This window comes from Enhydra lutris, unplaced genomic scaffold (assembly GCF_002288905.1).
Source record: "Enhydra lutris kenyoni isolate GAN:26980312 unplaced genomic scaffold, ASM228890v2 scaffoldscaffold21, whole genome shotgun sequence".
NCBI classification, from domain to species: domain Eukaryota; kingdom Metazoa; phylum Chordata; class Mammalia; order Carnivora; family Mustelidae; genus Enhydra; species Enhydra lutris.
The window spans coordinates 72,395,007-72,539,185 of NW_019154105.1; the positions used below are offsets into that span (position 1 = coordinate 72,395,007).

The window sequence follows — 144,179 nt, forward strand, 5'->3', positions numbered from 1 at the left end:
CCATTCTGGTGGATATAAATTGCTTATCTCATAAATCCAATGTTTCTTAAGCAGACCCAGCTATCGATATTTTCTGGAAGATGTAAGAGTTTTCTCTAAGAATTTACTTTTTTGAAAATATTGTCAAGTTGATGGTAACTGAAAAAAAAAATAATAGAGCTGTACTGTGGGTCATCTGGATCACTCGCCCACCATATAACTAAGGCCTGCCACATTCTTTCAGTGTCCACATTTACTTTGCATTTGAAAGGCCATTGGCACCAAAAAATAAGACTTGAATTTTAACATGTTAATGGGAAGAGAGCAAGACATAAATCATATATTTCTGCCAAGAGTCAGGCAAATTCTCTTTGGTTTCTAATGCTACAATAAGGAATGGACACTTAGCAGTATTTAAATGGAGACATGGTGAGATTATTGAGTCATCCAAGTATTATGATAAATGTAAAAGAATGTTAATCCAATTTAGTCAACCTGATTGCAGTTCTGATTGTTCTTTTAGCTGTGATTTGATTCATGAAAAGACTGTCACATTAAATTGTGATAAAATTATTTTTCTTTAGGTTTTTTTTTGGTGTTTATATGTAGATGTACTTTGGTTTCATCATTGTGAAACTTGGGTTGTATATTTATATATACTTAAGCAATATTGTAATTAAAAAAACATTTGAGAATCATGATCCTTATTTCTTTCTTTTAAAGGGGTCCACGCTTTTTTTTTTTTAGAGATTTTATTTATTTGAGAGAGAGAGTGTGTGTGCAGAGGAGGGCCAGGAAGGAGGGAGAGAGAGAGAGGGGGGCAAGTGGATTCCTTGCTGAGCAGAGCACTGGGTGGGGCTGGATCTCAGGACCCTGAGATCATGACCTGAGCCAAAACCAATAGGCAGCCGCTTGACCTTGACCGACTGAGCCATCCAGGTGTTGCTTGGCCCTTTGTTAATAGAGATAGGTGGGTAGCTCTAGAATCTGTGTCCTGTGGGATTTGACGTTTGTGTTTTTATTTGTTCAAAGTGTAATATACATAATTTTGCCAATGATTGGTTTTAAAAGCCATCTTAGAATAAAGGTGGTATTAAAGAGAAATTATTTCTTTGTAAGTGTACTTATTTTTCACAACTTTTATTTTCACTGATAACTTTTAACTTCACAGGTAATCGGTATGCATTTCCAAAGCTTTTGGCCATGTTTGGCACTTCTGTTCATCTCAGTTAATGCAGAATTTATGGATGATGGTGTTGAGATGGAAGATTTTGATGAAAATTCAGAAGAGATTGATGTTAATGAAGGTGAACTCTCCTCAGAGGTAAGGTTATTGTGAAATGAGTTGTAAGTTATCCCTTTACAGGATACAGAGGAGCGCGAACCCTTAAGATTCATTTCAGTTCTGACAGTATTCATTTTGTAAATGAATAGAAAACACTGTTTTTTTTCCCCAAAATTTCTTGCTGTGTTTTAAAGTGCCCATGTATTACAGAAATTTATGCATTGTTCCTAGCACAGTTTTTTTTTTTTAAAGATTTTATTTATTTATTTGACAGAAAGAGATCACAAGTAGACGGAGAGGCAGGCAGAGAGAGAGAGAGAGAGAGGGAAGCAGGCTCCCTGCTGAGCAGAGAGCCCGATGCGGGACTCAATCCCAGGACCCTGAGATCATGACCTGAGCCGAAGGCAGCGGCTTAACCCACTGAGCCACCCAGGCGCCCCACCTAGCACAGTTTTATTCAATGTAAATATGGGGAAGGTTTTTACTGTCAGAATAGGAATTTGTCACTACTGAAGAGGACTGATGGATTTCCATCTGAAAGGTTTCCAATCTCACTTCTGACACAGCCAGCCCTCTTCAGAAAGGACATAAGGTAGTATAATTTGCAGTTCTCCTAGAAGCAAAGCAAGTAGTTTTACTTATTTCTCTGAGGAAAGGAAATGCTAACTAAGAGAATGAATCAGAAAGGGGAGTGATCATGAGGTAGGCACCTGTGTCTTGGCTCATCCGGGTTAAGATGTGGTTTGAGGTGATGACTAACATGAGTCTGAAGAACCCTGCAGAGATTCTTGTACACCCTGACAGTCCAGAAGAACTTGTACAGTGAAGATCATTCATAGATAATATTGGGACCATTGGAAAAATTTTCAGAAATCTTTTTGATGGTAAGAATGGATCGATTCTGTTGTGCTAGCAGCTGCTTAAATGGCCAAGGACCATAGCATTTAGCTGTTACAGACTTCTTTGCCTCACCTACTTGGAGAGTTTGTTAGATTGTAAACTCCACAAGGACGTTTCTTTTACAACCTAGTTTATGCAATCTGCAGAAAGTAAGTAATCAGAGAGCTGCTGATTGACTTAGGTACAGCTCCTACAAGGGTCATTGGAAGGTTAATACTTCAAAGAAATTGGGAGATAACATAACACTTTCACTGCCTTTGGTGACATTTGTAAAAATGAGAGGAAGTGGAATCTTTTCTTTTTTTAATTTTTATTTATTTTTTAAATTTCTTTTCAGTGTTTCAGAATTCATTGTTTATGCACCACACCCAGTGCTCCATGCAATATGTGCCTTCCTTAATACCCACCACCAGGCTCACCCAACCTCCCACTCCCCTCCCCTCCAAAACCCTCAGTTTGTTTTTCAGAGACCACAGTTTCTCATGGTTTGTCTCCGCCTCCGATTTCCCCCAACTCCCTTCTCCTTTCCATCTCCCCATGTCCTCTGTGCTATTCCATCTCCAGCACTTATGCTCCACAAATAAGTGAAACCATATGATAATTGACTCTCTCTGCTTGACTTATTTCACTCAGCATAATCTCCTCCAGTCCTGTCCATGTTGATACAAAAGTTGGGTATTTAGAATCTTGACCCTTCAGTAATTACATGGAATTGTGTTTGATTATTGATTTCTACCCTGTTAAATAGACGGGAAATGTACTCTCAGGTTGGGGTAGAGACAGTGAATAGAAAAAGTCCTTCTGCATCCTTTTCCCTGAAGGTTGAGAAAACAAATCTCATACAGATAGAATCACAGAGATTGATTCAGAAAGGACCCAAATTGATCTATTACTTTAGGCAAACTTATTCATTCTTCATCAGTTCAAATTATCTCTTTATAATTTGTCAGTGACTTAATCTTTTAAATTGTTTTGTTGGTTTGTTCTGTATAGCACAGCAGTTAAGTGTATGAGCTTGGAGGCAGGCAGCCTGAGCTCCTGTGATGTCCTCTAACTATCTAAATGTGCGGCAGTGGATGTAACTTGGGTGCAATAATAGTACTTTGCTCAGAGACGTCTTATGAGGATTAAAGGAACCACCGTATCCCCACCACCAATATCATTACCATCATTGCAGCCGCTTACTCTTACAGGGCCCTTGAAACCGGGCTTTGCAGATAATTGCTTTGCAGTGCTTTCTCTATTGAGTCTTTATCTGCTCTGGGTTCCTAATCTCTCCAAAAGGTATCCTCATCCTCTATCATGTAACAGTGGAATTTACGAGTTAATTTTAAACTAGTCTATATGCTCGCTAAGTTTTTCATCTTATACATGTTGGATCATGGTATTTCCTCTGTTTCTAATGATTTGTGTTCCCAAATATTGTCACCTGTTAAGTTCCTTTCAAGGCCATGTCAGCTCTATCATGAGGCCTTCTCTAATAGAATTTTTTCCCATCCCTCCTGTGTTAGAAGGAATCAGTGTGTTCTCTGTCTGCACTTATACAGTATTTTTTTTTTCTGGCATTGTATCTCTGATACTGTCTTGTATCTTACTGCACTAAGATATAAAGTTTTGAGGCCATGTCACCTTTTATTTATTTTACTTATATGTGCATTACATACCAGGTTCTTAACTAGTGAGATTATTTAATTAAAATATTTGCAAAGATGAATAACCTTAGATTTTAAAAAATCTATTTTCTAGATTAAATATAAGACACCTCAACCTATAGGAGAAGTATATTTTACAGAAACTTTTGATAGTGGAAGGTTGGCTGGGTGAGTATTCATTCAAGAGAATGTTTTCTTTGATTTAATTAACATTTTTGAAGTTACTGGTTATTGGTCTGTGAAAATTACCTCTACTACAAAACTGTAAAAAAATGTTAAAGTACTTTATTTGGCAGTGTAACCGGTACCATAATGCATTTTTGTTATCGATAGAAATGTTTAACTTGAAGGGTTACTCATTTATACAAAGAAAATAATACAAATAAATTACGAATAGAAAGTAAAAATTTATAATATTTCCTCATCCCTAAAGATAAATATTATTAATCTAATTTCAGATAACAGATTCAAATTAGTGTTCCATCCTAAATATTGGTAAAAAAAAAAAAGTTACTATTTACTGATTATTGTATACCAGACACTGTCCTAAGTAGGTAGGTAAGTACTATCTTTATCTCCATTTTACAGGTGAGGACACTGAGGCTTAGTATATCTTACTTACGATCATACAACTAGTAAATTGTGGATTCCAAGTATGAGTTAACTCCAACCTTGCAGGATTTTATATGGGCATCTTTATTTAGCCTCTAAGCATTTATTTTTTAATGAGAAGTGATTGTTGGATGATCTTTTGTTGTATTTCTAATATACATTATGTCTATAAATTGCTGGTTTTTAGTTTTAATGATACGTATTTGCTTTTATCTTTGTTTACAGGTGGGTCTTGTCAAAAGCAAAGAAAGATGATACAGATGCGGAGATTTCTATATATGATGGTAAATATTTATTTAAATATTCAATAAAACCAGAATGACCCGAGTTCTCTAGCTTTACAAATTATAGTTCTATTAAATGTAGATAAGGTATATGGGGTCTGGGGCCCCATCATGCTTCACAAAAGAATGTTCAGTTTTTTTGTCTCCTTTTAATATTTCTGGAAGTCCCTGGGTGATCCGTGCTTAAGCTGCCATCTGGTTTCCTAACTCTGGAAGAGTTGAATTTTTACTCCCCTGCGTATAGTCACTGCATGTCCAGCAGCAGTATTTCCCAGGTTCCTGCCGTTCTCTGTTGTCTCTCCTCAAGCATGGACACACCTACATCGAGTTGTAGCTGAGGGCAAGGTTCTCCTTGCCACTGCAGAACAGGGGGAAATTTACGAGAAATACAAGATCTGTGGCTCCTTCTGGAGCTACATCTTCCAGCCCTACATCCACTGTCGTTGGGTCTCTGCTAGCATTATCTTCAGGCTTAGCCATAGAAAGAAATGTCCTGTATGCAGGGGTCATCTTTTCTTCCCTAACAGGACTTTTTTGGAGTATGATGAAAGAATTTCTTTCTCCTTCTAGTCTAAAATCAGCCTTCTCCTTGGTTGTACCCTAAAGCAAGATCAGCCTCTTCTCAAGGTGACTTCGTGGGGGTTATCTCTCTGAGAGGACCTCATACCATAAGGATGTGACCTTACATGCAGACTCTAACAGGCTGTTACATGAGAACAATGACAAGAACAGTACATGAGATAATAGCATGTGTGGGATGTCAGCTGTCTACTTCCTTCTTCTAGTTTATTTTAGTGTGAGATGAAAATTGTGCCTGCATGTCTTCCTTTGCAGCATTCTCCATCCCAGCAACTCCTCTGGGTTTGTATGTGCTTACACTCTCCATAAAGAACTCTACCATATGCACAGATCAAACAATATTGCATTCGTTCTCTAAATCCATTTAGGGAAAAGAATAATTTCACCCACAGAAGCAGGAAGCCTGCTGGGATGTAACACGACCTAAAATATACCCACAGAAATACACATTATTAAACAGAATGCTTTACTTAAAACATCTATGTTTAGGGCATCTGGCTGGCTCAGTCAGAAGAGCAAGTGACTCTTGACCTCAGGCGTGTGCATTCGGGCCCCATGTTGGGTGTAGAGATTACTTAAAAATAAAAATAAAAATAAATTTTAAAACTATGTTTACATTAGTTTTTTTCAAGAACTTCAGGTAGATATTTGTTTCACATTTGTAATTTTAGAAGAATCCATTGATGGAGTTGCCTAAAATTGAGATATTGTCTATCTTACAAGTGAGTTTCAATCTCTATTTCTTGTTGGGCAGAAGTGGCTTTTAATGTTTAAATGAATTAAACATTAAAACATAAACAAGTTAAAAATCAACAAGCAAGCAAAAAACCAAACTTCTTAGCAGTCAAGTTTGGTCTATAATCTCATTAAACATACATATCCATGAAAATAATTTTCTCATATATTAGATTTAGTGTAGTTTCTCAATGGCTTTTAGCAACAACTCGAGAGCAACTTTGAAAAACACAGAATCTGTTCAAGTTCTAGATCCTGAAAATGGTATTTTGGATATTGATAGTAGTAGTGTTGCTTACAAAGTGGTTGAGATTAGTAGTTAAGATTAATATTCGATTCTTTTGCAGGAATATTTATTATTCACAGTAGTTAATGGCAGCTTCTATCAAGTACCACTTGAATAAAGCTCATTCTGAGCTTGTCAGGAGTAGACAAACCTAAGAAATATGTCCTGGGATATAGAGTTCCCATTCGGAATAGACTTACTTAAAGTTTTCAAATTAGGTATATATATTGAATAAATACTAATTATTTAAAAGACCAGCTTTCAGGATATAAAACCATGTGAAATCCTTTCAAAATGTTATTTACACCAGAATTGGGGCACCTGGGTGGCTCAGTTGGTTAAGCATCTGACTCTTGGTTTCCACTCAGGTGGAGATCTCAGTGTCGTGAGATGGCTCTGCTGTCAGCATGGATGGGGGCTTGGGAGTCTCTGCCCCTCCTCTGCCACTGCCCCCCACCCCCAGAGTGTGCTCTCTCTCTGTCTCTCTCTAAAATAAATAAACAAAATCTTAAAAAACTTTTATTTACCCCAGAATTTATATTCACTGATATTGTCTAGAATTTGGCTAAATGAAAGTTGTTTATTTGGTATTCGGAAAAAACTTCTTGTCATTGAGCAATAATTTCCCTGTCACAAGTTTTCTAAAATTAAAGTGCTAGATGGTACCTTTTTCATAGCTGATTAATACATGTGCATAATTGCAAGGGAAAAAGGGACAAGTTTAAAAAATTCTTTACAATAAATATCCGGAAAATCCTAAAGATAAAGTTATTTCTTAAAAGAAGCCTTTTATTTTGGTGAAACCATGGATAGTAGTGATAATACAATTTATCATCAGCGTGAGAGAATAAATATCAAATGAATTCATGGTTTTTAGAGAAGTATGGTATAACCAAATTAGGGAAAGAACAAGGAATAGAAACCTGTGAGCCTTTAAAAATGAATTTTATAAAGTGCAATAAATTCTGCACAATGATGGACCAAAAAATACTTCTCTGTGGTTCATGACTGTTCAGGTTCTTGCACTATTGGTTTTGTTTTTCTTTTTTTTTTTAGAAGGAAAAAAAGTAATATGAAGAGCATTAGTGATTCATAAGTGCTTGTTAATAAGTATTTCAAGTTGGTATGATACTAGAAAACAGTTTTTGCTAATGTGAGTTCACTGGAACAGGCGTTACCTATAATTCTCAAAACTAGAATATTTTATGCAAATTAATATGAGTTGCTTATTCTCTATTCTAAAAAGAAGAAAGAAGAATCCAACACACAACTTTCGGGCTACAGGTAGCCCATCTAACTTTATAACATTTGTAGTCCATAATCTAATTTCAGGAGTTTTCTGATCTTAAACATGGAAAACCCCAGCCCAGAGAGGAGCTAACTCAACTTTGCCATATTAGAGCTTAGTGCTTATCCAGTGCTGGGTGCATTTTTGGTGGAAAGTTCTGAGGGCTAATTGGCCTAGCCTGAGAAGGGTGACCTTAATTTATGTTCATTAGGCATATAGTTTTCAAAATAAAATTTAAATCCCCATGATAACTTTTTAAAATTTATTTTTTATTATTTTATTTAAGTAATTTCTACACCCAATGTAGGCCTCAAACTTATGACCCCAAGATCAAAAGTCACATGCTCTCCCAACTCAGCCAGCCAGGTGCCCCTAAATCCCCACATTTTCCATTTCCATTTTGCAAAGTAAGGAAAGTAGCTGATGAGTACCATATATTTAAAAGCAAATTGACTGGGGGCGCCTGGGTGGCTCAGTGGTTAAAAGCCTCTGCCTCGGGGAGCCTGCTTCCCTTCCTCCTCTCTGCCTGCCTCTCTGCCTACCTGTGATCTCTGTCAAATAAATAAATAAAGTCTTTAAAAAAAATAAAAAATAAAAGTAAATTGACTGATGCAAACTGTTTATTTTGTGTTAAGGATGCTCTTTATCTCATGTAATTTTAAAATATCTCATTTTTAAAATACAGTGTTGATACATCCATGCAACAAACCACATTTTGTAATCTCATTGATTAAAAAGTCAGAGAAGTATAATTTTAGCTGAGAAAATGAAACCATTCTTGGATAGGAGAAAAAAAGATCAGGCATGCATACAGTTGCAGATATTATTCCTTATTTTAAAATTTTGTTTTATTTTCCCAAATCAATGTTTTTTAAATTTAAATTCAGTTAATTAACGTATAATATTATTTGTTTCAGGGGTATTGGTCTATGATTCATCAGTCTTATATAATACCCAGTGCTTATTACAACACATACCCTCCCCAATGTCCTTCAGCCAGTTATCCTATCCTTCTACCCCCAACCCCTCCAGCAACCCTCAGTTTGTTTCCGATGATTAGGAGTCTCTTATAGTTTGTCTCCCTCTCCGGTTTTGTCTTGTTTCATTTTTTCCTCTCTTCCCCTATGATCCTCTGCCTTGTTTCTTCAATTCTACATATGAGTGAAATCATATAGTTGTCTTTCTCTGATTGACTTCTTTTGCTTAGCATAATACCCTCTAGTTCCATCCATGTCATTGCAAATGGCAAGTTTTTTTGTTTTGTTTGTTTTTTTTTTTTTTGGTGGCTGAGTAGAAGTCCATTGTGTGTGTGCATACATACATCTTCTTTATCCATTCATCTGTTGATGGACATCTGGGCTCTTTCCATAGTTTGGCTATTGTGGACATTGCTGCTATAAACATTGGAGTGCACATGCCCCTTCAGATCACTACATTTGTATCTTTAGGGTAAATACCCAGTAGTGCAATTGCTGGCTCACAGGGTAGCTCTATTTTCAACTTTTTGAGGAACCTCCATACTGTTTTCCAAAGTGGCTGCACCAGCTTGCTTTCCCACCAACAGTGTAAAAGGTTCCCCTTTCTCCCCATTCTCACCAACATCTGTCACTTCCTGACTTGTTAATTTTAGCTATCCTGACTGGTGTGAAGTGATATCTCATTGTGATTTGGATTTGTATTTCCCAAATGCCGAATGATATGGGGCATTTTTTCTTGTCTGTTGGCCATTTGGATGTCTTCTTTGGTGAAATGTCTATTCTGCCCATTTCTTGATTGGATGATTTGTTCTTTGGGTGTTGAGTTTGACAAATTCTTTATAGATTTTGGATACTAGCCCTTTATGTGATATGTCATTTGGAAATATCTCCTCCCATTCTGTCAGTTGTCTTTTGGTTTTGTCGACTGTTTCCTTTTCTGTGCCAGAGATTTTATCTTGATGAAGTCCCCCAATAGTTCATTTTTGCCTTTGTCTTCCCTTTGGAGACGTGTCTAGCAAGAAGTTGCTGTGGATGAGGTCACAGAACTTGTGTTCTCCTCTAGGATTTTAATGGATTCCTGCCTCACATTTAGGTCTCATCCATTTTGAGTCTATTTTTGTGTGTGGTGTAAGGAAATGGCCCAATTTCATTCTTCTGCATGTGGCTGTCCAAGTTTCCCAACACCATTTGTTGAAGAGACTGTCTTGTATTCTATTGGATATTCTTTCTTGTTTTGTCCAATATTCATTGACTGTAGAGTTGAGGGTCCATTTCTGGGTTCTCTATTCCGTTCTACTGATCTATGTGTCTGTGTTTGTGCCAGTACCATACTATCTTGATTACAGCTTTGTAATAGAACTTGAAGTCCGGAATTGTAATGCTTCCAACTCTGGTTTTCTTTTCTAACATTCCTTTGGCTATTCTGGGTCTTTTGTGGTTCCATACAAATTTTAGGATTCTTTGTCCCAGCTCTGTGAAAAAGTTGGTGGTATTTTGACAGGAATTGCATTGAATGTATAGATTGCTCTAGGTAGCATAGACATTTTCACAGTATTTGTTCTTCCAGCCCAAGAGCATGGAATGTTTTTCCATTTCTTTGTGTCTTCATCAGTTTCTTTCATGGGTGTTCTAGTTTTCCGAGTACAGATCTGTTGTATCTTTGGTTAGGTTTATTCCTTAGTAATCTTATGGTTTTGATTGGAGTTGTAAATGGGATCGACTCTTTAATTTCTCTCCCTTCTGTCTCATTGTTGGTGTATAGAAATGCAACTGATTTCTGTGCATTGATTTAAAATTTTGTTTTATTTTTCCCAAATCAGCCTTTTTGAAAAAATCTTATGGGTCACTGTTGGTAAATCTGTAAGTCACTGTTTGGGGTTTTAGTTTAATTGCTTTGCTTTATATTTTAGGAAGATGGGAAATAGAAGAATTGAAAGAGAACCGAGTGCCCGGTGACAGAGGTCTGGTATTGAAATCTAGAGCAAAGCATCATGCAATAGCTGCTGTATTAGCAAAACCCTTCATTTTTGCTGATAAACCCTTGATTGTTCAGTAAGTTTTACTACTTTTTTCAGTACTTTTTCTGAAATTTGTGTTAGTTTTGTATGATTTGGCTTCTGAATATAGCTATAATGGGTATAAAATGGGCATAAAAATCCAGATTTCCTTTTTGGTTTCACTTACTTAAATACATAATGCATTTATACACACAGATACTCTGAGGTTTTGAGGGAAAGCCAGGTTGATTTAAAAACTATATATATATAGTAATATAAAAAGATTCTGCCACCATAGAGTGTAGAATACATACTGAAATCACCATTTTTATTTTAACTCTTTTCTTAAAATTCCTTGCTCTGAGGATATTAACATCCGTGTATTCAGAATGGAACCATAAATGTCGCTGTTAAACCCGTTATAAGATTTAAAGGAAACAAACATATTTTAAAAAGGGTATGCATATATAGATCAGTGTCTTTCCACCTTTTATTTTTTAATTTCTTAAAATTTAAATTCAATTTAATTAACATATAGTGTATTATTAGTTTCAGAGGCACATGTTTACACAGACAGTCCTTCCCTTCCCTCCCACACAACGTGCCATAAACTAGTTTTAGTATGATATTGCTTACAGGTATACCATCATAAAATCAAGTAGAAATTTTTCAAGATTCACCTACATAAAATGGATATAAAGCAAAATAGATGTGTACAAGTACACTTAAAAGCCTGATAAAATTCAAATTAAATCAAAGAAAAGGAAATGTATAAATATCATTTTCTCCCTTCTGTTAGAAGATTTGGCTGTCCAAAGTTAATGACAACATAAAGAAATATTAACTGTAAAGTATATCACTCTAGAACCACTTCAGTTTTTTTTGTTACCATGTTAAATATGTTCCTACATAGGATAACTACAGTATCATTTTGTGTTTTAGAAACTTTTAAAAATATGGCATTTGGTGTATTTGTCTTCATTTTTCACTTGTGTTGCTTTAGCTGAGTTGCACTGTCATGTCAATAAATTTAAAATTTTAAATAATGTCAAGGAATATATAACTATTAACAAATTAAAAATATTTTTACAAGTACTTATTGGCACTAATATTTGAGCTTGATAGTATTTGTTGTGATTCAGGATTTGGCTTTTCTTTTTTCTTGAAAGTTTGAAAGTAATCCTATTTTTCTGTTGAAACTTAGTTGAATATAATATCACTTTTTATTTTGACCCTTTGTGGCTTAAATGATAGGGCAAAGAAAAATAATAGAAAGTGTATTTTCAGAGTAAAATGAATAAAATTTAGTGGTTTAGAAGGTATAAATCAATACTAGGCAAGTAAGCAAAAGATAGAAGCAAAGATTGGATAATAAGTCTTGAAGAATTATTAAGTAATTAGAAATTACGTCCTGAAAAAAAGAAAAGGAAAGCCAAGAAGAATTGAATAGCAGTCTTTGATATGCTTTGATATGCTTAAAACAACTCAAAGGAGAGTAAATGTCTTCTCTTAATATTGCAACAATGAAATGGGATAAATAAATTTTATATTAAGTACTATAAATACAATGGATTCACAATATAAATTTACTCTCAAGTTGCTTTTCCCAAATGGTGTACGTGTTAATATGCATTTTGTGGTCATACAAGTTTTAGAAATGAAGCGTGTACTTACTGTAGACATAAGGAAGCATATTTGCTTGCCCATTTAGACTTGGAGAAAGAAGTTCTACATGCAAAAACCCGTTTCTGACTTCAGTATTGTGTCTTCCAGACATATTTCACCACAGAATTTCCCCCCACCCAACAATAATTACTGCTTCATAGGAGAGTGTGGGAAATGATCCTCTCAGGAAATAAGGTTGCCAAGTGTCTTCCATGTCCTCCTCTTACCTGTGACTAAGGAAGAGCAGCAGTTGGGTTATGAGACACACATTCAGTGATCTCTAATCCACTATGAGTTGTTTACGTTAGGCACAACTTAATGATTTGAAAACTCTGCACGTTTGCAATGGGAGAAATAGACATAATGATTAGGTCTAGGCATATTATAACCACAAAGCTATGTTCATATTTATAGGGACAATTTACATCATTTTTTTTCAGATCTTACTTTTCACAGAACCCTTTGTCCATTGATCACCTAAAATAAAACTATCTTTTTATTTTATTTTACCTAAAATAATTAATATTTATCTTTAATTCATACTGTGTACCATTTCTTTTACATTGCAGTCTATAAAAACATGTTCCATAAGAAAACATTTCTTTGTTGGCTAGTGCTTAAAATAAAAATAGTGACAAGGCTTTGAGGAATACAAACTGTCCTTTATTTAAAAAATGAAAAAAAAAAAAACCAAACCCTTTCTTTTGATCATAACAGAAGCTAACATTTTGGACATCTGTCCCTTGCTGTGCATGGTATTATTTAAGCATCATGACCCTTTGAGGTCCTGGAGCTTGAATAATTTGACTTTACCCTTGGTGTCACTAGAGTAGTGGCAGAATCAAGAATAAATCTCAGATCTCTCTGGCTCCAAAGCACATGCTGGTAAACCTCGTTGTATGCTTCTTGAGAAACCAAGCAGAGTAGAAATTAGGAGGAAAGATCATCATAGTCTGGCAACTCAGACAATCACTACAGAAAAATCACATTTTACTGTATTTCCTTTGTTCTCTTCAGTGTAAAATATATACACTAATTGGGTTCAAACTGTCAGAGTTTTGTATGCTATTTTTTTGTTGTTTTTACCTTTGTTATCACTGAAGTTTTTTTTTTTTTTTAAGAAAAATTTTAAACTGCAGTCCTTTCTTAAAATGATCACTGGTTCCTGTTACTTCTCTAGTTTTCATTTCTTTTAATTCATGAAACTGAATCACAACCATTTTGATTTTTACTGTTTTTCACTCTAAGGGCTATTTCATTGATTATTTCATATGTAATCAATAATTTACCAAGAATTTCTCCTAAATACTGCTCGATATGTCTATATCTATTGCCTAAACAAGACAATTTCCTTTATAAAAACAAAACAACAAGAAAATCTTCTGCTGAAAATTACACAGTGTTGCAAATCCATGAAAAAGCTCTCATATCAGTTCATGCCTTCAGTTGTTTTTCTGTATTTCCTGGCTGTTAAGGTCTGAGATACTTCACGTTATTGACTGAGATTATAAAATCTCTTTGCTGGAGGTATTTAATTAAATGTACCAGTTATTTAATATGGTTTAGATATAGTTGAATTAAAGTACAAATTAATGAACTTGATATATCTAAGGTCTATCAGCAATTTCTTAGAAATCTGTTGCTGTAGCTATGGTCCTCATAATCTTCATTTTTTAGTTCATAAAGAAATATGTATAGTGTATGCTTTATCTGAATTTGAAGTTTCCTATTATAGTTTTAAAGTATCTTATCCCTAATTCAGCAAGTTTTGATGGGAAAACTTATTTCAACAAGTTGGTTGGCTTTTCTATAGTTGATTATAATCATTCTACTTTGCATGTTTTAAGGATGTGCCTAGACAAAGCATTTCTGCTTATTCCCTATTTTTCGTGGATATGCTTTATAAGAGCTTTTGGTGATGTAAAACATTTGTGTTTAAATGAACGAGAGTAATAATACATTCAATTTTAAAGAGCAATTAGTAATTTTTTTTTATTTATCAGCAGTATGATTCTTTTTCCCTTCATTTAGATATGAAGTAAATTTTCAAGATGGTATTGATTGTGGAGGTGCATACATTAAACTCCTAGCAGACACTGATGATTTGAATCTGGTATGATATTTTAATGTTTAAGAAAACCTTATTAAAGTTAATATTTTAAAGGAGTAAATGAGAAAACTGAAATTTTTATTTTCAACTGAAATCAAAAAGAACCTTAACAATCTTTAACCAGCCTAAGTGTGTATAGCTTTCAGAGTGTGCCTTCAATTTCATACACAGCTGTGTTACTTGATGGTATCAGTTTTATAATCTTTAGCAACATAATAAAGTTTGCCATGTCTATACGTAAAAAATAACATGGTGCTTATAAATGTCATTGAAAGATCAGCTCAGAGTTACTTTCTTTACAAATTAACAATCATAAGTTTGTTCGGAGAAGTAAAATAACAGAGCAAAGCAAAACAAACAAACAAGAAAAGTAAAACAAAATCGCCAAAGAACTAAATAAAAAAGGTGGGCCAGTTCAGGAATTGGGAGTCCGTCAGAAATAACGTGGTTAAAAATGTTTTGAGAAAGAAGTAAGTGTATCAGGTTGGAAACACTTGTAGCATTCTCCTGCCTGGGCTGTGTCAGGGCTTCTGCATATAACAGAAGATAAATGAGACCTCAGTGACATATTTGTCAGACTGCATGGCTGTGCAAAGGCTGTGAGATGTGGATTAAAGGATTTGTGTTGTTATTCTTAGAATTAGTTAAAGGGGAGCCCATTGGTAGTGTATGTTAGAGCTCTTGTTTTGGGTATTGTAAGGTGACCATCACTCAAAGGTATAATGACATAATAAACTTAAATGCTAGGTATTTTGCTAAGCATGTAATCTGATTAATTTAGCTAATCCTCAGAGAAACCTTGTAAAGTAGGTACTATTATTATTTCCATATTTGAAAGGTAGCAAAACAGGACTACACCAAGGCTAAGAAATTTACTCAGGGCCACATATAGCTGTTTAAGGGCAGTGGTAGGATTTGAACCCCGGGATCTGACAACAGATCCCATGCTTTTAGCTAATAGGCAATGCCAAATAAAGACAAATTACTAGTAGAAAAACAGGGAGCATGTCTCTATGTCTGTGTTTGTGTCTGAACCTCTCTTTGCTCTGTGCTCAGGAAGGTCATTTTCTGGTGTCCTCTTGAATAATAGTAATGAGTAATCATTGTAGTCTTAAAGTCATGAGTATGCTTTTCTCTGTGCTTAAGTTTCTTAACAAAATATTAATAGTACAGATTTATATAAAGTAATCAAAGTTTATTATGATGTTGGTAAGGTGGTTTCAGCTTCTCTCCTACATCTTCAGGAAGAGAGTAGCATATGCATTTTTTAAAAATCTTTTTGAGAGAAAAATTGTCTTTTTTCTGCATCCTTTATTGTCAAGTGTGTCAAATAATTCTTTGGTGATTTAGCATTTAATACATTTTTATAACCTCTACCCAACTGGATAGAATAGAAAAATTCATTAAATACTCTGATTCTGGACTAATCCCAACACATCTCTCTTTGAAGGAAAACTTTTATGATAAAACATCCTATACCATTATGTTTGGACCAGATAAATGTGGAGAAGATTATAAACTTCATTTTATCTTCAGACATAAACATCCTAAAACTGGAGTTTTTGAAGAGAAACATGCCAAACCTCCAGATGTAGACCTTAAAAAGTTCTTTACAGACAGGAAGACTCATCTTTATACCCTTGGTATATCCTTTTAATTGATTCATTAATTCAGAAATATTTACTGACTTCTGATATTTTCATGGCAGGTGCTTTGGGAGAAACAAACATGGATCCTACCTCCCCGTAAGGAGCTTATCTTTTCAGGCTAATTTTCATGCATGTAGTGCAGGTAGAAAGTAAGTGCTATATGCAAGGTGCAGATGAGGTAAGAGTTCAAAGGCAACATTCCTCCCAGTTTGGAGACTCAGAGAAAACTCAGTAAAGGAGATTGTATATTAACTAGTCTCGAAGTGTAGATAGAACATGGAAAATAGGAGAAGAGGAGGGTATTTTAGGTGCTCTGACATTAGTGGTGCTGTAGAACAGGAGACTGGGAAATAAGATTAAAGAGGAAGGAGTCCTTGATGGCAAGCTCAGAAGCTTGGACTTTACAGGCAGTTGTGATTATTGTTAGACTCGACCTCATGGTGGCTGTGGCACACACTTATGCTTTGAAAGATGAGGTCTTGAGCAACCATTGTATTAACATATTTAGCTTTACTTTAGAACATGAGTGTTTCTGTAGACATTGAGTGGGAGGAACATTACAAGGGATTGTTTCTCCCCTTCCCAAGTATGTACGGTTATGGCACTTTGATGTGTCTGTGATTATTTAAAATCACAATGTGTCAGAACCCGACAGGACAATTCTCTCAAGTACTAAGGTATTTCAGTTTCCTTTCCAAAGACTGTGGCTGCAGAAACATTCATGTTGTCTGCTAGGGCAGTGACCAGTTTTATTTTTAATGTGAGCATTGATGATAATAAAGAGCTTTTTTTGAAATTGGAAAATAGATCTGGATGTTTTGGGGAACATAATCTGTAGAGATAATGAGAAATTACAACTAGAACAAGGCAAATGAATTTCATTAGACTTTGTACAAACTTGGTGAAAAGCCCCTTGGTGTAATATTACCAAAGATCATAAGTTTATGTGTTTTGAAACCACAATGCCATTTTCAAGGATTATCCAAATAAAATAATCCAGAAGAAAAAGAGCTATGTGTAAAAATACACTGTAAATTTAAAGCAACCTGAATGTTACAGTAGGAATGTTGTATACAACACAAAAATGGTAACTCTGGAAGTGTTTAGCCATAGGGGGAAATGTTTATAATATTAAAATGTCAAAAAAAGGGTGCCTGGGTGGCTCAGTTGGTTGAGCGACCACCTTCAACTCAGGTGGTGATCCCAGAGTACCAGGATCGAGTTCCGCATTGGGCTCCCAGCTCCGCAGGGAGTGTGCTTCTCCCTCTGACCTTCTCCTTGCTCATGCTCTCCCTCACTGTCTCTCTCTCAAATAAACAAAATAAAATCTTTTTTAAAAATATCAAAAGAAAATGAGATTCAGATTGGAGGTGCATCATCATGGGGGCCATTAGACAAATTATGCAAATAGAAAGACTAGAAAAAAAGAACTAATTTTCATTAGTCACCAGGGACCTACTGTACTCTGTGCTTGATAGTTTGTTTAGAACCATCATGTGAGGTGAGCAGTTTCTCTTTATTTTACCTTAACTTAGGTTAAGCAACTTGCTCTAGGAAATAAAAGTAACTAGAATTGAATTTCAAGTCTGACTCATAAACATTTGTGTTCTTACTACTACACACAAAAACTTTGTCATACTAGGATTATTGAGTGACTTTTTAAAAACTTTTCTGCACTACTGTTGTATTTTTACAGCATCATTTTGTAGTTGTTCTAAGAACCATATAGTGTACCTTAAAATGCTTTATAATCCAAGGCCTGTTACTGTAAATTCATTTTAAATATTTAGTATAGTTTTAGACAAAGATATTTTTCCACATATGAGTATTTGTCACATGCTTTTTTATTTTAACTGTAATTTCTAAAAATTTCAGTTGCAAAATTTATTCAGCACATTGTTTTCAAGATTTTTATTGAGAAATACCTTTTTTGAATCAGGAAGAATCTAGTACTTTTTTACATTTAAGATCTTACTCTTAGCTCTGCCTAAATCTTGACTTTTTCCTTTGCGTGATAATACAGTTTTATAATCTCAGCTGTAATAGAGGAAGAAATATTGGAGGAAAAGAGGAGAGATGGGGCACCTGGGTGGCTCAGTGGGTTAAGCCTCTGCCGACTCAGGTCGTGATCCCAGGGTCCTGGGATCGAGCCCCACATCGGGCTCTCTGCTCCACAGGGAGCCTACTTCCTCCTCCTCTCTCTTCCTGCCTCCCTGCCTACTTGTGATCTCTGTCTGTCAAATTAAAAAAGAGAGAGAGAGAGAGAGAGAAGGGAGAAAATGGTGTTTGCATTATTTGAATTTGCGTATAGATTGTAGTTTTTGATTTTGCTGTAAGTAACTTGGTACTGTTGTGACTGGAACCTCTGGAGATTGTTTTTGCTTCAGAACAATTTCTTCAGAAAGTGGTAGCCCACTTACTAAGTCAGGATGATCCCAACATTTGTTGACAGTTCCTACTTCCCTAGCTTATTGAAAGCAAATGTTAGGCATCTATTTTCATCTACCATTCTTTCCAAAGACATACAGTTTACCCAGTGACCCCCCAAGTTTACAGAAGGAGGCGAGAACTTTTATTTTGTCATTACAATGGAAGAGGGGGTTCATTACGAAACTTTTGGCTTGGGAACTTTTAGAGAGCTGCAATTCACCTCCAAACAGACCTAAGTTTAAGCTTGTATATTTTCAATCAACCTTAAGATATTTTACACTACAATGTATGAATCATTGAATTTAAGTGCCGGTGAACTTTAAAATTTTCTAGGAAGCGGTAGTCATGTATCAGTGTGAATTTCCTGATTTTGGTGACTAGATTGGGGTTTATATAGGAGAATGTCCTCGTGTGTAGGAAACAGACATTAAAACACACAGGGATGATGTGCGTGAGGTCAGTAACTTACTCTCAAGTGGTTCATGAGAAGTTCTTAGTAGTACATTTACAAATTTTGAAGTTTGAGATAGTTTCAAAAAAGTTATTTGAAATACTGAAGAAGATTGGAATGCATTCTGTAATTATAAAACAGTGAAGCTGACTGGTTGTGAGGGTCCCAAACTGAGCAAGCTATTGGATATTCTTTATTTGAGAAGTAATGGAGCATTTCATTAACTTATTTTACTTAAGACAAAATTTTATCTTTGGTTTTAGAAAACATTCTACCTAGTGATCTTAGCATATTTTGATTTTTAATGCATTGTAACTCCTCAATTTCTGCTTGAGAAAAAAATTTACGCATGAAATATAGGGTGGTTTTCTTATTTAGAAGATTATCTTTAGAATGTCAGTCATTATGATAAGTGTAATATATTTAAATTGGTCTTTAGTGATGAATCCAGATGACACATTTGAAGTATTAATTGATCAAATAGTTGTAAACCAAGGAAGCCTACTAGAAGATGTGGTTCCTCCTATCAATCCTCCCAAAGAAATTGAAGATCCCAGTGATAAAAAGCCTGATGAATGGGATGAAAGAGCTAAAATCCCTGATCCTTCTGCTGTCAAACCAGAAGACTGGTAAGTAAAGAATTCAGTAGCAAAGATTAGTTGGTGTAATTCAGTAATGAGATATTCCATATAAGTGAAGTTTACAACCAGTAAAGCATTCTCTTTTAAACATTAAAATTACTTATTTTGACTATTTTGGGTGAAATACTTTCCTAAAATAGATTTTGTAGGAGTACTTGGGTAGCTCAGTCAGTTAAGCATCTGAATCTAGATTTTGGCTCAGGTCATGATCTCAGGGTTGTGAGATTGAGCTCCCCATCCAGCTCTGCCCTGGGCATGGGTCCTGCATTAGATTCTGTCTCTCCCTCTCTCTTTGCCCTTCCCCTCCAAAGAAAACCAAAATGGATTTCGTAAATCCTTGCTTTTTAAGTATCTTAATTTTCATTTTAATTAATTTTTAATTTTCTTACCTTTTTCAGTATTTTGTTTGTTTGTTTGTTTCCAATGCTGTGTGTTGTGTGTGTGTAGGGGGGTGGAATTCCATGACTCTAAAGCACCAATACTTTAATTTTAATTCTGGTTTAACCTTTATCATATATGTTTGTGTATATTTTATATAGTTAGTCTTTTCAGTTAATGATTACTCAGCTTAAAATAGCCATATGTTTAGTGTTTGTGCACATAGAACTATATGTCTAAAATAAATGGACTAGTCCATATGAAAATTATACTTTGATAAATCTTATAGAAAACATACAATTAGAATCCAGCAAATATAAAAAGGACAATATTTGCTAACCAGGTGGAGTGCAAGGTTAGTCTAATATTGAAAATCAATCAATATAATACACCATACTAAGAAATGTTTTGAACTTCATCCATATTTGTGTTTATATCAGTAGTTAGTTTTGTTTTAGGGATTTATTATAATTTGTTTATCCAGTCACACATTGATGAAAGTTTTGGTTGTTTCCTGTTTGGGGCAATTTTGAATAAAGCCATTATAAACACTTGTGGACAGGGCTTTGTGTAACATAATTTTCCCTTTTTCTTGGGTAAATACCTAGGAGAGGGATTGTTGGATTATACAGTAAGTATATGTTTAAATTTCTAAGAAACTGTCAAAATTTTCCAAAAGGATATACCATTTTGCATTCGCACCAATATTAAGTAAGAATTATAGATCTTATACATATACAGCATTTGGTATTACCTGTTTTTTACTGAGATGTAATTGACATATAACATTGTATCAGTTTAGGTGTACAACATAATGGCTTGATATATGTGTAAATTCCAAAATGATGAGCACATTAAGTAATTAACATCCATTACCACACAGGTACAAATTTGTGTGTGTGTGTGTGTGTCTGCACACGTGTGTGTGATGGGAAATTTTAAGGTCTACTCTCTTAGCAACTTTCAAATACACAATACAGGATTATTAACTGTAGTCATATGGTGTACTTTCATCCCCAGGACTTAACTCATTTTATAGCTAGAAGTTTGTACCTTTTGATCTTTTGATCTGTTTATTATTGTTTTTCTTTGGCTATTTTAAAAGGTTTGTAGTGATATCTAATGTAGTTTTAGTTTGCATTTTCCTGATAACTAATCATGTTGAGCCACTTTTCACTCACTTGCCATTCATATCATTTCTTTGATCCAGTATCTTTTCAATTTTTTTGTCTTAATTGGGTCATTTTTTATATTGAGTTATGGAAGTTCTTTATATTCTGGATACAGGTATTGTACTAGTTACATTTTGCTCTGTAACAAATTATCCCAAAACCTAGCAGCTTGAGGCATTATCTCACAGTTTCTGTGATTCGGGAATCTGAGAACAGCTTAGCTGGGTCTTCTGGCTCTGGGTTTCTCACAGGCTACAGTTAAGATGTCAGCTGAAACTGTGGTCATCTAAAAGGCTTAACTGGGAGTGGATCCAGTTTCAACCCCACCAAGTGTGTTTTGGCAGCGTTCTGTTTGTTGAGGGGCTGACTTGTCATCGTTGGATTGAGAGCCTCAATTCCTTGCTGGATGTTAACCAGAGTCGTTCTCCCTTGGTTCCTTGCAATCTAGACCTCTCCACAGAGAGAAACTCAGTTCCTTGCTGGATGTTGGCCAAAGTGTCCTCCCTTGGTTTCTTGTAGTCGAGGCCTCTCCATAGTGTAGCTCACAATATAGTAGCTCCCTTCAAGGAAGCAAAAGTGAGGGAAGAGAGAGGGTGGAGAAGATGGAAGTCACAGTTCATACTGGGTTAACAGTGTCCTCCAGAAACCCATATCTACTCAGAACCTATGATTATGAGTTTGTTTGGAATTAGGATCTTTGCTGATATAATTAAGATGAGATCATACTGAATTAGGATGGGACCTACATCCAATGTGACTGGTGTTCTTAGAAGAAGAGGGACAATTGGACAGATATGCACAAGGAGAACACCCTGTGACAACTAAGGCAGAAATTGAAGTGATGCATCTCCGAGCCAGCGGACGGCAAGTATTGCCAGCATCACTAGAAGCTAAGGAGAAGCAAAGAAGGATCCTCCCCCAGAGCCTTGAGCCCTCTCAGAACTTTGACTTCTGGTCTTCGGAGTTCTGTCATTTTAAGGCTGTAGCTTGTGGTACTTTGTAGTTTGTAGTTACGGACCTCAGGAAACTATTAGGTGGCCTTTTATAACTCAGTCTTGGAAGTAACATCACATCAGTAATTTCTGTTCATTAGTAGCATGTTCTTAGGTCCAACCTACACTCAAGGAGAGGGGAGCACATGTGGGCATGAGTACCGGGAGGCAGGGCTTATCGGAACCTATTTCAGAAGCTGCCTGCCTCAGTCCGAGATGACTGCAGTCCTGGAACATTCCTTGATTCCAGCCTGCCAGAGACCCTAAGCAGAGGACGCAGGAAGGGGTGCCCAGATTCAGAAACCACAGTAATAAACATTATTTTAAGCCCCCAAATTTTGTGTTTATACAGCAATAGTCAATTAATATAGATACGCATGATGCAGATATTTCCTCTCACTCTGAGGATGGTCCTAATTTTCTTAATAGAGAACAGAGTTTTAAATTTTCATGAAGTTCAGTTTGTCAATATTTGTCTTTGATGATTCATGACTTTAGTGTCTTACCTAAGGAATCTTTGCCCAAATGAATGCCACAAAGATTTGCACTTTTTTCTAGACAAGTCACTAAAACTCTGTTCTAAGTTAACTGTATGTAGTGTGAGATCTAAAACAAGATTACTTTTTAAAAATATGGATGTCTAATTGTTTTAACACCTCTTGTCATCATGTCTGTAATGATCTGTACTGATGAACCCTCTTTCATTTCTAACATGGTAATTTGCTTTTTTTCTTAATATATCTAACTAGAGGTTTATCAATTAAAAAAATTTTTTTAAGATTTTATTTATTTCTTTGAGAGAGTGGGAGAGCAAGTGAGAGAGCACCAGGAGGACCAGCAGAGGGTGAATGAGAAGCAGACACCCCGCTGAGCAGGGACCCTGGATGCGGGGCTCTATCCTAGGACCCGGGGATCATGATCTGAGCTGAAGGCAGCTCCTTAACCCACTGAGCAACCCAGACACCCTGAAGTTTATTAATTTTATTGATCTTTCAGAAGAACTGGCTTTTGTTTTAGTTTTTCCCCTCTATTGACCTTTTTAAGATTTTGTTACTTCTTCTTACCTTGAACCAAATTATTGCTTTTTTTTTTTTTTTTGGCCTTATTAAGTTAGAAAATCTCTCCTGGTAGAAGTAGCTGTACATTTTCTCTAAACACTGCTTTGACTATGTTTCACAAATATATGTTACTTACAAGAACATTCAGTTCATGTTGTGTTCTAATTTCATTAGTGATTTTTTTCTTTGATCCATGTGTTTTTAAATGTGTTGCTTTGGTGGCAATTATTTGGGATTTCCCAGATATAATTTTCATTTTGACTCCCAACTTTTAATGCTATTGTCAGAAAATTTACAAATGTCAATTACATCAGTGTGGTTGAATGCGTCTATATATTTATTGGTTTTCAGTCTGTTCTCTCACTGAGAGAAGAATATTAAAATCTCTAACTACGATGATGGAATTGTCCGTATCTCCTTTGAGTTCTGTTAATTTTTGCTTCATGTATTTTGAAGATCTGTTACTACATCTATTTGCAGTATTTCATGACCTCTTGAGGAACTAACTGCTTTATTATTATAGAATAATGTCCTTCTTTTTTGTTGTTTTTTGTTTGTTTTGTTTTGTTTTTAATTTGGTGAAAGAACATTTACTGCTGCTGGTTACATGATCAATATGTTTCTTGAAGGAAATTTGGGGAATGAATAATATCCTTCTTTATAAACTCTTGTAATACTCTGTCTTAACATCTGCTTTAGTCTCATACTGAGTCAACAGTCCTGCTTTCTTTTAAATCATGTTTCCATTGAATATTATTTTCCATTATTTACCTGTCACCTATATATGCCTTTATTTTTAAAATTGATTTTCTTATAGGCAACCTGTATGTGGTCGTCTTTAAGTGGAGTGTTTTAAACCATCTACATTTAATGTAATTATTATTATGGTTGGATAAATTGTACTTGTTTTCTTCCTACTTGTTTTCTGTTTGTCCCATATATTCTGTACTTTAGAAAATATTTTTCCTTTAAAAAAAAAAAAGAAAGAAAATATTTTTCCTGAATTCTTTTAGATTGAGTTATTTTGTTTTATTTTATTTTTTTAATTTTTAAATTTTTAAATAAACATATAATGTATTTTTATCCCCAGGGGTACAGGTCTGTGAATTGCCAGGTTTACACATTTCACAGCACAAATCATAGCACATACCCTCCCCAATGTCCATATCCCCACCACCCTCTCCTGTCCCCCCTCCACCCAGCAACCCTCAGTCTGTTTTTTGAGATTGAGTCTTTTATGGTTTGTCTCCCTCCCGATCCCATCTTGTTTCATTTTTTCTTTTCCTACCCCCCAAACCCCACACATTGCATCTCCACTTCCTCATATCAGAGAGATCATATGATAGTTGTCTTTCTCTGATTGACTTATTTCGCTAAGCATAATACGCTCTAGTTCCATCCACGTCGTCGCAAATGGCAAGATTTCATTTCTTTTGATGGCTGCATAGTATTTCATTGTATATCTATACCACATCTTTATCCATTCATCTGTTGATGGACATCTAGGTTCTTTCCATAGTTTGGCTATTGTGGACATTGCTGCTATAAACATTCAGGTGCATGTGCCCCTTTGGAGCACTATGTTTGTATCTTTAGGATATATACCCAGTAGTGCAATCACTGGGTCATAGGGTAGCTCTATTTTCAGTTTTTTGAGGAACCTCCATGCTGTTTTCCAGAGTGGTTGCACGAGCTTGCATTCCCACCAACAGTGTAGGAGGGTTCCCCTCTCTCCGCATCCTCGCCTGCATCTGTCATTTCTTGACTTGTTAATTTTAGCCATTCTGACTGGTGTGAGGTGGTATCTCATTGTGGTTTTGATTTGTATTTCCCTGATGCCGAGTGATGTGGAGCATTTTTTCATGTGCCCTCTGGATGTCTTCTTTGCAGAAATATCTGTTCATGTCCTCTGCCCATTTCTTGATTGGATTATTTGTTCTTTGGGTGTTGAGTTTACTAAGCCCTTTATAGATTTTGGATACTAGCCCTTTATCTGATATGTCGTTTGCAAATATCTTCTCCCATTCTGTCAGTTGTCTTTTGGTTTTGTCAACTGTTTCCTTTGCTGTGTCAACGATTTTATCTTGATGAAATCCCAATAGTTCATTTTTGCCCTTGCTTCTATTGCCTTTGGCGATGTTCCTAGGAAGAAGTTGCTGCGGTTGAGGTCAAAGAAGTTGCTGCCTGTGTTCTTCTCAAGGATTTTGATGGATTCCTTTCTCACATTGAGGTCCTTCATCCATTTTGAGTCTATTTTCGTGTGTGGTGTAAGGAAATAGTCCAATTTCATTTTTCTGCATATGGCTGTCCAATTTTCCCAACACCATTTGTGGAAGAGGCTGTCTTTTTTCCATTGGACATTGCTTCCTGCTTTGTTGAAGATTAGTTGACCATAGAGTTGAGAGTCTATTTCTGGGCTCTCGATTCTGTTCCATTGATCTATGTGTCTGTTTTTGTGCCAGTACCATACTGTCTTGATGATGACAGCATTGTAATAGAGCTTGAAGTCTGGAATTGTGATGCCACCAACTTTGGCTTTCTTTTTCAATATTCCTTTGGCTATTTGAGGTCTTTTCTGGTTCCATATAAATTTTAGGATTATTTGTTCTATTTCTTTGAAAAAAATGGATGGGATTTTGATAGGGATTGCATTAAATGTGTAGATTGCTTTAGGTAGAGTAGACATTTTCACAATATTTATTCTTCCAATCCAGGAGCATGGAACATTTTTCCATTTCTTTGTGTCTTCCTCAATTTCTTTCATGAGTACTTTATAGTTTTCTGTGTATAGATTCTTAGTCTCTTTGGTTAGGTTTATTCCTAGGTATCTTATGGTTTTGGGTGCAATTGTAAATGGAATTGACTCCTTAATTTCTCTTTCTTCTGTCTTGTTATTAGCGTAAAGAAATGCAACTGATTTCTGTGCATCGACTTTATATCCTGACACTTTACTGAATTCCTGTACAAGTTCTAGCAGTTTTGGAGTGGAGCCTTTTGGGTTTTCCACATATAGTATCATATCATCTGCAAAGAGTGATAGTTTGACTTCTTTGCCGATTTGGATGCCTTCAATTTCTTTTTGTTGTCTGATTGCTGAGGCTAAGACTTCTAGTACTATGTTGAATAGCAGTGGTGATAACGGACATCCCTGCCATGTTCCTGACCTTAGCGGAAAAGCTTTCAGTTTTTCTCCATTGAGAATGATATTTGCAGTGGGTTTTTCATAGATGGCTTTGATAATATTGAGGTATGTGCCCTCTATCCCTACACTTTGAAGAGTTTTAATCAGGAAGGGATGCTGCACTTTGTCAAATGCTTTTTCAGCATCTACTGAGAGTATCATATGGTTCTTGTTCTCTCTTTTATTAATGTGTTGTATCACATTGATTGATTTGCGGATGTTGAACCAACCTTGCAGCCCTGGAATAAATCCCACTTGGTAGTGGTGAATAATCCTTTTAATGTACTGTTGGATCCTATTGGCCAGTATTTTGGTGAGAATTTTCGCATTTGTGTTCATCAAGGATATTGGTCTGTAATTCTCTTTTTTGATGGGATCCTTGTCTGGTTTTGGGATCAAGGTGATACTGGCCTCATAAAATGAGCTTGGAAGTTTTCCTTCCATTTCTATTTTTTGGAACAGTTTCAGGAGAATAGGAATTAATTCTTCTTTAAATGTTTGGTAGAATTCCCCTGGGAAGCCATCTGGCCCTGACTTTTGTTTGTTTGGAGATTTTTGATGACTGTTTCTATCTCCTTACTGGTTATGGGTCTGTTCAGGTTTTCTATTTCTTCCTGATTCAGTTGTGGTAGTTTATATGTCTCTAGAAATGTATCCATTTCTTCCAGATTGTCAAATTTGTTGGCATAGAGTTGCTCATAGTATGTTCTTGTAATTGTTTGTATTTCTTTGGTGTTGGTTGTGATCGCTCCTCTTTCTTTCATGATTTTATTTATTTGGGTCCTTTATCTTTTCTTTTTGATAAGTCTGGCCAGAGGTTTGTCAATCTTATTAATTCTTTCAAAGAACCAGCTCCTAGTTTCGTTTATTTGTTCTATTGTTTTTTTGGTTTCTATTTCATTGATTTCTGCTCTGATCTTTATGATTTCTCTTCTCCTGCTGGGTTTAGGCTTTCTTTGTTGTTCTTTCTCCAGCTCCTTTAGGTGTAGGGTTAGGTTGTGTATTTGAGACCGTTCTTGTTTCTTGAGAAAGGCTTGTACCACTATATATTTTCCTCTGAGGGCTGCCTTTTTTGTGTCCCAAGATTTTGAACCATTGTGTTTTCATTATCATTTGTTTCCATGAATTTTTTCAATTCTTCTTTAATTTCCTGGTTGACCCATTCATTTTTTAGAAGGAGACTGTTTAGTCTCCACGTATTTGGGTTCTTTCCAAATTTCCTCTTGTGATTGAGTTCTAGCTTCAGGGCATTGTGGTCTGAAAATATGCAGGGAATGATCCCAATCTTTTGATACCGGTTGAGACCTGATTTATGACCCAGGATGTGGTCTATTCTGGAGAATGTCCATGTGCACTAGAGAAGAATGTGTATTCTGTGTTGTTTTGGGGTGGAATGTTCTGAATATATCTGTGATGTCCATCTGTTCTAGTGTGTCATTTAAGGCCTTTATTTCCTTGTTGACCTTTTGCTTTGATGATCTGTCCATTTCAGTGGGGGGAGTGTTAAAGTTCCCTACTATTATTGTATTATTGTCAATGTATTTCTTTGATTTTGTTATTAATTGGTTTATAAAGTTGGCTGCTCCCATGTTAGGGGCATAGATATTTAAAATTGTTAGGTCTTCTTGTTGGACAGACCCTTTGAGTATGATATAGTGTCCTTCCTCATCTCTTATTATAGTCTTTGGCTTAAAATCTAATTGATCTAATATAAGGATTGACACCCCAGCTTTCTTCTGATGTCCATTAGCATGGTACATTGTTTTCCACCCTCTCACTTTAAATCTGGAGGTGTCTTCAGGTCTATAATGAGTTTCTTGTAGGCAGCATATTGATGGGTTTTGTTTTTTTATCCATTCTGATACCCTTTGTCTTTTGATTGGGGCATTTAGCCCATTAACATTCAGGGTAACTATCGAGAGATATGAATTTAGTGCCATTGTATTGCCTGTAAGGTGACTGTTACTGTATATTATCTCTGTTTCTTTCTGATCTACTATTTTTAGGGTCTCTCTTTGCTTAGAGGACCCCTTTCAATATTTCCTGCAGAGCTGGTTTGGTGTTTGCAAATTCTTCCAGTTTTTGTTTGTCCTGGAAGCTTTTGATCTCTCCTTCTATTTTCAATGATAGCCTAGCTGGATATAGTATTCTTGGCTGCATGTTTTTCTCGTTTAGTACTCTGAATATATCATGCCAGCTCTTTCTGGCCTGCCAGGTCTCTGTGGATAAGTCCACTGCCAATCTAATGTTTTTACCATTGTACGTTACAGACTTCTTTTCCTGGGCTTCTTTCAGGATTTTCTCTTTGTCGCTAAGACTTGTAAATTTTACTCTCAGGTGACGGGGTGTGGACCTATTTTTATTGATTTTCAGGGGTGTTCTTTGCATCTCCTGGATTTTGATATTTGTTCCCTTTGCCATACTGGGGAAATTCTATACAATAATTCTCTCCAATATACCTTCTGCTCCCCTCTCTCTTTCTTCTTCTTCTGGAATCCCAATTATTCTAATGTTGTGTCATCTTATGGTGTCACTTATGTCTCAAATTCTCTCCTCGTGGTCCAGTATTTGTTTGTCTCTCTTTTGCTCAGCTTCTTTATTCTCTGTCATTTGGTCTTCTATGTCACTAATTCTTTCTTCTGCCTCATTTATCCTGGCAGTAAGAGCCTCCATTTTTTATTGCACCTCATTAACAGCTTTTTTGATTTCAACTTGGTTAGATTTTAGTTCTTTTATTTCTCCAGAAAGGGTTTTTATCTCTCCGGAGAGCATTTCTCTAATATCTTCCATACCTTTTTTGAGTCCGGCTAGAACCTTGAGAATCGTCATTCTGAACTCTAGATCTGTCATATTACCAATGTCCATATTGATTAGGTCCCCAGCCTTTGGTACTGCCTCTTGTTCTTTTTTTTGTGGTGAGTTTTTCCGCCTTGTCATTTTGTCCAGATAAGATTTGCTTTCTCCTCCTCTAGAATTCTGCTGTTCTCCTTGGTGAGTGAAGTTGGTCTTGGCTGGGTTTCTTGTTGATCTTCTGGGGGAGGGGCCTGTTGTAGTGATTCTCAAGTGTCTTTGCCGGAGGTGGAATTGCCCCGCCCTTATCAGGGGCCAGGGTTTGCTTTCAGGAGTTTTTGTTCCCTTGTTTTATTTTAGTCTTTTATTTTTTCTTTCCTATTGACATATTACCTTTTCCTTTGTGGTTTATTGTTTTAGTATTGCTCTAGGGTTTACAATATGCATCTCTTAACTTATTTCAGTCTACTCTCATTTTACTACTTTATGTCTACTTTAATCTTAAAGGGTCTTATATTTTCCTCCTTCCATCCTTTGTGCTATTATCATACATTTAATTCCTCTATCTATACTATGAAGGTCACACATATTTATTCTTCAGTCAGCATCTTTTAATCTGACAGTTATTAGGAGAAAGTTCTATTATTTAGTTAACTTTTCTGACACTCTTTTTTTGTGTAGTTAAAGATTTTCATCTGTTATTATTTTCCCTTTTTTGTTTAAAGATTTTATTTACTTATTTTACACACAGAGAAAGAGAGAGAGAGAGAAGGGAGAGCATAATCAAGGGGAGTGGCAGGCAGAAGGAAAGGGACATGCAGCTTCCCTGCTGAGCAGGGAGCCCGATGTGGGGCTCAATGTGGGGCTTGATCCCAGGACCCTGGGATCATGACCCACACTGAAGGCAGACGCTTAACAACTGAGCTACCCAGGTGCCCCTATTTTCCTTCTTCTGATAAACTTCTCTTAACATATTGTGGTACATGTCTGCTGTCATAGAATCCTCTTAACTTGTAATTATCTGAAAATTTATTTTTTAAAAGATTTTATTTATTTACTTGACAGAGAGAGAGAGATCACAAGTAGGCAGAGCAGCAGGCAAGAGAGAGAGGGGGAAGCAGGCTCCCTGCTGAGCAGAGAGCTCGATGCGGGCCTCCATCCCAGGACCCTGAGATCATGACCTGAGCTGAAGGCAGATTCTTAACCCATTGAACCACCCAGGCGCCCTGAAAATTTACTTTACCTTAATTTTTGAAGGATGTTTTCCCTATGAATTATAGGTTTATGATTATTTTAAAACAATCATTTCTTGAGTTGTCTTGAGGCTTGTATTGTTTCTGTTCTCATCCTTTTACTTCTTTACCTAATATGTAATTTTTTCCTGTTTGTTTTTAAGATTCTTTGTTACTATTTTCAGCAGTTTGGTTTTGCTGTGCCTTGGGGGTGTGTGTGTGTTTGCCTTGCTTTTGACTTTTGGGGATATGGCTGTATAGTTTGTATCGAATTTGGGTAATATTTGGCCATTATTTCTTTGAATATATGTGCCTTCCCATCTCTTTTCTTGGGACACCATGTAAATGTATGTTAGACTGCTTTATATTGTTTCACAGGTCGCTGAGGATCAATTCATTTCTTAAACCAATTTTTTTTCTTTCTGCTTCATTTTGGAAAATGTCTACTCCTATTTCTTCAAGTTCTTGTTTGTTTGTAAAAGTTGGGGTTACTACCTACTCAGAAATAGAGTAGGTATTACTGGACAACCAAAAGTATTTACTTGTTAACTCTCTTATAGATAAAGAGAGATACTGATTAGTAATAAAAATGTCTTTGCTTTCAAGCAAATAGTATGATAGGGAAGCAGCTTTTACAAGGTAGGAAGACCAGTATGGTTTTTAAAAAATTGTCATTTATTAATATATAACTTTCATGGGGGCGCCTGGGTGGCTCAGTGGGTTAAAGCCTCTGCCTTCAGGTGAGGTCATGATCTCAGGGTCTTGGGATCGAGCCCCACATCGGGCTCTCTGCTTAGCGGGGAGCCTGCTTCCTCCTCTCTCTCTCTCTCTGCCTGCCTCTCTGCCTACTTATGATCTCTGTCTGCCAAATAAATAAAAAATAAATAAAATCTTTAAAAAATATATATATATATATATAACTTTCATGAATTCATACTTACAAAGGGCAGGACAACATCTCTCCTTGTGGATTTTCTTATGTTGTTTCATGTTTGTCTATCCATGAAAAGTAAGGCTGAGAAGTAAGTTTGCCTTTAAATGAGAGAAACTGCTTATAATAACCTCTTCTGATTGGTAATACATATTAGAATTTGTTTTATAAACTGCTAAAAGAAATACTCCCTTAAATTTTAAACTCTAGTTACTCTGAGCTCAGACAGACTGGGTAACATTGATGTCAGGCAAGTACAAGTCTTTACATATAGATAGTTGATTATTTGAGTTTATTTTGTTACTTTGGTTTGTTTGAAAAATCATAATGTAACCTCTTGTTTAAAATTTCAACTCTTCTATAAAGATGAAAATTAAAATTAGTAGTTCTATTCAGTACTTACTATAATTATATACTCTAGAATTTGTTTTCTAAGTGTTATTTTTAAATGAAAATACAAAATTACTAGAATTAAATATGGAGACAAAAAATAATATTGAAGTAACGAAGACATTTTCAAACATGACATAAAATTGAGAATCATAAAAGAAATATCAGTAAATTTCAACTATATGAAAATAAAACTATTTGAATAAGGCAGGAAAAAAACTACCTATCACAACTATATCAAAAAATACATGAGAAACTGGAAAAAATATTTTCAATTTATATAGCTGACAGAGAGCTAATTTTGTATTAATTCCTAATATATTCCAGGATATTCATTATAGCATTATTTGTAATAGTACATTTTTGGAAACACTAAATGTCCCTCAACAGTAGTTGAGTTAAATAAATTATGGTTTATCCACAAATTAGAAAACTGTACTACAACTGTTAAGAATTATACATGAAATAGCCTGTAGAGCTGTCTCGGCATATAGTAGGCTTCCAGTATCTGTTTATTGATGAATGAATGAGTCTTAAAGTGAACAAAAGCACTGTTGAACATACTCTGTATAGAATGCTATCATTTGTGTTAAAAAAAAAAAAAAGAATGTATACAAATGTGTGTGTATGCATGGAGCGCACCAGGGAATATATACAAGAAAGTGACAAGTTAGCAGAAGATTTTGGTAGATGAGAGATGGAGGTGGTAGTAGGCCCAAAGACAGAGGGTAGGAAATGACTTTTGGTGTCTTATGAATTTTGTAACATATGCATTTTTAAACTTTTTGAATAATTAATACTTGGCACAAAATACTGTCTTTGCAGGGATGAAAGTGAACCTGCCCAAATAGAAGATTTAAGTGTTGTTAAACCTGATGGCTGGCTTGATGATGAACCAAAATTTATTCCAGATCCTAATGCTGAAAAACCGGATGACTGGTAAACATTCTTCATCTTCACATGTTAATTTCATACATTACTTATTTGCTTTTTGTTACTAGTTCATATGACTGACAGAGACTCGAGGTCGCTGTACTTGAGGTCACTGTAAATGTGTAGATACACATTTTCATCTGTGGAACTTTTATGCTGAATTTTTTTCTGATTTCCTAAGGAATGAAGACATGGATGGAGACTGGGAGGCACCTCGTATTTCTAATCCAGCATGTCGAATTGGGTGTGGTGAATGGACACCTCCGCTGATAGATAACCCCAAGTACAAAGGAGTGTGGAGACCGCCGATGATAGATAATCCTAACTACCAGGTAAAAACCACTTGTTCCAATTCCACAGTACAGTTTAAAATGCTGTGATACTTCCATTATATATCTAGTTACTGATAACGTTATATTAACTTTTAGAAATTTGATTTGTGATAGTATGTATTAACTATCTTAAGAAGTCAAAGAAAATAGACTCCAACTAATTTATATTTAAAAAGTAAAGTATTCTTGGGGCACTTGGCTGGCTTGGTCCATAAAGTATGTGACTTTTGATGTCTGCATTCTAAGCGCAAGCCCTGCATTGAGCATAGAGCTTACTTAAAAAAAAAAAATAGTAAAATATTCTTTATGTAATTTTCTGGGGGGATAATATTAAGCACTAAAGATCAATCACTACATACTGTATTTTTCCCTAGTAGTTGATGATTACTCTGAAATCAAGTTCTATTTTAGAATGAAATATAAGAAATGAGTTCTGTGCAGGACACCTCACATTGTACATTTTAGTAATTGATGCCTGTGTTTAATTAATGTGCTCCTTATTTTCTGGTTTTATTAAACTTTGGATTTTTTAAAATATGAATTAGGTATCTTTTGAGTATACCTAGATTTTGGGGTAGAAATCTCTATGTTACCATTTAACCCTCTAGCTTTATCTAATTATTCTTTAACATTTTCTAATATTTATTATAGGGATGCAGTTACATATTCCATTTGTTTACTGTAGCTTTTTCTTCTTAGCATTTATCATAGACTCAGTACTTTGGTAACTTCTTTGTTGAATGTCTGTCTCCCTCATTACTTTAAATTTAATCGAGGAACTATGTCTCTGTTGATCATCACTCGGTCCCTAGCATCTGGCATAGTGCCTGGTACAGAATAGACATATATGATGGAGGAGTGAGTGAGTAATCATATTGTCGAATTTTTTTATTTGGTTGAGTTTAATCAGTCAATCAGGAACTTTTACATTGAATTTTTTTCTGAGATTCAACCATGACTGATAATTGATGCCCCTCATGAGTATATATTAAAAGGAGTGGCTTCCCATCTGCCTGTAGTTCAGGTCATGATCTCAGGGTCCTGAGATTGAGCCCTGCATCAGGCTCCCTGTTCAGTGAAGGGTCTGTTTCTCCTTCTCCCTTTGCCCCTCCCTGGTACTTGTGTGTGTTCTCTCTCTCTCTCTCTCAAATAAATAAATAAAATCTTTTTAAAAAGTACTTTATAAAAATTTTTTTAAAAACAAAGCAAGTGGCTTCATATTTACCATACAGTGATCTCTCTGATTTGTGTAATTTTGATGACTTCTTGCTTTGAATAACTTTACTGAGTATAAAAAAAACTTGTCTAAAATAGTATCGCTTACTTGTGAAATTTAATTACTCAAGTTTGTGTGTGTGTTGGATTTTCCCTTTGCCTGTTTTTGCGGTTTATTCATAGAGAACATTGTGTATAGAATGAGAAGAACCAAGTTCTTATTTCCAACGACTTGCTAATGAGTTAGTATCTGTTAACGTTTTCTTTTTTCTCCAATTAGTACTGCTGATTTCATTCAACAGCAATGACTTCTATTTTATTTATTTGTTTGTTTATTGAAAGAGTGAGGGCGAGACAGAAGGGCCAGAGGGAAAGGGAGAGAGAGTGCCAAGGAGGCTCCATGCACAGCATGGAGCCCAACATGGGGCTCATCTCACGACTCTGAGATCATGATCCGAGCCAAAATCAAGAGTTGGACACTTAACTGAGCCACCCAGGAGCCCCATCAACAACAGTGACTTCTTCAATAGCATTTATAATGAAATTATTTTATTTGAAAATGTCTTTAAATTATTTTTTCTTTATTATTTTTTTCCAGGGAATCTGGAGTCCTCGAAAAATTCCTAATCCAGATTATTTTGAAGATGATCATCCATTTCTTCTGACTTCTTTCCGCGCTCTTGGTTTAGAGCTTTGGTCTATGACTTCTGATATCTACTTTGATAATTTTATTATCTGTTCGGAAAAGGAAATAGCAGATCGCTGGGCTGCAGATGGTTGGGGAGTGAAGATAATGGTAGCAAATGCTAACGAGGTACAGTATTTACCATAGAGTAGTCATAGGACTTCGTCCTGGTTATAGGTTATAAAAATGGCCCTTAAAAGGTAAAGTATATGCAATAATTACTAAATGTACTTAAATAAATTTGCTGATAAAATATTTAGCCTTGCTATATTATGACACGACTTCATCATGAACTGTATCATGGACTATGTATATTCGTATGTCTTCATTAAATTATGATAGCATAATGGGATTTAATTACCTACTTGCTGTTTATAAGGAGACTACTTAATATCCTGATCACCTTGTCAATTCACGGCCTACGTGGTTACAGTGATATAAATATTATTCTTTATTCATTTAAAAAATTTTTCGTTTAGAGGAGTACAGAGGATTTTAAAACTTATTATTATTAAATTGTGTTCCAGTATTTTTTTACTCAAATCTTAACACTGTTTAGAAATATTAAGCTAAATATTTTGACACAATGCATCTTGGAGAGTGTATTTTTAAAATCAATTTCTGTAAAGAAAAATACCTTATATTTTATTTCTTTGGACATTAGCAAAAGCCACCAAAAGAGTAGGTAAAGGGATTTTCATTTTGAGACTTTTTAAATTTAGACACTTAATGATTTTAGATTCTATTTTAATGAGAGAAACAGTTTCCTCACTGAAGGTTGTGTGTGAAATTTCTTAATAAAAAAATGAAAACCATAATTTCCAGGTTGATCTTATTAATAAGTTCTTTAAAAGTACAGAACCAGAATGAATTATTGAGCATTGTATACTTATAAATCAAGGAGATAATATATCCATAAAGAGTAGTTCTATCCTTAAGCTTACCAAAAAAATAAAGTTTTCGTAATTCTTGCTGATATATTTTCTATTACTACTTGATAGATGCTAGTAGAGTTTAAACTGCAGTGTATAAGATGAGAAAATAGAATATTTTAGCCTACAAGTTCATCACTCCTTAATATACAACACCTATGTAAAATAAGTTGGTGATTTGTAGGTGGTATTTCCTAATTAATGTTTATAAAATCTGAATTTCATTTTCATGCTTATTTCCTCTATAGCCTGGTATATTTAAACAGTTAATGGCAGCTGCTGAAGAGCGCCCATGGCTTTGGTTCGTTTATTTTGTGACAGCAGGGCTTCCAATAGTATTAATTGCTTCATTTTGTTGGCCAAGAAAAGTCAAGGTAAAGAAATTGAATTTCCTTCAACTTAAAATAAATCTCTCAGTGTTTAGGTGTTCTATTGAGCAATGATTCTTTTTTTTAATTTAAAATCAGTTAATGAACATATAATGTATTATTAGTTTCCGAGGTAGAGGTCAGTGACTCCTCAGTCTTATAGAACACCCAGTGTCCTTTACATCGTGTGCCCTTCTTAATGTCCATCAGCAGTTACCCCATCCCTCTGCCTCCCACCCCTCCAGCAACCCTCAGTTTGTTTCTGATGATTAAGAATCTCTTACAGTTTGTCTCCCTCTCTGGTTTTGTCTTGTTTCATTTTTTTCCTCTCTTTCCCTATGATCCTCTGCCTTGTTTTTTCAATTGTACATATGATAATTGTCTTTCTCTGATTGACTTATTTTGCTTAGCATAATACCCTCTAGTTCCATCCATTTCACTGAAAATGGCAAGATTTCATTTTTTTCAATTACTGAATAGTATTCCATTTTGTGTGTGTGTGTATGTATGTATATGTGTGTGTGTGTGTGTGTGTGTGTGTGTGTGTGTGTGTGTGCATACCACATCTTCTTTATCCATTTACCTGTTGGTGGATATATGGGCTCTTTCCATAGTTTGGCTGTTTTGGACATTGGGGCTGTAAATGATGGGGCACAGGTGCCCTTTCAGATCACTATATTTGTATCTATAGGGTAAATGCCCAGTAGTGCAATTGCTGGCTCACAGGGTAGCTCTATTTTCAACTTTTTGAGGAACCTCCATACTGTTTTCCAAAGTGGCTGCACCAGCTTGCATTCCCACCAACAGTGTAAAAGGTTCCCCTTTCTCCCCATCCTCACCAACATCTGTCACTTCCTGGCTTGTTAATTTTAGCTATTCTGACTGGTGTGAGGTGGTATCTCATTGTGGTTTGGATTTGTATTTCCCAGATACTGAGTGATATTGGGCGTTTTTTCTTGTCTATTGGTCATTTGGATGTCTTCTTGGATGAAATGTCTGTTCATGTCTTCTGCCCATTTCTTGATTGGATGATTTGTTCTTTGGGTGTTGAGTTTGACAAATTCTTTATAGATTTTGGATACTAGCCCTTTATGTGATATGTCATTTGGAAATATCTCCTCCCATTCTGTCAGTTGTCTTTTGGTTTTGTCGACTGTTTCGTTTTCTGTGACAAAGATTTTATCTTGATGAAGTCCCCCAATAGTTCATTTTTGTCTTTGTTTCTCTTGCCTCTGGAGACGTGCCTAGCAAGAAGTTGCTGTGGATGAGGTCACAGAACTTGTGTTCTCCTCTAGGATTTTAATGGATTCCTGCCTCACATTTTGGTCTCATCCATTTTGAGTCTATTTTTGTATGTGGTGTAAGGAAATGGCCCAATTTCATTCTTCTGCATGTGGCTGTCCAAGTTTCCCAACACCATTTGTTGAAGAGACTCTTGTATTCTATTGGATATTCTTTCTTGTTTTGTCCAATATTCATTGACTATAGAGTTGAGGGTCCATTTCTGGGTTCTCTATTCCGTTCTACTGATCTATGTGTCTATAATTGTGCCAGTACCATACTATCTTGATTACAGCTTTGTAATAGAACTTGAAGTCCGGAATTGTAATGCTTCCAACTCTGGTTTTCTTTTCTAACATTCCTTTGGCTATTCTGGGTCTTTTGTGATTCCATACAAATTTTAGGATTCTTTGTCCCAGCTCTGTGAAAAAGTTGATGGTTTTTTGACAGGAATTGCATTAAATGTATAGATTGCTCTAGGTGGCATAGACATTTTCACAATGTTTGTTCTTCCAATCCATGAGCATGGAACATTTTTCCATTTCTTTGGGTCTTCCTCAGTTTCTTTCATGGGTGTTCTATAGTTTTCTGAGTACAGATCTGTTGTATCTTTGGTTAGGTTTATTCCTAGGTATCTTGTGGTTTTGGGTGCAGTTGTAAATTGAATCTACTCCTTAATTTCTCTTTCTTCTGTCTCATTGTTAGTGTGTAGAAATGTAACTGATTTCTATGCATTGATTTTATATCCTGCCACTTTGCTGAATTCCTATATGAGTTCTAGCGATTTTGGGGGTATGGTCTTTTGGATTTTCCACATAGAGTATTACGTCATCTGTGAAGGGTGAGAGTTTGAGTTCTTTGTTGATTCAGATGCCTTTTATTTCTTTTTGTTGTTTGACTGCTGGAGGCTAGGACTTCTAGTACTGTGTTGAATAGCAGTGGTGATAGTGGACATCCCTTCCATGTTCTGACCTTAGGGAAAAAGCTCTCAGTTTTTCCCCCACTGAGAATGATATTCACTGTGGGCTTTTCATATATGGCTTTTATGATATTGAGGTGTGTTCCCTCTATCGCTACACTGTAAAGAATTTTAATCAAGAAAGGATGCTGTACTTTGTCAAATGCTTTTCATGCATCTATTGAGAGGTTCATATCGTTCTTGTCCTTTCTTCCATTAATGCAATGTATCACATTTATTGATTTGTGGATGTTGAACCACCCTTGGCAGCCCATGAATAAATCCCACTTGGTAGTGGCGAATAATCCTTTTAATGTACTGTTGGATCCTATTGGTTAGTATTTTGGTGAGAATTTTTGCATCCATGTTCATCAGGGATATTTGTCTGTAGCTCTTCTTTTTGGTGGGGTCTTTGTCTGTTTTGGGGATCGAGGTAATGCTGACCTTAGAAAATGAGTTTGGAAGTTTTCCTTCTATTTTTATTTTTTGAAATGGCTTCGAAGGAATAGGTATTAATTCCTTAAATGTTTGGTAGAATTCCTCATGAAAGCCATCTGGCTCTGAGCTCTTGTTTGGTGGGAGATTTTTGATTACTACTTTAATTTCTTGCCGGTTATTGGCCTGTTCAAGTTTTCTGTTTCTTCCTGTTTCCTTTTTGGTACTTTATACATCTCTGGGAATGTATCAGTTTCTTCCAGATTGCTTATTTTTTGGCATATAATTGCTCATAATATGTTCTTAAAATTGTATTTCTTTGGTGTTGTTTGTGATCTCTCCTCTTTCATTCATAATTTTATTTATTGGGGGCCTTTCTCTTTTTGGCAAGTCTGGCCAGGGGCTTATCAATCTTTTGTTTAATTTTAAAAATCTTATTTATTTCTTTAATTTATTTGAGACAGAGAGAATGAGTGAGAGAGAAAGCATGAGTGGGGTGGAGGGACAGAGGGAGAAGCAGACTCCCTGCTGAGCAGGAAGCCCAACCTGAGGCTCAATCTCATGACCCTGGGATCATGACCAGAGTTGAAGGCAGATGCTTAATAGACTGAATCACCCAGGTGCCCCAATCTTACTAATTCTTTCAAAGAACCAGCTCCTAGTTTCATTGATCCTTTCTACAGTTCTTTTGGTTTCTAATCCATTGATTTCTTCTCTGATCTTTATTAATTTTCTTCTCCTTCTGGGTTTTGGCTTTATTTGCTATTCTTCCTCCAGCTCCTTTAGGTGTAAGGTAAGGTTGTGTATTTGAGACCTTTCTTGTTTTTTGAGAAAGGCTTGTAGTGCTTTATACTTCCCTCTTACGGCCACCTTTGCTGCATCCCAAAGGTTTTAAACATTTGTGTTTTCATTTTCATTTGTTTCCATGAATTTTTTAAAACCCTTTTTTAATTTCCTGGTTGGCCCATTTATTCTTTAGTAGGATGCTCTTTAGCCTCCATGTATTTGAGTTATTTCCAAATTTCCTCTTGTGATTGAGTCTCAAAGCATTGTGGTCTGATAATATGCAGGGAATAATCTCAGTCTTTTGGTACTGGTTGAGACCTGATTTGTGACCCAGTATGTGATCTAGTCTGGAGAATGTTCCATGTGCTGTCAAAAGAATGTGTATTGCTTTAGGATGGAATGCTCTGAATATATCTGTGAAGTCCATCTGGTACAGTGTGTAATTCAAAGTCCTTGTTTCCTTGTTGATTTTCTGCTTAGATGATCTGTCCACTGCAGTGAGGGGGGATGTTAAATTCCGCTCCAGTTATTGTATTATTATTGATGTGTTTCTTTGATTTTGTTATTAATTGGCTTATATAATTAGCTACTCCCATGTTAGGTGCATAAACATATACAATTGTTAGATCTTCTTGTTGGCTATACCCTTTATTTTTTTTTTTTACTTATTTTATTTTTTTTTCAGCATAACAGTATTCCTTGTTTTTGCACCACACCCAGTGCTCCATGCAATCCATGCCCTCTCCAATACCCACCACCTGGTTCCCCCAACCTCCCACCCCCTGCCCCTTCAAAACCCTCAGATTGTTTTTCAGAGTCCATAGTCTCTCATGGTTCACCTCCCCTTCGAATTTCCCCCAACTCCCTTCTCCTCTCTAACTCCCCTTGTCCTCCATGCTATTTGTTATGCTCCACAAATAAGTGAAACCATATGATAATTGACTCTCTGCTTGACTTATTTCACTCAGCATAATCTCTTCCAGTCCCATCCATGTTGCCACCAAAGTTGGGTATTCATCCTTTCTGATGGAGGCATAATACTCCATAGTGTATATGGATCACATCCTCCTTATCCATTCGTCCGTTGAAGGGCATCTTGGTTCTTTCCACAGTTTGGCGACCGTGGCCATTGCTGCTATAAACATTGGGGTACTGATGGCCCTTCTTTTCACTATATCTGTATCTTTGGGGTAAATCCCAGTAGTGCAATTGCAGGGTCATAGGGAAACTCTATTTTTAATTTCTTGAGGAATCTCCACACTGTTCTCCAAAGTGGCTGCACCAACTTGCATTCCCACCAACAGTGTAAGAGGCTTCCCCTTTCTCCACATCCCCTCCAACACATGTTGTTTCCTGTCTTGCTGATTTTGGCCATTCTAACTGGTGTAAGGTGGTATCTCAATGTGGTTTTAATTTGAATCTCCCTGATGGCTAGTGATGATGAACATTTTTTCATGTGTCTGATAGCCATTTGTATGTCTTCACTGGAGAAGTGTCTGTTCATATCTTCTGCCCGTTTATTGATATGATTGTCTGTTTTGTGTGTGTTGAGTTTGAGGAGTTCTTTATAGATCCTGGATATCAACCTTTTGACTGTACTGTCATTTGCAAATATCTTCTCCCATTCCGTGGGTTGCCTCTTTGTTTTCTTGACTGTTTCCTTTGCTGTGCAGAAGCTTTTGATTTTGATGAAGTCCCAAAAGTTTATTTTCGCTTTTGTTTCCATTGCCTTTGGAGACATATCTTGAAAGAAGTTGCTGTGGCTGATATCGAAGAGATTACTGCCTATGTTCTCCTCTAGGATTCTGATGGATTCTTGTCTCACATTGAGGTCTTTTATCCATTTTGAGTTTATTTTTGTGTACGGTGTAAGATTATGATATAGTGTCCTTCTTTATCTCTTATTACAGTCTTCAGTTCAAAATCTAATTTGTCGGGATGCCTGGGTGGCTCAGTTGGTTAAGTGTTTGCCTTCCACTCAGGTCATGATCTCAGGGTCCTGGGAATGAGCCCCACAGTGGGCTCCCTGCTTAGTGGGGAGCCTGCTTCTCCCTCTCCCTCTGCTGCTTCTCCTGCTTGGGCTTTCTCTCTCTCTCTCTCTCTCTCTCTCTGTCAAATAAATAAAATCTTTTAAAAAATAAAATCTAATTTATCTGTTATAAGGATTGCCACCCCAGCTTCTTTTGATGTCCATTGGCATGAAAATTGGTTTTCCACCCCCTCACTTTCAATCTGGAGGGGTCTTTGAGTCTAAAATAGTCTCTTGCAGATAGCATATGGATGGATCTTGCTTTTTTAATCCAATCTGATACCCTCTGTCTTTTGATGGGGGCATTGAGCCCATTTACATTCAGAATAACTATTGAAAGATATGAATTTAGTGCCATTGCATTACCTGTGAAGTCACTGTTTCTGTATATTGTCTCTGTTTCTTTCTGGTTTATGTTACTTTTGGGCTCACTCTCCACTCAAAAGGTCCCTTTAAGTATTTCTTGTAGGGCTGGTTTGGTATCACAAATTCTTTTACTTTTTGTTTGTCCTGGAAGCTTTTTATCTCTTCTCCTATTTTGAAAGACATCCTAGCTGGATAAAGTATTCTTAGCTGCATATTTTTCTCATTTAGCACCCTGAATATATCATGTCAGTCTTATCTGGCCTGCCAGGTCTCTGTGTACAGGTCTGAGTGAGTGATTCTTAAAAGTGATAAGCTGAATTTCCTATGAGTTCTTACTGCTGATTCAATGTGTTTGGCATCAGTTATTGCCAAAAAAAATATTTTTTTTAAAAATAGAACTTTGCTTTTACTAAAAATAGCTTTTATTAAACTACCACAGAAAAAATACGAAGATTCAGAGTATAAAAAAACTGACATATGTAAACCACAAACAAAGGGAGCACTAGAGCAAGAAGTGAAGGAAAAGAAAGCTGCCTTGGAGAAACCAGTAGACTTGGAAGAAGAAAAAAAGCAAAGTGATGGTGAAACTCTTGAAACTCCTGAGAAAGGTAGGATTATGATAGGTGGGTAGGTAGGTAGGTAGCCAAAGGTAGGATAGTGATAGTGAGTTACAATGGGGACCCTGAGCCAAATTCGTAAAAAGATTATCTGGTAAAAAGATTATCTGGTAAACACTAGCTATTACACTTATTGTCAAATATCTACCATCTGAATCACTGTGAGCCTGCGACTGTGGCAGAGAGGAGTAATGGCCCCTGCCTGGGTGCTGTACCCTGAGCAGCCATCCTGCTTACAGTTCTTGTTTTCTATGAAGAGAGAGATTTAAGAGCAAGTATGCATCCCATGTGTTGTAGCTGTTTGAAGGGGCTTTTCTTGCCTCCAAGAATGTAGCTGAGATGGGAGGCACAGAGAGAACAGCCTTGTAGGAGAGAAATAGGTTTAAGGCAGGTAATGGTGGCCACAAAATTAACACCAAGTCTTTTAGTGGCTGTTGTTCCTCAGATAGTTTAACATGTCGAATGAATAATTTAATGGCCCAAAAGGACTGCTGAATCATATGCCCCCTTCGCACCCTATGCTATACTCCTAAGAATGCTCAAACTGAAGAACTAAGACTTTTTGGTGGGTCTCCATTGAGATCTGCTTACACTCATCTAGGTAGCAATAAAACTGTCGCTATTTGCCAGGTGTCTCAAGACAGGCTCCAGACCAAGCCCCTTACAATTTATGTCTTGAGCACTGTTTTTAACTTAATAGTTGATGAAACAGTTGACTTAAAAATCATACTCTCCAAAAAATACACACGTATATTTACATATGTATGTGTTCATATGTATACATATATATATTTGCCTTTTATATTACATGTAAACTGAGTGCTTAAGAACTTCTTAAACCTGTCTCTTCCCTCAAATATGATTTATTTATAAAATGTTGTAAAATAATATTTGCAATTAATTTTTTAGAATTTTCTCATGATAGAAATTGCCTTTAAATATTAGAATTTAAATAAATCCCCTTGAATTTAATACTTCTCAGTAGCAAAATTCTAATTCAAGTCTTTGCCTATAATAAAAATCTGTATTCTAGAAGAGGAAGGTGAACCTGGAGAAAAGAGCGAAGAAGAAATTGAAATCATAGAAGGACAAGAAGAGGGTAATAAATCAAATAAGTCTGGATCAGAGGATGAGGTAAACAAGTCTTTAACAGAAAATAAACTAGATTTTATGTACAATTGTTATCCATAAAAATTATCTTAACGAAACTGTCTGGTTTACAGAGAATCTTTTCAAGGTCCTACTATACAAAATTTGGCCATATTTCTCTAAGCTTTCATAAGAGCCTCCATATTGTTTTTAAAATGTATTCATAAAGAAGGTACGAAAATGCTATAATTTATATCCTCTTAATGCCTGATGAGAAAAAGTATATAGTAAGCCTGGGGTTTACAAAATAGAGCTGCATCTGTAAAAAATTATGTCTTTATCGTTAGTCTGTTGAAAATCATAATAAACAGACCATTTGAATATTTAAAAGGTAATTCTCTTTATTACAAGACAATTTTCTTTAGACCCATTATAAAAACATTTTCATGGTCTGAATAATTTATTGTCACATTTTGTAATATTTCATTCATTGGGTAGTTGAGTAGTATCTGCCTGATAGGGTGTTTTTTCTCAAATCTTTAATAAACTGGTTTTCCCATTAACTTGATATGCCTACCCCTTTCTGCATCCTGATATATAACAGAACTTTCTACAGTGCCTCTTTTTAGTCAGTTATTCTGGAATCAGAAACCATCCAGGATATGATTCAGAACCAGAGCTTTCTCTTTTTACCCAACATGTACCAAAGGCCTGTTTTCTCTACCTGCTGGCCCTTAGGAGCTGCATGACCTCAAGGCAGTCCCGGTCCTTAGCGCCCTCAGTACTCAGTGCCGGGAAGGGGAATATCACTGTTTTGCCTGGCCTCTGCATATGATGATGTAAACTTGCTGTTTTGTCTCTTTGAAGAAATCTCTCACATAAATGTGTTTTATTGTTATTGTTTGTTTTCGATACATATACTTAGTTACTGGTCTTAACTGCCTGTGAGTTCTTAAAGGGGTTTTGGGGGCACATTAGTATGAATATACATATTACAGGAAGCCAGGTGAAAGATAATTTCTTCCAGGACAGTTTTAAACAGTCATCATTTCACCTGTCTCTCTCTTAATAACAGTACTTGTAATCATTCAGTCAGATTCATGTCTAGTTATATTTTGCTTCATAAAACATTTTGTGTACCTTTAAAGATATTTTAATTCTTTGTCTTTTAGTCTTCTTATATATCAGGGGGCTAAAATAAGCCAACTTGTGTATAGTGTGACCTTGAAAATAATTATAACTTTTGTATAATACCATATAATGCCTTCATTATTTTATTTTGTGACACAAGTTTAATTTACATATGAGTGCTTATTGGATAAGGAAAAAAAAAAAACCCAGAGTATAAATTTGATGTTTCCCTTCCCTTTCTCCTAATTTTCTTAAACTACCGTGTCAGAAGTTCTGAAAATGTCTCTGTAAATCTAGCTCAGCAATTCATTTCTTGTAAAACTACTGCGATGAAGTTAGTGCATAATATCCCACACAATGAAAAGATCATATAGCCTCTAATTAGTTATGACATTGAGATTAAATTCCAAATGATAAAATAATTGAGTTGTTAGCAGTATTCCTTGTCAGAGGTGTGTCTGAATCAGCTGAGTTTTTCTAAAAATGTAATCATAACAAAGGGTGAACAAATTAAAACACATTAACTTATGTACACATTCTTGACCAGCTTCATGAATTAAAGAACACATATAAGGTAGCACTTTTTAGAACATGTATTTTAGAGACTAAGAAGTATGTTATGGACTGTTTACCCATTGTGTGAAAATAAGCATTTGCATCATTCTTTCTTCTAGATGAAAGAAGCGGATGAGAGCACGGGATCTGGGGACGGGCCAGTGAAGTCAGTACGCAAGAGAAGAGTACGAAAGGAATAAACTATATCCAAGTATTTTTAATTCCTGAGCGAGATATTTGGCATTCCAACATCAGTGTGCCAGAGCCGAACTTGAGTCATTCTGCACATGTTTCTAATATCTAGCAATGTTATTCTTCCGGACATTTATTTTAGTCTTTCTTTTCAGGGAAAAAAACAAAAAACAAAAAACAAAAAAAAAAAAACCTTTGAAGTTACCTGGTCTTTGAATTTAGAATAAAAAAGAGTGGCACGTTACTTATCGGATTTAAGAGATTAATATCATTAGAAGTTACCGAGTTTTAAAAGTTGGAGAAAGTTTTGGTTTGTACAGAGCAAAATTGGAAAATCAGTCACTGGAATTTCCTCTTAAACAGCTATAGGACAATATAACAGGTAGTTCTCTAATAAGAATGAGTCCGTGTTCTGTTGTACAGAGCTAAACACAATAAAGTTTCTGTATGGTTGTTTGATTCTATCCACAACTGAAAGTGTTGTACGCGGCCCCCATTTGCCTAGTTGTGTCAAATTAGAGTCAGGGTCTGTTGTTCACTTAAATTATAGATTCCTTTAAAGAGGTGCTTTGTTGACAAGTCAACAAAACAGAGATGTCTTAAGTGTCATTCAGAGAATCACTGGCTAATAGTGCAGCATATTTTACATTTGAATACAAAGATAATAGGTTCATCAAAATATAATGGTTACAGATGCTTTCTAAGCCTTTATAATTATTTTATGCTAGAATGGCTTACCCAACTCAGGAGATTGCTTATGCATACATTGCTCTTGGAAATAAAATTTAAACATTTTTTTTCTTTAAGTTACACCTTCTTTAATGGGTAAATTATTGAAGGAGGAGCTTTAATTTATTTTCTTTTTTTCTGGTCATTAAGAGATTCTAATCGCAAGTAGGTATCAGTCATCATGCTTTGTATTTTTATCTTGCTTTTTTTCCTGTCAAATTCAAACCCATTTTAAGTCTCAAGTTTTAAAGCTGCCTCTAAGGTGGAAAGTAGATACTGCTCCTTTTTTTATAGTAGTGACCAGAAATCACAGAACTACATTAGAGCAGAGCTGTGTCATTCCTTTTAAAATATTTTAAGAACTTTTTATGTTTGGGTAATAGGCCCTTTGGAAGGGGATCCAAATCTTTGAGACCACAGAACGACCTTAATACTATCGAGGGAACTTTATACTAGTTGGGTAATATTTTTGGATTTCTTCATGTACCTATATACCCCAACCCGGGCAAACTCCGTCTGACTCAGTTTCTCACATGGCCCGCTCCCCAGTGGTATCGTTAGAGCGCACGTATGGGGAAAACGAGACTTTTGCTTCTCTTTTTACTAAAGTTAAGCCAAACAGCCAGTAATACTATTCGCTCCTTATCTCAGAGAGTGAATTGAAAATAAGTGCTTTATTCTCATTGCTGTGTACTGACTTTCATAAACTGGTGGTGGAAGAAAATCTTAATCGTTAACCATATTTTGTGTTTATTTAATACTAACCGAACTTGACACATCTTGCAAGGACTCCCTTTCTTGCTTTATAATTGGGACATCCCAATGAACTAGACATACTGATTGATTCTAGAGGAGAATGTTTCTGAAAGCAAGCTACTTCAGGAGAGAAATCCTTGATTTTATGGAAACCTTCTTGCCTGACAAGTGTCTTGTATGTGAACATTTTTTCCTAAAGACTTATTAAAGCTTTTTTTACTTTCTTGGTTGCAGATTCATTTAAAATCGAGGGTTTGGTTAAACTCCATGAGCTTGCCATGGTAGAATCTAAGCAACCTGTTTGTCCAGCTCACTGCTCCTTCCTGTGGGGTAGCCGCCGTGGATGTATCATGGCTGATAGGTTTAACCAAAACTTAAACTTTTGTATAAGTATGTGTGCTAGATCCATGCAGGTGATAAAGCCTAGAGTCTTCCTTTTACCACCCTTTTCTGACTTTGTTTAAAATGACTAATATTTTAGTTTTTTCTCTAATAAAGGAGAAAAATAAGTGTATTTTGCTTTTCTTTATTTTAGTTGGCCTTTTTAGAGGCTTTTCAACTTGGCCAGGCTAATGTAGCTTCCTTTTTCTTCAGTATCTTTTCAGATAGCCTCACTTCCATTCACCATTTCTCTAGGAAGACACTTATTACTAGGGTTAGTAGCCTTTTTGAAGAGTCAGGCCACATTTGCAAGGGAGACCAGGATGCAACTGCTTATGTGTTACAATTAACCACTAGCCGTGAATTTATTGTATGTTAGAAATTTAGAACAGTAATCCAGAAATGGTTTAGTATAGCATTGTGACTGTGTTTGGACTTCAGCAGGACTTGGGGATGAACTATCACATGGCTCATTTCAGATAACTATTTCAGTCTCATGTAAATGAATAATAGCATTTCTACATAAATGTTAATAATCTCATCCCAAATTTTAGCGTCCACTCATTCCCATAGTATGCCAGCTGTGAGGAGTTTCGGAAAGAAAATCCTTAATCTGGCCTGTTAGATGACAAAAGCTGATGAGAGAGAAATTGTATTTGAGAATGCATTCGGAGTTTGTCTCTGGAAATGCATGGGAGGAGCAATGGGAGTGTTAGGGAAGGTAGGCAATAGGATGATTGGATCTTTTAACTCCCAGCATAGTATCTTCCCACATAGTTGGTGTTTGTTCAGTGAGTGCTGTTGTGCCCGAGTTTTCGCGTCTGAGAGACCACCAAAGAGCCGACACCAATGTAATCACACGAGGGTTTATTTGACAAGCTTAAGCTTGGGTCCAAGTGTACCCGACGCAGCGGAGTAGGTACTTGGACCCTGAACCAGACTACAGTCAGAGTTTTTAAAGGCAGAGTAGGGATGGACTCAGCGGTGGGTGAGGACAAAGGGGGTATCAGGGTAAAGAAGACTGTCAGGATATTGGAGGCTTGGTTATTATCAAGCCAAGGCCGTTTTTCCTTCAAATGAGGCACTAACATGAAGACAGTTGGGAGTTTCCTGGTGGAATGTCACATTCCTCCTATCAAGCGTCCTTGTTAGTGAGATTTAGCACTGGGGCATTTGTAAACCGAGGGAGACTCCTGTCTTGCAGGATTGTGATTTCTGCAAGTTAACTATTTGTTCACAATTACTACCGAGGGGAGGGGAGCGGGTGCAGAGGGGGTGCAAGGTGCCAGCTTTTGCTTTGTCAAGATGGCTGTACTTATGTCAGGGCTAGACTCGAGGTGGGTACAGCCTTGTTTTTCTTGGCCTCCACAAGTACACCTTTATGTTCTTTGGAAAACTTGGGAATATTCTCAAGTTTTTAAAAACTTCAACACTTGGTAAGCCATCTATAAATAATATATAAAATCTAAAACACGGTAAATACATTATACAAGTGATTATAACATAAGACTTCGGCTTCTGTCATCCCTCCTCCCCATCCACCTCCATAATAATAAGGTAAATTGAATCCTAAGGCCAACCTAAAGTTCTTATTATGGTAACTTTGTGTTTAAATGGCATGAAGTCTCTAGGATTTAAGAGAAATAAACTGCAGTTTTGTTTTTCAGCTAGAGTAGCTGAAAGACTGTTTAGTCATTCTCTCTGCCAATTCTCAAACAAATTTGAATGTAATCACATTTTCTGCTCTTTCATGATTTGCTAGTGGTCTTAACTAAAGTAATCTCTTGGTCTTCACTGGTAATTTTGTTTCAGCGCTGAAGAAATACCTGCGGAAACCACTAGAGGGTGTTAACTCCAGAGGGAAAAACTGGGGAAAGTGACAAAAGGTTTTACTTTCTTCAGAAACTTCTTAAGATAGTTTTGCTTTGCTTTGGACCACAAAGTTAATTTTGGATTCTGTAATTCACCTCTCATTTTTCTTTTGGAAGAAGAACACACTCAAAGAGGAAGAGTATTGGACAGGTTTAGAAATGTGACCTTATAAACTGGTGGCGGGTCCATGCTTAGATGATTTTGGTAACTTTTCTGCAAAAATTTTTGTTGCAAAAAAAAAAAAAAATCTGTGAAAAGCTAAAGTGCTTTCATGTTTGACACAAAAACTTGGCAGCCAAACCTGACCTCCCTGACAGGACTTTATCATACTTAATATTAAATTCACATATTTGTTACAAAAATGTTAATGTATTTGATTACATTAGATGTAATCAAACCATAGTTTTGATTACATGCCCCAAACCATAGTCAAATATTTTATGTAATCTGAAAAATTCCAAATTCTAAAACATCTGGTCCCCCGAATTCCAGATAAGGGATTGTGATCTCTAGTTAATCTACTATAAATAAAGTCCAAAGGGAATATAAAGAGGACAAATTCTGGATGGAATGCTATTATCAGTATTGAGGGAAGTCCTACTAGGGGAGAGGTGGCTGAGGAAAGAGATGTGCTGATTTTCCTGTCAATCGTCTTTCCACCAGCATTGAGAGCTAGAAGTGTTAAAAAAAATTATCTGGGGACGCCTGGGTGGCTCAGTGGGTTGGGCCGCTGCCTTCGGCTCGGGTCATGATCCTAGGGTCCTGGGATCGAGTCCCGTATCGGGCTCCTTGCTCAGCGGGGAGCCTGCCTCTCTCTCCGCCTCTGCCTGCCTCTCTGCCTGCTTGTGTGCTTTCTCTCTCTCTCTTTCTGACAAATAAATAAAATCTTTAAAAAAAAATTATCTGATGCTTGTTAAAACAGTGAGGAAGACTTTATTCTAGCTACTACAATTGGTGCCAAAGACTATCACAGTAGAGAAGAGATAGTTCGCTCAACCCCAAATTCAGCAAAGAAAGCTGGGATTTAAAGTCAGTGAGCAAAATCAGGGGTGAGGGAAAATTAATAGGGGGATATCAAGGGTAGAGGAATGCTTGCTAAACTGATTTAATCCCGAAAACCACAGTGATCAGATGCTGAGGGTGGGGAAATTCTCTCTAAACTGACTTAATAGGATTCTTTCAAAAACTGGCATAGTCAGGCCGGAGATAGGGCGTATGATGAGGTCCAGTCGAAAAGAAGGCTCGGAAGAGCCTGGTTCAAGTTTGGTCCCAGAGAGATTCTGTCTCAGAAGATAGACACAGTCCCTGTGCATACTGTTGACCATCTATCTATATTTCCAATATAGAAATTGAGAATCTGAAGTAAGGTACTGTCATAAGGGAAACGAAACATATAGCATTGGCTTACCATTCACATGACAAGCAGGTGGGACTTGTATTTCAGGTAACGTTTTGTCACCTACTGAGTTGACAGCTCCATGGGTAACAGTTGGAAAAGTCAGGATGTGAAATGAATTGCCTGGTCCTTGATGTTTTTGGCAAGGCATCACAAGAAAGAATTGACCAGTCTCCCAAATGGAGATGGAATAGAGAAGCATCAGATATTAGGAACCTCAGAGGATTAGAGAATCCCAAGTGTTTCTGTACCCTTCTGTACCAAAAAAGGTCTAAGGCTGTTTCTTTTTGAGGTGTGGGAGGCTGAGGGGGACACCCAGCAAGACCTCTCTGTCACTTGGTAAGCCAAACAAAGGGCTCCATCCCTGCCTCAAGGACCTGGGTGTTAGCATTCCCGGTGCAGTCTTATTTTCAGTTGGTCACAGGGTAGCTTCCACTAAAGAGGCAGGGTCCTGTGATGAAGAAAGCATACTTTGAGAATTTGGTCTAGAAAAGTGCTTGATTGTGATTCCTAACAGGTAGAATTAGAAACAGAATTTTTGAGGGAATTTTACTGCCAAAAAAATGTGAGCTTGGCCTTAAAACAATGGGCATCAAACTCATGCCAGCAGTAAGTGCCCTATTTTCACAATTCTCATAGAGGGCACGTTCCCAGCCTCTATTTCAGACAAGAACTTTCCAGAGTGGAAGCCACTGAGGGTAATGAATGAGTGCCCTGCCAGAGAGCAGAATCAGGGTCTGATCAAGGTTGTTTTGGGGGGGTTTGTTTTGTTTTTTGTTTTGTCAGAGACAGCACAAGCAGGGGAGCATCAGGCAGAGGGAGAAGTAGGCTCCCTGCTGAGCAAGGAGGCCAATGCGGGACACTATCCCAGGACTCTGGGATCACAACCTGAGCCAAAAGGCAGACTCTTGCTCTTAACCAACTGAGCCGCCCAGGTGTCCCAAGGAACTTCTTTATCATCAAGGACACACTTCTCAGGGTTTCCCAGAAATATCCCCACAGTTGCTTTGAATCAATACATGTTTCCCTTTATTCCATTTTCCAAGTTGAGGGTTTTTATTTGGGTTTCCTGTCCTTACCACACCGTTCTAAATGGGCAGAGGTGAGGGTGAGAGCCAATAATTTGCCCATCAGTTTAGACGTCAGACTATTAGAAGCCACATCCACAACTGATGGACCTTGATGGAGATCCTGGATTCTTGAGTTTCATCAGTAGGAGGGGTTGAGTATGTTCTGTGCATGGGAAGGTTGTGCACAGAGACTTAATAGCAAGAGAAGAATGCAGTGGCTGCTAGTTGGTACCCAGATCCTCCATGTGCTTTTATGGTAAGAGAGTTGTAGCTGGAATATGGCTTTCAGCCAAAGACTACATTTCTCAGCTCCTGCAATCTAGATGTAACTAAGTCTCCACGCCACTGGAATGTAAGAAATGCCATTTCCGGGCAGGCCTAACCCTTAAAACCTTGCATATGTGTCTCATGCAGTTTCTCTGTAAATTAGAATAGTGATTAGAATAATCTGAAGCCATGGTCGAAAATGGCAGAGCTACCCTCAAGTTCCTGAATCATTATGTGAAACAAAGCCTGACAGCTTGAAATGCTTAACCTCAAAACCCTTAGCTGGGAAACAGAAACTTCTATATTTTATTAGTGTATCTCTTGTTATAGGAGTTTAGCCTAACCTAAAAATTACAACCATGTTTCCCCTGGCAATCTTGGATCGCTTTCTGAATTCTTTGCTTTTATTTTAAAAAATTAATGTAGAATACCCTGTAACATTTGTTTTAATAAAAATATTCCCCTACACGTCCAGTAACTAGTACTTAAATAACATATGCTACTTACCCTGTGGCTTTGACCAACCCTGCATATACCACTACACCATTATACACACCACAGTTACTATATTAACACACACACAATCTCTGAAACAGCTTTTTATTAAACAGCAAAGCAAAATTGCAACACAATTTTAAGTCTTCGTAGATTAGGTCACAAAAGGGATGCAAAATATTTGCAGTGTAACTATTATATTTATACAGCTAAAGTCATTCATTGACTCATACACCAATACAAACATAAGATTATTCCAGGATTAAAAGTAGCCCAAATCTAACAACCAAAACAGGATTAGTGGATCTCTTCCTATTTAACATTTTAACATTACTTCTGATACTAATTTTCTTACCAGATGGAATCTACAAACTAAATTTTTAGAAACTGTCAAAGAGTGACTAAAATTCTGCAAACCAAGTAGTTGGATTTACAGAAAATTCTGGGAGAAGTAGTGAGATTAAAATACTGAGAAAATATCATCTAGTATACATGTAAAACTCCCTCATTTTATTCATGATTCTGATACTAATACACTCTGAACGGATTCTGCAAAAGTTGATCTGCTGGGTGCTACAAAGAAACATTAAGACTAAACTCTTTGTAACTGTTCTCTTTCAGATGTGGTTGACATAAGGTTAGTCACATTTAATCTACTCTCTCAGATCTAGTCTGTGTCAGAGATCACACAAATCTGGAGTACAAACATTTTGGAGTTGCTTACTACAGTTTGCCAATTATCTTTTCAATCCTATTCATATTTTTCTCAAAATTTTCTATTCCAAACATATAACCAGAGCTCATCTTTTCAGATATTAAGTGGGTTGTTTTGTGCAAAAGGAAGGTTTTAACAACCAAACCTTCCCAATTTGACAACTCAGTTGCAAAGAAAAGTCTTCATACTTATAGCCTCTGTTTTCAACTGATTAAAGAGAAACCAATAATCCTATCTTATCACTAACTATGACAAGCTCTAACTGAGAGACTATCTCATTTTAGTAAGTTTCTACAATTCAAGCTCAGGTTACTCTCACAGATGATTAACTATTAAAATTACTTTTACAAATGTAAAACCAATTTTCTCCTTAAGGGAAAGGAAATGGGAAGGAAGAAGCAAATGGAGAAGAGGCACAACATGGTGGACAGGGTACATAAAGCTGTGCGTTCAGTACATGATTTTGGTCACTTTTCACAACATGGTGGTTATTTTCTTGTATTTCTTACTATGCCTATGTCTTTATCTATTATTATAGATAAAAGACAGTGCTAAACCTATAAATCAAATTTGATAAAACATTCATTTTCAAGTTTCATAAATATATGCATTTCTAATTATAAAGTCTCTACAATACATTTGCACGTTTTCATAGACTATTATACGCAAACTCATGAAGTCTTCCGTTATGCTCTTAATTTTGCCTATATCTGACATTATCTTCATAAATATTCAATTAAGCCACAAACAAAAGTACTATAACTTTTTAAATCTATCCAGGTTTTAAAGAAAAAAAGATCAGCAGCAATTCAATAAAACAGAAGGGATGTAAATCCCTTACTTTCTTTTGCTTTTTGTGTCAGTTGTTTGAAAAACACTAGAAGCTGACATGAGGTTTTCTATATATTGTCCAAGAACTTGGTTTTCTGACTTTAGCTTCAGATTTTCTTCCTTAACTGCATCTACTCTTGCAGAGAGGTCTATATTTAAAAATAAAAAAAAAAGTCCAGTATCAATAAAATGATGCCAATGACTCCATATTATACAAGACTTAGGATTCATTCTTAAAAGAGATAACACGATCTTTAAATTTTCTGCTTTTAAATTCAGGTAACTTTAGAAATTAAGGTAAACAAAGTAAACTGAATGCAAGTTAATAGCCAAAATTCTTAAAAAGAGATTTCACATTAAATTTCACATTAAACACATTAAATGTTGGTAAATGGCATCTATGTGGAGTAGTTATTTCTTGAAATTGTTATTTCCGTAAGATACAAACTTGGTTTTTAACATGTGAATTTTGGTTCACGTCTTATCAACATTAAAAAAAAAAATCTTTGTTAGAAATGCTTAAGAAAACGTGGCAGGCAAATACAACTCGATTTATACATTGGATATAGGTTAGTTTCCAAGAAATTGAGCATTTTGTATTTTTACATTAGCAAGAAATTCAAAAGTTCTTAATGATCAAATAAAACATTATCTTCATTCATTCATTTAACAACTAAGTATTGGGTGCCCTTTAAGAGCCAGGCACTATTCTAGAGACAACAGTAACAAAAGTCCTTGCCCTCACAGAGCTTATATTCTAATGTACATGTGGACACACATGCACTTGCAGAGCCCCAAGTAGGGGTCAAGAGAAAAAAGAAGGGTATGAGTTGCAGGAACCAAAAGGGAAGTTATCTTTTTAATACAGTATGGTCAGTGATATTCTGATAGAGGGAATTGGCCAGAGACTTAAAAGAAAGGAGGGAATGAGCCATATAGAATGCAAACAACCTAAGCAGAGAACAAACAGAGAACAGCAACCACTAAGACCCTCAGTAGAAGCTTGCTGAAAGAATGGCAAGGAAGTCAGTGTCTGAGGTAGACTGAATGAGGCAGAGTGTGACATGACTGATTCTGAAAGGTATAAAGAGGTAAAAGATTTCCAGAGGGTAACCTGGCTTTTATTAACTGTGAAATGGGAAGCCAGTGCAATGACATACATGATCTGTTCACTCTGCTGTTAAAAAAAAAAAACAAAAAAAACAAAAAAAACCCAAAAACAAAAAACAAAAAAAACCACACAACACAACCTCTTAATTTCATCAAAAACCAAGATATTTCAGTGGTAGTATTAATATCATGCAAGACATTTAGAAAATGAAAAAACTCAGATCAATTCACTTTTAATCTCTGAAGCCAAAACACTTTTAAAGTAAAAACTTTAAAGTTTTTGCATAAAGTATATGCCTTATTAAAGTGGATTTAGTAATATCTCTGTGCAGGGGTTTAAGGGGCTCTCATGTAATAAACAGCATTACATTAACCCCGGAGGGATGCACAGGAACACTATTTGACTTTCTTATTGAAGCGCATTTGTTCTTTAAAATCGACAGCCAAAGCTGCAGGGAGGAGGGAACAGAAACTATTGAAATCGACTTTGATGCTTCTATTTTAAAAACTGGGGGCATGATAAGGAAATTTAGCAAAACAAATGCTTACAATTTCAAATAACTGGATATTGTTCAAGAAAACAACAAAATGGAAGCAAACCTTCAAGTGTGTGTTGAAGTTCCAACACTTGATTAATAAGTCGTGTTTTCTCCTCCAGTTCCACCTGATTTTCAGCATCCACTGCTGTAATACAAAGGTTCAGATTTACTAGTAATTAACATCAGGAGCCATTTGGGTAGCACAGCACTTAAAGATATGCAAAATGTTTTATATCCATTGTCTTACTTGACTTAAGAGGCCTGGAAAGGAAGAAATTAGATGCCCACAAGGCAGATAAGGACACCAAGGTGAAGATAAATGATTTTGCCATTATCAATCCTTTCTAGAACTAGAGAGGTTATAAATAAGTAAATTAGCCAAATCCAAGCATTCTAAATATTGCTTCTCTCTTCTTTCCATTGCTTAAGCCAAAAGCATTCACAAAACCAGGAACTCACAAAAAGGGGAAAAAAGCACATACCATCCATGTCGGCATTCATCATCTTGGGTAACAAGTTTTTGGGCCTTGGGTACAAAATCCTTGATGAATGGTCTGCAATAAGAGAAAGTTAGAAACAGACACATATGGCAATAAAATACCACTGTACATTTTAAAAATTTTTGAAAGGAGAAAATGATCAAAGTTATGGAAGAACAAATACAAAATATTAGAAATTTTAAATATGTTATCTTCTTGGAAAGCGATATGGTAATAAATCATGCTCATGAAAACGTTTAAATATTTTTTACTAAGCAATTTTGCTCTTGGAAATTTGGCCTAAGGAAAATTACAAAGAAGGAAAAAATTATATGCATAAAATTTTCACTTCAACCTTATTTACAACCCACGAAACTGGAAACAATATAAACTGTCCATTCAGTGTCTGGTTAATTACTGTAGTTTCTAATTGAGTGGCTACTAAAAATAATTATGATGACTATAACATGGAAGAATGTTTACAAAATTGTGTGTTCACTGATGTAAATTATGTAAAATATACATAAATACAAATAAAGAGAACAGCAAAATGAAAAAAGCTCTTATGTTAAGGATGATGATAGGGATGAAGACAAATCTCTTAAAAATATTTTTCCTGTTAAAGTATTACCTTATACATACTGTTTAATATTTTTTATTGATAAAGTTCAAGAGAAAAATACTAGTTACCTGAAACACTAAAATGGGAAAAATGAAAAAATATCAACTTGTTACCTTCTGGTTATGGTTAAAACAGATTAAATAGGATGCATATAAGTAAATAAATATTAATATTTTACTGTTTCTGTAAAAGGTTCTAAAATATTGGGGCACCTGGGTGGCTCAGTCGGTTAAGCATCTAACTCTTGATTTTGGCTCAGGTCATGATCTCAGGGTCCTGAGACTGTTGGGCTCCACAATTAGCTCAAAGTCTGCTTAAGATTCTTTCTAACTCTGCGCCCCACCCACAGGCATGCTCTCTCTGAATAAATTTTTTTTTAAAGTTTCCAAAATATTAAAGCATAAAATTCCTGTGAAACATGTTCTGCTTTATAGCTAACATTCATTTCATATTCAGTGTGCTCAAGATTTTTAAATAAACCAGATTATTGCTGGAAACAGATTTGTAAAAAATCTACTCACTGAAGTAGTGAGTAGACAGGTATAGACCTGCCAATATTATTACTCTTTCAACAAATTGTTCATAGAGCACCTACTATACCAAGGCACTCTTATGCCTCTGTATGCTAAATAGTAGAACCCAGATCCTACTGAACAGGATGTCTATATTCTAGAACCAGAATCCTAAGAGTTATTAGTGTATTGAGTATTCCCTCACAGTTTCAGTTGTTAAAATTTGTGACACTTCAGATACTGGCATGAACATGGAGATAAAATGCTCAGTGTACATATGTATAAACTACCTCTGAAATAAGAGATCACTTGTTGGTCTAAAGAAGAAAGACATTTAACATCCCTTACATGGCATTATTAAAGACTTCACTAGCTACAAATGGTATAAAATTGACCTAATGCTTAATAAAATCTACTGAGTCTTCTAGCATCTTTCTACTTATGTAGCATTAGAGCTGCTCTCCCTCAAATTGTTTTCACATGGTTTTAATCCTCAGGTTCTTTGTACTTCAGAGAAAGTTCACACATATATGTGATATAATATGTACATATTATATACATAGTACATCTGCATTATACATATGTAATATAATGTACATAATATGTAATATACATATGAACTTTTTCTGATGCAACAGCCAAAAGCAAGTGATCTTGGGAGTACTTAGCAACAACAGCCTGCAGCTTGGCTATTTCTGCTGCTAAATAATACACAAAAAGTACTTCAAAATTCTGACATTTAGTGTTTTTAAGAATACAGCTAAAACAAAATTTTCATGACAGCTTAGAAGAGTTATAAGATACAAAAGCAAAGCAACAGATAATCAAGCAATCAATGCAACTGACTTTGAAATCAAGTTTAGTATAGGGATGTGGAATACTGCTTTTGTCTATGTTTCAGTCTAATACCAAAATTAAACCAAAAAGTCTTCTACAAAGGTAAAGTGATCCAAATTGATCAATGTAATAATGAGGCCAGTTTCTGAAATTTTGGCCACATGTAACCCAAACAATGGAAAATCTATGTATGGCTTATCAACAGCTTGACTTCATCTGAAAAAAATGAAAGAACAAAAGGCAGAAAAATGGGATGGAGGGGGCTTATTAGAGGAAAAACGAAGCTTAGAAACACACACAGAAGACTGGGGTGGAGGCAAGAGCACAAAAGCCCGGTGGGCACAAGGACAGTGCTAGGAGATATATAACACAACCCAAGAGGACACTATACACATCACAGTCTATGTAAGATAACCTCCATGACTGTACAGCACAAAATCTGTCCAACTCTAGGTAGCAGCCCTGGGCAAAAGGGTATTCATGACTCTTCAATGAAGCAGACAAGAGCACTGTTGGCTGCCTCTGCACAGCAACAACAAAGACAATAATTTTCTTATTCTGATGTGATTAAACAGGCTGGCCTCAAAATGCTATTCTTGCATATATTCAAGGTCTTCTAGTAAATTTAGAGTAACAGACTGATTTATTTTATAAGGCCAGAAGGTTCATTGGGCTCTTTTATCAAAGTATTTTAGCCACAGGTTTTATTTTCTTTCAAAATAGGGTCAATCCTAAAACCTCACAATGTCTACATTAGCACAGGTACTATGTCATAATATGCACTTAATACCAGACTGAGTTTTTCAACTATAAAATCTTTTTCTCGGTCTATACTTGCTATCACATCAATTCAATTTCATGTGAATTGTACTTTTAAGAATTCATTTTTGGGGCATCAGGGTAGCTCAGGTGGTTAAGCATACTACTCTTGATCTCAGCTCAGGTCTTGATCTCAGGGTCCTGACTTCAAGTCTGGTACTGGGCTCCATGCTGGGAATGGAGCCTACTTAATAAAAAAAAAAAAAAAAGAAAGAAAAAGAAAAAGTATCTCTAGCATGAGGACACTGAAATGAGTGTGGGGTGCTAAGGCTGATCTATTTATTCTAAAACTGCCTTCGCTCCGAAATGGATATGGTTCTTGAGGATCTGTCAACTCTGACCTAAGCCTAGGTTGGCTCTTAAAAGCTTTTCTCAAATTACAGTACGTTCTGGTGCCTATCTTCATCTAGCCTTGATGGGGAGAAGAGAATCTAGAATTATTTTGATAATATAAGTCCAGGAAGCAAAAAGTACGGAGAGAACAAGAGTCAGGAGGTGTGACAAACATTAGGATGGATCCATTTTCTATGCCCACACTTCTGTGATCAAAGACTACTGTTTTACCAAAGGAGACCTCTACCTTCTCTTATAGAATCCTGAATAGTACCACTGTTAAGAAGCAGTTTAGCACAGTGATAAAGGACATAAATTTATATTACCTGGATTTAAATCCTAGCTCTGCTATTTATAAGCTCTGAAATCTTGAGCAAGGTTAACATCTCAGCCTCAATTTTCTTATCTGTAAAATGATAAAAGTATGTACCTCACATTTTTAAGAATGAGTTGAAATGTATGGTACTTTCAATGGTACCTCATAATGTTAGCTATTATCTCCTCTACCTTTTGGCTCTAATTCAGGCCACAAAAAGAAGTTTTGATAAAATCATCTGGTCTAGCCGCTTCATTTTACAAACAAACGGAGACCAAATAATGGCTTACTCAAAATCACAGAAGTAGTCACTGACAGAGCCAAGACTACTAGGCTAGTTGTTTTCCATCACACCACCACAGGTATGCTCACCTCTGAGACCTAAGATTTTGAGACTTTTTCCTGATACCCACCCAACTTGTTTGCATCTAAAACTGATTTTCATGTCATCCACTTACTAGTGAGTAAGACCACTAAAATAATGTCACTGTTGATTAATATACTAAATGCTTTACATATATTATTAGTTCATCAAATCAACAGAAGGGCATTGTAACTTCTATTTGTGGGTGCTGTACCTCAGAAAGGTTACGTATCTGCCTTAGACTTCACAGCCAACATTTGCACCAAGATGCTGAAAACAGGTCTAACTATGAAGTCCCTGTTTTTTCCATTGTATAATGGAAATACAGCCCTAATCTATGTTTGCCAAATATTTTTGCAATCTTCGATGTTAAATTCCTTTAACATTTTACTAAGCAACTAAAGATACATTTTATTCCCTTCAGGGCGCATCCACTTTCAACTTGGTCTGTCTGTTCAGGCCTGTTGAAGTTTTGCATTGTTCTGGCTAGATAAATCCAGTTTCAGATCCCACAAGATTAAGGAATTGACTGGCCAAAGGAGGACAGGAACGGAAGGTGTATCCCCAGAGAATGGCTAGCTATAGTGAATTTAATCGAGGAGTACAGCCACGGAATACACATGCATAGCTTCGGATCATCAGGTACAGACAGCGCCGGGGACATAGCACAGCAGGTCCTTAACATTGTTACGTCATAGTAGTGGAATCGATACATTGTATAACAAAAGTCCTGCCTTTCCAAAGGCATCCGCTTTCTCCTTTCCAATCCTAACTCCCCAAAACTTGCTCGGCAGGATCCTTGTGGGAAGCCCAAGTAGAAACTAACCGGGAGCTCCTTTCGGCGCCAGGAAAGCTGTCGCCAGCCCTTATTTTACCGCTCGCTCGCCACCCTCCCCGCCTCGGCGTCCTCTCCTCCCACCTCCCGGGCTCTCGGCAGAGCAGCCACGGACTAGTCCCAGCGTGCCAGGCCCATCCTGCCCAAGCGTCCCTCTGCAGTCCCAGTTCAGGGCGGGAGGCTGGACAGCGGCCTTCGACTCAGAAGAGGCGCGAGAAGGCGACGAGGGGGGGGGGGGTTCCGCCTAACGGACGCGAGCAGCCCCTCCCCAAAGGAACCTAATAATAAGATGAGAAGAAGGTTACGCAGGGGTTCTGCAGGGAGTCAGGCCTGAAGCGCCCACCAAATGCCCAGGCCCGAAGCCGCTCTTCCTGGGCGCCTGGAGCGCCTCCAGCCCTCCCGCCTCTCCCCACCCCCAGGCGCTGTACCGGAGTCGCAACTCCAGTCGCCCGGGGCCAGGCCCTCCGCGGTCCTTGACTGCCCTCACCTGCCGTTGAAGGAGCCAGGAGTGGGAGGGAGCGGGAAGACGCCTCAGGCCCCAACACTCGGACCAACCGGTACCGGCAGCACCGCCCTCTGCGCCCACAGAGCGTGCGCCGTGTCGGGATTCCCGCCCTGTCCCTCCCCGTCCCGCGCCGTGGCGCACCAATCCCCACTCAAGAAGACACGCCTGCGCATTAGCTGTACGACGCCCCAATCGTCCTTTGTCAAAGCCCCACGATCCACCTTTTGCCATAACAAAAGGACGTTGGCATCCAATCAGGATTGAGGCTGTTGTGGGCGGGTCCGGTAAAAGCAACAGCCAATGACAGTACAGGAGCGAAGTTAAGCGTGAGAAAGCCAGTCCAAAGAAAGCAGCTGTTCAGTCTCAGCAGGAGCCAGAGAAATTGCGGTCAGAAAGCCAGTATGGAAAATTCTGACAGCTGTCAGGAAGGAGGTTGGTAAAACCAAATGTTGGGGGAGAGGGAAATCATTCAAGTTTAAGAAAAAGGCATTTGTGGACATAATAGGTAAAGCCAGTGCAATACCGAGGTACCTCAATTCTAAAAGGAGACTTTTCCAACTTTTCTAACTTCCCAAATCGGAAAGTTCCTAAGTACACCCCTAGTGGATTGTTCCTCTCCACATCCTTTCCAAACGATTATTAAATCCGTAGTGCACTTGACCATTTAAGGATATTTTAGCATTGAGAAAATACCTTAACAGTACTTTGGTATATAGAGCGTTTGCTCACCTTATCTCATTTTGAATCTCACAGCAACCCACAGAAAACAAATGAAGCTTAAGAGTAAATGCCTTGCTCGAGGTCATACATGCAGTGTGAAATGCTGCGGCCAGGCTTTGGGATGTAATGCAATCTGGCTTGATAGCGTTCATTGATATCTGGCACTTGACACAAAGCGGCTTGGGTTTAGTATTTGTAGAGTACAAGGTAGTAATACTATATTGTTTTGGCTTTGGCACATTCTCCTGAGTTGTAGAAGAGAGCCTGTGTCTGCCTGTTTCTTGACTTTTTTCACTTCTGGTTCAGTTTGCTGACCTACTGCCTTAATCCTTTTAAGGAATATGTAAAAAATCTTCCACTTAAGTGTTGAGAACTATACGTTTGGCTGGAACCATGATACATAATTTGAGAAAATTACTAGAATGCAACACAGGACCTAAATAAATGGAAAATAAGGTCCAGGGTCTATCCAGTAAGAATGTCAGAAAGAGAAACTAGAGAGAATGGCTGTGAGCCATATTCAAAGAATAATAACTAAGAATTGTTCAGGATTGTGGAATATTTGAATGCTCAGATTCAAGAAGCACTTACTCTTGAGCAGGTGTAAAATAAAGAATTCCGTATGTGGTGGCACCTGGGTGACTCAGTGGATTAAGCCTCTGCCTTCCGCTCAGGTCATGATCTTGGGGTCCTGGGATACAGCCAGGCGTTGGGCTCTCTGCTCAGTGGGGAGCCTGCTTCCCCCCCCCCCCGCCCCGCCTGCCTCTCTGCCTGCTTGTGACCTTTGTCTGTCAAATAAATAAATAAAATCTTAAAAAGAAAAAGAATTCCATATGTGGACACATCCTGATGAAACTGCAGAACACCAAAGACTAAGAACTATTAAAAGCAACTTTTTTGTTGTTGTTAGAGTGGCTTTTTATTTTTTTAGTTTTAAATAGAATAAAATATACATAACAAAAAAAATTATCATCTTAACTTAAAGTGTACAGTTCAGTAGTGTTGAGTATATTCACATTGTCATGCAACCAATCTCCATAACACTTTTCATCTCGCAAACCTGAAACTCTATACCCATTAAAAAACAAGTCTCCCCTCAGCACCTGGCAACTGCCATACTTTCTGTCTCTACAAAACATGACGACTTTAGGACCTCATGAAGGTGGTATCTCTTACAATATTTATCTCTTAGTGACTGACTTATTTCACTTAGCATGACATCCTGAAGCCTCATCCATATTGTAGTATGTGTCAGAATTTCCTTCCTTTTTAAGGCTGAATAACATTCCCTTGTATGTATATACCACATTTTATTTATTCATTCTTCTGGTGATGGACACTTGGGTTGCTTCCAACTTTTAGCTATTGTGAATGCTATTATGAATGTGATGTGTGCAAGTATCTCTTTGAGACCCTGTCTTCAATTCTGTTCAATGTATATCCAGAAGTGGAATTGCTGGATCATATGGTAATTCTATTTTTTTAAAAGATTTTTTTATTTAGTTGACAGAGAGAGAAATCACAAGTAGGCCAAGAGGCAGGCAGAGAGAGAGGAGAAGCAGGTTCCCCGCTGAGCAGAGAGCCCTATGCGGAGCTCAATCCCAGGACTCTGAGATCATGACCTGAGCCGCACAGGCACCCTGGTAATTCTATTTTTTTTTTAAAAGATTTTATTTATTTGTCAGAGAGAGAGGGAGAGAGAGCGAGCACAGGCAGACAGAATGGCAGGCAGAGGCAGAGGGAGAAGCAGGCTCCCCGCCAAGCAAGGAGCCCGATGTGGGACTCGATCCCAGAACGCTGGGATCACGACCTGAGCCGAAGGCAGCTGCTTAACCAACTGAGCCACCCAGGTGTCCCGGTAATTCTATTTTAAAAACAACTTTCTCTCTCTCTCTCTCTCTGCCTGCCTCTCTGCCTACTTGTGATCTCTGTCAAATAAATAAATAAATAAAATCTTTAAAAAAAAAAAGCAACTTTTTTAAAATGCAGTAATGACACAAGAATAGACAAAAAGAAAATTAGAGGGTAACTGTACCTGGAAGTTGGAATACACTAAATGTGTCTGATAAGAAAGTGTTGGGCAGGTTGTGGAAAGGAACTACTCATGACTGCTGAAAGTGCAAATGGTACAATTACTTTGTTGTTGCTGTGGGTTTTTGTTTGTTTGTTTTTGAGAGAAAGAGAGAGAGAGGAGGGGCAGACAGAGAGTGAGATAGAGAATCCCAAGCAGGCTCCACATCCTGTCCCAAACCCAGTGTGGGGGCACTTGATCCTAGGACCCAGAGATCATGACCTGAGTTGAAATCAAGAGTCAGACACTTAGCCACCTGAGCCACCCAGGCACCCTGGTATAATAACTTTGTTAATTGGCTATGGAAAAGACAACTGATGGTGGTTTTAGTTAGATTGGCTATTCACATAAAAAATGAAATTAGATTCTGACCTCCACCGCAAGTAAAACTGAATTCCAAATGAAGTAAATGTTCCCTCTCTCACTATCTCTTGCTGTCTACCTGTCATAAATAAATAAAATCTTTAAAAAAAAACGACTTTAATGAGCAATCATTAAAAATCCTGAAACAGAAGTTATTGAGAGTATAAGCAATATAATAGAAGCTACAAATAAGAACCAAATGGAGACTTTATAACTGAAAAAGAAAATAGCTGAAATATAAAACTGCAAAAAATCAGCAGTAGGATGAAGATGAAAGAGGAAAGAGTTGGTGAACTTGAGGAAATCTCAGTAGAAATTATTCAGTCTTAACTACAGGGAGAAGAGTTGGCAAAAACCAACCAACTAACCTCAGGAATAGGAGACAACAAAAGAGATGTCATTTTGTGTCATCAGAGTCCCGGAAGGAAAGGAAGGAGAGTATAGATGGTTCTGAAAAACACTTGAAGAAATAATGGTTTTCCAATCTTCACAAAAGACAGTTTCATAAGAGAAGGGTATGATGAGGAAAATAATGTCTCAAAGCCTCTGAGGATGGGGTATAATGAAAAAGACTGTTGAGAAACACTAACCTAGAGCACTAACATCACAAAGAGAACCCATTAGATAACATTTATTTCCTGATGGAAGAAGAATGTACCACCATCTATGAAAGAGTCCTACAAAAAAAAAAGGAAAACAAAGTGGAACCTGACCTGATCAAGCCCATAAAGTAGCAATTTAACAGGAAATACAGAAATATATTAAATCTACCACCTGGACAAAATTAGCAAAATGTGGCTATGGACAAAAACAACAAGACAAAAACAAAAAACAAAGCCCCTTTCTTCAACAAAAAGAAAATAAATTGCACTGGGGGAAAAAAGGAATGGAAAGAACTCTACAGAGAAAAGGGCACTTACAACACATATTTTTAAAAACAGACCAAAAAACTGTGATTTATTTTGGATGCTAACACCATTTAGGAGACGCATGAAAGTGATTGCCATCAAGTAGAATATGATTAGAGTATTCACCTTTTTTAAAATTCTGGAACCAAACATATATCACATAAGATAATTAGACTTTAAAGGAGGTCTTTAGACAAATTATCTCAAAAAATGTTATGTACCAAAGATAAAGTTAGAGAGCAATATATCAATCACAAAATGTTGCAAATTTGATAAAACAGTGTTGCTGATAATTAAGATCTGCCCTTAAAGATAGAAAATCCTTGAAATAACAAAAATGAGACCAAAAAGAACAGTACTCCCAAGTGGATATAAAAAGGGAGTTGAAATTTTAGCAAACTGGTCATGAAGTGAACATTCATTAGGCTATACAGTTATTTTTATACAGTGCTCCATATTTGCATTCTATTTTTCAATTAAAAATGGTTTAAAAATAACCACAAAAGTTCCCTTCTTCTCAGTAAGGCAAACATATACATACAAATAGAAACTACTGAAATTGCACAGATATATTTGCTTGTAAGAAGAACACTTGTTATCTGGGATATGTGTATATTAATATTATAAAACATCTAAGTAAAGGCATACAATTAAAATACTCTTCATAGAGAATGGGGAACTCCAAATTGAAAACTATTGTTACAAAGCAATGTATCATGTGAGGAAGAAATGATAAATAGTAGAGAACTTCCAAGATCATTTTGGTGTTCCAGACTGACATAGTCTCATCATGGACATGAAACCTAACTTGTCTTAATTAGAGAGTTCTAAACATACTGGGGATATTTTAAAGTGAAATATGCTAAATGGAGGCATTTTGATAACTTTCAAGTGTAACCAGGTGTGTTCCCTGGTACTTTACGCTCATTAGTTTGCAAAATGTGTTTCATCTCATTCCTAAATAAGAACTCACATTTTCCTTTTTACTTATTTTTTTCCCTTGAAAGGTTATTGAATTCATTGGAGAATGAGTGCTGTCCTAAATTTGGTGAGTCAAGAATATACTGTACTTGTTGAAAATTGATTTCAAAACTAGACTTAATAGGATATCATACTGGGGTGCCTGGATGGCTCAGTCGGTTAATCATCTGACTCTTGATTTCGACTCAGGTCATGATCTCGGGGTTGTGGGACTGAACCCACAGTCGGGCTCTGTGTTCAGCGCAGAATCTGCTAGTCTCTCTCTCTCTCTTTCTCTTTCTCAAATAAAAAAAAAAAATCTTAAAGAAATATATACCATACTCTGCTATTCGGTAAATTAAGCTGTATACTTCTCTCAAGATTGTAATTTCTTGATAATAACCAATAATTGGCTAATTTGATGAGAGTTGTTTTCACTCATTGGTTTAATAGAGAAAAAGTAAGAAATTACCAGTGTATTTTTAGAGTTTCTCTAATGAGAATTCAGAAGGACTTCAGGGTCTTCATGGAATCAAGCTTTGAACTTTATGGCAAAAATGAAAGTAATTGGGAATGATTATACGGTCTTGATGCTTATTTTTCTTTACACAAAGTAATGGTTTTGCTTATTGGTTTGTTTTAAAGATTTTATTTATTTATTTGACAGAGAGATGGAGAGCACAAACAGGCAGAGCTGCAGGCAGAGGGAGAGGGAAAAGGAGACTCTCCGCCAAGCAGGGGGCCTGATGCTGGGCTCTGAGATCCCAGAACCCTGGGATCAGAACCCAAGCCCAAGTCAGACGCTTAATGTACTGAACCACCCAGGCCCTCCTACACAAAGTAATGTTTAGTCAGTTTCCCGAAGATTGGCGCTCATCTCTCTGGCTATACAAGATTAGCTTTTTTAAAAATCGTTTCTGACATTTTATTGTCATTGAAAAATATGAACAATACAACTAACCCTCAGCTTGCTGATGTCATTGCCTAGAACAAAGCCAAGTTCAAAAATAATGTTAATTATAGGGCAACTGGGTGGCTCAGTCGTTAAGCCTCTGACTCTTGATCTCAGCTCAGGCCTTGATCTCAGGGTCGTGTGTTCAAGCCCCATATTGGGCTCCATGCTGGGTGTGGTACCTACTTAAAGATAATTTTTTAAAAAGATGTTAATTAAATGGTTAATTTAATGTGGCAAAAAGTGTGATGTTGGTTGTAAATGACTGGCTTGGAGAGCCTGATGTATCAGCATCCCAACAAGCCTTGGTTTGAAGAAGAAGAAACCTGAGTTCCAGCTCTGGCTCAACCTATATTCGTCCATTCAATTCTTCATATAGTTACTAGTTGAAAAATTTATTTCAGTGTTCATTTTGAGCTAGATACTGTAGAATATCCAAATATTTGAAATTGACCCTAAGTCTGTGGGGGATGATGCACTTTACTATAGACTCCTGTTTCCTCAAATGAGGGACTGTAAGGAAGTTCATCCTGCTTCTCTAATATTACATAAAATACCACTGAATTTATGGAGTAACACTGCCAGTGATGATAACGGATGGTTCCCATATTTAAGAGTCAGCCTGTGATGGTCTGGTTGTGTCTGACCATCGAGCCCTTGGTAACACGCCTATTGGGTTCTGAAAGCTTTCTTGAGTGATTTATTTTGGGGCCACTCCATTCCAGCTTTTATGACTTGGAGTTTCTGTGATTCTTTGTACAGAAATCTACCAGTATCAGTCATTTAATCTTTATAATTTCCATTTAATCTTTATAAAACACTCTCCTTTAAAATCAATGCTAATCACTGGGCTCCGGGAGCATAAAGGAGATTTGGTTTTAATATGACAAAGTGATTCTTGGAAGGGCACGGGAGTCAGGGTAATAGTGAAACTGATGTTTTGTATGAGAATGCATGTGAGTTGCTAGCAACGCTCTGCAAGGTGAGAGCTGGTGGGCTCTCAGACTTCTAGTATACAGGCCTAGTTATCAGAGCCTTCTGCTCCTCTAGGAACTGTTTGCACTAAAAATAACCAACCTGGGAGAGCTCCTCTGTCAGACCCTGGGACTTTATATTACTTTCTTTTCTTTCTTTTTTTTATTTTATTTTATTTTATTTATTTATTTAATAGAGAGAGGGAGGGAGAGAGACGGCACACAGGGATGGGGAGCAGCAGGCAGAGGGTGAGGGAGAAGCAGGCTCCCTGCGCCCAATGTGATGTAGGGCTCCATCCCAGGATCCCGGGATCATGATCTGGGCCTAAGGCAAGACACTGAACCCACCAAGCCACCCAGGCGCCCCTGGGATTTTACATTGCTTATAAGCTAACAAGTTAGCCCGTTTCACACTCAGGAATGCTGGAAGGAGACATGAGGTGTCTGCTCTGAATCCAAGGACTCTCTTACATGTAGCTCACCGGCAGCATGAGCTTCGTCCTGGTTTGCTTCTGTTCTCCATGCCCGCCAAACCCCACAGTAGAGAGGCCGGGGGTCCAGCTCAGGGCCTGCACACACAGTGGGTTATGGTATAGGGAGGAGCACTGTGCTCAGGGAATCTATTGCTTTTACAGGTAGTGGAAGCAATGAGAGGCATTACCTCAACCCTTAAAGTTGCTCTTGGCAGACACACCCCAAGGAATGGTCTGGGTGAAGAAAGACCTTGTGCTCTTGGCCTGCCTACCCCAAGAACATGTCCTGACGCTCAGGGCTCGTTATGGACTACCTCTCCCCCTATACCTCTAACTCGAATAATCTTTAGTTCTGTGACGAATTCCCATTTTCCTTCCTCCAGCCTAACCCAGTTATTTCAGGGAAATACTACAAGATCTCTGTCTCATAAAGTGATGGTGGGAGGCCTAGAAGGCAAAGTGGAAGAGAAGCACACGAGTCTGCATGAAAGAAGCCTCAGTAGGAGAGTCAATGGCACGGTAACAAGGGTGTTTTAAAAATAATTCGTATTTTGTAGCTGTTTTGGAGTCCTACCCTTTCTTTTTCACTGTTTCACCACACTTTGCAACAGTTGGAAGGAAGGACAGACCTCTTGGGAGTTTGTTTTAAAATAATGGTTGAGGGGCGCCTGGGTGGCTTAGTGAGTTAAGCTGCTGCCTTCGGCTCGGGTCATGATCTCGGGGTCCTGGGATCGAGTTCCGCATCGGGCTCTCTGCTCAACAGGGAGCTTGCTTCCTCCTCTCTCTCTGCCTGCCTCTCTGTCTACTTGTGATCTCTGTCTGTCAAATGAATAAATGAAATCTTTAAAAAAAATAAATAAATAAAAATAAAATAATGGTTGAAATGAATAACTTTCCGGATAATAATACTCATCACAGCAAAAGCACATGAAAGCGCCCTCAGTTTGAAGCAGAGAGTGTGTCCAGGCCCCCTTTCTTCTTTTCTAGTGAAGGCGGAAGACAAGAGAAAGCCTGGCTACTCAGGGATGAGTAGTGGCCTCTATGTCTGGTCTACAGTCTGATGACAACTCATTTAAATCAGTTCAAGTCCCCTTAAAACTGTAGCAGAAATAGGTCCTCAAGTTGTGGAAAGCACCCAGAATGCCTTATTCCTCATCCTTAATGAGAGAATTGTGGGTTTTGAGTTTCTTTATGTAGGACAGGCAGCAAATTATAAGAAAATATAATGTAGTTTTCACTTTGGGAGAAAATTGATACGGCCATCTGGAGTTCATCCTTCTTTCAGAAGTTTCTTCAGAGGCGATCTCTCTGGATCTATAAGTGTCAGGGCATTAATTTTACTTAGAGCATTGTTCCTCCCTTCCAAAGAGTTTTCTGTTGAAATAAATTTTAGTATTTTTGTCTAACAAGCATCTCTGGCCACAGCCCAACTCAGTATTTTAACATTTTTTGCAAGGATCTCTATGGCTTTGGATTGAATGTAAAAGTGTGTTGTCTCCTCTTAGCATTACCTCATAAAAGCCACTGGCCCTTTTTGTGCTGCAAGGGGCCATCTACAGGAGCGGGAAATATAGTGCTTATCCTAAAGGTCTGTTGGGAAGATGAAATAAAAATACTTGAGGGAAATTTGCCTGGCATGGTGGTCTGTAAGAACTAATTGTATCTAAAACCTCCTATACCTGATGCCTTAAATTCCTTGAGGGCACCGGTCAATCTGCGTCATTAATGAAGCCCCATTACCAAGCTCAGGGCCTACATGTGTGTCCATAAATGCAGGTTGAATGAGTGAATGAATGAATGAATGTTCTGCCACTTTTTCTGTCTTATAAAAAGCAGACATGTCTGTGCTGCATTAGAAGATGATACTGTATTTCCACAATGTCTTTCCACCCAGAGCTCACTTGACTTTCTGTCAAATGACCTCACTGCTCCTTACCCTATGTCAGTGAGAGGGCAGAGAAGCCAAAGAAGTAATTTTCCTTGTGGTTCTAGTCAGGGCTCTTCACGCTTTCAGAACATTAGGCACACATGAAACATCACCTATAAGTGACAACCAGTGTGACCTCATCACAACATATCCCTCTGACAACTGCCAGGAGATACATAGAATAAGCCTAAAGACACCACGAATGCCATTTTGGGGCCATAAATAAGGAACAGCTTGATTGCATGTATTTGCCTTTGAGATGGTACACTAGTGACCTCTAGTGGCAAAATTGATTCAAGATGTTTTCTATTTCACAACAAAAAATTTTACTTCATTACATCAATCCTATGTTTTCCCTTTGTTTATTAACATTTTCTACTTGTAGAATAACCTGAATTATGCACAGTGATTTATATCTGTAAATATCCAAATATTATTTTCGCATTTCAAAGAATCATAGAACTTTTGAGCTGGAAGAATTCTCAAAGGGATTTATTGGTTTTATTTCATCATGTACCGAAAATGAGCCCCAGAGAAATAAAGTGACTTGCCTGTCTTACCCCAGGAGTGGGACTAAAAGTCTAATTATTCTAAGGGTCTTTCCAAACTCCGGAAAGCTGCACCCCCAGCTGACATCTGAGCTCAGCATGAGAGACTCCCAAGTGAGAACAACACAACTAAGCCATTCCTGAATCTCTAAGCCACAAAAACAGTGAGCAAAATAAAGTGAATGTTGCATTACAACACAAGTTCTTGGATATATTACACAGCAATGATTATCAGAGAAAAGAATTTATTTAGGAATTTTTTTGGACTCTATAAAAAATATCCATTGAAAAATACAAAGTGATGTATGCTTCTGAAATACTCATGGAATCTCAGTTGACCTATTAACAGGCAATAATAGCAGCTCTAAGAAATCAAGGAGCTCTTGGTGAAAATGAACGCATATTCTAATTGATAGAAATATAAATTCTCCTTTCATTAGACTTCAGATTTTAAATATGTAAAATTTGAAAATTTGGATCAAAATGAGGACATACGTGTTCTCTGTCCTATAAAAATCTATGAAGTCCTTTAAAAGTGAGTCAATGTCAATTGAAAAGTGTATTTTGAGCTCCTAATGTGTTAGTCATTTGAGAGAATATTGAAGTCTCTCAAAGAGTTTATTATCTATTTGTTAAGATACATAGGACCCACACTAGATAGAACAAGCATAAAAGAGGGTGGTACTAAGTATGATAGAACTTTGAAGAGAAGAGACAGCAGTTGGGCTGGGTTAGGAACACACAGAACATTTGGAGAGGCATGTGAAGACACTTTTCTGACTAGTCTCCCTACTGTAAATTCCCTGAGAGTTGGCAGTGCTTTTGCCACAATTTCTACTATATATCCAATACCTGCTCCATAAGAGGGTCCAGTATAACATGCCAAATTAATAGTTGAATGATATATGTGTGGAGGTAGTAGGAAATAAATTGGATATCGAGACTTTGAACCAAAGAGAATTAATAGATGAAGGAGTAAATGAATGATTCAGCTGAAGAGGGTATGGAACGCCAAGCAGGAATTTGCTAAGATAAATTCCTAAGGTGGTAAGTGTCATGTTTTCTAGAAAAATTTGTATAGACGTAGTTTGCAGGAAGAGTTTGGTAGGAAGAGACTTTACAGCAAGAAGAGTACATAATAACAGCAGTAATAGCAAACGGTTATTGAGTTCTATTTGTAAGGTGCTGAATTGAGCACTGAAAATATCTCATTCAATCCTCACCATAATCCTGTAAACTGGATACTATGATTCCATTTATTTTGCACAGGAGGAAACTAAGATTCTGAGCGCTAAGTCATATGACAGTTGCAATCGTGCAGCGTGAGAAGTAGAGGCGATGGAAATGGAGAAGAGGGAACATTACCAAAAAAAAAACATTTTAAAGACAGTAAAAGCAGGATGTATTAACAGATTAAATTAACTGGGGCAGATAAAGGTGTGGGAAGGGTCAAAGATAAGTACGGTTTTCAGCCTCAGGTTCTAGAAAATGATAGTACTTTGGTGCAGCTCTACCCTGAGGCTGGGTTAGCTTATAGTTCCTCCAGCCCTTTTTAGCCCAATGCTCTGAGAGAGAATTCAACCGTCCTAAGGTATTCATTGTATGAAATAAATGGTCTCCTTGCATTTAGAAAGGTACTAGTTTTATGGTATCCCTGGAGTATTGAGAAAGTAGTCCCACACCCTTTTCTGTGTTTCATGGTTCATTTCCTTGTTGAGAAAGGCTGAAATTATTTAGCAGAAGATTTCCTTTGGAAAACTGTAACATTTACTTAGTCTATTTACCCTTGTCCTTCGCTGATCTAGTAAATCACCTCAAAAAACTGTTTAACTTTGACTACGAAAGTACTGGTTCTAAAGTTCTGACTTTGCTAAGTAATTTCCTAGCTCTGAGCTCCCAGATCATTTGATGGCCCAGTCGATTGAATTTAATTGTTTTGCTTTTCTTTTTTTTTTTCTCTCTAAAGAATTTTCTTGAAAAGAGTTTGTTCTTCCATCAGTAACTCTGCCTTTGTAAAACGATGACCAGAATCTAGACCTTGTCAATTGGTCCCACTGTCCCACTATGTAGACAGTCCAGAATTTCTGGGGCTCTATAGGTCCTGAAGCAATGAGTGCTTCCCCTTTCCCTCCATGGGGTTGATGCCCTTTCCCTGCTTTGTAATCCACGGAGGCTGGGAAGGGCTTACCTCATGGTGATCTTTCACTGGGGAGTCCTGGGCATTGAGCAGAACATCTGCAGAATCCTTGCGGTTTCTACAGCCTCCCAACCATAAGTCATTCACCTTTTATGTCTTTTTTTTTTTTTTTTTTTTAAGATTTTAAGTGATCTCTACACCCAGTGTGACTCGAACTCAAAACCCTGAGATCAGGAGAGAGTTGAATTCTCTACCAACTGAGCCAGCCAGGTGCCCCTATGTCTTTAACTGTTTAAACTTAATGAAATTCTCTGAGAGGGATTACTAGGACTGAAGTGGTGACAGAAAAAGAAAAATAACTGCTCTTTCAGTTAGAACTATAAAGAATTATGGGTGGATTTTAGCTAACTACAATACAGAGTTCATATTTTGAGCTTATTTTTTTTGCATATTAGCAGTGAGAATTTTAAAAACTTCAAAAATAATTTGCTTAGTCAGGAATATTAATTATGGGGAATTTTCCATTATATATACACATATTATTACTGTATTTGTACATAGATTTTTTGGGTACAAAAATCATAAAAGAACATTGTACCATCTAGTGTCATCTGTAATAATAGATCACATTCATTCATCTTTCACTAGGTGCCACATGCTTTCACAAGAACTATCTTATTCAGTTCTTGCAAAATTCTTATGAGGTAGGCACTTGCTGTCCCCATGCTCTGGATGAAGAAGCCAAAGTTAGCTTAAATCACTTGCCCCGTGTTACCATGGCCATCTGAGCCAGGATTTAATTCCAGAGACTTCAACTGCAGAGCTTGGGGACTAATCATTACTCGTTGCTGCCTGAAGAAAAGGTATACTCCATACATGAAAAACAACCAAGAGAAAACAACCAACCCATAGCAGCAGTGTTTGCATGGGAGCAGTTAAAAACTTAGCAGCAATGATTGCAACTATTGCAAATTATAAGTGCTTAAGCCTAAATTTACCTGAGCCATGGACTTCCTTTCCATGTACTTAAAATAATAAAACTGAAGCTTTTCAAAAATAATTATTGAACTCAGATTATCTTTATCTCCAAACCCTTAAGTCAACAACCAATAGGGAGCGTGGTCAATGTTGGAATGAAAGGAACGATAAGTGTGAAGGAGAGCAAGATGGAGAATAAAAGGAGGACCTAGAACCTCTTAGATATGTGAGAGAGAAGATGGGATAGAGGATAGAACAAGGCCACACCGGGCAATCAAGAGAGGATAAAAGGCAAGGTAAAGATAAAGAACAGAGTGGATTAAAAAAAAATGTGGAGGGAATGAAGAAAAGGGGGGGGAAAAGAGAAGGTATGTAGTACAATGAATTAAAGATGCTACTATGGGGGCGCCTGGGTGGCTCAGTTGGTTAGGCGTCTGTCTTCAGCTCAAGTCATGATTCTGGCATCCTGGGATTGAGTCCCAAGCCCCATGTCAGGCTCCCTGCTCAGTGGGAGTCTGTTTCTCCCTCTCCCTCAGAAACTCCCACCTGCTTGTGCTCTCACACACCCTCTCTCTCTCAAATGAATAAATTAAAAAATCTTTAAAAGAAGAGATGCTACTATGAATTGATTTTTCTTAGTGTTGAAAATGAGACCAAATGTGCTAAAGTGGTTTTCTTAAAACAAGCGTAGGAGGAAGGTTATGAAAAGTAGTATAACGAAATGACAAAGACAGCTGGCTCTGCCCTGTATCACTCTGACATTTTGTAAGGGTGTTCTATCTGATACATGGAAGTGAAGGTCGTAATCCTAACCTAAATCCTGAATTTGAGACCCACATGAAATATCAGTGTTTGGTTTATAAACATCCCATCTCCTGAGAGAAGTAAAGATTCCCTTAAAGAAATTACGGCTAACCCTTTGGGGATCCCAGGCACAGGATGATAGGAACAAGTGCTATCTACATCCGGTGGCCATTCTCTTCAGGAGGAGTGCAGCTCGAGGCTCACACCGGATGTGCCAAAATTATAGCCTGAACTGAGTGCCTCATACATCGTAGACTCTATGGAATATTTGTTAAATGGATGAATAACTAAAGAGTATTCAGTTTTTCCTTGCTGGTCATTCTTCCCTATCTCTCTTTTCATATGCTAAGAATTATAACCCAGTCAATAAAATTAGGACATCATGAGTCTATTCTGATATAAATAAATACATACGTACATAGTTTGATGTGAAAATATTTTGTCTCAAAATTATAGAGAAGAAATAAAGTGAATATAAGTGAAAATTTTTATAGCTCAAGGCTGTAGGAATAGAATCTATATACTCTTAATTAAAACACTATGTATGAAAGATTTCAAAATACTATGTAACTCTTCCTCTTCTCTTTCTCTAAGGATATAGACAATTATAACCCATGCAGTAAATTAGGAAACCATGAGTTTACTTTGGTGTAGATAGATATATAAAGAGAGAGAGAGATGTGAAATGGAATATTTTCATTGTCTCAAAATATCTCACTCCAAAATACTGGCTGATTGCTAAAAGAGAAAGGAGTAAGATACCACCATAATCAAAGGATCCAAGTTAATCTCACTAGTAAAAGGGCAAATAGAAATTATGTACCACCTGATGGGATGCAGTGAGAAGGACACAGCATCATTTCTGTCATATTCTTGCCAAACTTACTGATCTTGAGGAATATTTTATAAAATTACCACCCTGTAATCCTTAAAAGTGTCATGGCCATGAGAGTCAAGTACAGGTTGAGAAATTGTTCCAGATCAAAGGAGACCAAAGCAACATGCTGCCCAAACGCAATTCATGATTCTATTAGGCGATGCTGTCAAGGCAACCGGGGACACGAATGCTCTTGGCAGATGGGCCGATAGGAATGTGCGAACGTCATTCTCCTGATTTTGTTGTCTGTGTTGTGATTATGAAGGAGGAAGTTCTGGTATGTAGGAAATACACACTGAGCCATCCAGAGATGGCAGAGCAGTGGGCTGGCAACTTGCTCTCAAATAATTCAGGAAAAAAGAATCCTTTTTAAGGTACTTGCAAATTTTCTCTAGTTGAGATTGTTTCCAAATAAAAAAAAGCAAGATATGACTGTGCTGAAGGGTGCACTTATAATTTCTGTCTCATCTGCCCTGCTCTTCTGTGCCTGCGTGTGTCCGTCTGTCCTAAACTGAAGTTTGCCCCATTCTGCATGTTCTCTGTCTAAGATAACTTTCTGTGCACATCACTAAAAATGCAAAAGTCGGTTAGTGATGTTTTGATGCATGTCCCTAATCCTAGCCTTGGTAATTTCACAGGCCTCTCAAGATCAGCACTCATGTTAGGATTAATATCTTACTTGCATAGAGTAGGAAAACTCTTCATGTTTATCTTATTTTTAAAGAAGAAATTATTGCATAAGTATAACATGGAAATGTAATAACCTACAATCCCTTCGCACTAATAAATACATTTTTCTGGGTTCTCGTCCCATCCTAGTCCATATATATAAATTACCTTCACATGGCTGTAATCACAACTTAGATACAATTTTATATTCTACCTTTCTTGTCTCAACATATTCCAATATTGTCAGAGAGCCTCTGGGGCACTTCTTGCCCTCTGATTCTATGATTACATTTTTGAAACACTGACCTCACAATGTAACTTGGGGACCACATTTCATTATTCAATAGCTGCAGCATGGGCACCTTATTGCTTCTACCTGGTTGGTATAAGGTGGTTATACTTTCTATCTAGTAACTTCCATTCAGATGCATTGTCATTTCACAAAGGCTTGGAAGTCCCTGAGACCTGGGCTACAAGCCCAGCTCTGCTTTGTACAAGTCACCCGTTTTTCAATTTGAAAAGTAGGAATAATATCAATCACATGGTATTTTTGAGGATTAAATAATATGATGAATGTGGAGTTCTTGGCACAGTGCCTGGTATGGATTCAGTTCTCAGTAACTGTTTGTTATCATCATTTATCTAGGAGATACATGACTAGTGAGTAAAAGGTGGGCTTACTCCAAGTACTTCAATTTCGTGACTCTCAGGTGTGAGAAATGGTGGGTTATTTTTCAGACGGTATCACGCATCCAAAGAGTTAACTAAGATTTATAAAGAAACCAACTGATTTTCTAAGTATCACCAGAACTGAGAACCTGTAGGAAACCTAGAGTAATAGCAACAATCCTCTTTCTCGAACACCTGCTTTGGTCTTACTTCCTCTCCCATGAAAAAAAGAAAAAAAAAAAGAATTAGTTAAAAAACAAAACAAAACTCTTAAAAGATGTAATTGTTGGAACATGACAGAAACACTACACATACGTTTGCTTTTTTTTTTTTTTTTAAGATTTTATTTGTTCATTTGATAGAGATTATAAGTAGTCAGAGAGGCAGGCAGGGGGAGAGGAGGAAGCAGGCTCCCCATTGAGCAGAGAGCCCAATGAACCCTGAGATCATGACCTGAGCAGAAGGCAGAGGCTTTAACCCACTGAGCCACCCAGGCGCCCCCACAATTTGCTTTTATTTTTTTTTATTTTTTTTTTTAAAGATTTTATTTATTTATTTGAAACAGAGAGAGAGAGATCACAAGTAGGCAGAGAGGCAGGCATAGAGAGAGAGGAGAAAGCAGGCTCCCCACTAAGCAGAGAGCCCGATGTGGGCCTCGATCCCAGGACCCTGAGATCATGACCTGAGCCGAAGGCAGAGGCTTAACCCACTGAGCCACCCAGGCGCCCCACAATTTGCTTTTAAAAAGTGATCAGTTGGCTATGAATTTGCCTAATTCCTTCACAGTCAGATGACTACATACTATGGGAAGAGGATGATGTCCCAACTTACAAAATGGGCCAATAAAGGAGCTACTGTTTGTGTTAATACACATTCTGTAAAAAACAAAAACAAAACAAAACAAAAAACTATTCTTGGAGAAATTCCTTGAAATACAGGCTCTCCCTGGACAATTGTATGGTTTGGGATCGAAGCATGTAACAGAGAGAACTTGGCTGAGAAATTTGGTATATTTAGGGGCCAATCGCCACTGTTAACTGTGACTGAATCTCTCAAAATACACATCAATTATACTTTATTTACAGAAATTCTGGTTTTTTCCACCATTTTAAAGCAGAAGGAACAGGATTCCTCTGTGTAAGTTGAGGAGCACTATAATAGCACAAAGCCCAAGCTGTCTAAAATTCTAAAATAAAAAAGGATAAGAAACATTGTTGAAAAAAATCTTCTAAATATTTTTATAAGAGAAGCTTTCTGAAGGGTTATCACAACCTTAGAAAAACCCACTAACCTTGCCATTAAGAAGGAAAATGAAAGCAAAATTTCACATGGACGAACAGATAATAGTAGTCTTTTGTCCACTGGGAAAAGGTAGTAAAGATTCTCAGGAGGGATAAAAAAGGAAGAGTGTGTTTTAAAATGCAAGCTTTTTCAAACAGCTTTTACTAACATCATGCTACCAGCCATGAGAGAACCACGCATGTGCACAGCCAAGTGCTCTGAGCCAAAGTCATTAAACTGACAATGAATTGTGTGTGTGGAGAAACAAGGGAACAATGATTAAATGGGGAAGAAAGCCAGTGAGGGCTGAAAAGAAGCGGCTGTTGGCCGCGCGCAACCCGGGAAGGCTGGTGGAGGGAAGACCCAGGTCACTGGAACAGAAAGAAAACTGTTCTCCCGAGCCATACATGTGGGCTGCCACTGAGTCCCTTCCGTTTCCCAAGTCAAGGATTGAAAATGAATGCTAATGTCTATCCGTGCAAGCAAAACATGTCTTTCTGGAACAGTTTTCACAGTAACTGGTTCTATGATTGATATACATATTATTTCTAGCAGGGTCGCTTATAGCTTTTGGATCATTGAAAATTTTTATTCTGAGGGAGAGGATTTCGATGGAAGCTGGTTCATCCGGTTTGTCCTATTCTTCTAGAGTTATCCTCCCTCTCTATACACTTCACATTCTCTTTGAAGGCTCAAAGAGAGCCTTGAAAGGGTTGCTTGAGGGAACTCCAAGGGTCTTTAAGGAAACCAGGCTCTGACCCTAAAATTCTGAACAAGTCAGGCAGATCAGGAAACCTGTGAGAAGTGTGTCCAAAGCTGATCCAATCCCACTGGAGCCTTGATGAAAGGAAGGTCCCAATGTTGGAAAATAACGAACTCACTCCCTACTCCACAGGAAAATGACCAGGGAAAAGTCAGCATCTCACTGGATCATGAGATCAGGTAAATAAAATTCACTCCTGACTTTTTTAGATCACCTGGATTTGTCTTAAGAAAAAAAAAAAATTAGCACAGTTTGTCTTTGTGGATTTGTCTTTAGAAAAAAAAATTAGCACAGTTATGAAGGATTTTGTATAAACATAAAAGATTCTTGCTCCCTTTTTTTGTTGTTAATCTAATGAAGAATAAAAAAAAACATTGCTGATACAAGGCAGCTGATGGATGGTTTTGTCTTTTAAAAGAAGAGTCAAAATATTAATACTTCTCCTTTGATGAGAAAATGAGAGAACACTCTAGATTCCTGAAAACATTTAGATATTGCCCTAACACTCTATTTCTTAAGCTTGTTTATTAGAACTAGTTTTTGCATTATGCTAGCTAATTTATTTCTGTTAAGTGGATTTCCTCTGATTGAAGATTTTTTGCAGACAGGGCATTTACAATTTCTAGCAATACATCAGTGACCCCAGAGCCGTGCCACTCTCAGAAGCTACTGAGAAGCAGAGTTAATCTCCTTTTTCTCATTGAATCTTTTGCGCTAAGTCTCTAAGGCATTTTGCTGGGCCAGGGGACATATTCCTAATGCCACCGTCCATATTATCGTCAGCTTACAGGAACAGATATCCCACTCAACCAACGTCATTATCTATACTTACACGGATCCCACATGCCAATTAAGATTTGCTGAAACTTTTCTGCCGTTGCTGGTGCAGTGAATACACTTGTTCGGTTCTCTTACAAAACCATTTCTAGCATGTTAGAGATGAGCTTCCTTTGATGTCCCTAAGGATATCTGACTCCCTTTTAAATTAATATTCATGGCCAAACTTATCAGAGAGGGTACACAGGGATGACGTAGGGAAAGCTTCACTTTTCCTGACCAGCGCCCACGCAGACACTTGCCTCATCCACGTGTACTTATTAACGATTTCTCCCCTCCTGAACTCTTCATCCACACACTATCCTCCCAAGAGGTCCAGCGTAACTGGCAAAGCCATTACCAGCAGCGCAGCCGGACACCGCAAACACTGGCTCCATTCACCATCAGAAAAGAAAGGCCGGCTCCCTTTTCAGGGACAGAACTCCTGCTATGGCTCAGTGTGTCTCCCAGCTGGAGAGCCACAAGTCTGTTTCCTTCTTTAGCTGTATTATAATGGAGGCTGAGATGAAAAGGAATACAGGCCCTTGATACCTTTTACTTGGAGTGCTAACTAATGCAGGGCCTCGTGTCTGATCTTCTGCTTGGCTGAGGGGATGGCAGATGGCCTTCTGAAAGCTTTTCAAACCCAGGCTGCTTTCAGCCGGGCATGAGGGGGGTATTGTTACATTTTCCGTATCGTGGTAGGAAGCGGCACGGAATAAAAGCCCACAACAATCGTGCCACTTCTCTGGGAGGCTTATTACAACCTTACAATGAGGGCTAATTGGCTGATGCCAAAAGCAGACGCAAAAGCAGCTTTGAATATTATTCAGGAGAGGTTTTGGAGAGCGGAGTCAGGAAGGAGGCTGAGACATAAAGGAGAGGAGTGACGGGAAGAATAGTAGAAGGGAGGGTGTGAGGGCCAGGACGGAGAGGAAATGGAGGAGCTGTATTATTTTTATCAGAGAAAAAAACCCATGCCCTTGTTTCCAGTTCATTCCCATCCACCACCTCCTCCTCCTCCCGTAAGCCTCCTTATCAGGAGGATGTCCACGGGCAGTCCTGGCTCACAGAGCAGCGGCCACAGGATGCTGCCGTTACCATGACAACTGACGTGGCCAAATCTTGGAGCCTTTAAAGAAACTTTTGTGTGAGCTCCTTGAAGTGGGCAGAGGAGGAACTAAAGTGTACTGAACACTCACTGGGTGCCAGGCGAGTTCAAGAAGCTTCTTTTTGTATTTCATTTAATCTTCAAAACAATCCTGAGACCTATTCTTACGATCCCTTGGAATGGGGGAAACTGAGGCTGAGGGATGTCCAGCAACTTGCCTAAGGTCTAACAGATCCAAATCCAGGCATTTCTGGTTCCAAAGTTCAAGCCCTTCCCACTATACCACTCTGAACCAATTCTTCAAACAGCCAGGTCCTATCTACTACCTGACTTGGGATATAGTAAGTGCTCAGTAAGTGTTTTCTGAAAACAGCACTACACTGATCCATGAAAGAAAATAGGAGACTCTATAAAGTATAAATAACTTAGGAGAGCGGATCCTGGGAGATGGTTTTCAGCGAGGGACTAACGGGCCCTCACCCCAATACACACATACACTCAGTAGGAATTCTTTGGCAAAAACCGGTGTGGGAAACAAAAGCAGAAGAAAAATTATTAAATTTCCTTACTACCTACAGCCCACTGACAAGTCCTCAAAACAGGCAGAGTGACATTCCTCTAGGGACTCAACTGCTTTGATGTTGCCGCTTTCCTAAGGGCAAAAGGCAATCCTAGCCCGGCTCCCTCCCCACCCCCCAATCCTTTTGTATGTTAAACATATAAAAATTCCTTTAGAAATTTTCTTTATCTCTAAACCCCCCAAGATACGTTCCCCGCCCCCCAGCAAGCATACGGCCAACCAATATACATCTGAAGGGTCTCATGACTAAGATTTTATTAGAAGGTAATAAATGACCTTTTCCCAACAATAGCTAGCCCCCTCAAGGTCCTGGAAACCTTGCTTCTAAAATCCCTTAGAGACTTACTATTTTCCCTAACCCCCTCCCACTTGAAAGTATGCAATGGGCCACTCCTCATGACCCCAGTGCGGCTGGGTCTGCCCACGGGTCCTGTCCCCGTGCTTTAATAAAACCACCTTTTTGCACCAAAGATGTCTCAAGAATTCTGTCTTGGTCATTGCCCTCAAACCTTAACATCTTTCCTACACGAAAAACATATTGTCTATTTTGTGCCAGACACTGTGCCGGGTTCTGGAAGCACAGACATTTCAAAACCCAGACTTTGTCTCCTAGCAGTTCACCGTTTATCGGGGAGGACACATATACATCAAGTACAATATGCTGTGAAAAAATGTAAGTAGAGGTAAGCTTGGGGTTCTCAGGAAGGAGAAAGGAAAGACCTCCTAGAGGAGACAATGCCTCAGTGGGTTCTTAAAGGATGAGCAGGAATTAGCTAGCAAAAGAAGGGTGAGTGGTATTATTCCAGGCAAAGAGAACAGCATGACCAAACTACAGAGGCATGAAATAGTGTGTGCCTAGAACATGATTTCCTACGGAGCCCAAACCGTGTGACAGGAAGTAGCACTGAAGTGAAAGCTAGAGCCAAGCGGAGGGAAACGCTAAATCCCATGCTAAGGGTCTTGGGCTTCATCCAGCAGGGGACGCAACACAGTGATTGTTCTCTGCAAGGAGAAGGAATGATATGGTCAGTGTGGAGGATTGATTTGAAGGGATGAGAAGTGAAATAGGAAGAACAGTTGGGAGGTTGATGCTGTGGTTTATGTGGGAGATAAAGAAGGCCTTGTTCAGGGAAGTGGTGGTAGGGATAGAGAAGGCCAGATTTAGCTGAGAAACAGTTTCAAGGTCAAGTGAACAGGCATCAGTGATGGATTGGATTGTGAGCGATGAGAATGGAATGATGACGTATAAATGTCTATCTTAAGGAACTGGGCGGATGATGGGGCCGTTCATTAAAATTGTGAATCAGGAGTGTGAGCAGGTGTAGGGTGGGGGTGGAGGGAAAATAAGTCCTTTTGACACACCTGGGAATATAATATAAAATATGTATATTTTATCTAGTTGCCCAGCGAGCAGTTGGATTATGAATCAGAAACTTAAAAGAGAGATAAAGGCAGGTGATATAAAGAATAAAGATTCAAGACCAGAAATCTGAAAATAGTTTTTTCTGCAGTCACATCTGTCTTGCAGAAGTGTTTTGTTTGGACCTCTGTGATATCGCTTCTAAAACAGAATTAGGTTAAAAACCATGGAAAAATCAGGAAGTTGCATACACACAAAAAAATCTTTATTTCTGGTATCTCTTGAAAATTCTGCTTATTTGCATTTCTCTTCTTTCATGGCAACAGTCAGCTAGAAGTGGGAGGCAGCTCTGCATTCTGAGCAGGGCCCAAGCTCTCCATGGAGCCTGAGCCTTCACCTGGCTGGACTCCTGGCCCTGAGACTCAGCATTGGTTACCATTTTATCAGCATAATTGCTCTGTTGCCTTTCTTGCAGTAGAGTTAAGAGCAAAGTAAACTTTTCTTCTTCCTTTATCTCAGTCAAAAGTATTATATGAAATCTAGTCCAAGAGGACTACGTGTTTCAAGAAAAATGGTGATAAGAAATGAAGAATAATATTCTTATATATTTGATATTCAGACAAAGCTTGTCTTCGAAAGAATTAAAGTTAAGTCACCGTCGTGAAACAAATCTTATTTTATTTTCTCAGAGGATTTTACTTATTTATTTGAGAGAGAGATTGTGTGAGAGAGAGAGATATCATGAGCAGTGGGAGGGGTAGAGGGAGAAGCAGGCTCCCCACTGAGCGGGGAGCCCCATGAGGAACTCAATCCCAGGCCCTGGGATCAAGACCTGAGTCAAAGGCAGGCACTTAACCGACGGAGCCACCCAGGCACCCTGAAACAAATTTTAGAACAATATCTGCTATATTTAAAAGATGCATGATGGCTTTCCATTTGTTTGTAACCTTTGTGTCTTTCATCAGTGTTTTATAACTGCAGTAGTTAAAATGGCCATTCTACCCAAAGCAATCTACAGATTCGGTGCAATCCCTATCAAAATTCTAAGGACATTTTAAAAAATAAAAACAGAAAAAATAATTCTACAATTCATATGAAACCACAGAAGACCCCATATAGCCAAAACAATCTTGGGGAAAATTAAAAGAACAAAGCTAAAAGCATCATACTTCCTGATTTCAGTGTAATAAAAATGTATTACAAAGCTATAGTAATTAAAACAGTATGGGGGACACCTGGCTCAGTTAGTGAAGCATCTGCCTTCAGCTCGGGTCATGATCCCAGGGTCCTAGGATCAAGTCCCACATAGGACTCCTCGCTCAGCGGAGAGCCTGCTTCTCCCTCTGTCTGCTGCTCCCCCTGTTTGTGCTCTCTCTCTCTGAGAAATAAAATAAAAACAGGAGAACAACAACAACAAAACAGTATGGTACTGGCATAAAGACAGACATAAAAGCCAGTGGACCAGAATAGAGAGCCCAGAAATAAAGCCATGTATATATGGTCTCCTGATCTTTAACGAGAGTGCCAACAATATGCGATGGAGAAAGGATAGTCTTTTCAACAAATGGTGTTGGGAAAACTGAACTTCCATGTGCAAAAGGATAAAATTAGACCCTTACATTACACCATACACAGAAATCAACTCCAAATGGATTAAAGACTTAAATGTAAGACTAGAAACCATAAAACTTCTGGAAGAAGATATAGGGGAAAAGCTTCATGATATTGGATGTGGCAGTAATTTTGTGGATATGGCACCGAAAGCACAGACAACAAATGCAAAAACAGACAAATGAGACTACATCAAACTAAAAAGCTTCTGCACAGTTAGCAATCAATAGAGTAAAAAGGCAACCTATAGAATGGTAGAAGATATTTGTGAATTATATATCTGATAAAGAATGAACTCCCAAAATATATAAGGAATTCCCCCAACTGAGTAACAAAACACACTAATAACCCAATTAAAAATGGACAAAGGACTTGAATAGACATGTCTTCAAAGAAGACATACAAATAGCCAACAGGCATGTGAAAAGATGCTCAAAGTCACTAATCAGGGAAATGCAAATCAAAACCATAATGATAAGACAGCTATTATTAAAAAAAACAAAAAGACAAGTGTTGGTGAGGATGTGAAGAAAGTGGTACCCTTTCACTCTTTTGGTGGAAATATAAAATTGTACAACTGCTGTGGAAAACAGTACGAAGTTTCCTCAAAAAAGTTAAAAATAGGGACAGCTGTCTGGCTCAGAAAAGCAGGCATCTCTTGATCCCAGGGGGTCATAAGTCTGACTCCTCATTGGACATAGAGATTACTTTAAAAAAAAAAAGTAAAAAAAAAAAAATCTTGTGATCCAGCAATCGTACTTCTGGATATTTATCCAAAACAATTGAAATCAGGATCTTGAAGAGATATTAGCACTCTCCTGTCCATTGCTGCATTTATTCACAATAGTCAAGATGTGGGAACAGCCTAAATGTGCACCAGCAGATGAATGGAAAAATAAAAAATATGTATATATATGCAATGGAGTATCAGTCAGCCTTAAAAAGGAAAGAAATCCTGCAATGTGCCACAGGATGAATGAACCTTGCGGACATTATACCAAGTGAAATAAGCCAGTCACAGAAGGACAAATACTGTATGATTCCATTTATGTGAGGCATCTAAAACAGACTCATAGAAGCAAAGTCTTCTTATCACATTAAAATTAAAAAACTAAAAAAAAGATACATAATGAAAAACCAAATAAACTGAAAAAAGAGTTGAAATTTCAGTAGCTTTTCTTTTTTAAGAAATTGAATGAAATAAGTGATGCTATAACATGAGTCACTGCCTGACCTATAGTTGTTTGAATCTGCAACCTCTTTTGTAGTGTCACTGGTACATAGCATAGGCGTGAGGATGGAACTAGGAGGCATGGATGAGATCATCCAGAGAGTGTGTCTAGAGAGAAAAGAAAAGTAGGCCAAGGGCAGGATCTTAGGGAAACACCTGAGGAAAGGGGTTCCCAAAGGAGCCTGAGAAAGATGAGAGAGGTTGAAGGAAAACCTGGGAAGTGTGATAGCATCAAATCCAGTGGAGCAGAAACATGGAAGGAAGGAAGGAAGGAAGGAAGGAAGGAAGGAAGGAAGGAAGGAAGGAAGGAAGGAAGGAAGGGGGAAAGAAGAGAGGGAGGGAGGGAGGGAAAGGAGATCAACATTGTCAAATGTCTTTGTTCTGCATTGTGTGTCTCCAGACCAGAAGGAAGGCCAGCCCAGCTACTGTAGCTTAGTCCAGAGATTCCCAAACTACCTTGGTTCACAATGCCCTTGAGTCTAAGTAATTTTTTCACAGTACTCCAAGGCCAAGAGCAATACCAAACAATTGCATGTATTAAGTATTTAGGTCCAAACATGTTAAGTATTAAGTCCTTAAAACTTAGTAGCCATTTGAAAAAAATACTACACCTAAAAGAAATTTTAACTTCTTTTTTTATTTCATTCTTAAACAAAATGACTTACTTATGGGATGTGTGCCCCTGTTGGGCACTATACAACTTCTCCAACCTTCTCAAACTGATACCCTCATTAACTGATCTATATCAATTTTTATACAGAACTTGCTTTTTATCGTAGCAACTGCAGGAAACCCAGCACAGAAAGAGATGTCACTGAAAGAAATGTAGCTCTATCTCCTCGGACATTGTGAACAGTCTCTAGCTAGCTGTTCTCACAATGTCTGAAAGAAGTTGAGATGCCCCCATAGAGCCCCATAGGTTTGCCGCAGTGCCTGAGACACCTTGGCACAGAGTTTGGGAACTGTGGGGTTAGACAATATGAGCTGGTCTAGAGTCATATCATTTAAAACTGCGCTTCTGTGGAGACATTTGGTCTGAAATCCATACGGCTCACCTACAAATGAATTTATGGAGTATAACTGGTTTCTGACTTGAATAATTACTGCCACTGCTAGTTTTCTTAGCTTTACACTAACTTGGGAAGTAGGATTACCTAAATAAATCCAAAGTTTAGTGCCTTCAGTGCTCTCCCCAAACAAACCTTTCCCCAGAGTTAGCAAATATATTCTCCTTTCTCTTGCCTTCCCCTGATGAGAAAAGAAACAGGATAAAGTGTCAGGGAGGGGGTAAGAGGAGACAGTGACTGGGGCTAATGCAGCCGTGGTGGGAATCTGCACGAGAGTACTTGAGGCATGACTGTGTGCTCAAAGACTGTGCATGAGACCGTCCATTACCTAACAGCTCCAAATACCACAGGTGGCTAGCCAGTGTGGACCTTGGGCAGGTCACTTAACCTTTCTGGACGTCCTCTCTTGATATGTGTATGTGTGTGTGTGTGTGTGTGTGTGTGTGTACCTATATGTGACATGTAGCAATACAAATATATTAAAAGAAAAGTGAGAAATTGGACTAACAGTACCACATCAAATTGATCAAGTTATCTCCAAAAGCCAAAAAAACATGGGCTTCGGTTTGTTTCTGTCACAAGTAGATGAACAGTTTCCATTTGCCATCTTGAATTAGTGAAACAGCATCAGTTAGTTCCAGTCCCTCAGCCCACTGCTGGCTACCATGCTGGACCATCCCATTCCTTATGGCCCTTTGCTCGCCAACATTCTTCCTCCTCTAACCAAGGAGGAGGAGGAGGTCCCGGGTGGCAGCAAGGAGACGCTGGCCCCGCCTCAGCCGCCACCACTCTCACGACCAACCTGAGAGTTCTGCTTATCCAGCCCCAGCTTATTCAGTGTTCACACCCACTGGCTCAGGCTCGGTGAGCAGGCGACACGGAGTCTCTCTCAAAACCATTGTCAGCAGGGGACGGGACACCTGAATTCAACCCCACCCCCGCCCTCATCCCCTTTTGTGTGCACTGCCAGTGTGGGAGAGGCCCAAGATGAGACCTGAGAAGCAGGTCTGAGGCGGTGCCAAGGGTCGGAGGAGAGAGAGAGAGGGGTTTCATCGAGTCTCGTTTCCCAGCCCCAGCCCACGCTACCGTCCAGAAAGAATCCCGGACTGGGGGGAATTTAGAGCAAGCTCTCTAACGAACCACACCCGCCCACAGCATCCACGGCTCCTCACTCATGGTGCCATCTAGAAGCTAAGAAACAGGTTTCCCCTGGTCTTTGTTTCCTTCACTGCCTTCTGCAGCCCTGTCATTTGCTCAAACACCCTGGTGGGAGCGTGTTCGGGCCAGCGGTGTCCCATTTCTTCAACAGCCCCTGTACCTTGTACCTTTCCTTTCCTCATAAAGGCTGAAAGGCTCCTCTTTGATTTCCAAAGCCCCCAGCATGTTGATGTGGTGCCAGGAGGGGAAGCTTCGCTCTGGCTGGCTGGCCGGCTGGCGGTTTGTGCTAATTGTCTGGCTGCACTTTAGAAAGAGGCTTTTTGAATCTGAGCATTTAGGGGGAAAGTGGAGAAGTGTGGCTGTATGAAAGAGCAATTGATGTTAAATATTCATGCTCTGCTCTCTGTTAATCAAAATCACTAACCCCCATTGCTTGGCTGCTGTCTTGCTGGCTTCTTGCGATGATGGTGCTAAAGAAACTTGGATACAAAACAATGCCAACAACACGCACACACACACACATACCAAGATGTGGGTGCTTATGGGTCTGAAGTGTTTCCAGTTAAAATTGTGCAATTCAGCATTGTCTGTTTTCTCTGGGATGTTGAATGAGCCATCGCTATCCCTTCCATCAGCATTTTAGAACCACTTCCCTCCCCTTTTTGCTTCTCTCGTGTTGAGTTCACCAAACTTTGTCCTTGCTTAAAAGCAAGGCGTTTTCCAAAATAATTCATATTCTAGTTCATTTTTCAGACATGATAAAATTATTTTACAAAACAGAAGAAATGGACTATAACTGAACAAAATATGGTAATAATATCACAGGTTGTTTCAGTAACAACTTTTCGGAGAAGGAAATAAACATTTTGTGTTTTGTTTGTTGATTTGTTTTGAAAGAAGATGTGATACAACCATGGAAACTTTCCAAATAATCACTTAATTTAAAAGGAAAAGAAAAATAGCTCCTAAATAAAACTTTGTGTTTTATTTTTGCAACTGTATTTTGTCAAGTTTTCTATAATGGGTAGTTTTACCATTACAATAAAAATAAGTTATATTTGCTAAAAGCTGAGCAATTGCTAAATTTTATGTTTCGGAATTCATCAAGTTCCTCCTTACCTGTGTCATCCGTGAGAGAAATGTTGGTGAATGTGCTGTCCTCCTCTTCCTCTTTGCTGGACCCGTCCATCTTGTTTACTTTCCGGCCTGTTAGTGAGAATAACGAGGGCAGGGAAAACGGCTGCTCTCCCTTATGATCACCCTTGTTGAATCATTAATAAATGAGCGTCCACGCAGGTGGTATCTGATCCTTGCACAAGCCACCTTCTCCCTGCTCTCCGCCTGAGAGGTTCTTACCTGAGTCTTGCAGTCTTAACCGGAAACAGTCAAAGACCCAAGTTAAAGTGTTATAAACCTTTACCTGAAGCTGTTGAGTTAGCATGACTGCTGTATCTGGCAGAAGGCCAAACCTTACTTTCAGTCCAATGACAGTCTGCCAGAGCTGAATTGCCCAGGAACATTGCCCAAAAAAGCACTGCAATGACGTCAGAGGAAGAAATTAAATTGCATTTGCTTAGCATATTTTGGGGACCCCTGCAATAAACTTGTCAAGGATTTTGGTCGGTGACCTAGCAGCATGACTTGGTCACAGAGCCTCAGTTTCCTGTCCTATATGATGATAAATCTTTTGTAAGGATTAAAAGTGAATAGCATGCACTTGTTAAATGTCAGCCACAATAAGACCACAAATGATCAGACATATGCGAGGAAATAAAATTTGCTATGTAGTGAGCTCATGGGTCCCCTCTCATATTACTGTGTCTATACCTGACCCTATGAAAATGTATTAAAATGACAGATCTCCCTTCTCTATTTTGGAGGAGGGCACAGTAGCCTTGCTAGCCCTTAGGCCAAGGGCCCTTTGTTAGAGGAGGAAGCATTCTTTTACAACTATTTTCCTTGGTCTCCTCACCCATACTCAGATACATAGACAAACCCAGGAGTATTTTAGAATTTCATGTCATCACTCTTTCAGAGGAAAAGGAAATCAGCCAAGTTTGATGGAGAATTTTAAGCAGATATCAAAATTGAGTTACTACATAGTAAGTTCTGCCTTCAGTGCTTTGATACATAGGATTTTTTTTAATTCACCTGAGTTCATCGTTGCTCTATCAAGCAAAATGGTTGTAAGCTGTTAGAAATCCTGCATGTTAAAAATTAAATTCACGAGGATAGAATTCCCCCTAATTTCCTAATTACGGTCTATAAATATTGAGTGCCTATTCTATGTAAGCTAAGGAATTTGGAGGTTCAAAGTAACAGATGGTTATTGCTGTTAATAAGCTTATAAAACAGCTCAAAGGCAAGAGTTCTGGAGGTTTAGAGAAGGGAAAGAGTATGTCTGGCTAGCAGATCTTGAAAAACTTAGAGAAACTGACATTTAAGATGCATGATCAATGATAAGTGGGATCCAATAGGCAAAAACGGCCAGGTGGTGAGCACATTCTCAGTGAAAGGTATGGAAAAAGGCTCAGAGATGGGAAAGTAGTAGGCACATATGGGAACCAAGAGCGGAAGACATTACGTAGCTAAGAAGTAGGTAAAGCAGAATAGAGGTTAACGTTGTATCTAAGAGAGCTTTGAATGCAGATGTGTTAGTCTAAGTCCTCTAAGAACTGGACATTTAGATGGGATTAAAAGGGTGAGAAAAATTAGGGAGGGAGCACAGGAGAAGCTGGGAGAGCCATTAGGCGACAATACTAACCCAGCAAGGAGAAAGCAGGAGGGAAGGTCTAGCTTATCTTTCACACTAAGGAAGTTTCAACAAGATTGTGGAAAATTACTCTAGTCAAAGCTGATCATAAGAGCAGTCCTGTGTCTCCAAGGAATGGCATCCCTTGACATTCCTGCAGCACTCGGTTACTGGCTGGGAGCAGCTGGCGGGAAGTAAGTCCTCTGTGCAAACGGGGTAGTGGGTTTCAGAGCACAGCAACTGAGGCCTTAGTCAATTACACTCTAGCAACTCTCTATATAATCATGGACGAATACTTTAAGAAGCATAGAAATAACCTCTCTTGCCTGACCCATGCTCTGTCAGTCCTAGACATAATAGCACACACTTAAGTAATGGTTACTCCGTGCTGAGCAACAACCCCACCAATATTATCCCCATTTAAAAGATGAGGGAGCTGAGGCATGAAAAGAGAATAAATAAGACAAGCAGCTAAGTGAGTAGTAGAGCTGGGTCCAGAGTCTGTGCTCTTAACGATTATATTAACTACTCCTAATAAGATTATTAGGGAGGGGAAGGAAGAGAAGCATTAATCTACCCGGCAAAATAATTTAGAAACCAGGGGCACTTGGGTGGCTCAGTCAGTTAAGCAACTGCTCAGGTTATGATCCCTGAGTCCTGGGAGCTGGCTACCAGCTCAGTAGGGAGCCTGCTTCTCCCTCTCCCTCTCTGCCACTCCCCTGCTCATGCTCTCTCTCTCTCTCTCTCAAATAAATAAATAAAATCTTTTTAAAAAAGAATTTAGAAACCAAAAGGCACATTTGGTTTAAATTGCATATTTGGGTTTTATTTTTATTACTCATGGCCAATTGTACTTTTTGCTAGAATTAGCTTAGGTCCTTGATTCTTTGCCTCCTTTCCGATTACCTTAAAAAGGTCATTTATTGGGCACCTGGGTGGCTCAGTCAGTTAAGGTTCTGCCTTTGGCTCAGGTCATGATCCCAGGTTCCTGGGATCGAGCCCCACATCGGGCTTAGGAAGCCTGCTTCTCCCTCTCTCACTCCCCTTGCTTGTGTTCCCTTTCTCTCTGTATCTCTCTCTGTCAAATAAATAAATAAAATATTTTTAAAAAAATATCATTTATTATGAAGTATTTATCCTAATGGACAGGGGAATGAACAGAGATAAAACTCAAGTCAGTCAGCATCGCTACTATCTCCATAGTCTTTGGGGAATAGTTATGATGGAGATGTTCACTTTTAACTGGAGTAGAGAATTATCTGTGGGTTGAAATTATCCATATTGACTATTTCCTGCTATGTTTTCTCCTAATAGTTTTATTGTTTTAGCCCCATTTTAAGTCACTGAACTATTTTGAGTATAATTTTTTTTTAAGATCTTATTTATTTATTTGACAGACAGAGATCACAGGTAGGCAGAGAGGCAGGCAGAGAGAGAGGGGGAGGCAGGCTCCCTGCTGAGCAGAGAGCCTGATGCGGGGCTCGATCCCAGGACCCTGGGATCATGACTCGAGCTGAAGGCAGAGGCTTAACCCACTGAGCCACCCAGGCACCCCGAGTATAATGTTTGTATGTGGAGTAAGATAGGGGTGCAGCTTCACTTCTTCGCATGTGGATATTCCGTTGTCCCAACACCATTTGTTGAAGAGAACATTTTTCCCTCCTTGGATGGTCTTGGCATCCTTGTCAAAAATCAATTGGTCTTAGACATTTGGGTTTAGTGTTGGAATCTCTGTTCTATTCCATTGGTTTATATGTCTATCCTTATGTCAGTACCACACTGCTTTGATCACGATAGCTTTGTGGTAAGTTTTGAAATCAGGAAGTAGGAGTACTCCAACTTTGTTTTTAAATAATGTTTGACTATTTGGGGTCCCTCGAAGTTCCATATGAATTTGAGGACGGACATGGATCTGTCAATGGACTCCTAGACTTAACACCAAAAACATAAGAAGCAAATTAAAAATAACCTGGACATCCTAAAAATTTAAAAAGTGTGTATATCAAAGGATATTATCAAGAATGTGAAAAGGCGGGGCACCTGGGTGGCTCAGCAGGTTAAAGCCTCTGCCTTCGGCTCAGGTCATGATCCTAGAGTCCTGGGATCGAGCCCCGCATCAGGCTCTCTGCTCAGCAGGGAACCTGCTTCCCTTCCTCTCTCTCTGCCTGCCTCTCTGCCTACTTGTGATCTCTGTCTGTCAAATAAATAAATAAACTATTTAAAAAAAAAAAAAGAATGTGAAAAGGCTATTTACAGAATGGGATAAAATAGGGTGCCTGGGTGGCTCAGTCGGTTAAGCGTCTGCCTTTGGCTCAGGTCATGATCCCAGGGTCCTGGGATCAAGTCCTGCATCAGGCTCCCTGCTCAGTGGGGAGCCTGCTTCTCCCTCTGCCTACCTCTCTCTCTCTCTCTCTCTATCTCTCTGACAAATAAATAAATAAAATCTTAAAAAAAAGAATGGGATAAAATATTTGCAAATCCCATATTTGAGAAGACTTCAACTTCCAGAATATATAAGAACTCTTACCATTCAACAACAAAAGGACAACGTAATTTTTTAAAAGGGCAAAGAACATGAAAAGATATGTCCTCAAGGAAGATATACGAATGGCAAATAAACACATGAAAGTATATTAAATATTATTGGTCATTAAGAAAATGCAAATCAAAACCACAATGAGATACCAACTCACCTACTAGGATGACATTCATAAAAACAATAACAAAAATGGGGCACCTGGGTGGCTCAGTTGGTTAAGCAACTGCCTTCGGCTCAGGTCATGATCCTGGAGTCCTGGAATCGAGTCCCGCATCAGGCTCCCTGCTCAGCAGGGAGCCTGCTTCCCCTCCCCTGCCCCCGCCTGCCTCTCTGTCTACTTGTGATCTCTGCCTGTTCCATAAATAAATAATTAACTAACAAAAAAAAAAAGCATAAGATAAAGAATTCATAAACTAATCAGGGTTTTCACTGCCTTTGTCATGATCTCAAAATATCAATATCAATAATGAAATACATTGGAAGCTGGTATTTACTATTGGCTCTCTCAGTGCTTTTTAAAAGCAATAACCCGGGGAACAGCTCTAAGGGTCCTGAGTACCAATTATGCCATCTGAAGTGTATGTAATCAGATTCCTGGAGAGAAAGTGGCATCTTTAAAGAAGGTGCTAAGCATTCCTCTGCTGTATAAAAGGTTCTTTTTCTTTAGTAGTAATTTCACATGAGACTATTTGGATATTTTTGACAAATTAGTGCAAATTGGATTAATTCAGCCCATTAGCTACAAAGAGGGATGTGATGGCAGAGCTTTATTTTCATTCTATATAGCTGATAATAATAGCTAGTATTTATTGAGTGATTACACTCAGTGATAGTCTAAGTGTTTTACCAGTAACCATTGCATTATTCCTCACAACAACCTTACAAGGAAGTAGAAACATGAACAAGATTGTTCACCCAAGACCCTCGGTCAGGAAGTAGCAGAGCTGGGATTCATACCCAGGCAGTACAGGTCGAAACCCCACGCTCCAACCACCCTGGTGCGTGGCATCCAAACTACATCAGTATTAAAATATCCTATCTGATTCATATTGCATTTTTTACCTCTACTTGTTCATTTCAAAGGTAAAGATCAAACACTAAAACATGTGAGAAAGGAAACATTAGGAGATTTTAGATTTGTATTCTTCTTTAGGCTGCTATAAACCCGGTTAGCTATTAGTATGGTTTTTTTTTTTTAAGTAGAAACTGTTCCTTAATTATTCCCTGTTTTATTTTGTTTATTATTTTTATTTATGTTCAGTTAGCCACTGTATAGTACATCATTAGTAATTATACTCTGTTTTAAATGAATTTGTCTTTGGTTTTCACAAGTATATTTAAACGACGTCATTTAGATCAGATATTCAATTTCAAATATATTTGAATATGCTAACAGTTCACATCAAGGAATTTTTATATAAATAATTAGTTTGGGCCATCGGGTGATAAATAGAAACAATGTTGACTTCACTCAGGGAGAATAAAAATAGCAGATTTCTCTCCAATATTCATTAAACCTTATGTGGCTTCATTGTGCTTCAGGGGTAAATACTGTATCTCTCTCTCTTTTTTTTTTTTTTTAGGCAGACAGATCACAAGTAGGCAGAGAGGCAGGCAGAGAGAGAGAGGAGGAGGAGGCAGGCTCCCTGCTGAGCAGAGAGCCCGATGTGAGGCTCGATCCCAGGACCCTAGGATCATGACCCGAGCCGAAGGCAGAGGCTTTAACCACTGAGCCACCCAGGCGCCCCAATACTGTATCTCTTTAAATGCCTTTCAAGAAACCCAATCCTGCTTGGGCAACATGGGAAATTTTAAGGCAAATTTTAACACATTTTATTTTATATATTGTATGTAACTTTTAGTCAGTATATAAACTGCCTAGATGCATTCAACATTCATTCAACAAATATTTATGGAACACCTTTCATATGCTAGCATTTTCCTAGACACTGGGAGATATAACAATGAATGAAACAAAATGCTTTCTATCGTAGAGCTTACATTCTTGGTGGGGAGACAGTGATCAGACACACACACACATAGACACATGCAAATGTATATACTGCATGTATGTACAAACATGTATACCCAAACACATATCCGTACAACAGAGAGAGGTGTTAGGAAGCTCTAGGAAAGAAAATAATACAGGGTACAGGAGATAGAGAGTGATAGGAGTGTGGTGTTATTTAGTATCGTGTGTCAGGGAAGACCTATCTGTTAAGATGACATTTGAGCAGACACTAAAGGACTTGAGGAAGCAAGTGTAAGGAAATCTGAAGGAAGAGCATCCTTGAGAGACAGACCAGCAAGTGCAAAGTCCTGGAGGTGGGAGCAGGTTTGACAGGTTCAGAGAAAGTACACAAAGGACAGTGAGGCTTGAGCAATATCCAGAAATACAGCATGGGGCTGTCCACATAGAGCTTTGGAGTCAATGATGCAAGGTTCATTGACCATGTAGAGTCCTCAAGATTCTTGGGTTTCACTCTGTGAGGTGGGACTTATTATGCCCTAAAACAGACATGATCTCTCTTAGGCTCACTTAGAATCACTCTGATTGTGGTAAAGAATGTTGACTCTGGTTGGAGAGTGGGGAGGGGAGGTAGGGGAGAACCAGGGAAGTGAATTAGAAGCCAGTGCAATAATCCAGGCCAAGAGGTGGTGCTGATTTAGACCTGAGTGATAGCTATGGACATGGTGATGAAGTAGTCCAGTTCTGGATGTATTTCACAATAGGAACCAACAGCATTTGCTGATGTGGGGAGTGAGAGAAGGAGATGACCCAAGGATCACTCCAGGGTTTTTGGCATAAGCCACCAAAAAAGGAGATATTATTTGCTTGGGAAGGAAAAACTGCGAGAGGAGCACATGGTGAGGGGAGAAAATTAAGTGTTTGCTTTGGGGCATATCCATTCAATGCCTTTAAACATCCAAACAGAGATGTTGAGTAGGCAACTGAATATGAGTCTGTAGTTCAGGGCAGAGGTTGGAGGTGATAGGGACTTGAGAGATATTCGTGATCGATGGTATGTAAAGCCATAGGCCAGGTGAGATCACTTAGGCAGTGGTGTGGACAGAGGAGAGGAGAGAATTGTTTGTGTATGTCCACCCTAAGAAATCAGGAATATAAGGAGGAATCAGAGCAAGGGCTGAGAAGGAGCAGCCAGCATGGAAGAAGGAGGATCCGAAGAGCCGTTTCCTGGAAACCAAATGGAGACACTGTTCTTTCAGAACAGAGTGGCCAACAGAGTTAAGAGCTGTTGTCAGGTCAAATAAGGGAAGGATTGAGAAATGATCGCATATGAGATGTTTAAGTGAATGCCTGGTTTCAGTATCCTCCTACAAACATTTCCATCCAATGAGAAAGATTCCTTTACAAAAATAAGCTGATGAGGAGTGATCAGGAAATGGAAATTATTGGGGTGCCTGGGTGGCTGTCATTAAGCGTCTGCCTTTTGGCTCAGGTCATGATCCCGGGGTCCTGGGATCGAGCTCCACATCGGGCTCCCTACTTGATGGGGAACCTACCTCTACCTCTCCACTCCCCCTGCTTGTGTTCCCTCTCTCACTGTGTCTCTGTCAAAAAAATAAAATCTTTAAAAAAAAAAAAAAGAAGAAATGGAAATTATTTTTAAAAAAGGCTATTTGGGAAATATGAGCAAGACCTTGCCGGCAGGGTAGATTGGAGGCAAAGGAGAACAGGATGAAAAATGTTCACTTCCATAGCTCAGTTAGTGCATCCAGAATTTCTCTAGAGGAAGAACTCAAGGTCAGCATTCTGATTGGAAGGGGGCAGTTGCCCACTTCTCTTGGAACTGCATTTGACATGAGATTAAGAAAATATCATCTTTATGAAAGAGCAGGCCTTATCAAAGCATTCCCTGGGGCCACCACTGCCCAGACTCTGGGACTGCGAATGTGCTTGCGCACTTGTTCCAGTACAGAGCTGTCTGGTAGGGTGTGTGGGGCCTGGGATCTATCCCCTGCCCTGCTGAAAAAACCATGCCCCAGACCTCACAGGTCTAATTTGCATACATGCTGATGATAGCCCTGCATCAATGCAATGGAAACTGCTTTTTCATCTCCAACAGGTGCAAATTATATTTATAAATTAAATTTCTGTATTAAGAAGAACAATTGCCAAAACTCATTTCTCATTTCTGAAAATTCTTAATAATCTGTAAAGTGTTTTTCAAAGGTGAGCTGTCCTTTTTTTTTTTTTTAAAGATTTTATTTATTTATTTGACAGAGACAGCAAGAGAGGAAACACAAGCAGGCGGGTGGGTGAGGAGAAGCAGGCTTCCCACTGAGCAGGGAGCCTGGTGCGGGGCTCAATCCCAGGACGCTGGGGGTCATGATCTGAGCTGAAGGCAGATGCTTAATGACTGAGCCACCCAGGCGCCCCAAAGGTGAGCTATCCTTATTCTTAGTAGGCATTTATTAGCATCAATGCCTCTGAAGTCAATTGCTTCTTATTATTAAATGTCTACTTTTCAAGAGAAAAATAAAGCCATGAATGAAATCTGACTTCAGTAAAATTGCACATGCTTTCCTAGGCACTAAGAAATTGATACTTGCATTGTCCGAACTCTGCAGTCCTTGTCTGAAAAACTTGGTTGATGATTTGCGAAGGTCAGTATGTTATTATTCTGGCTGTGTTGGCTCCCTCTGCTGGATAGATTACATGAACATTAATTTTGGGTGCTCCTGTAACAAAAAGCTTCAGTGTTTTGAAGCCTTGAGGGCTTGCCTATTCAAAGTGAGTAACAGGAGATGTCCCGTGATTATATATTGTGTATACACAGGTTGCCTTTGGGAGCAGTAGTTGGGAAGTACGAAGAAAGGGACACTTGGGGTGGCAGTGGTGATCTTGTAAATATGCATCACATGGAATTGCTATCAATGGCCAAAGAACTTTTTAAAAATTTTGTTTTAAGGCTATACATATATATATATATATATATTTATTTAAAATTGTAAGATTACAGATATGTAATATATATCCAACATTCAGACCAAAACATTTCTAGCACCTTAGGATAAGGCTTTTTAAAAAAATTAGTTCCCTTATTAGCATTCAGGTCTATTTTGCAGCAGATAAAACAAACTATAGGTACAGAATCATTGTCAGTAGCCCACCTAAAGGCATTGCGAGGAATAATTTGTTAAATGCATTGAGATGAAAATATGTTGGGTTACAGAGGTTGACCCTGAAGTGGCACACAGGTGTCACTATCCTCCACTCCAAAGTGAAAGTTACTCCTTTTTGCCCCTTGGCTTGGTTGCCATGTTTTTGCTCTCGCATGAATAATTTTCCGATTCTCCAATTCGATTCACACTCTTCAGTTCAAACACCCTGACAGAGTGTTGTGTGGTCAGAGCTGTGGGTACAGAGAGGGAGAAGGTGTGGTCCCAGTCCTCCAGGGACTCCTGGAACCATTGAGTTTAAAGCAAAAAGAGGAAATGGGTGATCCCAACCCAATGTGTTAGGAATGACAGTAATAATAGTTGACATTTGTAGAGTACGTCCTGGTATCAAGCTTTTCTCTCTGGATATTACCTACATCTCCTCATTTGATCCTCATCCCTGTTACTGTTACTTTACTGATGAGGTGATGAAAGCACAGAGAGGCTGGTGATTGCCAAGGACAACATAGCTGGTAAGTGTGGCTGCCAGGACTTGGCGCCATCACCTACACGCGCACCCATTTCCGTGCAGCTCTTTCCCAAGCGCGGTGTTGGAGGCACGTGCAGGGAGTGGAGGGAGCAGGGAAATCTTTGTCTGTCTTATCTATTGAGCTGTCCAACCAGGATTCACACTGAGCACTACCGGAAAATATGCCAATCATGGTCCCCCTCCGACACAGCCCTAGTCCAGCCCCCAACTTGCCATCTTACATACTTAAGCAAAAGCTGGAGACACCGTTGTAAAAATTCAAAGGCACTTTTTTTTCCTATGAAATATATAAAAAAATTACTCTAGTACACACTTGACTATCTATTGTTATGACACAAATTTCTTCAAAGCACAGGTAATCAACAGAACCAGGCGTCAAACAATTTTTTTATAGATTTCTTTTTAAATTGACGCATTCTGTTATTGAGTTATCGTCATCTGTAAGTGATTTTTTTTTTCAGTCTTGAAAGCACAGTAGAAAGCATTATTGTAACCTTAGGCAATTCCAAATAGTTCAAAACAGATCAGTGTAGTGGTGCAAGATTCTGAAATCCCACCTGAAGGCGGTGTTTGCCTCTTCCACCTGTCAGAATTTTCTAAAGCAAAGTCTCAGGACAAAGATAGCTGAGTCTTCCCTCATAATCGCCAACAGTCTTTTCTCCACAAACATAGACAGATTATGTCCATCTGCATCACTGTGGTTATCTTCACACTTGTGCTCCTCCTCCGACAAGGACCAAGCTTAGCTTACATGGAATCTCATGTACCACAGACGAGGTACAGCTAGGAACAGAATAAACCTAACAGGGTCTAGTAGTAATTATGATGGTGTTAACGTAGGAAGCGAGTCCCAATCTCTTTAGGCCATCTTATATACATGAAGGTCTGCTATAAAAAATGAGATTTGTGTAATTGAAGAGAAAATAGCGACAGGAACATTGATTAGACTCAACAGTAGTCCAGCCTGGGAATGTCGGAAGACCCAACCACATTGTGAGCAGTGATTAGGTTTCACCAGTTTAATGTTACTAGATTGAGGTTCATTGGAGTTCCAGTTTGCTCTTCTGGTTTGACATCTGCATAAGAATTATAAGCATAGAGTTATATATTTGTATGTTTATACATAGTCTTAAAACAAGATGATAAAAGATGTCAACATTATGTGTTGACAACCTATGAGACGGTTTTCTTTTTTTTTTCTTTTTTAAGATTTTTTTTTTTTTTGACAGATCACAAATAGGCAGAGAGGCAGGCAGAGAGAGAGAGGAGGAGGAGGCAGGCCCCCTGCTGAGCAGAGAGCCCAATGCGGGACTCGATCCCAGGACCCTGAGATCATGACCTGAGCCGAAGGCAGAGGCTTTAACCACTGAGCCACCCAGGTGCCCCGAGGGTTTTCTTTTTAAAAGTGGCGGGGCGGGGGGGTCCATATATTCTTCATTTGAGAAACACTGTACTGTAATCCTTAGGCCTACAGGGGGAGACAAACACAGGCCTTGCTCTTTGGGAGTTTACATCAACTCAGCATTCCTCACAGTGGACAAGAGTCAAAAAGTTATACACCAACTTTTTTGAAGTCATGATACCCCATTTATTGGTGGTGGTTTTTTCTACTCTTCGATATTCTTTAAAAGTTGCTACTCAGTGAATAGTTTTTTCCTGTATTTCCTATTGGGGAGCTCCCTGACATCTTGGTTGATTTTTTTTTTCAATGTGCATGCAGTAAAATTCACTCTTTGTAGTGAACAGTTTTATGGGATTTGACAAATGTATAGATTCATGTATCTACCACCCCAGTACCATATAGAGCATTTCACTGCCCTAAAAATTACCTGGTGTGGCCCTTTTACAGAAAACCTCTGCCCACCCCCCAGCCCTGGCAACCACTGACCTGCTTTCTATCCCCACAGATGTGCCTTTTCCAAAATTTTCTAAAGGTGCGATCATACCAGAGGTAGCCTTTGGGGTGTGATTTCTTTCATTTACAGAATGCATTTAAAATTCATACATGTTACTATGCATGAATCAGTGGCTCACTCATTTTTTATTGTTGAGTGATGACCCATTGTATGAATATCAAATTAATTTACCCATTATCCCCTGAAAGTACATCTTGGTTGTTTCCAGTTAGGATGACTATGAATAAAGTTGTGATAAACATTCCTGTGTGTTTCCACTCATCTGGAGTTGAAATGTGTAGGAGTGGGATTTCTGGTCATGTTGTAAATATATCCTTAACTTTATGAGATATAATCAAACTGTCTTCCAACATGGTTGTACTGTTTTCCATTCTCAACTGCAAAGAATGAGAGTTCCTGTTGTTCTGCCCCTTACCAGAATTTGGTACCGACAGGGTTTTGTTTTTTTGACTTGAGCAATTCTAATAAGTATGCAGGGCTATTACAACATGGTTTTCATTTACATTTTCTTGGTAGCAAATGATGTTCAGCATCTTTTATATGCTTATTTGCATTAATATCTTCTTTGGTGAAATATGTATTCAAATTTTTGCCCATCTAAAAAATGGGTTGTTTCTTTTCTTATTGTTTTAAGATGTTACCAATTCTGGATACACGTTTTTGTCAGATATGTGATTATAAATATTTTTTCCCAGACTGTGTTGTATTTTCATTGTCTTAGGTATATCTTTGGCAGAACAAAGATTTCAGTTTTAATAAAGCCCAATTCATCCATTTTTCCTTTTGTAGAGTGTACTTTTAGCCTTGTATCTAAAAACTCTTTGCCAAACTCCAGGTCATTCCAACATTCTGCTGTTTTCTTCTAGACGTTTATAGTTTTACATTTTACTTTCAGGTTTATGATCTGTCTTTAGTTAAATATTCTTCAAGATGTGAAATATATGTAGAGGGTTTTTGTTTGTTTGTTTGTTTTGTTTTTACATGTATGTCCAGTTGTTTCAGCATCAGTTGTTGGAAACACTCTCCTATGTCCTTTGTATTGTCCTGACAGCTTTGTGCAAACTCAGATGGCTGTATTTCTATGGGTCCATGAATGAATTCTCTATTCTGTTCCATTGTTCTGTGCATGTTTCCATTAGCCAAAACAACACTGTCTTGATTACTATAGCTTTATAGTAAGTCTTAAAATCCTATAGTGTGAGTCCTCCAACTTTTTCCTTTTCTTTTTCAGAATTGTTTTGTCTAGGGGCACCTGGGTGACTCAGTCATTAAGCGTCTGCTTTTGGCTTGGTTGTGATCCCAGGGTTCTGGGATCGAGCCCTGCATCAGGCTCTCTCTTCAGTGGGAAGCCTGCTTCTGCCTCTCTCTCTCTCTGTGTTCCCTCTTTCTCTGTGTCTCTCTGTTAAATAAATAAATAAAATCTTTTAAAAAAAAATTGTTTTGGCTATTCTAAGTCCTTTGCCTTTCCGTATAAATTGTAGAATTGGCTTGTCATCATCTATAAAAAGCTTACTGGGGTTTTGATTGAGTTTGCATTGAATCTGTAAGATCAACTTGGGGAGAAATGACATCTTAATATTGATGCTTTCAAACCCAGAACACAGTATATTTCTCAATATATTTTCTTTAATATATTTCATCAGTATAGTTACAACAGCTTTCCCACATCTTTTGTTAAGTTTATACTTAAGTACTTAACTTTTGGGTATAATTATAAATGGTATTTTTTCTTAATACCACAATCCAACTCTTCATTGTCAGAAGATAGGAATATGATTGGCTTTTGCCTGTTGATCTTTTACAACTTTCTAGTTTCAGGAGTGTTTTTGTAGATCTTTGGAATTGACAACGGTATCGTCTTCAAATAAAGGCAGTCTTATCTTTTTCCTTTCAAATCCTTATGCCTTTTATTTATTTTTCTTAGCTTATTTCACTGGCTATGAGTTCTAGTATGATGTTCAATAGGTATAGTGAGAATGGACTTCTTGACTTATTCCTAAACCAGGGAAAAAAGCATTCAGTATCTTACCCTTAAGTGTAGTGTTAGCTGGAGAGTTTTCATAGATTCCCTATATAAGGTTAAGGAAGTCCCTTTCTGTTCTTAATTTTCTGAGAGTTTCATCATGAATGAATGTTAAATTTTGTTTTTACTTCTATTGAATAGATAGCTATAGATGATAGATAATAAATAGAAAGGTAGATAGATACAGCTGTTGACATGGAAATTATGTTGATTGATTTTTTAATTTGAACCAGCCTTGTATTCTTATAATTCTTGTATTCCTAGGATCTGGGATAAATCTTAATTGGTCATGTATTATCCTTTTTATATATTGCTAGTCAGTTTGCTAATATTTTGTTGAGAATTTTTGACTTCATATTTGTGATCTATCTTGCTTTATAGTTTTATTTTCTTGCAATATACAGTTTGGTTTGGGTCTTAGGGTAATGCTGATTTCATAAAATGAACTGGGAAATATTACATTCTCTTTTGTATTCTGGAAGATATTGTATATAATTGACATTATTTATTTCTTACATTTTTGTAGAATTCACTAGTGAAATCATTTGGGTTTTCTTTTTGGAATTGTCAAACTACAGATTCAATTTCTTTAATAGATATAGGCCAACTCAGGTTAAGTATTCTTGAGAGTCTTAATGGTTTGGGCCTTACAAGGAATTGGTCCATCTTATCTAAGCTGATGAATTTATGAATATGGACTTATTTATAGTATTCCCTTGTTATTCTTTAATGCCTATGAGATCAGTTCCTTCCTGATACTGGTAAATTGTGTCTTTCTCTTTTTCTTGAGCAGCTGGACCAGAAGCTTGCTAATTTTATCACTTCATCAAAGAATCTGCTTTTGGTTTTCTGTTTTCCATTTCATTCATTTCTGATCTATATTACTTCCATATTCCCTTTTTCCATCTGCTTGCTTTAGACTCAGTTTGATCCTCTTTAATGTCTTTTTTTTTAATAAAGATTTTATTTATTTATTTGACAGAGAGAGAGAGAGAGATCACAAGTAGGCAGAGAAGCAGGCAGAGAGAGAGGAGGAAGCAGTCTCCCCGCTGCGCAGAGAGCCCGATGTGGGGCTTGATCCCAGGACGCTGGGATCATGACCTGAGCTGAAGGCAGAGGCTTTAACCCACTGAGCCACCCAGGCACCCCAGATCCTCTTTAATGTCTTAAGGTGGGAGAATAGGCTACTGAATTCAGATCTTTCTACTGCTCTTTTCTATTATAAGCATTTAAATATAAATTTCCATTTAAAGATGCTTTAACTGCATCCTACAAATTTTTGATATATTGTATTTTTATTCTTTTTCAGTTCAAAATACTTTCAAGTTCCCTGAAGGCCTTTATCTTTAATCCATGCATTATTTAGACATGTGTTGCTTAATTTCCAAATATTGGGGTATTTACTAGATATCTTTTTATCAATGTTATATTGATATATGTATATTATATCATTATGATACATGGTATCTTTGATGCCTATATCATATATTATTGATGTTATTATCTATTATTATCAATTCCATATGGTTTCAGTATATACTTCATATATTTTCATTATTTTAGATTGCGAAGTTTTTTATGGTTAATAATATTCTCTGTGCACTTGAGAAGAATTTGGATTTTGCTGCTGTTGAGTTCAGTGTTCTATAAATGTCAAATGGGACAAGTTGGTTGATGGCATTGCCCTGCTGATTTTCTTTCTACTCATTTTCTACCTACTTCTGTCAATTTTTGAGAGTGTTAAAGTCTCCATTTAAAATTGTCAATTTGTCTGTTTCTTCCTTAAGGTCTGCCCATTTTGCCTCATGTATTTTGAAGCTTGTTGTTGGGTGCATACACATTTAAGATTGTTATCTTTTCTTCAAGAATTGACTTCTTTTTCATAATGCAATATGTCGTCTTTATCTCTGTTAATATTCCTTGTTGTGAAGCCTACTTTGTCTAAAATTAATATAAATACATTGTTAGTGTTTGGATGATGTATCTTTCTCCATTCTTCTATTTTTAACCTAAATATGCCTTTTTATTTAAAGTGAGTCTCTCATAGACTGCATAAACTTGAATCCAGGTGGGTTTTTTTAAAGTCAATTCTGATAATTTCTGTCTTTTTAACTTGTATGTTTAGACTGTTCACATTAAAGATTATTAATGAAATGATTGGATTAAAATATGCCATCTTAGTAGCTGTTTATTTTTTCACTTGTTATTTATTTCTTTTTGCCTTTTCTGTCTTCTCTGGGTTTAATTCAATCTTTAAAAACTTTTTTAATGGTTGCCCTAGGGTATATCATAAAATTTTTAAAAATCTGAATCCACCTTCAAATAATTCTATCTTATTACACATATAGTTACAAAACCTCTAAGAGTATATTTCCAATTCTTCTCTCCCTCTTATAATTTTACTTTTAAATATGCTATAAACACAAAAAATATGCTATAAACACAGTAATACTAACAATTATTGCTTCAAATGGTCAGTTATTTTTTAGAGCAATTAAAATAAGATAAAAATGATTTTATAAGCCCTTCATGTATTCCATTTGTGATACTCTTCACTTTTTGGTGCAGATCTAATATTCTGAGGTATGTCATTTTTTCCTACCTTGAAGAATGTCTTTCAATATTTCTTATAAGATGGGTCTGCTGCTTATAGGTAGGTCCTTACATTTTTGTTTGTTGGACAAAGTCTTTATTGTTTCTATACTTTAGGGCATTCCTTCTGAATGTAGAATTCTGAAGTAACATTTTTTCCCTTTTCAGTGCATTAAAGATATCATTCTATTTTACAGTTTCTTACAAAAAGTCTTCTGTAATTCTTATCCTTATTTCTCTATAGGTAATGTGTCTTTTCCACTGCTTCTCTCAAGATTTTGCCTTTTGTATGTCTTAGTGTTTTTGTTTAGTTATTTTATTTGTTTTGTTTTGTTTTTAAATTTTTCTTGTGTTTCTCTAAACCCCTTGGATCTGAGGTCTGGTGTTTGTCACTAATTTAGAAAACTCTCAGCCATTATTTCTTGAATATTTTTTCTGTCCATTCTCTCTTTTTTCTCCTCTTGAAAGTCTAAATTATGTGTATGTTAGACTATCTGATACTGTCCAATAGCTCTTTGATACCTTGTGCTGTTTGTTTGTTTGTTTGTTTGTTTTCCAATTTTTTTTTCTCCTTGTGTTTCCGTTTGGGTACATTTTATTGATGTATAGTCAACTTCATTGATTCTTTCCTTGACTATGTCAAGTGTACTGATGATCCTCTCAAAGATACTCTTAATATCTCTTACTGAGTTTTTGATTTCTAACATTTCATTTGATTTTCTTATCATTTTTAATTTCTTTACTAAAATTATCTGATTATGCATTTTATTTACTTTTCCCATTCGAATCTTTAATGTATTGATCATAGTAATTTTAAGTTCCCTATCTGATAAATCCAACATATGTCTGATTCTGGTTGTGATGATTGCTTTATCTTTCCAGATTATGATTTTTCTTGCCCTTTTGTATGCTGTATGCTTTTGTTGTTGAAAGGTGAACATATTGTATATGAAAATAGATACTAAAACAATGTTTCTTATGCTCAGAGAGGAGCAAGATTTTCCTTTTTGCCAGGCCTTTGATGTGAGAGTTTGGGGTGTTCATTTAGGTTGATGCCCAGAGAAGGTCTGTACCTTGTAGCTCTTTCAGCTCTATTACACAGCAGCTCTTGCTAGCATGGTGGTAGTAGATGGCAGAGGGTTGACGTCTTTTGTTCTCATGAAGCCTCAATCTTAGACGGACACTAGAAACCAGGGTCTCAGGTGTTCCTACCCCTTCTCCAGCTATAGTGCTGGCCCTAGCAAGTATTCTCACCCCTCCCCCAATGGAAAAACTTCTCCCCCTATCTCTCCACCCCCATTCTCCCCTTCTAGCTAGAGTTAATTTCTACCAATACTCTCGGGGTATAGTTTTGATCCTCTTTCTGCTGCAGATTAATGCTTTGTTGGGTAGAAGAGATAAAGGAGATCTATCAAGGTGACATTTGGGCAGTGGACAATGGCTGCTGTTCTCCTTCCCCAGCTAGCACCTTACAGGACATTTTTTTAGGATTCTCCCTGATCTTCCCTATGAGCACCTGGTGTTCCCAGAGGAAAAACCTGCAAGAGGGTATGAACCATCCTATGTCTGCAGCCCCCTGGGACTTCACACTCTCATGCTAGCCCACACGTGGCCTTTAGCAATTCTTTAAACATTTCTGGTTTAATCTTCTTACCAGCTTGTATGGGTTTGGGCAGCATCTGTCTCAGGTAAGCAAATGCTTGAATCCTGTTTCTTCCTGCAAGCCTTTTTTAAGTCTTTTTAAGTTAGTTATTTGCCTGCAATATTAGTTCTCTGATAGGTACTATAAAAGTTGTTAATTTGAAGCTTATTCAGTTTTTTCTTCTTCTTGTAAGGGTAGGAACAATGCTTTTTATAGCTCTTAAATCTCTGGCTTTAACCACAACCGTAAGTCATGTTTTAAAATTTAAAATTCCAGGGGTGCTTGCCTAGCTCAGTCGGTAGAGTGTGCAGCTCTGGATCTCGGGGTTGAGTTCCACATTGGGTGTCGAGATAACTTAAAAATAAAATCTTAAATAAAATAAGGAAAGACTTAAAATTCCAGAAAGTAGAAGCAGAAGGCAAACTTCCAGATTCATTCTGTGAGGCCAGTATCACCCCAATACCAAAACCAGATAAAGATACCACCAAAAAGAGAGAGAGAGGGAGAGAGAACTATAGGGCAATTATCTCTCATGAATATAGATGCAAAAATCCTCAACAAAATACTATCAAACCAAATCCAATGATACATTTTTAAAATACACCACAGTCAAGTAGGATTTATTACCATGATGCAGGGCGGTTCAATATTCATGAAACAGTTAACATGATATGTCACACCAATAAGAGAAAGGATAAAAAACATGTGATCATTTCAATAGATACAGAAAAAAAATTTGACAAAGTACAACATCCATTCATGATAAAAATCCTCTGCAAAGTAGGTCAATAAGGAACACATCTCAGTATAATAGAGGCCTTATGAAAAACCCACAGCCAAGACAATACTCAATGGTGGAAAAACAGAGCTTTCCCACTAAGGTCAGGAACAAGACAAGATGTCCACTCTCACCAATTTTTATTCAACATAGTATTAGAAGTCCTAGCACAGCAATTTGACAACATAAATAAAAGGCACCCAGATTTTACCCAAATTGTTAAAACTCTCACTATTTGAAGATTGCATGATATTATATAAAGAAAACCCTAAAGACTCCACCAAAAACTACTAGAACTGATAAATGAATTCAGTAAAGTTGCAGGACACAAAATCAATGTATGGAAATTTGTTGCAATCCTATATGCTAATAATGAAGCAACAGAAAGTGAAATTAAGAAAACAATCCCACTTATAACTGTACCAAAACCAATAAAATATCTAAGAATAAACTTAACCAAAGAGGTGAAAAACCTGTACTTTGAAACTGTAAAATACTGATGAAAGAAATTCAGGAAGACACAAAGGAATAGAAACATTTCCATGCTTACAGATTGGAAGAACAAATATTGTTAAAATGTCTATAGTACTCAAAGCAATCTACAGATTTAATGTAATTCATATCAAATACCAACAGCAAATCCTAAAATTTGTATGGAACTACAAAGGATCTTGAATAGCCAAAGCAATCTTGGAAAAAAAAAACAAACAGAACTGGAGGTATCACAATTCTGGACTTCCAAGTTACATTACAAGGTAATAGTAATTAAAACAGTATGGGTCTGGCATAAAAATAGATATATAGATCAATGGAATAGAATAGAAAACCCAGAAATAAACCCACAATTATACGGTCAAGTAATTCTCGACAAAGGAGGAATGAATATACAATGGGAAAAAGACAGTCTCTTTAACAAATGGTATTGGGAAAACTGGACAGCCACAGGAAAAAGAATGAAATTGGACCACGTATCTTTCACCATACGCAAAAATAAACTCAAAATGGATTAAAGACCTAAATTTGACACCTGAATCCTTGAAGAGAGGACAGACAGTAATCTATCTGACATTGGCCATCACAACACTTTTCTAGGTATGTCTCCTGCCGCAAGGGAAACAAAAGAAAAGATAAACAGCATCAAAATAAAAAGTTTCTAGGCAGTGAAGGAAACAGCCAACAAAACTAAAAAGAAACCTATTGAATGGGAGAAGATATTTGCAAATGGCATACCTGATAAAGGGTTAGTATCCAAAATATATGAAGAACTGATACAGCTTAACACCCACAAAACAAATAGTCCAATTAAAAATGGTTGGAAGACATGAACAGACATTTCTCCAGAGAAGACATACAGGTGGCCAGCAAGCACATGAAAAAATGTTCAACATCACTCATCATCAGGGAAATGTAAATCAACGCTACCATGAGATATCAGCTCATACCTGTCAGAGTGGTTAAAATAAAAAACACAAAAACAACAAGTGTTGGCAAGGATGCAGACCAAAAGGAACCATCTTGCATTGTTGGTGGGAATGCAAACTGGTACAGCCATTGCGGAAAACAATATGGAGGGTCCTCAAAAAATTAAAAATAAAACTCTCCTATGATCCAGTATCTGTGCTACTGGCTAATTACCAAAAAAATACAAAACACTAATTCAAGGGATAGATGTATCCCTATGTTTATTATTTACAATAAAATACAGCATTATTTATAATAGCCAAAATATGGAAACAGCTCATATCCATTAATAGGTGAATGGATAAAGAAGATGTGATATATACATGGAATATTATTCAGCCATAAAGAAGAATGAGATCTTGCCATTTGCAATGGCATGAATGGAGCTAGAGAGTGTTATGCTAAGTGAAATAAGTCAGTCAAAGAAGACAAAAAACCATATGATTTCACTCAAATGTAGAATTTTAGAAACAAAGCAAACAGGCAAAGGAAAAAGAGAGAGATAAACCAAGATTCTTAACTATAGAGAACAAACTGATGGTTACAGAGGAGAGAGGGGAGGGGGAATAGGTGAAATAGGTGATGGGGATTAAAAACTACACTTATCATGATGAAAATTAAAATGAAAGCAATTTAAAAGTTTTAGGGGATTTTTATAATAGCCAAAAGATATTTTTATAGGAATATTTGGAAACTAGAACTGGGAATCACTAATAAAGAGAGTATAAAAATGTGATGGGGTATTTGGGGCCACTTATTTATGTGTTTTTACATGTTTTCTGTATGTTTCTATTACTCAGACTTGGAGCTCAAGTGCCTCAAGTTTGGGGGATTGGTGGGGGTGGGGGGAGTTATATGTGGGACAGAAAGGAGATGTAACTTCCAAGAACTTCTGGTTTTTGTTTCCAGAACCCTGAGCCTATAGTAGAACTTAGAAGATTTGCAGGGAAAGAAGAGCACAAGGGTTTATAAGAAGCAAAGAGGGTAACAGAAGGACAAGACTCTTTCCCAGACTAGAAAGTAGTTCCTGACGAGGACTGGAGATCAAGGGCCATCTTGGAATAGAGCTGGAATGGGAGCCACAGGAACCCATAAAGGAAGGGTTGCATGAGCTATGTAGACAGACAAGACCCCTAGGCTACCTCATAGAAGATTCCCCTGTCTTAGCTGTGACTTGGAAGCACAGAGTACCACCAGTCCTGAAAAGTCCTTAGGACCAAAGGCAATGGAAGTCTTAGCGGAAACCTATGGGACAGATGACAAATACCAGAGTGCTCCACCTCCATAGATATGACCTTGGAGGGGGGTGTTCAATAATGGCAGAGATTATAGTTTCACACGAGTTCGGAGGGATTGGAGTTCCAAGTCAATATAGTAGACTTCTGAAAAATAGAGATTTAATATTGCTTGCACATTGTAATTTGTAGACTGAGAGTCATGCCTGCTAATAAAGAATTCAATTCCCAGGGACCTGGTTACCATTCTGTTTTGTTGAAAATGTTTTGGATTCCAGTAACTAAAGATTTTTTTCTTTCACTCTGGTGCATCTGAGGGCTTCAATGTGCCTTCAATTCTAATGATTCCTTCTAGGATGAGGTGGAGTAGGGTGGTGGAGCCTGCAGGGGAAAAGCACTTTGAATAAATCCCCCAGGTGTTCTGAAAAACCTCCCCCCTCCTCCCTCCACTAGCTCCCCATGCCTAGTGCTTCCCTGAGAATCCCTATTTTTCTCTCTTGGTCTTTGTGCACTTTTTTCAATGAAGACACTGAAACAAAGGCACGATTTGACTCTTTTAAGCAGGAGGTGTGTTCTTAGAAAGGTTCATGTAAAAGCAAACCTGTTTCTATGAAAACGCAGAGTGCTACATACATAAGTTGAAATGGTTGCTGGTATTTGCATTACAAACAACTAAAGAATATTTGTGGGAGAGGAGGTGGTAGGGGGATGGGATAACTGGGTGATGGGCATGAAGGAGGGTAGTGATGGAATGAACGCTGGGTGTTATATGCAACTGATGAATCCCTAAATTCTACACCTGAGATTAATTATACACTATATGTTAACTAAACTGAATTTGAATTAAAAATAATTTTAAAAAGAATATTTATGAATCTGTAGCTAGGAGAGAAAAAAAAATTCCATGGATTTCCTCCTTGGGAAGTGGCTATTGACTTGGGAAACTGTCCTCCTCCTGACCCGGCCTCCTACCAGGTTGTAAGTAAGAAGGATCCTGTGAAACTCAAATAAGCATCTGCATGAAAATGTCCCCAAAGTGAACAATTTAGAGCATTACAGCAGTTCTCCCATTCAGTTCTGTGGACTGAGGCCCTGGTGCCAGGTGGGTAGATGAGAGGTCCTTGACATCACCACAGCAGAGATGTGTGTTTTTAGCTTAGATGAGAGGTCCTTGACATCACCACAGCAGAGATGTGTGTTTTTAGCTGGTGTTTCTGCCATTGAGACCACGACTGACTGACTGCCTAAGCTTGATCGACAGTGCATTTTGTCTGACGTTTCCAGAGCTGTGGTCAGATGCCTGGTTGTAGGACTCATTTTCTTAGTTTGGGCCATATTTCACCACCACAGAAGGCTCACAGGAACCCGGGATTTTAAAGCGGCTGCCTGTTTCTGATGTCTAATACAATCACATTACAGTGCTGCTTCTCTCCCCTGGGGGGTTGGGGGGAGGAAGGCCTGAAACCAGGAATCTCTTGGAAATGGAAGCAAAAAGCAAGAAGCAGGGAAAGGAGAAACGTCTAAAAATCTAGGTTAAAGTGTTGAAAAAAGAGCATGCAGAGAGAAGGTTATCCCTTGTGATTTGTCAGTGAAAGACAGAAAATCAGTGAAATTCCACCAGACAGGGTGGGTGTCACTGTAGATACACTGAGAGGACTTATTTGCTGCCCAAAGAGGCTGGGTGTGGGCCACGACTTGGACCTGCTAATGAGAGACGTTACCGGAAACAGAAGATGTCCCATTCAGAGACAGGATGAAATATTCTTGAGAGTTTACGTCACGTTGGTTAGGAGCTCAAGCTCTGGAATTGAAGCTGAGTTTGAATCCCAGTTCTGCCACTTCCTCTGGTTTTGTGACCTCCCGTTACTCATGAAGATATACAAAGGGCTGCTGTGAAGATCAGATTAGGTAACAGAGCGCAGAACCTGTGGAGATACACAATAAATGTTAGCGATTGTTACCCGTACTCTCCCGTTCTAAAATATTTAAGCTACAGTCTACTACTTTGTACCGTTACTCAAAGGTCACTTCCCCCTAGAAAAGGAATGGCTGTTGACATCCAGAGGAAGATTAGAGATTTGCATTTTTATTATTTCACTTGCTGAGGAGAGAGAATATCACGTTCTTTAGGGGATTTCTTGGGGTCAGAGAACCACGTAATTTACATGGGAGTCCCAACCTACTACGGGGACACTGGCTTGCCTGCTAACCCTCAGATTCTTGACAGAAAGTATGATCCAGTGTTTGATTCTCTTGGGTTCAAGGGACTCAGACTTACTTGGTGGTAGGGGTTTACTATAAGAATAGATAGGAGAGTAAGAAATGGCAAAGAGCCATCTCAGCAGCCACATAGCCATCCCTCCTGGAGAACTGCCGGCACATTCATGACTGTACAGAATCTCAGGTCCCGGGGGCCCTCTGACCCTGGTCATCTCATTGTCCTCTGATTACTCCTGACACTAGGGTCTCCATCAAACAGCTGGCCTGCCGCCCTGTCAACTTCCACATTTGCTACTCTAGCTTCCCTGTCTCCTGGAGATTCATGAACAGGAAAGAATCAGCCTGGGATATTTTGTTATCTTCTGATATATACGGCTTCTCTTATGGGGCTGAGTTCTCACTCATGGGAACCACTAGAATCCCAAAAATGCATAAAGAAGTGTATCCAATTCTTTCATTAAATGATGACTTGCTGCTTTTTCCTTGGTTTTGCTTTATAAATTAGTAAGAGAGTCTTAAATTGAATGGTCGCCTCCGCCAGGATACTAGCCTAGGCAACTTGGATTTGAGACTCCTATCTCTTAGGTACAGATGGAAGACCTGCAATAAAACAGATGGATTTTCTGTTCTTATTACACTCCACATTAGCTCATATGCTAAGTTGAAAATCCACATTTCCAGTTTGGTGGTGTTTTTGCTTTCAGGATAAACTTCAGGTTAGTGACTGTTAGTTTATTTGTTCAAGGAGAAATGCAACAATTTATGACAAATACATCAAATGACATGAGGCTCTCCTGGCATGAAAAGATGGAGAACTGACTCATCAGGAGGGACTCTCAGGAGACTCTCACCTGGACATTCCAGCAGGAGGGGAGGAATAGAACCTACATGACCAGCATTTATTACGTCACCTTTACTTAGTGAATGAAAGATGTCATCTCAGTTTTATAGAGAATTCACATAAAGGCTAATCTAACATCCAAATGAATTTCTTTCTTGGTAGTTCTCTAGGTTGCAAAATTTCTAAGTGGTAGAATGACCAGTACCTTGAATTAAAAAAAAAAAAAAAAAGAAAGAAAGAAAAGAAAATCAGCAAAAAAAACGCATTCAGCCCTGTGGTGATAACAACTACAAATTTATGGGATGAAACAACAAAAAAATCCCCAGATTTAAGGATAATTTTACTCCAAACTACCAGTTAAATATATAATTATGTAATCACATATGTAAATCTGGGTCTCCTTTTACTTTCAGTGCCCCTAGTTCAAACATAAACGGTATTTTTAGTTCTTGTGTTTCCTTTTTACCAAGCTTGATCAGTGAACAAGAAAGTCTTATCAATCATCTACTTGTTGGAAAGCATGGAGCTTTGAACCACATAGCTCGTTTCAAAATTAGAAATGCCCCCACTTAGGGGCCCATGTCAAGACTTTCAGGAGGCAGTTGTCACTACATCTTACGTCTGACATGTGTCTTTGGTTTAAAAGCAACTAAGAAATGTTCCTTGAGATGGTGTGGGTGAGGAAGGTGATAAAAATGGTATTTGTTTTTTTAATGAGTAAATTACAATTCATATTTGCTAGAAAGCACTATAGCTCTTTCTCTCTTAAATAAGGTATTCATTCTAGAATATTTATAAAACAATTATTTTAAGAGCAAAGCACATTTCTTTTCATTGACATGTTCTAAAGATGCATCCTGATGGAATATTTTTGGTGACAGAAAATTATTTTATTACTGCTACTACTAATCACTAACATTTATTGAGGGCTTACTACTTGCCCAGAATTATTCTAAGATCATTACACAGTTTTGTCATTGCAACAATGGTAGGAGATATTGTCCCAATTTCTCAGATAAGGAATCTTTATTAGGGAAAAAAGAGCATTAAGTTCCCAGCCCACAGCCTTAAGATTGAAGTGGAGAAAGGATGAAATCAAGTGCTGACCCTGAGCCACACACTTAACCACACCACTGTGCTGCTACCTGCCCAAGTCCAGGTTCACCGGGAGGAGGGGAGACTTTCACAGGTTGTCTGACATTGAGATAAAAATCCACTGTAAGTTTTATCATGGAGCTTGTCTTCATCCTCACCCTTGATATCATCCTAGGAACTTACCTGGGATGGCCCTACAATTTCACTTGGTTTAAGACTCACTCATGGTGAATGGTTGGGAAATGTTAATTGCATGATCTAATGAACTCATTATAAGGGAAAGAGTTAATGTGCTCCCTCCCTAGGGGTATGTACAAAATAGTTGAATATTAGTTTAATTGAATGAAAGGCAGACATTATGGTTTCACAAGTGCTATGGAGAAACAATTGCAGAAATCAGACAAATGGAGATTTGAAGAATATGTTTTATTAATGATAAAGCTAGATTGAAGAGTAGAGCTTCATTGTGGTCACAGTCAGACTCCCCAGTGCTTTTTCCCAAGTCTAAAACTTGGCACATCTCCCCGAAAGGGAGGGCTAGCCCTGTAGAATGTAGGTGCAGAGCAAAAGGACTGCGCCTACTTTGTCCCTCCATTGGAACACAGCGAGAGCTAGGTCTTTAGAGCTGGCCCTCCCAGCAGGGGGACTCTGACCCCTTCCTGCTTGCCACCCAGGAATCAGGAAGTAACCAAAACACACCCATCCTCCGCCAGGGAGATCCAGAAAAGAAAGAGAAAGAAAGGGTGGAGTTTCCTGCTCAGACCTTCTGACTTACCAAGCAGATAAGGGAGTACTTGGCCCTCAAGGGAGAGTAAGCAGGTTAAGAGAGGGGCTGCAGCCACTGGCCAACACTTTCAAAAGGGTCAGAGTTCCCGTGATTTGGTCTGAGGCCAGACCCCTACAAGGGAGAGAAAAGGTTCTCTCCAATGGCAAAGATTATGCTGAATGCTCTGAGCGTGCTAGTTGCTGCTTTTGGCACTGAGTCCTACTCAGGTAAAACAGGGACACAGATCTATTGCACGGAGAGGGAAGGCTCCTGAATGGTTTATTTTTCTTTGGGGTTGATTTAAGGTTTGACCATAACCTCATGAAATAGGAGATATGAATCCAGCTGGCAGCAGCTAGGTAGCTGGGAATGCACCCACCATGGCATCCTAAAATCATTTCTGTCCAGGGGAGAAGCTGGCTATTTTCTGTGTCTGAGAAGCAGCAGCAGCCTCTTTAAAATAAGGATGCCTCAGATTGAGGGAGCCTTTGATTAATACTGTATTACTTCCGGCACTTTAGGAATTCGATAATGGAGGAACCCAACCAAGTACAACGGGTTGCACATCAGCTTGACTTGATAGTTCATGCGGCAAGGATGAGCATAAAAGAATTTACAACCATTCCTCTCCCCACACTTTGAGGACAGTTGTCCCAGTAGCTCAGGGAAGGGGGTAGAAAGTAGAATTGGGAGAAAGTGAAAAGAAGTGACTTGATTTACACAGGAAAAGGCATGGAACCACCTAAGGGAGCAAAGAAAACCTCCAGGACCCAGAAGGATCCCAAGAATGGGGAAAGGAGGGAGTGTGGGGATGGAGAAGCAGCCCTGGGCTGGAGATTTTGCAAGAGTGGAAGAGAGAAATTTGAGTAGCTTCTACGCGCTGCGTGTGAGACTTGGGGGAGAACAGAATGGAGAAGCTGATTTGCAGCAAGTTTTCAATAGGCAGTTCTGAGTAACTCTTTCTTACCTACATCAAGGAAAGCTTGACTAAAGATCTTTGTCACTCTTCAGGATTTTGAAGTGGGATCTATTTTTTTTTCTGGATAAGTTATTATGAGGGAATAGGCTTTAAGGAATGGCAAAGAAGCCCAGATTTATTTGGATCTACCTTTCTTTCTTTCCTTCTTTCTTTCAGATTTTACTTATTTATTTGAGAGAGAGAGAGAGAAAGAGCACATGTGTGTGCAGGGGGCAAGGGCAGAGGGGGAGGGAGAGGGAAAGAATCTCAGGCAGACCCCATGCTGAGCATGGAGCCCAATGTGGGGCTCAATCCCATGACCCTGAGATCATGACCTGAGCTGAAACCAAGAGTTGGAGGCTTAACCGACTGCGCCACCCAGGTGCTTCTGGATCTTTCCATTTGGATATTTCTAGGCTGAGTCACCCTGTGGGTACTGACGCTGAGATAGCCCACAAAGTCTAAAGTGGTCATTGTTGAAAGGATATGCCCGGGAGGTGGCCCGCCTGCACAGTGGGATATGACCGAGGCTCAAGCACAGAGCGGTGACAGGGATACGTTAGCAGGTGGCCCTCAGTACAAGGCGGAGATCTGACAGAGAGTGACCTTTCTAGTCACTCCTTACCAACACACTTCTTGCTGCCTACCAGTGGGCTTCCCTGGCCAAGACTTGTGAACCGTCTTCCGCCCATCATCTTTGGGCCTTCTGTTTTGAAAGATGTTTGCTGGAGAACAGCCTGCAGCTGAGCTGAGGCTCTAGCTGCTGGGTCCAAGTTCGCTGAAGTCACTGTACGGGGTTTCAGAAGTGCCCTGCTTCGGGGTCAAGCGCCGGTACTGGATGATGCTACTTGCTTGGCTTTGGTTTCCTCACCTGTGAGATAACAGTCTTGGGTAGAAGCTACCAGTGATTCCTTTCAGCTCGAACACCGCATGCTAACTTCCCAGGTCCTCCTTCCTCGCTGCAGCCACTGGTCCCAGTCTCTCCTGCCCCGGAGGCCGGACCGGCCAGCTTCCCTTCCCCGATGGACCGATGTTCATTTGCTCACATCGTCCCACTCCCAATCAGACCTACCTAGGAGCCAGCAAGGACAGCAGGGCCACGGGCTAGAGCACGGAAGCCGCGTGTTCCTGTATGGTGAGCTCTCAGCTGGCTGGAAGGAGGGAGAAGGCGTCTCCTCAGTGACCCGGCGCTCCGGGAGTCACAGCCCCTCCTTGCACGCACACACAAACAGACGGAGACAGTAGCGCGTGTCTCTGGAGCTCAGACAGCTTGCCTAGCAGGAGGAGGCAGCTTTGGTTTGTTGGTTGGTTTGTTTGTTTGTTTTACAGATGCTTCTCAGAGCCAGGAAAACAGCAACTGGATAAATATAGGAGGATGACGCATCAGCCCCGCGTGGACGTGCGCGCACGAGCGCGCATGCGCAGACAAGCCGGCAAGCTGCGCACCACCACGTGGCCCTCAGCCTCCAGGAACTGATGCTCAGGCTCCTTGAGCCAGAAACTCTGAACGGAACGGGGCGTCCTCCGAGAAGCCTGGGAGGAGGTTGCGAGGGCGGTCGTGCCCTCAGCTCCTTGGAGCATCGTCAGCGGTCGCCCTAGGTCGTCCCTGGCTATATATAGCCCTGCTGCCTGCAGCGCACCTGCCGTCTTTGTGAATGAAATCCCGGATATCCTTCCCAGCTCCGTCAGAGCAGCAGGGGCGTTTGAAAGTTTTGGAAAATGAGTGGGGGAAACCGAGCAGGTGTTTTGCTCATTGTGAAAGGCAAACGCCGATTTGGAAGGTTTCGAGGTAGGGAACGAGAGCCAAACTGAGGACAGCCAATTTTTAATTACCAGCACAATTAGCAGCCTGGCTTAACAACAAGCCTGTTTTGTCAAGCTCCGTTTAAGGATTAGGGTGTTGCGGCAATAGTACCAAACAGGTGAATGGAGCAGTGATCATATTCCACTCTTGAAAATCAGTGTTCTGCCTCTACGGTCCTGGGCGGCCACCAGCAAGCCTCTGACTCCCTCTTTCTGGCCCTGACTGAATTGGCATAAGGGCAGGAATTGGGTGTCTGTAAGGCCATCTGCTCTGTGGTGGATCAGTCCATGTTAAGTGAACTATATTAAATGAATGTGTTGTACATCAACATTAGCTTCTTGGGGTAAAACAAAACAGAGCCTCTCTGTCTTCTTATCATCCCTAGTTGTGACCACTATTTGAAATTTGAACTGTTTAATGGAAGGGCATATGACTCTAAAGGTTACTCAGTAATATCTCCTTGGGGACAGGATTTCTGTGGGAGACCCACTAAGAGCATCCATTGGGCCTTAGAATGCTTTGGTGTGAGCCTACTTGGTAAAACTTGAGTGTGCTTTGCTCTGTTACTCAAATCAGGCCCAAGAGACTCAGACAAGTCAAGAATGCTCCTCCGAGGTGTGCGAGGTCTCCAAGGAACGATAAAGGCCCAGAAATGACATCAGAGGACCTTTGTAAGAAACCAGAGACTGGAGAGTTCTGGGCCATCAGACTTTGCCTCTGGAATTGAGTCAGAGGAGCAGAAATCATAGACTGGTCAGTTCCTGCTCAGCCTTCACTGAGCCTGAACGCCTCTCATTGGGCCAGACAGGTGTTGTCTCAGTCTTCTCCAGAGCTAACCTTAGGGCAATCATGGTGGAAGGAGTCTCAGACCCCTCAAGAGAGACCTCAGCAACTCCCCAGTTAAGCTGTGATCCTGATTTCAGCTCTTCTACTATAGGACGGGTGGTGGACCGAGTATTGTTAATTGCAGAGTCTCTAAGAAGATCATGTCCCAAAATATTGCCTCACGGGATGTTTGATTCCACCAGTTTGAATCTGTTTGCAAGTGAGAGGCATTGCTTTCCTTTGAGGGTTGTCTGCAAATGTTGTATTGATCATCAAGGGAATAGCTATCATTCCCTACCCTTCCACTACTGATATCTACAAATGTACAAACTTCCTTGCCTATGTTTCCTTACCAACTGGCTTCCAGTTAGGTTAGGCCAAAGGGAGGCCTCAGCAGGAAGTCGGAGGGCAGGCGAAGGGGCGAAGTGGTGGTATTTCCACCTCTCTCTTGGCCTCAGTGCTGTCTTCCATGGTGTCCGTGTTTCCTTTGTGGTCCCAGCTCCTATCAGGCAGCTCCACCATGGCTCCATGTCCTCCAGGAAGTCCAGGCTCTTCTCCCTTGGTGTCTCCAGCTCCAGCTGTTGCTAACCGCTGCCTCAGCAGCTGCTGTTGGCTCCTCTCTTCTTCCAGCCCATTTGTGGCTAGTTCCCCTATTAATTCCCTTTAGTGAACTACCTGACTTGGGCTCTGTTTTCTTGTCTTGACTCTGACTTATTCCGAGGGTTAGTATATAAACATCTTATAAGTAAGTAATGATTTTTTTTTTTTTTCTACAAGACCTACAATAGCAAGGAAGTCCTTGGGAGCTCAAAAGAGCAGGACTCAAAGTGGGAAAAGGGTGAAGACATTTCCCCAGGTCTTCTCTACCCTATCTAAGACCCCTCTGACTATGCTGTGGGGGAAGCCACAACCTACCAGCCCCCTTCCACCAGCCTGACTTGTTACTCTCAGATTTTTATACCATAGAGTTTCTGCCCCAGCTGAGATCTGTTTGCTGACACCCGTGATTCATGAGCTCCCAGCTAAACACTCTGGCCCATCCATCCTCCTCGCCTAGAAGAACATCTCTCTTCCTCACCTCTCCATCTCTTTGGCTCTTTCTTTGCAATCCTGCTGAAAGCCTGAGGTCTGAGCACTCTGTCACTGTTCCGTGCCCCGCCACAAGTTATATATGCACTCTGAGCTCTAATGCTCTTGCACTCTTCTGTTTATTTCTGTCAGACATCTTGTCCTTTTAATTACACATGTTTTCCTATTTAGCCAATGGAATTTTAAGGTCTGTGCCGCTACAAGACCAGGTCTGCTGTGTCTTCTGCTGCCTGTTCCTACCCTTCCCTCAGCTTCACCAGTCGCCGGCAATTATAACATTTAGCATTGCTCTAGTGTGTTCAACAAATATTTGATATGTCGCCTAAACAAATTCCCTCAGCTACGAAGACAGGCTTATATCTGTTTGTCAGGACAACATGCTTTTTGGGGGAGCGGCGCTGGCCAGAAGAACTTCAGATCTGTTCTCTCTTTGACAGACCATCCCCAGTAGAATCCAGTCTCCAGTCATGAGGTTTGCTCAGTCATTATTTTTTTTCTCCCTGGGCCTTGCGTGTTTAAACTACATTTGGAATGCGGTTGTTTTCCCCCCAGCCCAAACCTCCTGAAGGGGATTCTTGCTGATGGCATCTGTGGCAGAGACGAGCTCATGCCTGAAGGGATAAATTATTTATGGTGAATGGTGCCCTAATGGATTGTGTGATCGATAATGCTTATAATAGTACAGCAGCAGACAGATCACAGAAGGGCTAGAACACGCATCTACATCATTTGGAGGAGATGGGGTCCACCAGACAGCAAGAAGAAAAAGCGGGTGTTCATGAGTCAACCTCAAAACAGTGCTCGATGAGGAGAAAAGAACAGCATTCTTTTTTTCTTTTTTTTTTTAATTTAAAGGGACAGATAAGCTTTTAATCATGGGATCACTGTACCAAAATGCCCCACCAGTATCCACTTACCAAAGACCAGGCTTATTTGGAGGTAATCTAGGAGAGAGTCTAATCTAGGAGAGAGTCTCCCCAAATTTCTAAAAAGCCCTGTTTCTCCCTTTGGTGCGGTATATGGCCTGCCTGCCAGTAACAAAGACATTAGTATCTGTTGCTTAGTGTTAATTGCTTCTCTATAGGGCTTAGCTCCAGTTCCTAAGCAACATCCAATATCTCAGCAGGCCTCTTTGTGCAGACATGATCTCAAGTTTAAACTTTCTCAGGATTGCTCTTTTTGCCTGCTGGAAAGCTCCACTGGAATCTCCAGCTGCAATTTCAAACTAGACATGTCCAGAACCAGGGCATTATGTCGCCCCTACCTCCTACCTGCTATGCCTCAGCCCGTAGCACCCACCCACCACAACCACCCCCCAAATCCCTGTCTTTCCTCTTTATCTACTGATGTCCTATCAGTGGCACCAGTGTCCTGTGGCTCCCTGTGCCGGGGTGCCATATTCTTCCCGTTCAAGGCCCAGCTCAACTGTCACTCCTTTCTTGAGCCCTCTTCTCAAATCTGAACCCTCATGGTATTGGGTTTCTCCCACGGCACTCATTATCTTTTAGCTGATTTTTATGGATATGTATTTGTACATACATCATCTGTCAAACTAGTGTGAGTCCCTTTAGGGCACGGACAGTACCTTAATCATCTTTGAAGGTCCTGGAGAGACTGGGGCTATGGTACACTTAGAGTTTGTTGAATAAAGGATTGAAGAACAGACAGTAGAAGCAGGCATTGTGGTGACACAGGCAATGTTTTCTTTCGGTGGGAAGGGATTAAGTCATGCCAGTGGAATTCTAGGTGAAAGTTCTCCAGACTCTGTTTCATGAGACAGAGCTCATTTACCCTTTCCTGGGTTCTAGAAGGTATTTCAGAAAGACAGTAAGAGTTCCCAGTACTATTCCTACAGTCCAGTTGACCCGAGGAACTCGGAAGACAATTCTGTAGAAAGGAGAGAGGAACCTGGGCTCTTCGGGGCTGGTTTGGGTGTGAAGAAGCCACATCAGACATTTCTAAGGCTCCAGAGCTCTCCAAAGGAAAGAAATAGATCAGGACTTAAACCAGAAGCACTGCAAAGGATTGAAGGTCACCACAGTCAGTGGCTTCTCACCTCACTCATGTGCTCCAATAACAAAGCAAAGTTGGTGACAAGACCACAGGGCCTGACCACACTTCCACACATCACAGGGTTTGTCTCATCTTTTTGAATTGATAGGGTTGTCTCAGTAGACATAGTATAGAGGACATAGAAAGACAAAATTATTTACAAAATTACTTTCACATAAAATTCATGTAAGTTCCTATCTTGTAGGATATTCAAGAAGTGGCCACCTTCTGCCCCCTGCTTCAGTTGATGCAATCCACAGTACAAATCCTAGATGTAACTCTCAAGAGAAAACTGCTGTGTAATCTCAAAAGAAGGCTTTCCTTCAGGCCATCAGAAAGGGGCAGTCATGGGTTTGCAGGCAGTTTCCCAGTCAGTACAAACATCACATTGAGTTCCAACATGTGTGGCAAAATCTGTCCTTGTTACTAGGCACTGGAAGACTCAATTGTTGCAGTGAGAACTTTCATTTTGTATTTTCTCACTTGGGTGCAATTAAGTTTTCAAACATAAAATTGAGCTAATGTCATCTTTGAGCATTTCAGTTAGTCTTTTTTTTTTTTTTTCTTATAAAGGCAACCACCCTTGAATATATTTGGCTGTGTGATTGCACAGTCAAATAAGGACATACTTAAATATTCAGCTGGGTAACTGCATCTACAATCTACCTTCATTACTGGCTCCCAGCGCTCTATGTGGATAGGAACACCTACCTTCATAATGTCTCTTGATGTTCACTTTGGTTTCTTGTGAATGACATAAGCATTACTTAGCTGATTTATTTCCCCTCCTAATCTTAGCAAATCACCTGATTTCATTGAGGACGATATCCATTCTGGGGATACTGTTCAGGATGACTTCAGGACTAGAAATAGTATCTGGCTTATTTTTAGAGCATTTTACCTAAGGCTGTTACATATGAATGGGAAAATGAAAGCATGCGGATAGTCAACCAACTCTACATGGTCTTACGTTGGTTCGGTGCCCATGCCAAAAACCAAATTTATAGTTCCTGATTATTCTCTCAATTCCTCCCCCAATTATTTAAAGATAATCTCAGAGGACTGTATTTCCTTAATACCTTTCGGCAACAAGATTTTCCTTTCCTGTATAGTGTATCTCATGGTCCATAGTAGTGTTCAACAATAAATCATTGATGAGGACATGAAAAAAAATGAAAAAAAATGTGAAATGACAAAGACTTCCTTGACCTTCTGTGGTCTGGATGGGCGATGACCTTGTCTCAGAGTTTTATAATCTGAAAACACCCAGCTGATACAAACCATTGTTTGAGAAATCAAAAGCTTATTTCGTGTGCTTCTTTTTGCAATTAAGCTTTTTTGGGGAAACATAACATCTTTGGGAAAAAAGTGATTATGCAGTTCTATGGCGGGTTGACAGTATACGAGAAAACATGTACTTCCATTACCAGAGTTCCACTGTAATTGTTTGTAACTATGCAGTGGAGTCCCAGGTTCTCATTTGATGATATCCAGAGCTAGACGGGATAGGGCAAAGATCTTACTAGAAGAAAATTCTCAGGACCCTGACCTCACCCCCAGCAAGAAACGGTGTGGGTGAGAGAGTTCTGGGAGGCACTCAGCATGAATCTCTCTCGAGTCAACATCCAGCACAACTGCCATCTCTGAGGAAAACTATGATTATGAGCTTGACCTGCTCTGGTAAATAAAAGGGTTATGAGATTGTATGGAGGAGTGAAGAGTTGGTTGGATTGAAGATTTCTGAACCTGTCAGTATAGAAATGTCAGAGGGAAGATACTTTCCAATTTCATATACTCCACCCCCACTGACTTTGCGGAGATGAACTGAAGATGGTTTTGGTTTTTTTTTTTTTTTTTAAGATTTATTTATTTATTTGAGGTTGGGGGGGGGCAGAGGGAGAGTCCAAACAGACTCCGTGCTGAGTGCGGAGCCCCTTGAGGCCCGATCCCACAACCCTGAGATCATGACCTGAGCCAAAACCAGGAGTCGGAAGCTCAACCGACTGAGCTACCCGGGTACCCCAAAGATGCATTCTTTTTTAGCTGAAAGGCCCTAGAAGGAAATTTTAATATCTTACTGTTTTAGAACTTGCAAGAAGGAAAAAGGCAAGAACAACAGAGTTCTGTGTACTGTACATTCTTCATCGGATGCAATAATCCTCCTCACCTAGGACTTCACCTCTGGTCCCACCTGGAATGCCCCAGTTAGTACTCCATTATTCTCCATCCCCAATTCTGCTGTTGGGTGATGACTACCCTTCTGCCTGGACCACAACCTAAATACCCTCACTGTGTTTTGGTAAAGCTTGGCTCATCGCTCACATGTCCTTTCCTCAGGCCCCAGTGTTTTGCAATGTGTGTAACGTAAGAAGACGGCTGCTTCAACCAACCAGCTCCTCGGGCTTGATCCATTGATAAAAATGTCACTGCTATTAAGGAGGTGCCAGCCCTCCGTCCTGAGGTGGTGGCTTGCTCCAGAAGAAGGCTGCCTTGCCTATATATATGATGTGTTTGAGGACAGGAAGTGAGGAGGAACATCTCATTTGAAAACACCAGGTTAATCCATTTCCTTAAAGCCACTTAGACACTAAAGAGCAAAAGCAGAATTCCCACTGGCACTGTTGGCATTTCCTGCCTCAGAATGATTCCCTTTCAGTCAACAAAGCGAATGCTTTATGGGGCCCAGGCTTGGCTTGAACAGCCAAGAGAGACCAAAATATCTTTCAGCAGAACCTTCCCGGCACAGACAGTCCTCCACCCACAGACTCAGTAGGCCTTAGTTCCTTCCCACCCCACATGCCCAGCATAGTTCCCAGGCTTTCTCTTCAGTGCCACTCTGAGCCTCTGCCAACGTCCAGTGATGAGGCTGACACTGATTAGTGCTGATTATTCATGTGCTGTGCCTTCCGAGCTGGGGCCGGGCACTGCCGGGCACCTGGAAGAGAAGCCCACTTCTGACTGCTAGTGCCTCTGTTTTCTGCAGAAACCTGGACGGTGCCTGTGAGTGTGCAGACACAGGCTTTCCCATGCCTACCCACTCTCTCAAGGAGGGTGGGCGGAGATGAGGAAGCCAGAGAAGGAGGAAGGGAGGGAGGGAGGTCAGGTAGATTTAGCATGCCTCTCTGACACTCCAGCTCTCTTCATCCACGAAACGATTCTGGTCACTGGGAGCATTCTGCGGTCAGAGAGTTTTGCTCACAAATATAGCAGAGAAGCTCTGATGGGCTCACCAAACCTGTTGCCTTCCTGTTGCCGTTTTCTCCCGGGCCCACGTCTAGATGACATTTCCCATCCCTCTTGAATTAGATGGAGCCTAACTCACGTGATGAGGTCTGAACAGTGAAAAATGAGAGGAAGTGGTGTGTAGTACCTCCAAGGAAGGCCCATAAAGACCTCCCGCTCCATCCTGCAGGCTCGCTCATCCCTGTTACTGGGCTCAGTGTCACCCAGGGTGAGCTTGGGAGCCATGCACTAAAGGCAGAGGCTAGGTCTCCTGTGACTCTGGGGAACAGTGGACCATGGAGTGAAGGAAATCACCTTCACTCTGTCAAGGCCTGGAGACCTAGATGTTGTTGTTACAGCAGCTGGCCATACTTACCCTGACTAACACGACCATCTCCTTCCACACCAGTCCTAAAATTGTGCAGCTGCTGCTCTCAATTTTTTTTTAATATTTGAAATAAAGTCTCCCAACTAATGGATCTTAAAGAAGGCAAATGACATTGTAATTCTAAGAGCAGTATTCAGATCCTTTGGTCTTTGAATTCATCTGTATCCAGGACTGCCCAGAGTAAGTAAATTCCCTGGTAACACCTTGATATTTCTAGTTTAATCACAGATTTAAGCTATAGTAATATTTGTTGATATAGAGTCTGACCAGGGTTCCATTTAGCTTCTAACTTCAAGATTCCCACTGGCAGCTGAGGAGTTTTAATTCCTTGAAAGGGAAAAATAAGAAAAAAAAAAAAAAAAAAAGGAAAAGTGTGGGGGCAATTATGAACTGACTTCTTTTTTTCTCATAAATTCACATGACTTCTGAGTCATTATTTAACATTACATTTGTGTGTATAAGTTTCTTGCCAACAAGATCTATGCTTTCTAATGCTGTGTATCTCTCGTAAGGGCTAACATAATATTTTACAATTTGATCACTATTTTATTTTTTTTAAGATTTTATGTATTTATTTGACAGACAGCAAGAGCAGGAACACAAGCAGGGGGAGTGGGAGAGGGAAAGCAGGTTTCCTGATGAGCAAGAAGGTGGTGTGGAGCTCGATCCCAGGACCGTGGGATTATAACATGAGCCAAAGGCAGACCCTTAATGACTGAGCCACCCAGGCACCCTGATCATGATTTTAAAATAAAATCAGTCTGTTCACCTTTTTCTGGCATTCCTTGGATTTTCCTGATCTTTGGGCATTTTTTGCATTTTTGGCCTCAAGGAAAGGATAGCACAGTGGAAATTAGAGAAAAGAGGAATAACTGATTAGCTAGGGGGAGGAAGAAGGTAGGAAAAACCCCCAAGGACCAGAGGCTGGTGGGTCCATAAGGAACATTCCTCTGACCCCTTTCCAGACTTCAGCCCAGTGCGGGACCGAGGAGGAAGGACAGATCCCCTCTTAACATGCCTTGGTTTGTTCTGCCTAGAGAAGGAAAGGACCTGCCTTTCAGCTTCCCAGCTAGAGCCCAGGAAGCAACATGGTCCCACAAAATAATGCTGTTCTCATGCCCCAGCATGGTGTGGGGCGCTGGTAGGATTATGTTAGTGTTTTTTTTTAAAAAAAAAAAAAAAAAAAGGAAGATTTTGCACAGCCTCTCGGCAAATTCTGAGGTCCAGAATTGTGTAGCAAAACAGCGAACTCCCGTACACCAAAGAGGTCCTGGAAGTAGCCGAGAGAGCTGGATGTGAAGGAGTCTCATGGTCAGGCACAAGGGGTGAGTCAGCAGCCACCTGCTGAAACAATAACGGAAGACCAGATGGCAAGGTGGACACCTCGGGGGAGGCCAGCATGGATGGTGAGTGATCCCGAGGACCAGATGTCCCCTCCAATACATGGCACTATGTCAGCCTCCAAAATTTAGAGGCAATTCAGGGAAAAGTGGGAGGAGAGAAGCCAGATTAACTGAAATTAAATTTCTGCAACCCCAGAGGAATGGAGGCTTAAAAAGGAAAAAAAAGGGGGGGGGTCGTGAAACAAAGCATTATACTTCTGCCACACCTGAATATGTGGAAGGAAACTGATCCGTCTTATGTGTGATCCAAGAAACGGGAGTTTCTACTGACTTTAAAGAAAAGGAAAAGCCTGTAACTAGTATTGTGATTTCAGAAACAATGACAACCTCATTCTCTCCCCTCTGTACTTACGTGTGGGTTTCCACCCTTCCCATATTCCTCCCACTTTGACTGAAAAATTTCCTCTTAAAATACACGTGCTATCGAGAGATGTTAACCTGACTCGTCATTTAGTCCTTAACGTGAACCGGTTTATCCTGCGTTTTTCTGACAGCAGAGTGCAAGCAAGGACAGTTTCCTAGAGGAGAAGGAGGGAGAAAGGGGGCGAGGGATGGATGGCGAGGAAGGGATGTGGGAGGGGAGGAGAGGATGAATGAATCAAGGGGCAAAATCCTGTGCAAAAAAAAAAAAAAAAAGAGTCATACTTCCGAATACAAACTTTGCCTGCCTCGTCCTTTTGGGGAGGAACAGCCGTAGGATAGAGCTAAGCGTGCGCTCTTAGAAACAGCCCCGCTCCTCCCCACGCTGGTGGCCCTTCCCGGGGAGGAGCGGCGCTCTCCGTGATTCATCTGTGTGGGCTGTGGCAACAGATACTAAAAGCAGCGCTCATGGAGTCACCAGACCTCATTCCCTCTGCCTAGCTCCCACAAGCTAACAAACGAATGAATTCATTAAGCCTGACAGTACACCTGCAAGACAGGGCCTATTAAATCAATTAAGCATTGCGAAATACGGTCTCAGTCTAGAGATGGTGCTCCCAACAGGTAGAAAAGATGATTCCGGAAAGTCCCAGGGCCTGTGAAATAATGGCTTTCTCTTGAGGAGTTAAATCAGTCTTTTGTGTGATGAGGGCTGTGGCGGGGACAGAGCACAGAGAGCAGGTGTTCGCTGTGACAGGAATCTGAAAAGTTAAGCCAGGGGAGAAACAGGTAAATAGAAGTGAGAGGGAGACCTAAGTCCCACAGCAAGGCCAGTGACAGGGAGAGTCACTCGGCGCCTCTGGAAGATGCTATGAAGAAGGAAGAAAACAATGCCCAGTCCTTTGTGTCCGAGGCTGGTGAATTATTAGTTGTTTTTTTTTTTCCTCCTCATCACGACCTTGTGATATTGAGTAGCCTCCCTTCAGACAATCAGTGTTGACATCAGCTACATGCTCAGATCAATAGACATTTCATAGGATGTCGAGAAACGGTGTTTTCAGAGGCAAAGCAGGCATCCCGCGACCCCTGTCAGCCCGCCATGTCACCTGCTTTGCCAGGAGATTAGGATGAGGAAATGGGTCAGAGTCCTTCAGTGGCATCGGCGAAGGGAGGCTTTTCCACTGCACTTTGGGGATGAGCCGGTCTGCGGGTTATTTTCCACTAACCCAGGCACGTGGCTGTTCATTAAATCTGGAAATAAATCACGCGCAGGGCCCTGGGGGAGCTGTATGTGTTTTGCATGGTTCTAATTCAGCACATCCCGCTAGAAGAGACCGCCGCTCCACCCTTACCAGTTCTGAGAAAATAAATTGTTGCTTATTTTCAGCCTTTCTGCCTTAAGAGATTAGCCATTGCTGGTCTGGGATTTCCAAACGGCATTTCTCAAAAAGAACATGCTCATTCAACCCATTTTGGATTTGTTCCTGGTGAATATCGATGCGGGGGTAGTGGGGGGGAAGGGAGTTGTGAAGAACAATCCCCTCCCCGCCCCCGCCTGTGATGACCTGGCCGCAGTCAGGTGCTGATTCACACCTAGGCAGGTGGGACTCCCCTGCCGGGGTTTGCGCAGTGCGCCCAGAGCCGTGAGTCTGAAATTCTCATTGTCTAAGAACCACGCGGGGAACGTGTTAAAATAAAATACACATTCCTGGGCTTGGGTCCCAAAGATGCTGATTAAACAGGTCTGTGTCAGAGACCCAGGAATCTGCATCTTTGTAAGCTCCTCGGGTCATTTTCCCATCGGTGGTCTGTGACCACCCTTTGCACCAAGCTGGGACAGCAGGCAGTGCCACACGCAGTCCAGGGCAGAGCCTTTTCTCATCTTGGGTCTCACTTTCTCTCCCTGCGGTTGTTGCTGACTCTCAGCCCTTGCCCTTAGGATCCTTCCTGCCTGGATTTATTCTGTTACTTTGTTGCCAGATCCCACTTGGCCAGCGCAACCCTGACCACTGACTCCTTCTGGAGCGCGTGTGTCTGTGTGGCTTCAACCCCGGTGTGGTAGTGTGTGGCAGATGTCATGTTCACATGGGGTGGTGGTGTGTGGTGACAGGGTTTCAGTGACTTTTTTTTTTTCATGGTCCAGGCCACCGAGGTTAATTTTTTCTAGTACTTTATTCCTTACCTGCCAGTCAAAGGTATCAGATGTAGTCTCCTACAAACTCCCACCCAGTAGAAACCTGAAGGGGAGGGATTCCCATCATTATATTATAAGCATTTTCTTCAAGAAGGAAGGAAATATACTACTAAAGTCTCCCAATTATCTGCACTAATGAAGAAAACCATAGCACAGATAATCCAATTATTTTTTACTTAGAAATTAATTGCATGGCTTTTTGACAGCGATATGCTTCCTAACTGTGCCTTGTTTTTACTGGTGTATGGCTGATATTTCCTAAGCCATATGCCAGCTGATTGCATGGTGAGATGGGAGTGTGTGGGATGGCAGGGGGAAGTTAGGATTAAATTTGATTTCAAATTTATTATCATAACTACATTTGTGCACAGTGTGCGAGCTCTCAAGTCACAGGGCCCAGACATTTGGACATCGAAAACCTTGGACAGCAAATAATTTTAAGAGCCAGAATGTGGCTCAGTAGCTAGCTGCGTCCAGATCAGCAGAAAGGGAAGCAAATGTGATACCAGAGTTCACATGGGTAGTATCACCGTTTCTGTACATCTGTATGAAAACATTGTCAACATTTCGGGTCATGGGGTTTGGGGCAGGGGGTGGCTTTCGCCTTCCAACCTTGAAATTCCATGAAACTAGAACTCCAAACCCAGTGGTCAGATGTGGGTCTAGAGATGAGGGTGACCCTTAATATAATCTCCACTAGCCCAAGAAACAGAACACAGCCACTAAAATTTCCTGCTGTCAGAATTTGGACTCATTTCCTCCAAGTTTTTAAGCAGGAGAATTCAGTCAGTTGGTCAGCCAATTAACATTGTACCCAGATGAGCTCTCCAGGGCCCAGATGAACTCTCCAGGTCCCTTCCTGGAAATGGGCTGGGTAAGTAGGTAATTAGATGGAGAATTGCATTGACGTGAGCAGGGAACTTTAATGCTCATGCGTACACTGAAGCTGTAAGAGCTTAGGAATCACTTGTTTTCATGTTGGCATCAGGTGCTTCCACGGCAGGTAAAGTGAGAACCGCTTGGCAGGTCAGTGCCCCCTCCTCAATACCTTTCATTGATGTAGACACTGCCTTATTCTCCTATCTGTGGATGGAGAGAATCACTGGAAGTTGGAGTGAGGTGGGCATTCCAAGTGGGGGACCTTGCCTGATACATCTGCCATATATGTCTGAGACAACATTACTTGGTGCTTTGGAAGTCATGATAGTTACCACACCTGCCAATATGGGTTGTAGACTCCAATTACAAGTGCCTCTGTTTTAAAATATTTTGGACCCTAGAGGTCTTCTTTAACTTCTTCCCAACTTGACCAAAGCAGGGGGTAGAAATTTATGACTGAATAGGGGAAAGCTAAGTTAGAAGCTGACTCCCAGGGACCCTCACCCTAAAATTTTTGCTTCTCCTTACTTTTTCAAGAGTGCCCAGAGGCTGTCTGTGCTTTACTGTCCTCTTGGTATCTCTCCCTGTCAATCCTATAGGAGGGCCTGTTCTCCCATGATGGCGGTCATGAAGGTGCATCACTCAGTTCTCCTTCTAAGAGAACCTGCTCTGGGGGCCCTAGCTGATTGACAGTCTCTAGCTCTTGCACCTTTGGATCCACCGGGTTTCTGGACTGCTCCCAATCAATGACAGAGAACGATGGGGTTAGCAGACCAGTCTGTTCCTCCTCAATGTGGAATTGTCTCATGAGCAACTTTGACTCGGGGTCTTTCCATTGACCTGGCCAAGACATACTTAAAACCCCACTAGGGTCAAGGCTCTTCCTACTCAACTCTTCCTTCCCTGTCTTCTTTCATAGATGTCAGAAGTGCACTGAGTCTAAAGATTCTTCCAGGGGAACTCCTGTTCCCCTTTTATACTTTATGACTGTTTACTCCAATAAATATCTCCCATATCTAAATGTGTGTGGGTATCTGCTGCTTGAAAGACAGAGGAGACACCAAGAGTGGTCTGAGTAAGCTGTTGTTAAGATGGGTTTTGCAACTGGACTGCTCACAACCTGATTGACCAGGAGGATCTCATCCTGAGTGGTGTGTGGGATACAGACACTCCCTGGCACAAATTGGCAACTTGGCTGTTGAAGATTCATGCGTGCTGGCCTGGGAAAATATTCTGGTGAGGGAGAATGCCTTTGCCTGTGCAGTGATTAAGATGTTTGAAGGACGGGGCGCCTGGGTGGCTCAGTGGGTTAAAGCCTCTGCCTTCGGCTCCAGTCATGATCTCAGGGTCCTGGGATAGAGCCCCACATAGGGCTCTCCACTCAGCGGGGAGCCTGCTTCCTCCTCCTCTCTCTGCCTGCCTCTCTGCCTACTTGTGATCTCTGTCTGTCAAATAAATAAATAAATCTTAAAAAAAAAAAAGATGTTTGAAGGACGTGTGTATGAACATGGCCTACAAGGACAGTAGAATTTACTGGTTGCTACTAAGTTGTACTGGTGGCCTGCAGGGGAATAATAAGAATCCAAGTGCAGTTAACGTACAGGTAAAAGCTGAGTGTGGGAGCCAGAGGACCTTACTGGTAGTTTATAAAGAGGCTTTCATCTTAGGCAGTGGAAGAGCAGACACAGTTGAGGAGCAAACTCAGAATCTGATAGCTAGTAAGATTGCAAAGCCTCAGTGATGTTTCATGGCTCAGCCAAGACAGATCTGTTATAGGATCAAGGTCCTGGTTAGGAAAGCAAGAGACCTTAAAAACTGGGACAGGAGCATCTGAGTAGATATTCCTAAGAAATTGATTCCTCAGGTCCCTCTTAACCCTCAGAGCTTTTATGGGTGTCCCCACTCCCCAACACCCTGCCCCCTGCTGAGTAAAAGCTAGTATTTTTGTAATTCAGAAAGATACTATAGGGTCCTTTCCTCAGGACCGGTGATACCTTTCCTCAGTAAGGTATCAGGTGCCTCTGCCTCCACTCCCAGGAGTTATCCCATCTTTTATTCTGGCTTCCATGCCAAAAATGAAGACTAAATTTCAGCATAATTCAGCTGAGGATGTATTGGGTTTGATAAGAAAAAATAGAGGCTATATCTCAATTGGAACTGTGAGAATTAGCTAGCATGAACCATCACGAGCCAAAGGAGTACCACTGGAATTAAGATCTTGAGCACGACTGATCAAAATGATTGAATGATAGTCAGGCAATGAAGGTGCTAATTAATACGTCCAATCAGAAGAAGGCATGAATGGAGAAGCCGTAGCAGAGCACACGCCAGTAAAAAGTCATCACCGTTTGCTTTATTTCCTGGCCCTGTGAAGATTTTCAGATCTGGAGCCCACTGACTAAAGGGGTGACCCAATCGCTAGGCAAAATGACACTACAGCATTCTGGCAAGTGTGAATCATGATGATTCCCCTAGTCCTTTCCAAAAGGGACCTCATACACTGGGGAAAGGAAAATACCCAAATCTTTTGAGGCTATCAGATACAGGTCTGTGTTGGCATGGATACCTGGAGACCTGAAGCGTTTATTACAGCCCTCTGTTACAGTGGGGGTGCACAGGGCCAGGAAATAAAGTCAGTCCTGGCTAAACCTTGGCTTAGAGGGTGTCCTCTAGGCGTTCTGTGGATCCACCTAATAGTCATGTCTCCAGACCCTGACTAGGAATACATACACTTGGCATTTGGTGTAACCTGCACATTGGATCCTTGGCATATTGGCTATGAGCTATCACAGCAGGGGAGGGCAAAAGGAAGCCTTGAAATTGCCCTCACTCCCCACCCAATCCCTAACTAAGATGGCAAATCTAAAACAATATCATATCCTAGAAGTGGAAATTTGTGCCCATTGAAGACTCAAAGGGTACAGAGTTGTAGGCCCCAACCTAACCGTGTTAAATTTACTGGTCTGGCCCCAGCCTCAGGTTGGGTCCTTGAGAATAGTTATTGTCTACTCAGACGTGACCAGGTAGTAAGTCATCCTGATAACAGCTTCTGTGCCACATGTGAATTCATTGCTAGAACAGACTAATACACTTCAGGTATAGGGTACATACCCTCTGATTTGATGACTAAAAAACAATCCTGTTTTCAGGCTTTTTTCACTCACTCACCCTCTGCCACAACACAGCCCCTGGAGATCTGGACCTTGCAATCTGGACATTCTATAGAATATTACATTGATCTATTATGTGGATGACGTCATGTTGACTGCGAGATAAGCAAGAGGTTCCTGTATACTGGAGGCCTTGGGAAGAAGATACATACATCGCAGAAGGGGTGATATATGAAGAAACAGGGAGCTGCTACTGTAGTGGAGTCTCTAGGGGTTCAGGGTCTCCTTGCTAAAGTAAAAGACAAATGTCTTGCATCCTTATTCCAAAAAGGGAAGCACAGCCCCTGATGGGTCTCTTTGGCCTCTTCTGAAGATAGTACATTCCACCCTTGGGAATACTGTTCCAGCCCATATACCAGATGACACAGAGGACTGCCAGCTTTCAGTGGGACCTCGAATAGGAATGGGTTCTGCAGCAGCTCCAGGCTATGGGCCATATGATCCCATAGACCCTCTGGTGTTACCGGTGTCAGTAGTAGGAAAATATATAGTATGGAATTTATGGCAAATTCCAGTGAGAAAACAATGACACAGGTCTCTGGGATTCTTCAAGAAGGCCATGCTGTCCAAAGCAAAATTGTATGTCTTTTGAGAAAGCTCTTGGCATAATTTGGGGCATGTTTCTGATGGAAAGCTAAAGCTAACCCCCAGGCATCACATGACTATGCAGCCAGGATCCCCACTGTTATCTAGGTTCTGTTGGAACCGCCAAGTCAAGAAGTCAGATAGGCTCAGAAGTAATCTGTTGTGAGACAGAAATGATTGGAACAAGAAGCATAAGGAAGTTGTATGAGCAGGGAGCCCAGACCCCTCTGTCACCCATCATGGTTGCACCAGTGCCTATCCCAACCTCTCCACATGTCGCCATAGGAGTATCCCATAGACCAGTTGAAGGAGGAGAGAGAGAGAAAGTCCAAGCTAGGCTTATGACAGGTGAGCTTGTCCAGAACAAGTTATCCTGCCATAGTTGTATTGCAGCTAACAAATGTAAAGACAGAGACCAAGAACTTTCTTACCGAGCACAATAGCAGTAGCCAGGGTGACAGTGTTTGGGTTTTGTTTGTTTGCTAGTTTTCAGCAGTTACCTGACTTCCAGTTCCTATAAACTAATGTAAAGAGTGCTAAGTGACAAGTGCACACGTGGTAGGTTGCGTTATAGGAGAGAAACCTTGAACTTATGAAACCCAAGTCTTCTATGATGGACGATAAGCACGCCCAACTTTTTTGCTCTGGAAAAGACACTGTCTCTGTTTTCCAAGCCCATTCACTATACAAACCTCCTGGAAAAGATGACATGGAAAAAAGGTAGTCAGTGCTTCTCCTTGCAAACATGCAGAAATAAGCGACCCATGGAGAATTGTCTGTCGCATGGCTCAATGCAGGAGGCAAGCCAAAAATGAATGGCAGCAGTAATAATGCCACATTCAGGGGGTGACCTTGAAAAATAGTGGAGAAGAAAGAGCTTCCCAATGGGCGGAGCAGTGAGCATTGCACCTGATCGTCCATTTTGTGACCTGAGGTGAGGACATAGAGTTGACCCATGAACAATGCAGAGATTAGGGTCACTGAACCTCAGTGCAATTGAAAATCTGCCTAAGACCTTTGACTCCCACCAAACTTAACTACTAATAGCCTATTGTTGATCAGAAGCTTTAGCAATAACATAAAGTGTCGACCAATACATATTTTATATGTTGTGTGTATTGTATACTATATCCTTACCCTAAAATCAGCTAGAGAAAAGATGTTATTAAGTAAATCATAAGGAAAATACATTTACAGTCCTGTACTGTACTGTGTTCGAAAAAATCCACATGGAAGCAGACCTGCACAGTCCAAAGTCATGTCGTTCAAGGGTTGATTGTACAGAGATTCCTGGGCTAGCCGGAGTTTGGAGTGAAAGGACTGGAAGACTGGCGAGCAATCTCGAGGTGGACATAGGGGATGAGCATTAAGTGTCAAGATGGTTGTATCACACTTTAACACGCACTAAAAAAGCATCCTCATGGAAGAGGGACTGAACAACCAAGTAAACAATGTGACTCGGCCAGTTGGTGTGAGGCATTCTTTGTCATCAGCTGTCTCAGAACTGGCATAATGGCCACATTAAAGGAATGGTGACAAGGACAGAGATGGAGACCACGGATGGACCCAACAGTACTGGCTTCCATTTAATGAGGCTGACCTAGATGCTGGCTCTGACATGCCCAGCCTGTCAGCAACAAATTTCAATATGGAGGCCCTGACGTGGCACTCAAGGAGACCAGTGGGCCATTTGGTAACAAGTCTCCTACCTTGGGCCTCTCCCGCCTTTGAAGGATCAGCAGCTCCCCTTCACGAAATGAGTTTGTCTTTCCTGCCTACAGAGCCTCAGTTAGCACACTATCCAGGGGCTTGTAGTCTGTTTGACCCACAGTCTCAGAATCCCTAACAACATCGCATCCCACAGAAGACCCACTTCACAGTGAAGAAAAGAGGGGGCAGACCCATGAAGTCCCTCATAGTATCACAAACCACATCATCCAGGGTCCGCCAGTCCTAGTCACTTCCGGCCTCAATTTGTGCTTCCTGTTCCTGCCACTCTGAGCTCTGTGGGTTTAGTGTCCTGGTCCCTAGGGGGGCACATTCTTGCAAGGGAATACAGCAAGGCACGTTTTGTATGTGCTTGTCATGTGTGTTTATGGGGTTTGTGAAAGGTAACGCATGTGTGTGTGTGGTATGTGTATGTGTTGCATGGGGGGGGGCTAGGATCAGTTGTATCATACGTGGCATGTGTACTAAGTGTGCTCTGTGTAGGTGGATATGCACGTATGTACACACGTGTGGCGTTGCTGTACATGTTTACATGCATGTAGTATACATGTGATTCTGGGGAGTAGCACATGTACGTGCATGGAGGCGTATGTGATGTAAGTGGGGGGTAAATGATTCATGTGCATGTGTGGTGTCTGCATATAGTACGTGTACAAATGTGTGCTGTGTGTGGTATGTGTGCGTGAGTATAGTGTGGGGTGCGTGTGTACAGATGTAAAGGATAAGGATATGGATGGATATGTGGATATGCGCTGTGTGTGGCTCGCTTGTGTGTGGTATGTGTCGTGTGAGTGCATGTGTTTGGTACGTGTATATACATATATACACATATATACATATGTGTAATGTGTGGTGCGTGGTGAGATCTATGCAAATGTGTGCGGTAAGTGGTGTGTGTGTGTCTACAGTCTGAATGTGATAGGTGCATGTGTGATGTGTGTATACATTTGTGGTATAGGCAGAGGGCGTGTGTGTTGGGTGTGCATGTGTGGGTGTGGTATGCCTATGTGTGCACATATTTAGCGTGTGTTGTATCTGCACACGCGTGTGAAGCATGGTGTGTGTGTGTGGTCTGTATGTGCTCTGCATATGCGTGCTGTCGGCATAGAGTGCACGTGTGGTGTGTGAACCTGCGTGGGGGTGTGCATGGTCTTCCAGCTGAGCAGGAAGCCCTTTGCGGGAAGAGCTAGTGCCCCTTCTTCTTCTCACTTCTGGAGCAGCTCTTCACTCGGCCGGATCTTGAGAGCGTCACCGGTCAGGGAGAGGCCATTTCCCAAGTAGCTCGAGGGCTACGTGGCTCCCATGGTTGTCCTTAGCAAGCAGGCTCCATCCAGCACCCCTCCTCCCGCATACATCACACCGCCCAGGGCTGGGCTAGGGACTAACCAGCCGTGATATTGGCAGTCACGCTCGTGTGCTCAAACCACCCGTGCGCACGTGCAAGGAGGGGGCAGGCGTACAACTGCACATACCGCCCAGCCTGGGCTCCAAGCGGCACTGCATCCTTAACGAGCAGGCTGGCTCATTAGAGGGAAATGTGGTCTATAATTCCATGTTACATCGCCTTTTGGCTCTGTTTTGTCTTTGCAGACACCAGATCTCATCTATCGGAAGCTGCATATGGCTCATTAAGAGGACAGAGTTAGAGAGGGGCGACAGCAGGGACCTCGGGCCAGATGCCCTCTTTTTCTTTTTCGGCCTTTACAGCGTTTTCCTTTCTTGGTTTAGCCTTCTCTCACCCACTCAGTAAAAACTGAGGGCCTATAATAACAACCACTTAGCAAGCACCTGCTCTGTGCCAGGTACGTGATCTCCGAGCCTCGTGACAACTCAGATATGCATCCTAGTCCCACGGGTTAGGAAACAAATTCCCAGTAATTAGATCTGGAATCTAATTCCCAGGTAAGGAATTAAAGAGTAAGGAGTAAGGAGTCTGGGAGGTTAAGGGGCCTGCCTTTGTGGAGGGGCAGGAGTGGGAAGCTGGGTCTGTCTGGCTCTTCCTCATGTCACTTCTATGTGGGGCCATTCACATGGCACATAGTGCTCAGCGTTGTCTTGGTCCACTGATGACAGGAGAGGGTGCTTCCCCACCCCACCTTCCTTACAAGGGAAACGTTGCATTCCCATGTAAAGTTCCGAAATTTGGAAAAGCCCCATTTCCATATTATTTCTCTTGTTATCTCTGTAAGCCAAACAACAAAAATGTAAATCTAGGGACACCCACAAAATGCCCCAGCTTTTTACACCACTGACCAAGAGCTCCTCTCCTGCTGGCTCCAGCATTAGTCTGTCTCTCCAGTTGCTGACCCACTAGGACAGTAAACCATGCCCTGCCTCCAAAAAGTACATTGTTGCCATTTATTTCAGTTCAGTCACCCGGGATTTTCAAAGAGCTATCTGTGACCGAGGTGTGCTCTGCTACAATTTTCCTCCTATCATCTAAATTGGCTCTTCTCTCCTTCGGCTCCTTAAGAAAAACCTGTCCCTGATTGCAAGGATGAGTCTGTTGCGGGCAGGCAGGGGATGAAATCCAGCACAATGACCCTGAGTGCAACGTTGGAGTAAGACCGCCGAGACTCCAGGCCACTCTGCACCATATACAAACTCTGAGATATGGCAATCCACTTTGATTCCGTAAGCCTCAGTTTCCTCACCTGTGGTTGCAAGAAAATAATGCGTGCAGAGATTGCAAACAAAGATGTCTGTCTTGCACACAGGGAAAGCTCAAGATTTTAACTGTTAACTTTAGTCTTCAGTTGGAATGAAGGGAAGGCCATGTTAAATTTGCATGATTATACTTTTACACTAAGCCATTAATGATGCATCCATTTAGTTTTCTACTCTGAAAGAACATAGATTTGATTAATTACAACAAGAATTTAAAGTATTTCCATTATTCAGAAATAACCTACAGGGTCTAAGTGTGTCCCTTCCTTCCTTCATTCTCTTCCCCCTTTTTTTTTTTTTTTTTTTTTTTTTTTGAGAGAGAGAGAGAGAGAGAGAGAGAGCTAAGTAACAATTGTTCACTGGCTCTTCCTCTCCTTGGTAACAGCCTAAGGCTTAACCTTGATTAAGCAACATCACATCTGATCCAAGTTCTCTCCACTTTCAACCCACCCTCTGTTCCCCTTGGGGGATCAGCCCTGCCCTAGACCCTCCAAGCCTGTTTTGCATCAGAACATTGCCAAGGTTAGGCACCTTTAAAATTCTCTTGTAAAATTAAACGGTTGTCTACCTACTTGAATTTGGACCATTTTGTCTATTTTGCAGGACAGTCCTGCCCCTCGGAAAATGCATGAGCCTGTTAAGTTGTTCTGAAATGCATTTTAGAAGAAGGGTCCTGAATCCAGACTATGCCCATGCATTTCCCAGCCTAATGGCCCTGAAATGCTTTCCATGTGCCCTTCCTGCGAGTGCAAGTAAGGCAAAATCTCTTGATAAAACAAATTAGGAGTAATAGATGGGGTGTTTTGGCACTTCCTGTGACTCAAAGCAAACCTATTTCCAGATTGTAAAGTATGAACAGAGAGATCAGGTTGACACTGAGGAAAATTGAACATTGATAAATGAGTTGCTTTCATGCAGTCTCTCAGATTCTCTCACTCTCTGTCTGTCTCTGTCACACGCACACCCCTTTAAAGGGTAACTATTTCCTGAAGATCATTTTTATGTTACTCTCAACTCAACGTAGTTGCACTGAAGGCATTAGGAGGCAGTCGTTCTCACTGACAAAGCTTCAGATCCCACTAAATTATTAAAACTGGACGTAGACTTCTAATTTTGTGTCCAGATCAACTCACTAATGGAGTGATCTCCTTGTTATGGGTGAGGATACATTCAATGCTAAATTTCCTGCAAATTTTCACAGCATTCAGTATTGAGAATGTGAGTTACGGCATCCTCTGTGTGTTGGTATACCTTTCTTTGATTAAAAATGGGATAAATCAATGAGAGAGTCCTTTTACCCAAGGCCATGTTCCTTTCACACGAAGGTCATATGTACACTAATTGGATGAAATATAAATCAGGTTTCTTTCCACATTCGGTTTTAGATCCTGACCTGTTTCGTGTCAAGAAATCACAGGCAGCCCAACCTGTGCCATCAGGGTTGGCTCGATTCACAGATGATTTCCTTCAATCAGAGAATGATATTAAATGCAATTCCAAAATAAAGAATGAAAAGTTCAAAGGCACATTTTTTAAAAAGCTTACAGTGCTGTAGAAAAGGCAATGGGAACCTTGACTCCATTTGCTTCCCTGTTTCAGAGAGATTTTGAGGGCAGCAGAAAAATATAACTCCTACTGATCACATCTGTCTTGTCCTCCCTGGGAAAGGTGATGTGGCAGAACTTCCCTCATTCTGAGCGTTTGAGCAGTTGGCTTCTCCTTACTTTAGGATTGTTTGGTCTGGTTTCTAATTTCTATGAAGTTTAGAAATTTGGGTCTTCACTAAATGGGCAAATCCCGTCTTTTTTCAAAGATTTTATTTTGGGGGCGCCTAGGTGGCTCAGTGGGATAGGCCTCTGCCTTTGGCTCAGGTCATGATCCCAGGGTCCTGAGATCGAGCCCCGCATCGGGCTCTCTGCTCAGCAGGGAGCCTGCTTCCCCCCTCTCTCTCTGCCTGCCTCTCTGCCTACGTGTGATCTCTGTCTGCCAAATAAATAAATAAGATCTTTTAAAAAAGGTTTTATTTATTTATTAGAGAGACAGACAAGGCAGGGGGAGTGGCAGGCAGAAGGAGGAGGAGAAATAGGCTGCCCATTGTGCAGGGAACGTGATGCGGGGCTCGATCCCAGAACTCCAGGATCATGACCTGAGCCAAAGGAAGACACTTAACCGACTGAGCCACCCAGGCACCCCATAGATCCCATTTCCATTTTTCCTATTAAGTATTCATTTTGAAGATTTTGAAGGAAACTGTCTCATTCAAAATGTCCACTTCTAAACTTAAAAATTAATAGGCATACTCACAGGGAAAGAAATCACACACACCTGCTTCCTGGACACTGGGTGCAGTCTGGTGGGCAGGAATGAACATCAGTTTCTTCCACACTCAGCCTCCCATCTCTCAAAACACAGGTGCCCCCAAATAGGGTTACCAGGTCAACTATACAATGTCCAATTAAACGTGAATTTTACACAGACAACAAGTAGTTTTTTTAGTATAAGTAGGTCTCCAATACTGCATATACTCTTTCATTGGCCAAAGCCGGCCACCCTGCCCAAAATCCTTGAAACAAATGCACCACAGGGGTCCTGGGGCATCGGCTTCACAGACTCATCATCCCACAGAATCAAGAGCAGGGAAGTATATAAACGTCATTAAATGAGCCGCTCATTTTACAGATGATCAAACAGAGGTCAAAAAGCTAAAAACCATTTTCTAAGAGTTTCTAGCTACCTGCCTCTGTTTCCTAGGGCAGTGCCATCCTCTCAAAGGAGCATGCCTCTCTCCACCAGTCCTTGAGGGGTTGGACTCTTACTTTAGGATTAGCACACAGGCAAGTGCACCCCATTGCTCCATGCTCCTGTCTACTAAAGCAATAGGGACACGGCGCACGTAAATTCTGTCACCTCCCAGAGAAGGGAGATAGAAATGGCTACCTCCATGAGGTAGGGAGACAGGGCAGGAGAGGCAAATTACAAAGAACAAAGCACAGATTAACATCTCAATAAATCATCCTGCCACTTAGGCTTCACACAGCCGGTTTTCTTAACGGGAGGGCACACTCAAGTTAGTAATCCGTGTTTACTGTGGTTGGTTACAGAATCTTCCCCTGGAGACCTTTCCAGATCAGATAGAAAACCATTTGTCTTTGTTAGCCAAGTTGCAGCTCTACGTAGAGATCCACAGGGGAATGAATTTAAATGACTCCCCAGAACGCTTCTGAACCTTGAAATCTATGAAAATTTAAACCACTAATATTATAATGTTCAAGCCTAAGACTAGAATAAACGCAAAAGTAGCTCGGCATTATTATAGAGCTTCAGTATTACTCAAGGCTTCACAGAATCAAGGAAAATCCCTCTGAAGGCCATGGGAATGCCCTAGTTGTTTTCCTGCAACATCTTAAGGAGGGCACAGTGCATGTGGTTGATGATGATTAAGGATGCTATTTATATGTATATAGGACGCTCAATGTCTTTACCATTTGCAAGGGATACATTGTAGAGAGCTCTCAAAATGAGAAAATGCACTGATCACTGTAGAACAGGGATAACCGAGGTCAGAGGTGAGACCCCCAGTTTCCCAGAGACTCCCCAGTTGCTCAAGGGACTTAATTTCCAACCCTCCCATTTCGCATTTGTCCTGCTTTCCCCTAAATAAGCTGATTAGGGGATCAGGGAGAGTGTTCAAGTGAAGCTTCCCACAGTCCCCCTACCCAAAGTGGTCCTAAGTTGGAGACATGGGGAAGGCCACAAGCTCCTCAGCCCTGGATAACTGGTCAAGGGACTGACAAGGCGGAGGCAAGTTCTCTGGGACCCAGGGTGACAAAGATGGGCTAAAAAGCAGGAAATACAGCACTGTCTATGGCAGCTTCCCATATTACTCAAATAACCAACATTTGAAGCCATGAATATTGTAGGTGGAATTGTTTCACAAATTTGGGGGCTGCAAAAAGCTTTGGGGCTTATGTAGCTTAACCTGTTCACTCAACCAGTGAAGAAATGAGGAACTCATTACCAGAAATAATTTTTCATCCTTTGTTGTTAGGAGAAAACCTTTCTTCCCCCATACCTATAGATGGTGAATCGTTAGCATAAAATTCCCAGGCTCCTGCTCCTTTTACTTTGCCCCAGGGAAGAAAGAATGATTTAATAAAATGGGGACTTTGGAAGAAGCTGAGTAAGTGTCAGCTTGCCTGTTCCTCCTTTCCTTCCTGAAAACAAGTTGTCTCCTGGAAGCATGTTCTGCTCTCCTCCTTCAGGGAAGGCACTTTATCGTAGGGAGGGGACAAGACATCTTGGTCTGCTTAGGTACAAGGCTGTTCACTAAGTTTGTTTAAATCTAGTGTTCAGTATTCTCAAAGGAATTTGACCTGTATTAGGGTTGCTGGGAAGTCTTTCCTGAGGACATGCTCTCTGAAGAAATAAAAGGATTTAACTAAGTGGTTAATGGAAAAGAGAGAATGTTCCTGGTAGAAGCAAAGACTTGTGCAAAGGCCCTGTGGTGGGAAGAAGCATGGCAGGTGTACTGGATGAAATGCTTGATGGAGTGCAGAGAGACAGTGAAAGACAGGTGCATGAAGAGATGGAAAGGCACATGGGGCCAAAGTACACAGGGTCTTCAGGACCATGTTAAGGATCTTGGTCTTCAGATCAGAGTACTTCATACCCAAATGATTTAAGCAGAGAATGGGGGGATGAAGGAGGATGACTTGATCATATATGCAAATGACCATTGATGCTGTCTGGATTGTGAAGAACAGATGGTGTGGGTATGCAGAGTGAATACAGGAAAGAAATCATTACAGTTGCCCAGGCAAGAAATGATGACCATTAGGACCAGAGTTATGTCACAGAATGAAGATGGCTATTAGCTGGAAGTCAGTTTTCCTGGCATAAAAGAGAATCACACCCTTGGCTAGCTAGACTCCATTCACATAGATAACTTAAAGAAGCAAAAATAAAACCATGGAATTATG

The 144,179-nt window shown here is 39.6% G+C and overlaps 2 protein-coding genes across 2 annotated transcripts; one reads left to right on the forward strand and one right to left on the reverse strand.

Moving 5' to 3' along the window:
* Positions 1-1,156: 1,156 nt before the first annotated feature.
* Positions 1,157-46,161, forward strand: LOC111149216 (calmegin). Its single transcript, XM_022506163.1, has 14 exons — positions 1,157-1,303; positions 3,911-3,984; positions 4,654-4,712; positions 10,488-10,629; positions 14,271-14,352; positions 15,800-15,992; positions 19,319-19,508; positions 32,470-32,583; positions 32,759-32,909; positions 34,723-34,938; positions 35,990-36,115; positions 42,404-42,572; positions 43,615-43,715; positions 45,476-46,161. The coding sequence occupies exons 1-14, from the start codon at positions 1,160-1,162 to the stop codon at positions 45,554-45,556; spliced, it is 1,842 nt and encodes a 613-aa protein (XP_022361871.1). The 5' UTR covers positions 1,157-1,159; the 3' UTR covers positions 45,557-46,161.
* A 6,444-nt stretch (positions 46,162-52,605) lies between these two features.
* Positions 52,606-61,504, reverse strand: LOC111148979 (short coiled-coil protein). Its single transcript, XM_022505837.1, is given in 5 exon segments — positions 52,606-54,209; positions 55,771-55,854; positions 56,192-56,263; positions 61,314-61,461; positions 61,463-61,504. Coding segments are annotated over 5 exon segments (489 nt in total). The 3' UTR covers positions 52,606-54,066.
* Between the last annotated feature and the right edge of the window lie 82,675 nt (positions 61,505-144,179).

Bases quoted from the DNA above. Each gene is read 5' to 3' on its own strand.
- LOC111149216 (XM_022506163.1), top strand. From the start codon at position 1,160: ATGCATTTCCAAAGCTTTTGGCCATGTTTGGCACTTCTGTTCATCTCA. The intron at 15,993-19,318 runs GTATATCCTTTT...ATTGGTCTTTAG, and splicing joins GACTCATCTTTATACCCTTG to TGATGAATCCAGATGACACA. The intron at 34,939-35,989 runs GTACAGTATTTA...TTTCCTCTATAG, and splicing joins TGGTAGCAAATGCTAACGAG to CCTGGTATATTTAAACAGTT.